Here is a 144,179-nt window from a genome sequence, read left to right on the forward strand (position 1 = left end):
AAAACTATGCTTTTACCATTCATGCATTTGCAACAATTTCGTTGTAAATGTATGCGTGGTAAAAGCATATAAAATGTAATGCCATTCGTTATAATGGCATTGCGGAGTCATGGTATTTTCGTAATGAAATTATGCGGAGTGATGGTATGCGGAAAGAAAGTTGCGGAATAATGGATGTTTACCATCCCCCAGTAAGTACATTGGTGGCACGGCGGCCCACATCTCCAGCAACATACTCATATTTTTCACCAGCCATTTGAAAAATGCACGGGTCTCTCTCATTGATGGCCAGCACCGACATATACTTTTAGACACACCTCCCACCACAAGTTCTAGAATTGCGAACTTTAGAGCTGGGGAGCTACGTTCGAATCTCGGCATCAGCTCAACATCCTGTGATTCCAGGCAAATCGCTTTGTCTCCCCGTGCCTACCACAAATGAATGTGTTCTTCTGTAATGTAAATTGTGCTCATGCCATGTTGTCGAGTTTGCGCTATATAATATTGCAAGGAAAAATAAAGTAGGGAAACTCGAGTTCACACACTACTGAACGCGCACTCTTAAGTGCATCAGCAGTGCACTGTGAATCGGAGAGTTTCACAGGCCTGTCACAGATAAGAAATGCTATCAAAACGAAATCCTACAAAACAACATACTATTGGCCGGCAGCAATTCATACCCGGACAAAGTCGGGACGGGCTGCTAGTCCCTTATATAGGTATACTTTATGATTTCCTTATATAGGCATAGAAATCCTTACCATATTTGGCCTAAACCATACAGCCCAAATACGGCATGGATACTTCCACTAAGCTCCAAGAATTAACAAAGTTTTCTTGGAAAAACCCGCCTTCAGCAGCTCGGGACTTCCCACTGCTTGAATATTAAGTTCTCCTAGAACTCCCGGCGTTTTCCAAGACATGAGCCTTTGAGTGACGTTATTAAGTCCAAACATGTGTCAAACTCGGCACGTTCAAAGTATTAATATGCCTTGATTTGCCTAAACAAACACACGGTTGTTTGGAGCAGATCGACTTTCTACTTGCCCGACGCCCTGCAGCAGCAAGTGCCGAAGGAAGCCGACCCTCCAGCAGACGCACTGCGAGACTCCTGCCGAGAAATCCAGCTCCAGTGTTTCCAGGCTACCCTTGTGGGTATCTGGGAAACCGAGTCCCGAGAACGAGATACAAGACCTCCTTCATTCTAGAACAAAGGTACGGAGCTGATTAGACCTCTTAGAGAATTATTGGAATCAGATTCCTGGCAGAGAACTCCTCCTCTTATACTCCCTCCCTCTTACCAGACTTAGGTTAGGTACACCGGGGTAGGCGTATTCTAGAAGAACCAGTTGAGCATATTAGTCATCCTTTTATCACTGTATGTATTTTATGTATTTTATACATTTTATGCACTTTATGGCTTAGAAACCATATAATGCTTTTACAGTACTACTTTATAATACTGTTCGTATTATATGCATTGAACTTCATAGTAAGCTTTACTATTGTAGCAGTTCATTTTCAATGCTTGAGAAAGAAGACTGTTCAATAAATACTTTTTTTTAAACGCCCGTCTCTCTATTTCTCTTGCACCTCTGGTGAAACTAAGCATACACGATTGACTGAGTGAAATAGTTATCTATTGTTTCTGCAACTCTAGAGATTTGATTTCTTATTCTTGGGAAACAAAGTTGTCATGTTTTATGCGGTTGTCAGAAACTAATCTCTTCTTGTTTATTCGAGAAAGTTTCTAGTGACCTCTGAGCTAGCTGGCACTCACAATTAAGTCTAATATAAACGGTAGAGACCTAGTAGACCTCAGTCCTACGTCTAAGCTACAGGATATATTATTCCAATGCACAGAGCCTATTGGGAATATAGGAACTACACTCCAGGATCTGTTTAACTTTAAGCGGTTAAAGCAGGAACTACTTGTCTTCTCCCTCTAGAAGGGTGGAATGCTACCCCCGCTGCCAAGACTGGCGGGGGGGTGGTAGTATTCCAAAGTGTTTAACACCTTACACAACATGTTTTGATAAAGCCAAACCAAAGTTAGTATTAACTGTGGGGATTATAATGCACTTAAGAGTATATGGTTTGGCTATATCATAGTACAGCTATAAGGACATGGTTCCGAAAGCTGCAGACAGGCTCAGCTCATGCTAGAGCACTATCTCACATAAAATCAAGCACTCTGCCTTCAGGATTGTCAAGGCCTGCCATAGGAGTGACTTATAGGTATCTATGTGTCTATATATAAGGGTAGATATAGGAATACTATATCTAAGCAAGGGGTGATTACACCACCTTGCCCAAGCTGAGTGTTCAGCCTGTGGTGTCAGTTTGGATGGCCAGCCAGGGGTGGCATAATACATGCTGCAGCCCCTGGTAGTCCTAGGATGCACCTATGCCCTGGGTACCTATGGGACAATATACAGGGGCTCACAAGGTGACCCAATACCCAATTGGATATGTACCTAAAGTACATGGAGTCCATTTTACAGAGAGAGCAGATAGCCTGGGCCCTGAATAGCAGGATCCCAGGCCAACTAAGTCAAAAATGAGCTAAACACTAGGCAAAAAGTTGGGGTAACCATATAGTCAGATATCCACCTTCCTACACAGGGTAATTAGCATTGTATGGTGAGGGCGCGAGTGACAGTTATCTTAGTACTTGTGTTAAAGTTACTTGAGATCGCTCTAACTATAACTGCTGAATTTCAACGGTTTTGTATGAGTGAAATCTGAGCCTAATGATAAGGTCCCTGTGACCTTTATTTTTTCAGTGAATTTCAAAGAATTTTAAATTATATTTCCTAACTATAATGTCCCTTTAACCGTTGTTGTTTCAGTGAATTTCTATGCTTTTTAATGCTATTTCCTAACTATAACGTCCTTGCAATCTGGGTGTGTGAAGGGGTGTGTGAGCGGTTGTGTGTTAATGCAAGGGGGTAAGAGTGTGGTGGGTGTGTGAGTGTGTGTGGGAATGGCTGTGTAGGTCTGTGAGTGGGTGTGTGAGTGGTTGTATTGGTATGTGAGTGGGAGTGTGAGTGGTTGTCTGGGTGTGTAAGTGGGTGTGTGAATGGGTGTGTGAAAGCTGTGTGGGTCTGTGAGTGGGTGTGTGAGTGCATGTGTGTTTGTATAAGTGAGTGTTTGAAAGCTGTGTGAGTCTGTGAGTGGGTGTGTGAGTGGTGTTGAGGGTCTGTGAGTGGATTTTAGGGTTTAGGGTGGGTATGGGATTTTGGGTGGTAAAAGTTTTTTAGAGTTTATGGTGGGTATGGGTTTTTGAGTGGTAAAGGAATTTTAGGGTTTCAGGTGTTTATGGGTTTTTTGGGTGGCAATGGTATTTTTAGGGTTTAGGGGGTCTTATGTTTTTTTATTTTCCGGACAGCCAGGAAAATAATGCTGTTTATGAACATAAAACTATTAGTTATGACCCACATACCCTGAGAGGAGATTTGAGCTGTGGTAGTTTGCTTTTGAAAAACAAGAAAATGTGCTCATGAATCGTGGGAGCTGCTCAGCAAACATACAGTGCCTTCAAAGGAGCCACTGGACAGGGGGCTCATTTCAAGGAATAGAGATCTCCGCTAGGTTACAGGGATCTCAAAATATTAGTCACTGGAACACCCAGTCTGGACCACGCCATCCCCAACTCAAATGAATCAATGACAAGTCACAACAAAACTTTGCTATGGGTAAATATGTCATGTTTATTACAAGTGCAATACAAACAGGATGATCTTAAAACAAACGGCAATGTAAACAATTTCTGAAATTATCAAAGATGAACACATTACAGTGCATGGGATGCAATCTACATATATCATGTTTATGGAAAATTGAAAATATATCTACAAAAGAGACCTTCCATGAATTATCACTGCATTAAGTACTAGATTCCCTTCCTCTAGCTCGCTTGCTCAGACCACAAAGGGGAAACTACTTGTATCCCTGAGAGGTGAGCCCAAATTTCTGCATTCTTGACCACCTGCCATGATCCCTACTCCCACCCAACACCATGCTGCAAAAGGGGGGCAGAGAATAGGAGAGTAGAGGCTAGAGCACTTTGCTTCATACTGGTTAACTGTGAGAATATACCCGCCATGCTTGTTGGGTGTCTCTTGAACAATAGGGACTGCTGTCCATTTTCTTAATGCTATCCTAGGAAGTATTGGAAACCCCTCCATCTCTGAGAGGAGTCTGTGTTACATGCCACTAATCCACCATGAGGGTAACCAGGAAAATAAGGTTCTTTGCTCTCCCCAACAAAAAACAAAGACTGAGTGGATGCCCGTATTTCCTCGAGGAAAAGGTCAGTGCCCATATCAGACAGATGCACGCCACCTTAGTGGAACATCTGCACTTCTCTGCTCAGGTTGTGTGGGGTATTCCCTAAATCCCCAAGGCCTGGGCACAGATTTGCCATTTCCACATTAAGTCACCCAACAGAAATGTGAATGGTTTTTGAATTATTGCCCTTGCCCCAAATATGATGACTTCATGTGAGACCATGCAATGAAGGCATCTGGGAAGGACCAACCCAATTAAGTAAACTCCCTTAGAAAAGCTTCCCTCACTTCCTTTCACCCATGATTTACCAGATCATTACCACCCAAATGCACAATGATAAGCTCTAGGACGTGGTGTCCCTCGTGACCTCTTGTCTCCTCTACCATCTTCCACAGCTGAGGGATCTTGAGGCCTCCCACTCTGCACCATTTGAAAAAGACATTCTACAATGCGGGTGGCTTGGACTTATGGATTGATTGCAAACCGGTATCCCACATGCCGCACAAAGGCATGAAGGATGATTCATACAACTTTGAAAGGCATGGCTACTGTAAGAAATTGGGTCTCTAGTTGACAGAGGTCTGCACCCGGCCCAAGAAGGGACCACAGTCCTTGTCAGACTAAGTCAGATACACAACGAAAAATAACCTATGCTCACCTTCTAGTAGCTTGGGTGTTAGAAATGGGATTTCTGGCTGGCCAAGGCTTGCGCCAAAGTCAGTCAGAGACCACCACTCTAAGTCAGGGCAAGGGAGTTACACGCCAAGATAACCCCTGCTCACCCCCTTGGTAATGTGACACGAGCAGTAAGGCTAAACTCGGAGGCTATATAAGTTAAGTGTTTGCGCCCGCACCCCCAGCAACAACACCCAAGGCCCACCACAAAGGAAACTCCACACAAGGTTATGTATAAAAATAGCCTTTGTATTACACTAAACACATTAGATAAAAACACACACTTTACAATGTGCCAACAGGCACTGGCAGAATTTACAGGGGATATATGTACAGGACTGGGCCACATGGACCACTGTCAGGGATATGCACTTGTGGATTTCGAATACTTGTTAGAACATAGAATAATATTCACTTTAGCACAAAATAGAAAATATAGCACACAACCAGTAACTACTGGTAACAGGTAAGTACCACCTACGCAGCACTAACCACCTTAGGAGAACATTACGCAGGGAACCAGGACCTCACTAGCAACACCTGTACTAGGAGAACAACCACCTAAGTATCACCATATATCTAGGGGTATAAGCATGAACATATTACACATGATGCATCACAACATTCAGAGGTGTAGGGAAGGAACACACATGATGCATAAACATACATTCAGCGTTGTAAGAACAAGGCACATGACGCATCAAAACACATTCAGAGGTGCAGCACAAACTAATACGCAAAAATTTTGTAAGCCACAACCTGTGGCAGTCCCCAGGCCAACTGACCTCTCAAGGGGCTAGGACGCCCTGTGTCCCAATGTCAGGGTGGCCTAAACGTAGCAGCTGCCCACTAAGTGCTGGGCAGCTGAATCACCTCTGGCAGGACACGTGTTGGAGCCTCGTGAGCTCAAGATCAAACTGTGGGGCAAGTGGGAGCCTCGGGCCCCCGACGAAAGAATGCCCATTGAGGGGGGAGCGGCCCGCTGCCTGCCGGGGCCGCTCTACCACCCTGCAAATGCCTTTTGACTGGTGGAGCCTCTCAGGCTCTAAACAACACGGTGCCCGGGACGTTTGGAGCCCGCGGGCTCGAAAGAAATGCGGCCCAATTCTGAGGGAGTCCCCCCTCTGGGGACTCGAAACAAAGTATGCCCCCGGAGCCCTCGTGGGTTCTAAACAATAAAATGCCCCCTGAGCCTCGTGGGCTCGAAAGAAACAAATGAAGGTACCACTTTAGCAGGAGGGGGCGGGCACCGGCAATGTGCCCAGACGCACCCCCTTGAACCATGATGGCCCCCGGAGCTCTCGTGGGCTAGGTAAAGAATGCCCCCACGTTGGAGCGACCCGCGGGTCTACTCCGGGAAACCTTGACAAAGGAGGATGAGCCCTTACTCACCGGGCTCACCTCGCCGCTGCTTCTCGGGGGGGGCAGCGCCCTCCCTTTCACTCGGTCCTGCTCCTGGGGCCGGGTGTGGACAATGACGGTGGGCGGGGCTCTCTTCCTCGGGAGAGCCTCGCTGGGGAGCCAGCGCGCTTTCTCTCTCTGCTCCGGGGCCCGGCTTGCTTCCTGGGGAAGCCCTCCAATCGGGAACTAATCCAAGCGCGGCCTTTCTCTGACGCGTTGGGAGGCCTGGCTAGCTGGAGCCAATCAGGGCGCGAGGCACCTAGGACGGCACCGGGACCCCGAGTCCTGGTTCCTGTTGCGAACCCGGCCGGCGGCGGTGAACCCAGGGGTCCAAACGAGGGGTAGGCTCCCTCCAAGGTAAAATAAACGACGAGGTGGGTACTCGTATTGGGAATAAAGCAGGGAAAATGCCGGGTGGGCACCGGCTTGGATGCAGGAGTCCCTGGCGCGGTAAATGTGGCGTGGGCAGCCCCGAAAAAGCAGCGAAATGTATGGTGGGCACCTGCTTTACAACAAGAGGCACAAAGGGGGATCCCCCCGCCGGGGAATCCCTCGAGGTAGGCGAAAGCAGCTCCGGGCTGCAGATAAGAGTGAGAGTGCTCCCAGCACTCAGGAAATAATGCTCCCAGGCGCTTGATGCACAAATGTCTAGGGCAAAGTTCTGTAGGAAGGTAGGGAGGGGGGCAAGGCTGGGCCCGGAGCCAGCTCACAGGGCCCTCCAGGCAGGAAGGCAGTCCCAGTGGCGGTCCTCCTGGCGCCCAGCCGCAGCAGCCCCCCTCAGATAGGATCCAGGTAGAGAACATTTTGTAAGGGGACACAGCCCCTTTTTATACAGTAAAAAACCTTTGTCTTTAGGTGCAGGGTGGGGGGAAAACCAGTCGCAGCTGGTTTTGGAGCACTCTTGATGTGCTCAGCCCCTCTCACTATTCACTGGCCAGGCTAGGGACATAAGTCGCACCAAAGGGGGCGGAGCCAGCATTGTGTGGTGAAAGCCCAGCCCTATTCAGGTCCCAGGTGCACCCCTCTCTCACATCAGCATGCTAATCTCTCCACTCACCACCTGGGCAGACCCATCCAGACTCCTGGAGCCAGGCTCACCAGCCAGCTCCAGCCAATCACACGCCAGCACCCTTACTGCACACGCACACCAATGTCTAGAAGTGGCACTTCCACACTAGACACAATCATGCCGCATACATCATCGTACAGCATTTAATCACACGAGTCCGCACATACCAAACTCGAGCTCGCACTCCCCACGCATCAGGACCTACCAGGGACACATATATTCCCCATGCATTCCTATGGAAGGGCAGGCCAATGTCACCACACGCATTCAGAGTGAGCACGCACTTTCCACTGGGACAAAGTGAAAGTGCGCAGAAGCAAAAAATCACTACCACTAGGTCACCATAAAAAGCCAAATGTTTAGGGGTGAACCTGCCAGAAGGGCCAAGTCCAACACAACCCCCTTCCAGCCAAAACGCAGGGTAGACAAATCACCACCCTGGTGGGCTTCCCTACTTGGGGCGATAGAACACGGATGCGGGCCCGCAACTGCAGGGACACCCTCCTGTTCTACGCCACGGTGAACCCAGCGGGTTCCTTCTAGAAACACTATCTGGAACAACTGGGCTACCCCACTGGTACTCCCAAGCTGTCCGCGGCCAGGACCAGGCCCTGGGCCACCCAGGTGCCACCGGTCCTTGCCTATTCCCAGAGTGGGGAGTAGGAACTCCTGGCACAGAGTAGCCATTTTCCACTCTTCCTGTCTGCAGGACAGGGCTAGACTGCCACTGGTTCTCCAGCCTAGGGTCTACACCCTCAGGCAGACCAGGAGTCTCAGGGTAGGCTCTCCTCCCCCTACCTCTTCTTCTAGGGTTCCTCCACCTCCTGCGAGGGGTACCCTTAGAACACAATTCACCCAACCTAGGGTTTAACCCCTCAGGTTGCACCGGGGTCAGAGGCGGGCTCTCCCACCCTCTGCACCCACTTCCAGAGTTCTGCACCCTCCCAACTGGAGTGGTACCCCTGGAAGATGAACCGGTCAGGGCGCTGGTTACAGCCGTCCTACCCTTCAGGTCAGGTGGATCCTGAACCTGGCCTTCCAACCTCTGGTCTAGAACCTTTGGAGGAATACCTGCCTGGCACTCCAGGACTTCTGGGGATTCGCACACCATCCCCCTGAGGCTGACACATGACTCATGTGTCGTGTGACTGTCTGTCTGGCGCAGATCTCCCATCCCCTGTCCTCCTGACAGTGCGTTAAGACCCCCCAGAACAGAAGTGGCGCCACCCCGGTCCCCCCAAGAAGATCTAGCCAAACTGGCTAGTCCCTGGTCCACTGGTTTTTCCACTGAGGAACACATCCCCCATTCACACCTCACTTCGGACTCTTGTGCCCTCCCAACTGGAGGGGCACTGCCGGACACTGGAACCCCTGGAGCTCTAGTTACAGATGCTCCAGGTTCCCTAGACACTAGGTGATCTTCCTCAAGTGTACTAACAGGACAGCCTAGGTCCCCAACCTGGTGTTCCCTCAAGAAACCACCCAGGTACTGAGTCAGGGCTTCAGGTATCTGGGGACTCTCAGCCACCCACTCACTCCCGCTCCACTGAGACAGGTAGTAAGCCCCTACACCCCCTCACTATACTGGGACCTAGCTGGGGTACACTGAGCCTCTTCCACCACGCTGGGCTGGAAGATACCTGAACCACTACTTTTGGAATCACTCACTAATAACTCTAAAGAACCTCTGGCACTTTCCCAGCGCTCTGCTTCCACTGCAAGGGTTTCTGGATCAGTCAACCCATATTCCAACAGGTTTTGGCGCAACCCTGGCAAACAACTACTGAGCACTTGCTCTCTGAGAACCAAATCAAACAGTTTGACAAAATCAGATTCTGTGTGAACCAATGACCAATCAGACAGTGCATCTTGACATTCATCCACAAACTCCCCCCAAGACTGGTGAGACAGTTTCCTCCTTCCCCTGAATCTCAACCTATACTCCTCCTCTTGGGAAACAGGTACCATATTATGGGAGCTGGGAGTGGGATTTCCTGCACTGATGTCTATATAGCTGCCACCACTGGACTCAACCCTCCCTGGGGAGTCCAGAAAATTAAAACTGCGCTCAGGGGACAATCTACCCTCCTGAGCTAATCTCTCTCAGGCAAAGGCCCTCTCAGCCTCCGCCATCCTCTCCTGCACACCCAGCTGCGCTATTTCATTAGCATGCTCTAACCTGAGCTTCTTCAAAGCCAGCTGGGGCTCCCTTTCTTCCCTCCTATCTTCTAACTCCTCTGGGGACAGGGACCGGGAAAGGTATGGGGCGCTGCCCCCTACACTGGACCCAGCAAGGGACTCCCTATCTATGGGGTCCTCGCTCTCTGCTGGCACCCATTCACTGTCATCCTGATCCTCCTCTTCAGACTCTTCAGGGCTCCTCTCAGACCCACCACCCTCATGGCGTGCGGCCCGGGCCCCATCTTCCTCACTGCGTTCACGTTCCCATTCATCATTCTGCCACAAGATCAGGTTGTCCCTTAATTTGGACGGGGTGTCTGACTCATTCACTCCTATGTCTCTTTCTGCACAAAACTCCATCCACTCGCTCATGCTGTATCTCAACAGTCCACAGAAGTTAAAAGCAGTCTCCATCTTGGCAGGACGCTCAAGGACACGTGCAACACAGGGGACCTAACAGTGCTGAAGTAAGAGTACACAATTCAAAGTATTCAGCAAGCTCTCTATCCCAGAGAACTCACACTCATTTGTCCAGGGCAACACACCATTCATCCACACACAACCTCCCCTTGGACTTATAAGGCAGTTTCTACCACCCCTGACTTCTCAACCTGACCACACGTGACACAGGTACCAAACTCTGTTCGCAGGGCGGCGAACAAATGTACTGGACACAATTACGCTGCTACCACTGGATCCCACCATCTGGGGAATCCAGAAAATTCAAACTGCACTTAGGGGATAGAAACCCCCCAGAGCTAGTGACACCTAACTCACAGTGCACAAGAAACACATTTCCCAAGTAATGACTTCAGAACAATTCAGAAACAATAATCCCCAAAATGTGATTTATCTAAAATGCAGAGTTTTGAGGTGCTGCCAGCTGCCGCTGTGGTACTGTGCAAACACAAATCCGGATCCCTTCCGCTGCCAATCAATGTTAGAAATGGGATTTCTGGCTGGCCAAGGCTTGCGCCAAAGTCAGTCAGAGACCACCAATCTAAGTCAGGGCAAGGGAGTTACACGCCAAGATAACCCCTGCTCACCCCCTTGGTAACGTGACACGAGCAGTAAGGCTAAACTCTGAGGCTATGTAAGTTAAGTGTTTGCGCCCGCACCCCCAGCAACAACACCCAAGGCCCACCACAAAGGAAACTTCACACAAGGCTATGTATAAAAATAGCCTTTGTATTACACCAAACACATTAGATAAAAACACACACTTTACAATGTGCCAACAGGCACGGGCAGAATTTACAGGGGATTTATGTACAGGACAGGGCCACATGGACCATTGTCAGGAATATGCACTTGTGGATTTAGAATACTTGTTAGAACATAGAATAATAATCACTATAGCACAAAATAGAAAATAGAGCACACAACCAGTAACTACTGGTAACAGGTAAGTACCACCTACGCAACCCTAACCACCTTAGGAGAACATTACGCAGGGAACCAGGACCTCACTAGCAACACCTGTACTAGGAGAACAACCACCTAAGTATCACCATACATCTAGAGGTATAAGCATGAACATATTACACATGATGCATCACAACATTCAGAGGTGTAGGGAAGGAAAACACATGATGCATAAACATACATTCAGCGGTGTAAGAAAAAGGCACATGACGCATCAAAACACATTCAGAGGTGCAGCACAAACTAATACGCAGAAATTACGTAAGCCACAACCTGTGGCAGTCCCCAGGTCAACTGACCTCTCAGGGGACTAGGACGCCCTGTGTCCCAATGTCAGGGGGGCCTAAACGTAGCAGCTGCCCACTAAGTGCTGGGCTGCTGAATCACCACTGGCAGGACACGCGTTGGAGCCTCGTGGGCTCAAGAGCAAACTGTGGGGCAAGTGGGAGCCTCGGGGCCCCGACGAAAGAATGCCCAGTGAGGGGGGAGCGGCCTGCTGCCTGCTGGGGCCGCTCTACCACCCTGCAAAAGCCTTTTGACTGGTTGAGCCTCTCAGGCTCTAAACAACACAGTGCCCGGGACATTTGGAGCCCGCAGGATCGAAAGAAATGCGGCCCAATTCTGAGGGAGTCCCCCCTCTGGGGACTCGAAACAAAGTATGCCCCGGAGCACTCGTGGCCTCTAAACAATAAAATGCCCCCTGAGCCTCGTGGGCTCGAAAGAAACAAATGCAGGTAGCACTTTTGCTAGAGGGGCGGGCACCGGCAATGTGCCCCGACGCACGCCCTTGAACCATGATGGCCCCCGGAGCCCTCGGGGGCTAAGTAAAGAATGCCCCCACGTTGGAGCTACCCGCGGGTCTACTCCGGGAAACCTGGACAAAGGAGGAGGAGCCCTTACTCACCAGGCTCTCCTCGGCGCTGCTTCTTGGTGAGGGCGTCGCCCTCCCTTTCACTCGGTCCTGCTCCTGGGGCCGGGTGTGGACAATGGTGGCGGGCGGGGCTCTCTTCCTCGGGAGAGCCTCGCTTGGGAGCCAGCACGCTTCCTCTCTCTGCTCCGGGGCCTGGATTGCTTCCTGGGGAAGTCCTCCAGCCAGGAACCAATCCGAGCGCGACCTACCTCTGACGCATTGGGAGGCCTGGCAAGCTGAAGCCAATCAGGGTGCGGGGAACCTAGGACGGCACCAGGACCCCGAGTCCTGGTTCTTTTGCGAACCCGGCCGGCGGCGGTGAACCCAGGGGTCCACACGAGGGGTAGGCTCCCTCCAAGTTAAAATAAACGATGAGGTGGACACTCGTGTTGGGAATAATGCAGGGAAAATGCCGGGTGGGCACTGGCTTGGATGCAGGAGTCCCTGGCGGGGTAAATGCGGATTGGGCAGCCGCGAAAAAGCAGCAAAATGCAGGGTGGGCACCTGCTTTACAACAAGAGGCACACAGGGGGATCCCCACGCCGGGGAATCCCTTGAGGTAGGCGAAAGCAGCTCCGGGCTGCAGATAAGAGTGGGAGTGCTCCCAGCACTCAGGAAATAGCACTCCCAGGCGCTTGATGCACAAAAGTCTAGTGCAAAGTTCTGAGGAAGGTAGGGAGGGGGGCAAGGCTGGGGCCAGAGCCAGCTCACAGGGCCCTCTAGGCAGGAAGGCAGTCCCAGTGGTGGTCCTCCTGGCGCCCAGCAGCAGCAGCCCCCCTCAGATAGGATCCAGGTTAGAGAACATTTTGGAAGGGGACACAGCCCCTTTTTATACAGTAAAAACCATTGTCTTTAGGTGCAGGATGGGGGGAAAACCAGTCGCAGCTGGTTTTGGAGCACTCTCGATGTGCTCAGCCCCTCTCACTATTCACTGGCCAGGCTAGGGACATCAGTCGCACCACAGGGGGCGGAGCCAACATTGTGTGGGGAAAGCCCAGACCTATTTAGGTCCCAGGTGCACCCCTCCCTCACATCAGCATGCTAATCTCCCCACTCACCAACGGGGCAGACCCATCCAGACTCCTGGAGCCAGGCTCACCAGCCAGCTCCAGCTAATCACATGCCAGCACCCTTAGTGCAAACGCACACCAATGTCTAGAAGTGGCACTTCCACATTAGACACAATCATGCCGCTTAAATCATTGCGCTGCATTTAATCACACAAGTCCGCACATACCAAACTCGAGCTCGCACTCCCCACGCATCAGGACCTACCAGGGACACATACATTCCCCATGTATTCCTATGGGAGGACAGGCCAATGTCACCACACGCACTCAGAGTGCGCACGCACTTTCCACTGGGACACAGTGAACGTGCGCAGAAGCAAAAAATCACTACCACTAGGTCACCATAAAAAGCCAAAGGTTTAGGGGTGAACCTGCCAGAAGGGCCAAGTCCAACATTGGCCAACCCAGCAAGCCCTTGGAGAAACTTGGGTTCAAGCTTGTAGAGAGCAAGTCCAGTCTTTCTCACTCCCAGGCAAGAAGCAGCAGGCCAAAACAACACAGCAGTTAGTATAGTGGCAGTATCTCCTACAGCATAGCAGCTATTCTTCCAGGCAGAATGTTCATGGTTCAAGCACAGTTCTGATTTGGTGGTGCCAGGGGTCTAGTACTTATACCAAGTTGTGCATTGGAAGTGTGGGAGGCTTCAAAGAAGCCTTTGAAGATCACAAGGTCCCTACCTTTCCTGCCTACCTTTCCAGCCCTGCCTCCAGACACAAAAGAGGTATATAAGGCCCTTTCATGGGAAAAGACACAGCCCTATTCTGGTGCAAGTGTCAGCTCCTCCCTCCCAATCTACCACAGCAAGGCCCATCGGCCTGGTGATGGTTCACCAGGATGCAAATGTCACCCTCCAGCCCCCTTTGTGTGACTGTTTAGAAGGAAACCAAAACAGCTCAGCTGTCGGCCAACCCAGACCTGTATTCAGAGACAGGCAGAGGCACGGAATGGTAAAAAGTACAAAAATTCAAAATTTCTAAAAGTGGTATTTTCAGACTTACAATTTAAAATTGAGCTTCACCATGAGTTGTGATTTTAAATTGTGAGTCCAGAGACTGCAAACTCCTTTGAAATTCACTGCACTCTGCCTATAGGGCCGCCAAGGGCCAAGCTTAGGGGTAACTTACATATAATAAAAGGGAAGGTTTGGATCTGGCAAGTAGGTTAACTTCCATTTAAAGGGTAGACAAGTGCACAGCGGTTCTTCCATTTTTTCATGTAGTTTTAACCATCATTTTATTTTTTTCCGTGCAGCTCAGCTATGTGGTCTGCCCAAGAACCACTGACTCGTAGACAAAACATGAACTGGAACAGGATTTCGCTGCAACGCTGAACGCACAGCAATTGCGTGATATCATAACCCAGATACTCAAAGTTCATCAAAGTTTCAACAGTCTTAATGCATGTACTCCAAAAGTTTCATCCCATTCTTCACTTTATTGTATTATCACATGTGGAACTCTTAAGTAGTCGACCGTCTGCTACTGAAAATATGCCCATCCAGGCCTTTTTCTACAGTATGATGAATACATTAAACATCCGTAGCAGTTCAAAATATTAACCCAATGCATTTCGGGCGCTGTTTGACACTTCCTCAGGGGTTCACTGCAAATGTTAAAAACATTGACATTAGATCTAAGATTTCAAACTAATATGTTAATAATACGGTCACATAAGTTCAACAATTTATCCCATGTATCTTTGGTTCTTCCCAAACTCGACGTTTATCCCCCTAATTAATTCAGACGAGGATGGGTATATTTGCAATAGCAGAAAAGGTCAACTACATAAGAGTTCCACATGTGACAATACAATAAAGTGAAGATTTGGATGAAACTTATGGAGTACATGGATTAATATTGGTGAAACTTTGATGAACTTAGAGCATCTGCAGGGGCAGCTGGTGACATTTGAAAGTGGTGGGGCGTAAAGTTAGTGGTGGACTCAATAGAAGAGTTTGAGCTCTTGGAAATGGGACAGACAGGGAGGTGAGGGAAATAATGAAACGTTACGGGCAAGAACAAATTCTGGAAAAGTTACAGAAAAGGAAATTAGGAGCAAGAAAGAAAGAGAGAAGACCTGACAATAGTGATGAATGAGAGATTAAAGAAATAAAAAAACACATCCCTTACGAGCACTGGAAAAACTCACAACCCTGTGATTCTTTTATACAGTTTAAAAGAGTAAACACTGATAACCAATGTTTCTTACAAGTTTTTATATGTTGTAAAACATGGAAAAAATAATCACTGGAATTCACAATCAAAAATAGAAAATAGGAAAGCCTACCTATAAGCGTGCTTTCCTAGCAGAACAAGCAGTGCAGGTATTTCACTACATATCCAAGCCTGTCACTAAGCGCTCTGATCACTGCCTGCTTTCCAAGCCTGTCGCCATCCACTCTGATACCTGCCTGCTCTCCAAGCCTGTCACAGTGCACTTGCACAGCCTGCTCTCCAAGACTCTCACTATGAAGGATTCACTCCAAACACTACTGACGAGCCAATCCTTTCACAATGTACTCCGAGCACTACCTGCTATCCAAGCCTCTCTGGGCCGCCCAGGGAGTATTGTATGCTCGTCTGGGATCACTGCCTACATTCTAAGTCTCTGACTGGGCACTCGGAGCTCCGCTGCATTCAAGTCTCTCACCCTGAACTCAGAATACTGCCTACTCTCTAAGCTTCTCTCTAAGTCTAAGCAAAGTCTACTCACCAGGGCTCTGAACATGTACTCCGAGTGCTGCTTGTGCTCCAAGCCTCACACAGAGCACTTCTTTACCATTCCTATATAAAATAGGCGATTTACCTCACATCAGATCTACTTGAAAATCCCAGACTTCCGGAAATCCCTTTCAAAGGATGTTGTAAGTCCTGGGCGAGACTCGAGTCTGCTCCCCCACCGCTCAACCGCTCTAGCCCAAAACTTTAAAAAATGCCCACCTGGGCCTTACCTGGGCTGCTGGTGAACTGCCAACTCCATTCCTGAGTTCACATTAGTCCGGAGTCCAGAGAGCAACATGCAGTCAAGTCAGTGCTGTGGTGACACTGGCAAGCTGCCTTCCTTCTAGAAAGTTCCACCAGCACCACAGAGCAGACACACGCGGGAAGGAGTCTGAGATCGAATCTGCTTCCCGCCTGCCACACCCCTTTTCCACCTTGCAGCAGGCACCAGCAGACTGTCAGGGAGCAGCCAGACAGACAGCGTGCGTGCGTCCCGAAATGGCCAATCACTGCATGACTTCACATGAAGTCACACAGTGATTGGCCATAGAAAGTGCGGCTGCGGCACCCAATAATGGATTGCTGCACAGTCGACCAACCAATCCTGTCGCTGCATGCAGCGCCAGGATTGGCTAGGGGGCACAGTTACCATCCGCCCTTTCAACCCCGGGGGTGCTGTTTGAAACAGCACCCCTTGGGTCCCTCTCTAAGGGGAAGAAGACATAAGCACATGTGCAGGCTGATCAAAGGCCAAAAATTCACATGTGCACTAGTACTGCTGCAGCTGAGTGTGGACTGTCACTCAAGCTGCAACAGCCCAGCCCAGCCCCGCCCCACCCCCTGGCGCACTCCGATTGTGTCAGGCGTGAGGAACAGCAAGCAATGTCCTAATAATACTGACTGCAGTAGTGCAGTGCTTGACGCGGTGCGTCCACGAGGCTTAGTGGGGCTACGCCCCTATGCCCCAATGGACTCACCGCGCCTGAGTATCTGGGTTATGATACCACGCAATTGCTGTGTGTTCGGCGTTGGAGCAAAATCCCGTTCCAGTTCAAGTAGGTTAACTTGCCAGGTTGAAATGGCAGTTTTAAACTGCACACACAGGCTCTGCAATGACCAGCCTGAGCCATGTTTTAAGGGCTACTTAGGTAGGTGGCACAAACAGTGCTGCAGTTCAATTAGTACCATTTCATTTACAGGCCCTGGGCACATATAGTACACTTTACTCGAGACTTATAAGTAAACTAAATATGACAAAGGTGGATAGGCCCATCATACCATGTTTTGAGTACAGAACATATGCACTTTAGCACTAGTTAGCAGTGGTAAAGTACCCAAAACCCTAAAGCCAGCAAAAATGAAGTCAGCAAAACAGGAGGTCAGGAGGCAAAAATTCTGAGGAAACCACGCCAATGATGCAAGGACTAACAGCTACTAAAAGACAGAATCAGAGCGAAATCAAAGTTTGACAACTTGTATAGTTAAAGGATCTGAATGACTAAACCGGTGGCGCCCTCGCTGCTTAGGCATGGCTACTAAAAAGATAAGATCAGACAGAAAGCAAGGTTTGACAACTTGTATAGTTAAAGAAACCACCTGTCTACGCCATTGATGTACTCGCTGCTTCCGGTTCCGATGTTGTGATGGTTCATCCAAACGAGAGGTGAGGCTGAGTCACGGACCTGCCCAAAAAGGCCCCATGCCATCATGACATCAAGACTGGATGTGACGCGCTAGTCTCATCACTGACTTCCTATAGCCCGTCCTGTGGCTCTCAAGTCGAGGCACATGAAGCCCAATGGTAAAAGTCCATAGCCCCTCCCCTGCTTTAGGCAGAGATTTGTAAGAGTGGGGAAGGCACGCAGCTCCAGAAGGGACTGGGCAGTAGCGCCATGCCAATCAATCAAGGTACTCTCTGACCATTGCATGCCGTCATCCAACAGGGTGGTGAAGGCTATAACGTATGCATCCCTCATGGGACAGCGGGCCACTCACAAAACTTTTAATAACTGTAACTAAATGTGTCTCAAAACAGTTGTCCTAACTCTGTGTATTAGTAACCTACAGAGCTCAGTAATACTGAGCAACTCCAAAGTTTCATTTGAAGAAATGATAATTCCAGGCTACTTCATAAATATCTCAATATGCCTATTTAAAGCAAATAGCATATTTCAAAAGTTCTACCAAGGATTATGCAAGCTTGTAGCTCGTAGATAACCCAAAGAAATATGTTTAATTAATTCATGGTTTATTTGTGATAGCAAATCCTCTCAGAGGCTGTGTGTGTGGCTTGATATCAGCAGACAGCCCTGAAGCATTGTCAAGGTTACAAATAGTCAGAACTTGGCCGTCGTTTGTTCTACAAATAGCAAATCCATTGTGTACTGCTGGCTCTTGCCTGCATTTCGTTTTGAAATACATGTGTGCTTAAGAAGGGTTATCAATGTCTTAGTTAACCCAAGGAACATGCTCTAGTAACGTGCACAACCTGCTTTATCCAGGATGATTTATGCAAGGAACCTGAGAAGCTTCACAAACCATAACCTTCTCAAACAGTATTTCTGGGACTGGGACAAGGCTGGCACTATTGAATATTTGTGAGTTAGAAGTTTTTAATTCCCCGTATCATAACAAACACATTCATACACATGAGGATAAATATATAACTAAGCCACTGAGGGTGGTGACATTTCGTCTTGCAGCTTCTGTTGCATAATCTGTTGTTCTCGCTGTGTGCTGTCACAGTGAGCATAACAGGATGGAACATGATGGACCTGTTGGGATTTATTGCCTTACTTTTGTTTGGGAACAGAGTCACCTGACTGTGGAACTGTAGAACGGAAAGCCAAGTTCAGCTAGTTGGAGAGACTGATATTGAACACATTTACTAGAAGGAACACGGGGGCATATTACCAAGGGACTTGTCGCCGCTTTAGCGGGAATTTTATCGCCCTATTACCTAGCTGTCGCTAACACCAGTTAGCGACAGCTTTAAGGAGATAGCGATCATCTTGGGGCCCACTTTGCATGTCAGCGATAATTATCGCTAATGACATGCAAAGTGGGCGTGCCAAGATGTTAGCGACTGGAAACAGTCGCTAACATCGCTATCTCCTATTATCTACTTTTGGAAATATTCGCGCTAAGCGCGAATATCTCCAAAAGCTAACGCCTGCCAAAAGCAGTTCTTAGCCATGTTATCCAGTGGAAGGTGGATAACATGGCTAAGAGCATTGTCACGATAATGCATGAATATCGCTGATTTTCCAGCGATATTCATGCATTTCGCAGGATTTTTACAGCTTTTGAGATAAACCTTGATAATATCAAGGTATCTCAGCGGTAAAAATCCTCGGTGCTCGGCGATATTATTTTACCCGCTAACCTAGCATAGCGATAATTATCGCTATTGCTTGCTAATGTGCCCCACGATTCTGGACTCTGTGAAATTCACCATAGTGTGGATTCAGTGCAGATAGCGCTAGACAAGTTGGGCTCTGCAGGAGATAAGTAGAAATCCACAGGTGAGATGGATAAGTTCCAAGAATCAGCACTACGCTCCTGAAACTGAAGCTTACAAAATGTGGGTCCTGATAAGGGATTCTGGAAAGGCATTCAGATTCCTACTGAAGAGAAGTGCAGTAAGTGGGGTACGAGAGTGAAAAACAGTCCCGGAAAGTTGAAGGAGTGTGTACTGTCTTATTGACAGTTGTCAGTTTCTGCATGGCAACTAGTGCATTTTATTTGATTTTCTCCTATCGGTTGGCAGTGTATTGAGTATATAGTAAGCTTTTCCATTTCTTTCCTTTTATGTGTGCCTTATTCTTTAACGCCACCTTCGAGACTGATTCGAAAATTTGGATTTTGAACAAATACGCTGTGGAAACGCGGATTGAATACGCCGGTTCCATCATCTTTTCGTGCTAAAAAAAACGTCCTCAAGAGCAGATACGCCATGGAGACGCGGATTGAAAACATCGGTCCCATCATCTTTTCTTGCTCATACTCTTCAAGAGCAGGGGGTCTCTACTCTCTAAAGATTGAATTGTCCTGAGGATGGCCTTACGGATTTAACAACTACAAGGCCGAAATGTCGACTTTTTTGTCCATATCTTTTAAGTTGAAACAACTCAGACAAAAGAATCATTGTTTTAAAGCATGCAAGATTCATTGTTAATTATTCATTAAGAGTGGACTACAGCGCAAGTGGACGTGAAGAACAATTCATTTATTTCCAGTCCATTTGTCCTTGATAAATTTTTCTTATTGTAAAAGTACCCTTCTTAAACAAATATATATAACGAGATATTATTTTAAAACCTCAATAACCGTGTAGCTTTCCTTCTTCCTTAGTATTTTGATTACTATGTCCAAATCTATGTGACAATCTATAATAACAGCAGGTATCAATTTAATTCAGTTGATCAGAAGCACAAAAGTTCAAGTGATCAATTACCTGTGATTTAATCTTCGAAAAAATTCCCTTGTTCGCATTTTAATAGAATCAAATCATTATTCTTTAACGAGGCACACTGTGTGGCATCTTGGTTGAGGTAGAAGGGTAGGTCTAGAAAGGGATTGTTGGAATGGGAATGCTTGTATGTTTATATTCTTCTTCTCTGTGACTTGGGAAACTGGGCATTTGGCGGAAATTGGCCGTGGCTTCAGTCCTGCTCCCTTATGATTCCTGTCACCTGTTTACTGTGAGAGTTATTGGATTATTGTTGATAAAACCTAAATAGTAACCACTGCCTCAGCAAATGCCCACATAGAATTCTTACAATTATTCGACTAGCAACCAATTAGATTTGTGTGGCAAAGCCGCCATCCTTGAAATACACTACTGTTCGTCATGCATATGGCTCATGTGCGAATTTAGGATACTTTTCATATGAATACGTGACTGTAAGGTCTATATTGCATGTTTTATGGACAATCAAATATAAATCATATTACTTTTGCGGAAAATGTGGTCTGTTGCCTTCAGTCGTACCATCCTGACGTGGGTGCAATTCAGAAAGAGAGCCCAAGACCCCTCTTGTGAGATATTGATAGCTACGGGTAAGACAACTTTATTGGGTCTTCCCTAACAAGGATGAAGGTCCTCACTTACCAAGGTGACATGCTTCATCTTCAGGCCCACCCCCAACATGGTGGCAACAGGTTACACGCTGTGGGTTCCCCCTAGAGGTCTTTTTCAGGAGAGAAGAGGTGTGCTTTACTCAGGAAAAAGTCACTGGCTACCTAGGAAAGGGAGTAGAAATGTGTTGAGGATAAGATTTGCAAAAACGTTATTGACCCGTCCCTGACACATGGCTAAGATCAGCATGCTAGAGGAACTGTGTGATGCAGAACCCCAGTTTGCATCAACATGTTTCGGCCCACAGTTATGGACACTAACTGCTCACAGGCATTTGTTTCAGGAGGGAGAGGGCCGACTTAATCCCTAACACTACCACTATCTAGGGCTGACTGTGTACTCACATACAGGAAAAAGGCTTCACTTGTCCTGTTTGGTGTAGCATGCTGTGGTCCTTTTGAAGTGTAAAAGCAAATGCAGGCCTGCAAAAGTGTGCCATATTTTGTGAATATATAAAATATGTAAAAAAATGACAAACTTAAAAATATAAAAACTAAAGGTGTGGCCCACAAACCTGCCACACCAGCCCCGGCAATGAGGTGCATACCTTTTCAGGCCATGTTTACATGTGATCAGCCATAATGGCATACCTACCAATAAAAAACAGATAATGGATGAAGTGAGATTAGCTCTTGCCCCATGCAAGATGCTTTGGTGGGTGCAAGAAGAATGTGAATAGCACTTAAATAGGCGAATGGATGTAGAGGGTTGAACAAGTGTCTCTCGGTGTATTTTTGAATGTAGCTGTATTATGATCTTTTGGAAAACGTAAGGCTGCGAGAAAGGTAATGTTGCCTTTAAGGCAGACCTAAAAATGAGCACTTACACTCTTGTGTCTTATATATGTCGATTAGACGAGTTCCCTTTTCACCCACCATTATCATGGCTGGGGCAATTCGAGGGGAAGCGCACTGAACATGGCCGACTCTCTGGCATCATTTGAGGACAGTTTTCATTATGCTGATTGCCACTTTTACTTTGTCTGGATAGTGCCCTCTTGAATTTTTGTAACTCTTGCAGCTGCCAGCAGCAAAAATGACAAGTGAGTAGGAGATGTTTAAGTGCAAGGTATGCCACATAAGTGCGGGGAATAAAATACATATATTCTGCAAGAACAAAAGTGCAATTGCTATGATGTATAAACAAGGCACTCAAATTACAGGCTGACTTCCATGTCCTGTCCCCAAAACAGTCCCAGGCCCTATGCACCGTCATGCTGAGAAAGCTACACATAGCATACATCTCCACCTCTAGGCGCACCAGCAAGGGGCGATATTATCGCCTGAACACATGTTTATCTTGCATTGTTCTGCGAATGACACGAGACATTTGTTTTTGGCTATGAAGATGGATATTGATTTCAATGTTAACGTCATACCATGGAAAAATAATTATGATAATCGAGAAGCACATAAATCAGACGTGAAGGATTAGAGAATGCGTTTGGAACAATGCCAACAACATCCACTCCACGGTTGACACCAGGCCACTGACTCACCATCCTACCGCCCTCAGGTGCACTGGCAGTCATGCTGATCATACCTTGTGATGTTTAATGTGCTTGTTTTTTTATTGAAGATGTACATACATTTTTTTGTGAATAGAAGTACTTGACAGATTTTCTATATGTGTGATAACCTCCTACTAATGAAGGCTACGGGTTGGTCTAGGCCCTCTTCAATCAGTTGTGAGATCACCGCCCCCACACCTTGCTCTGAAGCATCTGTCTGCACCACAAATTCTTTTGAGAAGTTGGGCTTTGCACATGACACATCCACTCCACAGGTACCACCAGGCCGCAGCATCGCCATCCCACCACCCTCAGGTGCAGAAGTGGTAATGCTGATTAAACCGCGTTGTTAAGTTTAATACGATGAATATGTTTTTCCTAATGATTGAGGTCAATCCATATTAGAATATAATAAATGTATATATTTTCTTTCAGCCACTGATGTTGCTGTGAAGGTGGAAGGTCCCTGTGGAGCTTGAAGTGGTGATGCAGAGTAAATGCTTAGGGACCATGTGCAGTGGCTCTGGATTGGAGTTTAGTTTGTGTCCGAGAGGTTTGAATTACCATGGGAGAGGGAAAGGCTCATAAAGTTAGACACATTATCACATTAACACTGGAGCCTGAAGGCTGGAATAATGTGTAGCTGAACCCACTGCCAGACTCCCATTACTAGCAGCCTTCCATCTAGCTGAATGCTGCTTGTTGGGATTGAGTTGCTAGACAGCTGCAGTCCTCTACTATGCCACTCACATAGGGAGAGCCTTTTCTGCACCGCATGCCACCTCTGAACCAGTTAATGTGTTTTAAATGCCCACAAAGTAATACCATAATGTTTTTGTAGACACCTTCTTCTTGCAAATCTCAACCCAGTGCATGGGTCTCGGGCAGGAAGTGTCCGGTGGCATTATAAGAATGGGATTATAGGTCAGTGATAGTCACGTTGAGATGCAGTGGAAGCACAAGTGAGTTTCCTGCTGGAGATGTAGCAAACTATGGGTCTATTGCTGACACCTGGTATCTACTACAACCCTTCCACTACATCTCCTCACTCTCCGCTCTGGAGTTATTACTTCACCAAATATAGCTCCCTCCTGATCTTCTAGGTGGTACATTCCCATCTCCATGTTCTTCCTATTTAACCTAAGTCACTCTTGAGGTGTACACTGAGAATGTGTGGACCACCACTGCCGGTCCAACCCGGTCCTCAGCTGGTCCTGAGCACTAAGCGGATGGACCAAACAGCTACATGCATGCATGTGCCCCAGGGAGGAGCTATGCAAACTCTACTAACCTGAGCCACATTGGATCATTTGAGCTGCACATGTGCAAAGCCTATGTTTGGACCACTACCCTTGCCTTAAAACATCAGCATATTAAAAGCCAACGGCACTCTCATTAGCTGAATGCCGAGTGCACAGTTGAATCAGTGTGTACCACTCAAGGCACAACACTGCAGAATACTTCACCTTCTGCAAATCTGTACTCGTGCAAACTCTTATTTATATTTCTCAGTCACTAGTAGCTGCATAAGTGTGAAATCACTATCATTTTCATAACTTATAGCACTGCTTACCTAAGTTCAATATTTGTTTACCAAGTTTTCGGCATGGTAATTACTTTCAATTATTTTATCTGGCCTTCATGCAAATAATTCATGAAATATGTTGATGCAGCACATAGTTATGAGAAACACCTGCATTTTATTGCACCATACGTGTTCTCTCATCCAAAGTTCAAGGTGATAAAAGGGAAAAAGACGTAATGAAAAGTGAAAAGGGCAAAGTTCAACTCTCGATGTCAGTTCTCAAATGCAGATAAGACAGACATATGAGATTTACAGCAACTACTCAGGGACAATAAAGCTTCAGAGTTATTGTTATGTTCAAGTAACCGCACGCTGGAGGAAGTTACTTTGTGAAAACATACACCTCGTGACAATGAGTTGGTAGAACAAAGGTTTGCAAAGTAGAGACTGCATCTCTGATTGAAACTCACTGGAATGCGACACTCCCTTTTCCACGGAAAGCCAATTGACATGACAATAAACACGAATGGCAAATCCATTTCTTCTGAGTCAACAACAATTTAGACACATTTATTTGAGAACATAGCTGGATCGATCCAGCGTGTGGCAGGTATTTTAAAGGTTTTTTCAGCTAAACCACTGAGTTCAAGTGTATACTTTATGAATTATCCTTCTGTAACCTTTGCCCCAGTTAAAGGCCTAGGGCCTTATTTATGAAGGCCTTGCGCCACCGGTGCGTCACTTTTAAAATGGGAAAAAGTGACGCACCGGTGGCGCAAGGCCTTCATAAATAAGGCCCCTAGTTTATATATTGGGGGAGAGGTTACTTCATCGCAAAAGCTACAACGTTTACTCCTGCCAACATAGTGGTATGTCTGCCAAATTTAATTGCAGGCGCATCATACATTTGACCATGATAAATATTTTTATTTCTCCGCGTTGTTTTCTATTCCTAAGTGTGCTTAGACGAACATGCTTCAATCCATGGCACAGGGGGGCCTCGTTGGTGCTAGGCAGCACACAGTACTCCATCGCAGGGAGAGTAAGGAATGCACCATATCTTGATATGGCACCTTACTGCCCACTCTCTTGACCTACCACAGCACAGCAAGTTGCCTTGTTGCATTGCGCAGTCAAACACTGATGAATATGGGAGTATATACTTTGGACTCTCTAATATAAGTACACTGGTAATGGTTGACAGCAGCCCTGAAGAAGCTCTCTGTTGAAGAGCGAAACGCATTGGTTGTATAGTCTGTTGTTTATTCCTTGATTGCTGAGCAAATAAAGTTTGATTGGAAATAATCCACCTTTGAAAGAGAATTCTCAAACGACAAGTCAGGCCATCATAGATGTACTTGCTTCAAATATAAGAATCTTCTCATTGGTGCCTCTCTAGTTGTCACTGCCATGACATTTTATTTCTCTGACATGATTTATAGCCTTTTATTGTAATATGAGTGGAGGTAAACCTGCTTTAGCAGACACGTCAAGCTTCACACCTTGGAGCTGCTGACTTTAACAGATCCTCAACCCTGGGAATCACTCATTTATGATTTTCTGTTAAAGCAATAATGTGTGATCCTCTCTCCTCAATTCTCACTCATGAGTGTAGAACAGGAGGTAGAACCTTAAGGAAAGATCAGGCCCAGAGTATCATGTGGCCTGTGGGGACATTGTTGTTTTTCACTAACTTAGCATGAGCGCGTTGCAGCTTGCCTGCTGCTTTTGCGCACATTACTACAAGTTTTCTTTTTGCAATATTTTGATGACTACTTTCACATGAGAACTTATTGCTGTGTTCACACTCTGCATGTTCCTGGGATTTTGACTGAACATTATGTGCAAGGTTGAACAACAATCCCCCTTGTTATTTTGTCCTGGCCAGACCTTAGCCGTTAGACAAAACATACTGATGCAGCTGTAGTGTGGACAACGTATTTTGGCTTTTAGTGAGGTACACAAATTAGGTGAGACTCACTTGGAGAGGGACCTTTTCAGTGAGAAGAGCGAGACAGCACGTGTGATGTAGATTCACCATCTGTAGGCTAAGGTATGGGATCTGCTGACAAAGCCCAGAGATTTTATAATGTATAATATTACTGCTTCTTAGCAAGGGGAGGCAGGATAGGCTCCACTGTCTTTTTATGATGACATTTCCCATTAATGATTTATGGACTAGCTGCTATGCTGACTATACTTGTATTATGCATGTTCTTGCTTGTTGTGGAACGTATACTGCATGTTAGAGAAAGTTAGTTAAAATAAATATTTTAAACTATTTCATGACTCTGTCAGATTTTATTGTTGATGAGTACAAGAGTGTGAACGAAAGGGTGTGCTTTGTTACCGCAATTCCTGGGAGATCTGGGAGTGTTGTGTTCCCAGGTATCTAATCATTTGCTTCTCTGTGAGTGAGTAGGAGAGCACATGAGACACAATAGCTAGTCAGTCCTGGGCTTCTGTGTACTAAAGTGGTAGGAAGACTCAGTTCCTTTGCACCAAGTTCCCATAATCCTGCGCATAGTTCTGTGATTGAATCCCTGCAACAAGAGGACAGACGACCCCACTGGGCAGTGACCATTTCTGGGTGGAAAGAGGACAGGAAGTGTTCAGGACAAAGGCAATCCGTAATATACTAGACCCTGATGAGGTTCCATGGGCGTAGAGTAAGTCTTTAAAACAATAAATGACCCCGCACCAGAGTACATACATATGATATATATCAATATGCTTGTATAATAGATCTCAATGAACAACATAATGCAACAGTGAATAGCTTCCCAAGAATAATCAATTTCAGAAACTTGATTGAAGGTTATTTTATTCTTTAGTATTCAAAATTCTTTAAAACATTACAGGATTGCTTGCCGCCAACGCGTTTCATCCCTCTTGGGACTTCTTCAGGGCTAGAAGCAATTTATAAAAAACACAATATATTACACAATATATATACAAATTTATTTTAAAAAAGGATCACTTTATAAACATAGAGTAGTTTCATTATCTATCTCAATATTACAAAAAAATAAATGTTTGCTTATCATATATCTTTATTATTTTAAGTTTCAATATACATAGTCGGGAAGCCATTTCAAATGTTATTGATTACAAAGAACATGAAATACACCAGGGTATCCTAAACATGAACATAAGCGGGAGGAGACATATTTAGAAATACCATATTTGACGGTTTACATATTTTGATTCGCTTTTTTCAATATACCACACATAGTAGGAACTCTTTTCACTATTAACTAGTCGACCACATCTCTAATTCAACCTTCAGAATCAATAAAGAAAAGATAGATACAGAGCTATTTAGGTACATGCAAAGAAAGCATAAAGAATATATATATGCACATTAATGGCTTAATCTCTAAACAATTTTAGACAGGTAAATGTTATGGCGAATCATATATCATAACTTGACTATAATATTACCACCAATGTTCTCGTCAGCCTTCAGATAATACCTGCACTGATGGATCTGTATATCTATAAACAGACATTTGCAAGGTCATTAAAAAAGTGATATATATCTGACCACCAAGTACTGGTCAATATTCATGCAAATGTCACAGTCTACAGGTTTCAATATCAAATTACATAGTTTAACATTTTATATTTGTGTGACAGTAATATCTCTGTTCTCCTTCTATCAGGGCAACCTCTCTAAGAAATGTTGTATACATACATTTGGTCAACTTAGTTAAATATCTTCATTGTCACATTAAATCACTAAGTATAAGTCCACATATTATCTCATAATCCAAAAACCATCATATGTTCCTGGACCGAAGTCCTGACGGAATATGTCACAATCAAAATACATTTGTACTCCCCAAAAGGTCTACTCGCACCTTCCTACTTTCTTATATTCAGATCTCAATGTATACATGAGAAAAGGTATATATATGGTTAATCTACTTGTGATGTATTTTCTTTAAGCATGTAATTTAAGTATTTTGTATACTAAGAAAAAACAATCTTAAAGTGACATTCCTAACACAATCTCACGTATCCTTACATACAATTTCTAAGTCATGTAACACATTCGACTTATTGCTGTCACTTACTATTAAAGAATATCGCAACCGTCAGATAGAAGTTCCAATATTATGAGATCCAGGGAATGTTCCTCCTGATTCAGTTGTCTTATGATAAGTTTATGACCATGGTAAGGTCCATTCGTAAAGTTATAGACAGAAACACATATAATGCAACATGTAGGAAATTTCACTCAATAGTCCAAGCAAATAAAGACTACATAGTTTTGACAGGACTCCCTTTCAGAACTAATCACGTTATAGTGACTCACAGGGCATAGTACACATATTCACACAGTCTATATGTGTGCCACAAATCAAATTTGCATCCTAAGCGGGTCCCAATACGTGAGCCCTACAACCATCTCCACTAAGTGCGATTGTCATATTCGCACTCAAGCATAGTGTCACATGTTAAAAATCATGCTATTGCCAGCCCAAAATTTTCACAAGCTGTATTCGTGAAATGATCTTAGTAGAGTAAATCTTTCCTTGATAGGAAAATAAGTGTTAGGTAAGGGAGCAAGATCACACAATAAAATACATTGATAGCCTACACCTACCAGGCTACTGCTGTCTCTTTGTGACCAATTTGCCAGAAAACTGAGGATAAGAACGCAACTTCTGCTGATAAATATGACTAAGGTTACTATAACCTACACAGCAGAAGCAATACAGGACATGCCAAATAATTTTCCATATGGCTGGTGAGCGTGCGCGCCCACTTGCTGCAATCCAGAAGCATTCACTAAGAAGCAACATCCTCCATAATTTTTATGGCTGGGTAAACACCACCTGGAACTCTCTTGGTGTCCATGGAAACACACACATGGAAACAAAGGCACACAAACACACATAAACACACACCCACAAACACATACACACGGAAAAGAATATCCTAAAACCCATGCAGGGAGACCTCTCCAGGTCTGTCATCCATATAACAGATTATGGAATTCCTAAATTTTTTCCTCAAATGCAGCATGGCCAAATGAATACCACTTTTGCTGCAATTCTAGGTGTACCATTTGATATCATTTGGTTTTCAGGGAGATCTTATAAAGAAGGTTTGCAAATGCAACCTGGATAGAAGACTCCTGGAGCTCATCCGAACATGATAAATTATACTCGACAGTCAATCTTCATAGAAGTGCAAAGTTTGGCAGCTGGTGTGAAAGAACCTTTTAGAAAAAGCTTCTGCTATTGCCAAAGTCTTTTCCCATGGCACTTCTGGACCTCAGCCTGGCTTAAAAATTACCAGTGGAAAGAATATGCAGAACTCCTGAAACGTATGCATTGAAGCAACGTAGCTTAGGAACAGACCACTTGGTGGACAGGTCTTGGCACGTACAAAAGTTTAATTAATCTTCTGAACATTATACTAAACCACTCCATATCCATGCTTTACACGAAATTAGTAGGCGTTTTATTCAGCAAGGCTAATTCCATCTAATAACCAGGCACAAAGGTCTGCTTCACAAGCATTTTTTAAATTATAATTTTTATTGATCTGACTGACTCACTTATTTATTTATTTATTAAGTGTGCGAATGCCGAGGCGTCTTGGTGCTGAGTGAGATCTACTCCAGTGGATCTACTCCATATGGCTACATGAAAGCTGGGTAAAGGGGTCTCACTTCTAACCATACTGGTTAGAAGTGCTCACACATTCTGGGATCACCAGCTGCTTGATGGAAGGAGTCAGAAAAGGGGGTGGTGATGGACAGAGTATCTGAATTAAACAGAACACTCGTACCCAGTCAACAGATCAGGGCTAAATCCATCACCGTTTTTTAGCTCACTGCACCATCCCAGCTCAGAACCTGGCTACATGCAAATTAGTCTGTCCCTGGCCCAGTGCATCATGGGAACAGGGCAGACCAAACTACCAAGCCAATTCTCATACTGGAAAGGAAACAAGCTTCCGGGGACCGGTTTCTGGCATTACAGCCGTCTTCGGCCCGGCTTGCTTGAATCCTGATGGTGCAGTGAGCAAGGGACTCACATCTGAGTATACCCTTCCACGCTTATGGTGGACAAAACGATTCAGAAAAGGGGGTGGTGATGGACAGAGTATCTGAATTAAACAGAACACTCGATCCCAGTCAACAGATCAGGGCTTGATCCATCACCGTTTTTTTAGCTCACTGCACCATCCCAGCTCAGAACCTGGCTACATGCAAATTAGTCTGTCCCTGGCCCAGTGCATCATGGGAACAGGGCAGACCAAACTACCAAGCCAATTCTTATACTGGAAAAGAAACAAGCTTCCGGGGATTGATGGAAGGAGTGGCATTCCCAGAGTGCAGCTGAGATCGCGAGACAGCATGAGGGTGTAGGCATGGACAGGGGTACTCAAGTGTTCACTCACAACTGGCTAGGCTGCTGTGAAGATCCCCATCTTCAGGCCTTGCAGAGGCCTGGAGAAACAGTTGTATAGCAGATGCAGTGTGCAGACACGAGGGCCTCACAAAGGCATTGACACCACAGGGAAAACACTTGTGAAGCAAAGGCATGGATCAGGCATGCACCTCACTGCGACATCAGCATCACACGGAGAAACAGGTGTGCAGCAAATACACGGTTAAGGTACACAGGCCTCACAGAGTCAGCGGCACTACAAGAATGTGGTTTCTTGTAGCGGTATCAGTATGGGACGAACACTGGCCTCAGAAGCACCACACATGAGGGATAACTTGATCAGACTAGCCAGTTGTTCAAAGCTCCTGGACTAATCATGCTGGGCTCTTCTGACTTTTTCCTGGCAAGTAGCTGAACTCGAGCAATCGTTGACCATGGCAGGTCCTCTCCTCACTGACCATTGCATAAGCTGGTTACTTAAGCAGCAGCAAGCCATTATTTTTTCCTCTTTCCTTAGGGTTTGGTCGTTAACCTTAGAAAGAAGCCAGTCAAGATTCCTATATCTGGTTCTCCCCTTCCTCTACACAGGTGTGCAGACCTTGAAGAGTTAAAAGGTGAGTGCAGAGTATTTGGCAAGGGTCAGCGTATAAATTCCTATTTGGACGGGTTTGGTGAATCCAGCTTTGCAATCAAATTCAAAGTTTGCTCCATTATTTTTATGGGAAGCAATGAACTCAAAGTGAAATTTCTGATCAAGTTGGCCAGAGTTTCAAGTTCAATCTGTCCTCCTGGGTTTGTGGTTTGCTTCTCAAACAGTCCCCGTCAGCAACTAAAAACATGTGTGCAGGAGAGGCAGACAGTACCTCTTCACTGTAAGAGGTGTAACAGTTGCCATTAGATTTCTACTCTTTGGTTATTTATGTGTAGAAGTCGTGCAAGACAGGTACAGTCTAACCTTGCAAGTTGCAAGATCCACTGAACAAAAAAAGACCTCTTCTTTCTTCAGGATGAGTTTTTGAAGTGAGACCAAATGACGGATTTTGCTTTTCAAAATATTCTCGAGTGAGAGTTGAACAGGGCAGGGGGGTAGGATGCAGTGAGAGGGAAGACAGCAGGATTTGTTTAGCACCAACCTTACAAAGCACCCGATTACCATAACATGTGTATTTGTAAAGCGCACGTTTACCCATAGGCATCTTGGCGCTGAATAACAGATGTCTATTATTCCCCAACTCAATGGTACTCATCTTATTGATATCAGATGGATGAAAGGCTGAGTGGACGCAATGAGATCTGAACCTCTGACCATGAGCTTGATCGCAGGCCCCTGCATTAGTCCAGTGAGTCACCACACCTGGCTATAACTTAGGGATACAACCCTATGAGTTCTATACAAACATGGAGACCTCAGGAAGAGTAATGCATCTCACAAGTTCCCAAGCACTCCTATATGTACTACACATATACACGTACCCTCAGGGCGAATGGAAAGGTGGATTTACCAGAGAGAGCCTGTAGGCAGGCAAATGTTCCTGTACTCCAATACTGTAATCAGCTGCCCCAAACGTTAGTTGTGGTCTAGTTTAGTCATGGCACCCCAGTCAAAGGAATATCACTTTGGGTGCACCCCAATCACCCACCAGAGTCTAGCGATCTGTTACAAAGCAACTTTGTATAGTCTTGTAGAGCACCTGAAAGGTGAATGGTGACACAGCCTCTTGTGCAAGACACCATACTGGGTATGCCTGAGCTTGAAAATGAAGAACAGGTAGTGCCATGGACACCCCACAAGGGACCTTAGGCCTGTGTACCTCTTCAGTCTTAGTAGGAAGGCAAGCCTAGATCTGAAGAGCTACTATTGCAAATATTTATTTTATTTTTCTCCTATACACAACTGTCACTATAACCAGCTTAATATATGCGTGTTTCTTTTATTTAAGGACAAACCCACAGCTATAACTGTCTTTGGTGTTCTGCTTGTGGCAAGTAATATATTGCATGACATTTGAAAAAAAGATTCTCTGTTCCATATCTTTCAAGATTCGTACATTGTTTTGTGTAACTTGTCATGTGAAAAATGCAAGATGTTAATTATTATCCTGAAGCATTTTAACAACTACTAGGTAGGTCATAAGGTAATAAAACATGGGTAACCATTACCTTAGTGTGAAGATGTTAACTCTTTTTGTACGATAAGTACTTACATAAGACAAATCAAATCTGTTATTGTGTATTAGCTATTTGCAAAACCATAAAGAGTGTTTTACTATATGCCTAAACACGTGGCAGTGCACATACATGGTGTGTGTGCATTTGCACAGAAATGAGAAGGGGCTGTCTTGTCAGAGGACACTAAAAAGACATGGCTGACTTTCAGATATTGATCACAGCAGAATGAGGCCGATGCGTATGCAATAGTCAAAGCGTAAACTAGAAGTGGTGGATCTTAGGTGGGAAAAAATCTGTGATGTGAGTGGGAAGAAGGAAAGGCCTGAAAAGGCAGACCTAATTTTCTGTATTGGTTGCAGAGCTTATCCTCTCTTCGGTAAAATAGCTCAATGGATTCAGGGTTCACTGCAGAGGTCTTGGTGTAACCTGCAGGCCACAGGATCAGATCCCTGCTGGGCAGACACATACACATCATTTCTGCACTCCACTCACTTGAGTTGTCTTTGTCCAGCAAATGCACAACTATTAGATGTGTTCCAAAAAGTGCCTGGTATATTTGGACTCTGTGAGATCCACCAAAAATATTTCTGATCTTAAGCCAACATTTTAGTGCCATGTTATTGAAATATGATCATAAAAAGTGTTCAATCAGGACAGAATAGGCTTGAAACCCAGCAGTGTCACCTCAGCATTTAACCCTCCTGATGCTGATAAGTTAAATATCAATTATATGGCAGAGAGTTACAACAGTTAATTAGAGTAAGTTTGGTGTAGAAGCAACTGCCTGTCACTAATGCTCGCTATGACTCCGCCTACATTGCAATGGGCTGCCATGTACAAATGCCGAAAGGAGGGTCCAAGCCCAGGGCCGGGTCTAGCCCCGTGCAGCAGGAGGAGGAGACCACCTGTTTAGGGTGAAGCAGGTCAGACCTAGTCGCCACACTGAGGACCAGGCCATCTGCTGGTCAGTGCAATTGGTAGCCGCACACTTAGGCCAGTTTTCATATTCAAAGAAAGAGAAAGCAATTTGCACTGGCATCACCAGGAATCCACATACAAAAATGAGGTGCACATCCGCTGATCATGGTCTTTCCATTGCATTAGCATGAAATATGGAATTAAAGCATGTGTGTTGATCACCTATCGCAATGGTTTGCACCCACCTTTCCACCATCATCTGCTGCAGTGGTGCCCTCACTGATGTTGGGGTGTGCAGTCTACTGCCCAGATTTGCATAACTCTCATGCAACGCAGCGCAGCACCCAAAGATGTGTGAGAGGGAGGGAGAAGGACAGTACCCTATCTACAGAGACGTGGCACTCTTCTCCTCTCTACCTTGCGCTGTTCCACATCCAAGCTGCTGAGCGGCATGGACACACCTTGCCGCCATCGTGAAAAGATGTCTGCATGAGTCTAGGCATAGGTTTTGTACTGGAGGTGTACCCTTCCCGCACAAAATACTGCGCTTAGACTGACTTTACCTGCTTTGTATGTGTGCTGTACAGTGCAGCACACAAGCAACATTTGGAAAAAGAAGAAATGAAAGAATTTCTCCTTTTAAAGCCTGCTTTCAAGTGGCGTTAATGTTTGGTGCAAACCCCTGTCTACTATCACGAGTAAATAGGGTGTTTTGCTAAAAAAAACCTTGGTTGATAGAACAGGAACGCCCATGTACCACCCATTGAAAGCCCCTTGACGCAGACTAATGCAAAGCAGCGCTCTGCGTTACGTTTTCTTACAAAACAACACAAATACCGATTTGCGATGGTTGTAAATCATCAAAAAGATTTTGCGTCAGGTCCACGGCAAAAAAAGTAACTCAAAACCTTCATAAAGCAAATGGCAACGCGTCATTAAGGCACAGAGAGACGGGTGAAAGGCTTGCAGCCACCTCTTCTTTCTCCACTCTCACCAAAAAAAACATCTGCACTGATTGCATAAACTTTCCAACGTTTTATAATTGACTGCAAACATCAGCAAACTCCTGGAAATGTGCTCAACGTTCGAAGAACAGTAGTCCCCGGTACTTGCAAAAACAATTAAACGTGTCAACTACTCTGAGAGCAAATTAGTTGTTCGCGGTGGGGGGGGGGGGGGCAGGGCACAAGTCCTAAGAAAATAATAACTGGGGGGCTAATCAAGTTAGGAAGTATGCAAGTGGCATCGTAGTGTTAGACATCCTGCGTGTGACCTCTCATGTGGCATCACAGGAAGTGACCTCACGACCCAGGACTGCGTTCACCTTGTGAAAAGTGGGTGGTTACCCTCCACCTGCGCGTACCCCTTACGTGTGCCCTGACATGGGGACAATAACGTTTAACAACACAACAAAGCAAGAGACATTCTCTTCCTCCACACTGACCTCTTAACAGGAAAACAAGCAACCGGTATCCGTATATGCGACTGTCACTATCTTTCTCTGAAATTCACAAAACAGTCAAAATCACCATTCGTTGACCCTTTGTCCTACTTTTTTGCACCTACTTGTCCTTTATTTTAACTGTTTATGTTTGTTTAACTTGTCTTTAAAAAAGAAAGCGATAGCTGTCGAGTATGGGTTGAATACACAAACATTGAACCTGCTTCCCTTCTCTTGCTTTATTCCGCTTCACACTTTGACCTTCCTTGTGACCTTTGCACCGCCACCAGTGCACTGTCTCAATAATCCTACATTCTCGCGCTGTTGTTTGTGTAAAGAGCGGACCCCGACCCCTTATCTTATCGCCTTGTTTGTTATCTACGAGGTTACAAGGGTTCCTGGGGTAAACTGTTAACTTCTCTTACAGGTCCCCTTGGCTTATCGGTGTCGCCAGGGTTTCCTAATGTAAACTCTCCTGATCATTAAACCGCAGCTCGCCTCACTTTTACCCCCTCCTCCAGAGCACTGGAGAAAACCACATACGCAGTTTGAAAGGAAAAATACGTTTTTTTTATTTCAATAAGTTTTTTATTGAAATTATATATACACGGTGCATTACACTTACATGGGATAGCAATTAGACGAGCGGCATACCTTCCACCTTTTGCTCCTTCTATTTCTCTTTTCCTGCCACTGTGGGGGTGAAAAATACGTTTTTTCGAAGGTTTTATTGAAGGCAATATACTTGGAGAGAGAATGACTCTCGAAGTCCTAGGTTGTACTCTTGGTGTCGCGTTAGGGGGCGCTGTTCACTCAAGTCAAGTCAACCAGTCCTTACTGACAATGGGAGAGCTTTGTTTCATTTTGCAGTGGCCGAAACAGAAAGCAGCAATGCACGGAGTGACGGAAAGTGCAACTTCTGCAGATATCAGCGGTATGTAAGCGTGTGACACCAGGCGCATGCTCAGATCTTGGTCTTACCGTTTCATGGCTTGGTTTACTGACTTTCACATGAGGCTCACCTTGTAGTGCGTCTTCCACTCTGCTATTACAAGAGTAGATCTCCAAATACATTAACACAAGATTGTTTATATAAAGGAAAGTAACACATGAACAATCTGTAAAAACAAATGCCATTTTGTGACTTCCATGTGTGCTGTATTAAGCAGCGCATAGAAGTGACAAAATGGCATTTAAAGATTGTTTATGTACAGGAAGGGCTACGTTCCTGTGCATAAAAAATCATTCCCCTGCACGCAGACACCCTTACACTATGGTTCAAGAGTGTCCGCGTTGGCGCTACACTGCTAAGCATAGGTGGAGAAGTGTGGCTCAATGGTTAGAGCAGATGCAGAGGTCCAGCCCGGGACGAGGGTTCAATTCCCAGCAGACCCTGATGCAGAGGTCTAGCCCGGGACCAGGGTTCAATTCCCGGCAGACCCTGATGCAGAAGTCCAGCCCGGGACGAGGGTTCAATTCCCAGCAGACCCTGATGCAGAGGTCTAGCCCGGGACCAGGGTTCAATTCCCGGCAGACCCTGATGCAGAGGTCTAGCCCGGGACCAGGGTTCAATTTCCTGCCTCGGCGGGTCTTGGGCTCAAAAATTCCACGGACCTGATATCTCTCGTCTCGGTGCCTATTCCAATCACGGAGTCCCACTCTGCAACTCTGGGCAATAGCTTGCTTAATCTCCACAACAGCCCCCACAACGCTAAGGATGCCTGGCCTCCACCTTGGGGGTGCCCAGGAGTGGACGCCTCACAGGGAAGCCATGCGGTATTCGTACAAGCATCTTGAGACCCTTGCGGGTGAGTAGTGAGCTATACAAGTATCAATTTACATTTTTACAATTTACATTTACCGGCCCAGGGGTAAAGCATGGCATCACCATATCCTTGTAAATATGGTGCAGCCTAGTGTTTCTGAAGTGGCAGAGTGAGGCGTTAAACCATGAAGGCTAATGCCTCGCTCCACCACTTCCTTGAACATATGCCCCTGAGTGTCTACATGCGGAAAAAACGAATCTGAGCCATTTCTGGAGAACCTACTTTCCATGGAAAGCAAAGTGGGCAGCGACTTCTTGATGCGACAATTGGGAGCTAACAGTGGGAATTTCATACCCAGTAACCAATGTTGGCAGTAATGTATCAACGTGGCCAAGGGCATAAATTCAAACATGATAAGAATTGGAAAAGCCAATAGGTCTGGTGTTGGCTACCAGACTTTTGGCTTTGTCAATGCTTGCTTTGTTTTGTCATGATTTTTGTAGGACATTATTGTAGAAGGTGCTTACAGTCCTCCCCAGTTTAAAAGGAGGTTTAACAGGAAACTTTTATTTGGTTATCCATTACCATAACAGTCTCTGACAATGAAGAGAGCTACTTTGTTTATTTTATTTGTTTTGAGGGAGAGGTGTGGCGCCGCGGCCAGGGTGACTGACTCTGGAATCTGGGGATCACGGTTCGATCCCTGGGGCCGGCAGCAGATTAGCCCAGCACCATGTGACTCTGGGCAATAGCTTGATTAATCTTCCTGATGGCCCCCAGCGCCTAGAGACCCTAACGGGTGATGGTTCGTGCTCTACAAATGTGGATTATTATTTTACTGTGGATTATTATATTTTAAAGGTTTTATATAGCGCTGGCTAGACCCGGAGGTATCAGAGCGCTTTACATGAGTATCAGATCATAGTTACAGGTTACATCATTACAAAGGTTACACAGTTATTAGAGCATGGCAACATAGTTACTTGTAAGGTCAAGATAAACAATAAGCTCAAATACGTAAGGAGAAAAGCAGGCAAGGGGAGAGATTCAGGGGAGGGGGGTTGGAGCAAGGGAAGTAGACAGATAATAAAGGCGGGAAAGAGGAGAGGAGGGTGAGAGACACCGCATGGAAAGAGGAGGGGAAGGGCGACGGGGACACAAACCGGTAGACGAGTCAAAGCAATGTCCAAAGTCCAGTAAGCTGTGATCCCAGGGGAAGTGGTATCACATCCCTATCTGTGTTGCGAGAGGCTCCCTTTACGCAGTGGACTCTCTCAGAGGGGTCTCTGAGACTCCAAGGCCTACATACTGGATCCTTCCCCAAAAAGGGGAGAGGGAGTGCTTTGGCAAGGGGTGCCATACCATACCTAAGCTGTGAGTGGCTCCCTTGGTGCTGTGGACTCTCTCAACAGGTTCGCTGAGACTCCTGAGTATAAATATTGGATATTTCCCCAACAAGGGGAGAAGGAGTGCTTAGTCAAGGGACACAAAGGCCAGGCGGTTAGGCAGATTAGCAGGCAAGATGAGGGATTCAGGAGAGAGGGGATAGGAGCTAGGGAAGTAGACAAAGAGAGAAAGAGTACTAAATGGGAACATATTTAATTAATGAGTTATTATATAGCACTGGCTAGACCCGAAAGAATCAGAGTGCTTAACATGATGAACAATAATGTTGCAATTAACATCAGTTAAAGGTTACATAAGTATCATGAATAGCATTTAAAGAACATAGGGGACAAGGTGAAAGGAGCAAGGAGGGGTAAGGGGATAGGGTAAAGGGGTAGGAGGAAGATAAGACGTAGAGATGAGGGGAAAATGTGCCCAAGGTCTGGCTGGGTAGGTAACGGCTGGGGGGGAGGGGGGTAGTCCACAACCCATCTCCTCTTTAGCTATCTGGTAGTTCCACCCGGCATCAGCACATAGGTGAGTTGCTGGTCTTTCTCCCACTGTTTCTCGCTGCTTACATTCACTGGCTGTGGGCTGTGCGGATGTGCTCATTGTGAAAGAGCCGAAAGCAGTCACTCACAGTAAAGTTAGCTAATGGCTGAAGTGGACTGATCCATTGCCTCATACTCTATGCTTTAGTGGGTGGAACAAAAATGTGAATGATACAAAAACAGACCAATGGATTATGAGGTTTGGCTGAAACCCCCTGTAAGCTTATTATGTATATTTCTAATTTATATAATTGTAGTAACTGCAAAACAATCTTTACCGCCACCAGATTTAACAAAGGGCCATCTGCCCTTCATTGGTTGGATGTTAATACCCAGGGCCGGACTGGGAACCAAAACCGGCCACGGCAAAGTGCTCGGCCGGCCCCCGGAGGGAGGTCTGAGCTCTTTGCCGGGGCCGGTTTTCGGCCAATTTTGTTGCAGGGACGATTTTGCAGCTATGCTCCATAAACGGCCCTGTAACAGAACCGGCCCGCAGGGCCCCAAAACCGGTCCCCACCCTTGCGGCGCACCGGGGGATTGCCCAGTGCCCGCAACGGCCAGTCCGGCACTGTTAACACCATGTCGTAATTGCCTGAATAGGTTTGAGAGCAACGTTGCCCAACACCTTCGTGCTGCTATGGGATTTGAAAGGTCCTCATCATGGAAAGCTTGTAAAGAATTGTGAGATACTTTTAATTTTCCAATCCAGTTTCTCTTAGAAATGTGCTAAAAAGTAAGATATTTTAAGCAAGGTTTGAAGTGGCACTTATGAAATATCCGAAGGAAACATTCCTATGATTCATAGTTATATGTTGTTTCTGGGAAACTCCCCCAAGAAAGTTAAAACACAATTCAACTAATCAGTGTGGTTTAAGGCACAGGTTCCTTATGAACTTGACTAAGCCTCCATTGGTTTTAACACAATTGAAATCACTTTAGAATGTAGTTTTATATGGCCTTGTATTATTTTCTAAACTGTAAAACACACCTTCCTTCACTTCTTCCTGCACCTTTCTTTCATTTCCCTATTCTACCTCTTTATAGAATATGGCTGACACAAATTTGCAATTGATGAATTGAGGAACCTGTTTCAAAAAAGATTTCAACTCAAGGACTTAAAATTCCTCCAATTGACTGAAAAACCACCATGACACCAAGAATATTATGCTAGAACATCAGCAATGAGTGATTGTAACTTAGGGATAAGCATCACTTGAACAGTTACTTGAATTATTTTCAAGAAATGCACTCAGCACCCCTTTTAAATTTTCTGAAAATACACTAATCTATCACTATATATCTGTTAGTCAAATGAGCTAATTTTATCCCAAGCATTTGCCAGTCATTTTCCGAAAATGCACTGTTTTAACTCCAGGGCGATTGATTTTTACTTGTAGTAAATAAAATAAATGTTGTAATTTCGGAAAAACAACTATTGTGCCTTCAAATACAGCTTTTAATTTTTAGTAACTACTCCAATGTTCCAAAATTTCAGTTTATATTTTATTCAATATTATATGTAGCTTCTACCATACTCTCAGAGATCCAGCTAAAAAGATGCATTGATTTTATTAGTCCCAACATAAAGGTCATGTCAATATGATTTATATGAGGCAGAATGATCAATCAGAAAAGAAAATTACATATTTTACTTACCCTCCCTACTGAAGCAGCAAATTCAAATTCAGATTTCTTTACTATACCCTACTTTTTAATATCCATGTGGGCCCCCTGGTGCAGTTCCATGTACTGTAATACCAGATAAACTTCCTGTTGTACACCAATAAAGTCCAAATCTACTTCGGGTTGGTAACAATTCTAAATAGTTAGGCTAACGTCACCGCATGCCTGGATCACATTTCATTTGATGAAAGGGAGTCTCTCCTGTACGAACAGAGTTAAAAACAGGTTTCTGGTAAGTGGAGAAGCAGGAGAAGTGAAGGGCTGTCCTCAACTCTCAAAACAACTGCATCAGCTTCTTCAAAAAGGGACCTGGAGGTTTTCTTAAACTTTAATCTCCCATGAATACCCCAGGTCAACACAGTGGCTAAAGGCATTACATACAGCTCCCTTCTCTTTAGCTTCCCCCTATCACACCAAACCAGCCACTGATTGGAGCACCGGCCTTGGCACATATTGACTTTTGCAACTGTATGCACAGAGAACATCCAAAGAAACTCATCAACAGGGTTCACTGATTAGAGAACCAGGCTGCCAGGGTAAGCTTCAACCTTTGTAAAGTGTTGCCTTGATTACCAGCTACCCATGGGTGCTAAGATCAATGTCCTCTGCATATTTCACAAAGCATTCTGGAAAGGACCAAGAAGACATTAACAAACTGTTACCCCATTATGCATGAACCAGGAATCTATGTTCAGTTTTGTTACAGAGTTAAAGCTAATTATTATTTACTCAACATATAAACTGATTATGACACCAAAACTCTAATGTGCATTTTGCACATGTCTAGAAAAACATCCCTGAAACTGAAAAAAGTTGAAGTTCCAGCACTGTAAAAGTGTGCTTGGGTATGTAGAAATAGCAGGATTAATAAAATAATGAATTTAACATGTTTATTAAATGATTACCATATATTTTTGACAAAGTTGATATGAAAAATTAATGATGCAATTTAGCATCTTTATTGCCTTTATTGTAATGCACCATAGCAAAATAAAAAGTGGTGCAAACGATTTGTCAATGTGTTATATGACTGAAACATTCAGTATTAGTGCTAGACATTATTAGAATATCACATTTCTTAAAATTATTTTATTTAATGAATTTAGGAATAGTTTGGACCTAGGTACTTTTAAGATTTGTTAGTAGGCCATAATTAGAGTTGAACGTGTTTGTGCCAAAATCACTGACAATGTTACAAATATGTCCATACATGATATGCTTGATTTATTTCACTATGCACAAACTTAATTATGAGTTTATTTTAATAAATAAGAAATGCTAACTTTAAAATGCATTTAATTGCATTTTTCCTTAGGCTGCATTATTTCACAGCCTGTTGTAATGGACTTTCGGTATGTTTGCTCACATGTTGCTTAATCTGTTCTGTTTATGTAACATGCTTTAATCAATAAGACACTTTTCCGAAGACTTCATTGTGTGCGAATTGGTGGGAACTCAACCTCTCTATTTAATCTATGAAGAGAAACAAAGTAAATAAGCTGTTTGTCAACTAACCTGTGAAGACGGAATGAACAGTCATTTCTCATGAGCAACTTGGGAAAATATGTTGGAGTATGAATTTTGTAACTAGTGAACAGATGAATGGTCCCATGACAATCAGACAATCGTATGATGACAACTGATGTAACAAATGGACAATTTTGAGTATAAAAAGTGGCTCTCCCAGGAGGAGAGAAGCCCTATTCTCTTCCCTTGCCTCCAGCCTGTCTGCTGGACTATCTTCACACGCCCATGCCTTTTTCCATTTACTAATGAACTTACCTGCTGGTCTATTTGGAGCTGTCTGGTGAGAGACCAGACCTGAACTCTCCTGGTTATTGCTCCACTCCCTTTTCCCACGCCCATGGACATTTCCTTAGTTTACTGTAACTTGACCCCTTTGCCCATGCTAAGAGAACTTTACATGACTATCCTCTCATCTTTGTTGATGGTTGGAACCCATGACCTTAACCATCTCTTTATGGATTATTCTATTCAGCAAAAGATTTACTTTGACTAAAGGTGTGATTTTATACTACGAGCTGTAAGACTCATGACTGAACTGCCTAAGATGTTACTTATATGCATTGATTTTTGATTTTTATTACAATAACCAAATTATCTAAATTGTCTGAGTCTTTTATAGTGTCTTAATGTTCTTCCTGCAGAAACTGTGCTTATGAGATATTTATTTCTAAATGCATGCTAGGGAGAGTCATAGATTATTTTCACAACATCAAGTTATGTTGCTCTTGTTCTGTGTAGCCACAGCAGGTGATCTAGTTCATATAATTCTTTTTAGGTTAAACGTCTTTAGAAGGTTGGGTCTTCCCATTGCAATACTCTATTTCTATAACATGGTTTTGAGAGTAGTGTACTTGAACCTGATCTCTAATTTGTGAGTTGGCTACCAATTAATGTTCCCCATTGGGTGGCCAACAGTCGATTTCTCACCCCTCACTACAACGAAGAAAGGCCCATTAGAGGACAATGTCTCTGTGGGTGAAGTATCTGAGTGACGTTACTAAATTAGTAAAATAACTGAATGTGCCCAGTGATAGATAACCAAAAAGAGCTTCCACTGCAACAGTGATTCCACACTTTATCTATCACTATCAACAGACCTTTAAGCAGTTGAAACACAGAGACAAATCCTTGGGAGACAAGAGCTCCAGATTATAAAATGTCCGGAACACAAAACGTCAAACTCAATCAAACTTCATGATGATCAAGAATCACCTAAGAAACATATTTATGACACTCACAATTGAACTTTATTGGGAGTTAAAGGATTGAAGAGCATTGGACTTAGACATTGTATGCATCGCACTATATCAGGTTTAATGTATGTATATATTTATATATACATGTGGTATTTCTATACCATAAACATAGCAAATGGCAAGGAAGTGCTGCATAAGGTCAGAGCCAGGCATAAAGTCAATGAATGACAGGACACGGTGAGCTTGTCTATGAGATAAGCAGGGTGCTGGTCGTAATGGCTTTGTAGATGATGTCGTTAGTTTTGAAGATGGTGAGTTCTGGCTCCAGCTTCTGCCAACAATGCTCAAGGTAACTTTTTGCCAATCCTCCATCCATATAAAGTAACCAAAAGAGAAGGAAGAGGACATGAAGAGCTTTACATAGCATCAAAATAAAAAAGTGTATTTACCACTAGTAAAATGTGGCAGAGATCCTGAATATCGACTCCAAATATAGTAAGACCATAAAAGTGAGGTAAAAACATTGTGACAGAAAACACATATGTTTCAGCAAACATAAGTGTGTGTAAAGAGAGATACATAGATAATCTATATGTATAAATATCTCCAGTAACCTCTGTGCTGGTGAATCCAAGGCAGGCAGCACCATACAGTGTGCTGTTTAGATTAATGTATTTATATTTTACATTTTTTATAGTGCCATTTTTTAAATAAATATATATACATATTTATATAAAGGGTAAGTATATAATTTGTTTACAATAATATTAACGATTACATTATTAGTCACTAAAACATCCTGGTAATTAATATTAATTTTTTTGTCTGATATTAAGTTGTATTTTATTGTATTTATAAATATGAAGAGTAATATGAAATATGTGATAAATATATATATTTTTAATTGACTTTATTCTTTAGGTTCTTGGCTTTGTTGGGGTATATTGGGTGGGTAGTGTTTTGTAAAAAAATATATGAAATGATTTGTATTTTTTGATGGTTTCATTATTTATGCTATTTTAACACACATTTCTTTAATTATTGTATTATTACCTACTTAATGTGCTAACCGTTTTTCCAGAGTTTTGGGTTTTACTGAGAGAATCATCATCAAAATCATTATTGGATCTTATGAAGTGCATCTCACAGAATTATTACAAATATAGTGGTTAAAGTTTATAAAGGGTTAAAATTGAAAAAGTTTCGGTAAAACACAACAATGTTCCCTGAAAAAGGAAGGGGGCATATTGTCTATTTCACAAGAACATTGCTATATGGGATAGACCCGTATGTGCACAGTGGCTCCTGGAATAGCACATACATCATTCATTTTTGGATGATAACATTTTAAAACAGAGGCAGCGACCCAATCCACGCATAAATATTAAAACGAAGGGGCTGAATATGCTTTCGGTGGCGGAAAGCATCCATTTAGTTACTCCAAAAGCGGTCATCGTGAATGCCATATTACAATGGGCAAAGATAGACCTTTTTCCAGCCGTCACAGTGTTTCCGGATCTGCCAGAAATTGCGTTCCGCAACGGTGCCAGAGGGAGCCAATAGAGAAAGCCCACCGTGTGGAATGACGTTTGGACCGCCAAACAGATCACGATGCGTCAAACAGCCCATCAGTATGCGACGGTAAAACAAGCTCATCTGAGATGGCGGAAGCACAACTGAGAAGAGAGAAACTCGATTCTGAGACATCTCTATACATTCCTGCCCGTCATGGATCCTGCTCTACAAGCCCTGCAGCTGCTGTACCTGATCCACTACCAGCAGATAAGACGCCGTCAAGGTCAACAGCAGACGTTAAAAACATCTCCCTACATGCAAGCTCTGTACAACAACAACACACAACAGTTGAGCTAAAATATGTGTCCTGCCTGCATCGGACTCCCTGGTGGACACAGGAACATATACCATAGTCAAAGTACCCATGTCTTGCACGTAGGTACATTGTCACCTCAGCATCGGGGGCACCCATCTCTATAGAAATTATGGCATCTAGCCCGGTCGTGGTAGTCACGTCACAGCAGCAGTGAAGCGGCGTAAAAACTTGTCCACAATGTTGTAGGAGTCCAGCACATTGTCCCAGACTAGCAAGATCCTCATAACAACCTCCACCCCACAAAAAATTCTAAAAGAGCTTTGAGTCAGCACAACATATCTGCTGCAAGGAGTCATGTGCAGGCACACTGTCTATAGTGACATCTCAGTAGGATCATCATCAATTGTATAGCAACAGGAGTGACAAAAGAGTCAAGAGTCTCTTCAAAAGAATAATAGTCATCATTGCAGTCAAATATGGGTCAATCCACATACAAGGTGGAACAGAGCAGGGAAGAGCAAACGGTGTGGATGGGGATTTCACATTAGTCCAACAAGGTTTTTTTTTATTGACTGCCCAATAATTAAAATCTTTACAGTAAAAGAGAAAGTACAAAGATCAATAATTCTAAAATAACCTTCTAAATAAAAAAATGAGTAAAGAAGTGTACCTATGCTGATAAGGATAATGGTATATAGGGGAAAGCAATGTGGGTAGAGAGGAGTGCGACTCCCGCAGTCTTAGTCTCATTGATTAGGAGTTCCCAGCATTTGTATTGGGTCGGGTAAGACTTTGCGTTGTTGGTTACGATGGCGAGCTGGTGACTTTTTCGGAGGAACAACGGGTCTGGTTCTGTTCAGCTCATATCAGTTCTTGTTGTGGTGAGTATCCTAAGTTAGGGGGGGGGTACTCTCATTATGAGTTTTTAGTGCTATACTAATTTGATGAACAAATTTCGCTAATCGCGCTAGGAACATGGTGTTAGTGGTTGACAGGCACAGGGCTGATGCTTCTGAGCATGTTGTAATGCTCTGATTGAGACAGATCGGGCGCAGCAGTCGCCGACGTTCGCTCTTTAAATGAGGACAGCAGCAAAGAAGGTGCAGCCAGGATTCCCTCTTGTATGTGCAAAGCCTGCAGGATGAGGGGACCCCTTTTTGGGCCCAAGCAGGGTTGAAATCAGCTATCCCAGGCGTGACCAGCCTCATGGATAGAATTTTACTTTGGGCATGTGTTGTGATGGCCTCGCTTAGATATGGTTGTGCTTTGCCCACCGTGTAGGAGTTGTTTAGGGGTTCCAGATTGGAGCTTCGACGAATGGATCTGTGATCAAGTTCAAAGGAGATTTCATTCACTTGTTTATTGATAGCTCTCTTCCAAAAGTTCAGCGGGATGTCCTGCCGCGGTAGATTTTCTTCTACTAACTTAAGGGCTTTAGTTGCTTTTCCCAGCCTAATGTTCCATGTCGATGCTGGATCTTCAAAGATGGGCCGCAGATGGTATTTTAGGGAGTTGGCCGGGGCCTTTAATATCCTTAGGTACAGTTTGATGAGCTCCCCCTGGCCGATCACGTCTGGCCTTGCAAGGCCAAGCTCCAGTCTCAGCCTAGTTCTCCTAGCGGACCTTGGGATATGTAACACCGACTTGTACGCCTTAATTTGGGCAGAGGTGAGGAGTGCATCCAACTTCCCTGGAAATGCCAAGTGCCCATAAGAGATTGCGGGCAGAAGTTTTGCTCTTAGAGCTATCAAAATTGGGCTAGCAGAGGGGCTGATCAGGTTCCGGATTAGTTGTCTTAGCAGGTGTGTTACCTTATTAGCTTTTGAGGCCAGATGATTGAGATGGACATTTGCTTTTGCCCGTTCCAAAAACCAAACCCCCAGGTAATTGTAAGAGGCCACTGAGTGTATTTGAGCGTTCCCCAGCTGCCACTGTGCGTGCCGTTTATGACGGAACGATCCAAAGATGATGACCTTGGTTTTCCCTTTGTTGACCGTCAGGCTGTTGGCAATGTTGAAACTGTTTAAGGCCGTTAGAGCTCTTTGTAAGCCTATCCTCGTATGATCCATAATGGCTGTGTCGTCGGCGTACTGTAAAAGTGGTAGCCTTATGTTTCCTAGTCTGGGTGCTACTAAACTGACATCTTTTAGGGCCTCTCCCAAATCCGCAGTGTATAGATTAAATAGGAGGGGGGCCAGCACGCACCCTTGCTTCAGCCCATTTGCTGTAGATATTTTGCGAGTGACAGTGTGTGTGCTTGTTTTGACCCGCACCCAGGTGGCCTCATAAAGTGCCATTATAGCCTTCAAAAGTTTCAGGTGTTGAATGAGTCTGAGAGCCAAGGTAGATGACATATGAAGATAACCACCACCGTCACATTATCACAGTTCAGTACACACCCCAAGCAGACATTGGTAGGCTCATCACATACAATGGCAGTCCATACCACAACATGATAGCCCGTACCATGCAATACTGTACACATTTTCTGACTCAAACAGCAAACTCAAAGTAAGCACCAGTGTGCATTTGACTCACTTTTGTTCTGCTGCACTAAATGACCCCATGTGAGCATCTCCTGTACATCAACAGCACTGACTACACTGCCACTTCACAGAACACCTTCACACCATAACTCCACCTCAACAAAAGTAGCTCCAACTATAAAGTATTAATTAAATGCCAAAGTGTCAGGAAGAGTCCATCTTGATAGCAGTAAACTCTGACCTGAGACTCGTGACACCCTCCTCTTCCTTACACCTGCCTTCACTCATGTGAATAAATGTGAGCAATTGTAGAAATGAGAGTCACTGTGCAGATTACTAACCTTGGAACTGGTCAGTCTGCATGTTAAGTTCTTGATACAGCTCACACACTCTTACTCTGCCTCATACACAAACTATACGTCAGCAGCGCTGTTTGATAACAAGAAAACTATTCAAAAGTGGAGGGCACAGTGCAGGAAGTGCATGGAGAAATGACTGTACCATATGTACATGGAATTCAAGAGGTACCACATATGACACTACACTTAGGACATCAAATAATACATGTGTGGCACAGAGATTCCAATTGTATGAAAGTAATCATCTGTGCAGTATCACTGTGATCCAGCAATGCAAGTAATGCATTGGACCAGTGTTAGATTTGGGGGTCTCTATTTGGCAGAGGTAGGTACCGTTGACGAAATAGGGATCCTTTCGTCTAGTCAGGGTAAAGGGGTACACTCCGAAAATAACCCCTTCTCACCCCATTGGTTGCTTGGCAGGAGAAGACAGGCTTATCTCGGAGGCAGCGTGTAAAGCATTTGTGAACACATACAGTAACCCAGTGACAACACTACAGATGGACATCACACCAGTTGTAGTATAAAATTAAGTATTTTTATATAGACTTAACACAACACCACGAACAACAAAAACCCCCAATACTGTACTTAATAATGGTAGAATTCGCTAAGTTCTCTTAAGATGTGAAATGCAACACTTTGAGTTCAATGTACCTTTGGATGCGTAACGCTATACAATGAAAGTGTTGCAGGGAAGGTGATGCGTTGGTTCCTTACACGCAAGAATGGTAATGCGTCGGGTCCCTACTGATGAGCAGGGGATGCGTCAGTTCTTCTCGGCGTGGGGAGGTGATGCGTCAGTTTCTTACTGCGCTTCCGTGGTCATGCGACCAGCAGTGCCGTGATACGATGAAGAACCGGTGCAATGAAAAAAAAGAAACAAAGATGGTGTCTGTCAGAAGGACAGGGGTCGGGAGATCTGCGCCAGGCAGACTGTCACACGACACATGAGTTATGTGTCAACCTCGGGGGGGCATGTGTGCTCCCAATGAAGTCCTGGTACACTAGGCAAGTGTTCAACCGCAGGGGTTGGTCCCTGGGTTGGGAAGCCGGGTTCAGTTGTTGTCTGACCTGGAGGAAGGGGAAACTGTAATCAGTGTTCTGACAGATGTAGCTTCTAAGGGTACCACTCCAGTTGGGGGGGTGCCGTGTTCTGGAAGGGGGTTTAGAGGGAGGGAGTCCTCGCCTCTGACCCCGGTGCAGCACGAGTGTTCAGACCCTAGGTTGGAGGGCCAGGTTCAGTGTGTCCCCCCTGACCTGGAAGCCCAGTTGCAGGATAGAACCCCTGAACTGGTGGGCAAATTGTGCAGGACAACTGCTACAGGCAGCCTGACAATTCTGGAAGTGGTTACCACTTCAGGTGGGAGGGTACAGTGCCCCAAGGAGAAGGACCGGGTGTGGGAGAGCCCACCCCAGTCTCTTGTCCAGCCGCTGGGTACAGGCCTGGGGCTGGTGAGTCAGTGTCAGGATGTCATACCTGACCTGACAGGAGGGAGATTGGACAAAGGGTGCCAAGCACCTGGGGCTACTGCCCCTACTCTCTGATGCCACAGAGGTTTGAGAGCCCTGAAAGGCATAAAGCCTGGGTCTCATCACTGACTATTGTTAGTGGCCACTGTAGCTTGCTACCTGTCTGCTGGGACACACCTGTGAGCAAGCTAAGGTTAGTTGCTGCACAGGTGGTGTCCACAGGTGAGGAGAGGGGTCCCACATGGGTTAGCTTGGTCGACCCCGAAAATATGGACATAGGAATTGAAATGGGGTCAGATTGGCATAGAACTGGAATATGCCCCTGCTGCTGCAGGCCAGGTCCATGTTCTATCGCCCAAAGCAGAGAAGCCTAGGGTAGTGATTGGTCTCCTCTGTGTTTTGGCTGGAAGGGAGTTGTGATGGACTTGGCCCTTTTTGCAGGGTCACCCCTGATCTTTTTGCTTTCCTCCTGTATTTTGTCTGACCTGTTTATGTTGGTATTATGACTCTGGGTACTTTACCACTGCTGATCAGTGCCAAAGTGCATATGCTCTCCCTATTGTAAATTGATGTATGGATTAGTGACTCCATGATTGGGTGGTTTGGTTTACTTGTCAGACCCTAGCACAGTGCACTGAGTGTGCCCAGGGCTTGTAAACCAAATGTTGCTGGTGGGCCTGCAGCACTGTTTGTGCCACTCGTGGAAGCAGACTGTAAAAGTGTGTCTCAGGTCTGACATTGCAGAGTGCCTCCACTTGCCAGTCCCTAATCCTTCCCTTTTCTGCATATTAGTCACCTCTATGGTAGGCCCAAGGGCAGGGTTCATTGTAGGTAAAAGGTAGGACATGTCCTGGTGTGTGTGGCATGTTTTTATAGTGAATTACAGCCATTTTTGATTTTCACTTTTGCAACGCAACTTGTTCCCCATAGTCCAGAATGGGCAGTTTGATTATTACATCTAATAATACTATCTGACTCAGGGAACTAGCTAGAAATTCGAGTTTAGTATGCCTGAATGATAAAATGCAATTTTCTTGACTAGCTTTCCAATCCTGCCTCTGTTAGGTTGTCTATTCCTTGTCTGGAGTTTGAGTGACAGGGGCTGGGGGATTCCAGGAGACAGGGTGAGTCAGCACAGGGCTGAATAGAGAGACCTGCATGTAGATGGGTGAGAGGAGTTGCACCTGGGACCTGAATAGGGCTGTGCCTTCCTTCCACAATGCTGGCTCCACCTCAGGTTGTGCGTCTGATGTCTATGCCCTGCACTGTGAAAGGAAAGAAGGAGTCATGTAAACAGAGTACTCCAGAACTGACCAGAACTGGTTTGGACTAGGCAAAGGCCTCTCTGCCTTCAGAGAACAAAGAGAACTGTGTATAAAAAGGAGGACCCAGACCCCAGAACTTTAGATCACTTTTGGTTAGTTGCCATAACCTCTGCAAAAGCAAAGAAAGTACATGCCAATGTGAATGTGGCAATCAGAGCATGGAACAGATGAACATTTACACATACATTGTACTGCATCATTAGCAAGGCCAGCGACAAAGCTCAGAACATAAATAATCTTTTTTATTACATAAGCTCTATTGCTGCATCAAAAGTGAAAAACGTTAAGGGCAACAGCCAGTCCACATATGTGCGCATTAAAACTTGCACAACAAACTTGCAACAAAGTCCACTGCCATGGGAATCTCACCAGGATAGGAGCATCAAATGGGCAGTTCAGGCACCGCTCAGGGTGGAATTGGTTTAAGAGGGGGACTCTGCTTCAAAATGGTGGAGAAGTTGAACTGGGAGAGTGATGACTGTCTGGGCCAGTCAGAGGACTGGACCTGGGAGGATGAGAACTGGCTGAGGTAGAGGGATCCCTGGATGTGGTAGCTTGAGGGCTGGCTGGATCTGGTGGAGTTGTGGCATGGGGAGGCGGAGAAATGCTGGGGGAAGGCTTAGTGGCTGATGGTGCATGTGGAGGGCTGGGTCTCAATTGTTTAGGGATCAGATATCCACCAAGGGTTTTGGCACAAGTGAAAAGTGAGGTGGCGCCAACAGCCTCCCTCTTCTCCGAAAGTGTAGCAGATGATGGTGGATCTTCCTGTGGCAATTTTACCCGACCTGGTGGTACGCTGGGGTGTTGGTGGCCTTTTCCTCTGCCTACCCAGTTGTGGAGGTACTTTCCCCTGTTTGCTTCCTTGTCCATGCTTCACAGGGGGTGTGGTGGGGGTAGGAGTGGAAGTTTTTGGCAAAACAGCCCACTGAAGGAGAGGGGCAGTTGTGGCAGGCACCAGGTCCACAGCAGCCATGGCAAGTGTTTGGGTGGATTTGGGAACGGGTGTGAAGTTGGGAGGGCACTTGGAGGGTGAGGAATGTGAGGTATGCAATGTGGGTGCATGCTTTTTTTCCTTATGTTTCTGAGTGTCCTGTGATGGGCTTGTTGTGGTGCGGTCATTTGTGTTTTTTGTGTGCTGTGGGGATGGGGTATGGTGTCTATCACTTTGAGTGCTGTTGCTGTGTGCTGTGTGTGGATGACTGGGTGCCTGAGTGTTCTGGTGTGTGTGTGCTTTGGTGAAGTGGGGGCACTGGGAGTGTGGTTGCGGAAGGGACAGGAGCTGGACTGGGAGCTTGGGGCTGCAGAATGGCTGCCGTCACTGTGGAGGCCAAAGACTGGACAGTTCTGTGCAGGCCACCCACGTCCGAATAAATGCCCTCCATGACCGCAACAACCTGTATAAACTTGTTGCCCTGATCCTTTAGGGCATTCAGGAGGGCAGTCTGACCCACACACAGCTGTCGCAAGATGTCTATAGCCTCCACACTGAGGGCAGCAGGGGAGACAGGGGCAGGGACAGCAGTGCCTGGTGGGAAGGAGACTCTACCATTCTTTGGCCTGCGGGCCCAGATGCCACTTTGGGGAGCATCAGGGAGGGTGACCACAGGACGGGGTGGGCAGATGAAGAAGCAGATGTTGAGCTTCCTGTGCCCGCCAACACTGAGGAGTCACAGATCTAGTGTGAAGATGTGGAGGTAGGTGTTTCCGGACCGGACTCCTCCAAGTCACCCCTGTCCCCCTCTGAGGCGCTGGTCCCCTCAGTGTCACTGTACTCCCGGGGGACAGTTATGCCAGTAGCTTCCCCTGCGGTGTCTGGCCCCTCTCCTTCCCTGCCCTTGGTAGATGCTGCAAAGAGACAGAGACATAGGTTCAGTAAAGTGGCCTGCTCACAAACATGATTTGCAATACAAACAGAAATACTTGGACTGAAAGTCCCACATCCAACTTCTCCATGTACTGTCTGCAACATCAGAATTTCTGGCATGATCAGCCGATGCATGGAAACATGCTTAGTGGATAGTTATGCTCCATGTTACGTTGATACAGCCAGATTTCTGTGCCTACATCTCTACATCACATCCTATCGTCTGTAGGCACACCTACATGCCTGCAGGTAAAATAGCTACACATCAAAATATGTTGTGTTTCTCAAACTTGAAGTACGAGTTCTCTGAACCCCACAGAAACAAACTGAAACCTATCCATTGTTAAGTGACATTATCTCCTTACTTCCACTATGTTTGACACTGAAGCACAACTACTGTTGAACAATGGTAACAACTTTGTAGATGTATCAATTACATGGAAGTGCACACCACAAATCTCGCAATGCACAATAACATGATGCTCACTGCTGTTGACTACCAGTTGATGTCTCTGAGACTCACACTGCTGCATATGTCACATGGACACATATTTTGTGGGGATGAAGTGCTACTAAGCCCCATGTACTAATGTTGTCACAAAGACAATGCACAATAGCATGATTTGGGCAATGTGATGCAAGGCCTTTGCGTGTTGTGACAAGTCACACACCAACACCATTTTAATTGCCTGCCAAGCCATCAATGATCCAACGCATGAGAGTGCCATCTGTAGATGAAGCTATGAGCGGCCTCCATAAGGACAGCTAATGTGTGCCAATACCTAGTCTCTGGCATCTGACATCCCTATGTTGTGCTGACTGATGACATCAATTACATATCAATGTCCCAAGAAATCACTCATAGATTGGAAGCAGGAGCCACAACTTCACCATGCTCTGATGCCTATGGACACACCTCCACAATGCGCACATACTGAGGACTGCCACTCTGAGTGACATTTTTTTGGTTTGGGCCAACAAATGTTACAGTTCAAACCTCACTAACATCACAATTTGCCATACCCACTGATCACGTCCAACCATGTTAAGCCTACTGCCAAACCAATCTCACAATAGACACGTTTAGCTATGTTGCACTAAACTTCCACGGTTTAACCATCCCAGACATGTTGCCATGTGCACAATTAGTAAATGCATATCAGCCAGTGCATCACTATCATCATCACCAGGCATCTACACCATCAGTGCCTGTGTGCACTTGCTGTCATTGTGGCAGGGAATTACTTCATGTGATGCCATGATGCTGATATTTGGCGAAATGTTTTGCAGTGATGCTGTCATCTGTATCATTTAGAAAAACACAACCCATGGGACAGGTATAACCGCTGCTAACTCACTGCACCCTGAGTCCATGTTTGTGCATGTCTCTATACACTTACACATCATCACATGAGCACACTATTGTGGGAGCCTCACAGCACACACAAGACTGACAAGTGTACTGGGCTTCACACTTCACACAAAGTCTTCTCCTGTGTAGGAATGTCTCAGTTCAGACAAAATTCACCAGATGGTAGATGACAACATGTCAAGATGAATTGCTATTACACCGTTCATGTATTTCCCACATGAGAATCCAAACTTTGTACACATACGGAACCTCTGCACTCGCCACTGAGGCTACTTAGAAGCGAATGCATCACACTAGAGACATTCCAGAAGTCCTGGGTTGCTCTGGGCTGGGATTAATGCAGTCACTCATGTGCCAAGTCACACTTTGCACAATACTCACCCCCAACTTACTGCTGTTGGGCCCTCAAGCATCAATCCAGCTCTGGCTGTGTCACTGCCCGGATGCAGGCCATTAGTGGGGTCATGCTCCTGCATGCCAACCTGCCACTTCTAGGGTCCAGTCCCAACATAATTTCCGCTATGTTTTTGCTGAGGCGGCAGATGTCATCCCACCTCTTGTGGCAGTGAGTATGGCGTCGATTTGAGACCCCCAGGGCCCGCACCTTGTGGGCGATGGTCCTCCATATAGCCTTTCGCTGATGGACCTTGAGCTGTAGGCATGGGAGACAAGATGAGGAATATTTTTAACACTGTGTTGTGTACCATTGCGTGCTAGTCTAGGAACATCTATATACATACAATACACATACATCAATGGACAGTAGAGGCCATAGACCATGCCACATAGTACACTCAGAGCAAGCTTTCTGATTCCAATGTAAACATTTATGATGATGGACCGACTACATGCCCATCTCATACACAGAAATCAAGGTGCAATCAAGGTGAAACAGGGCCGTATCTGTAATGCACTGTGTGAGTGAGCATGACAGACGATACACTGTAAATGTTGTGTAGTGGTCAGACTCACTGTGTCTTACACTATACACCCCTTAATGTCCCGGACCATTGCATAGCTACACGTGTCATGGAGGTCACAATTAGGTACCTGATCGTACATTTTCCCACTCTTGTCACAAAGTGTGGACCTGTCTTGTGTACTCCTCAGACCTCTAATTGCTGCTTCATAAATAGGAGGGTAAACTACACATATGTCTTTCTATGTCATTTTAGTGATGGGGCCTTGATACATTATACATTTTCTTGACAGGCCTGAGTGCTTTTTCCTCTGACAAAAATAGTGGCCCATCACAAGAATCACGTGCATGTACAATGACATTGATAACAGTGCATACACATGTGAGACTCTACACATAATGGCACCAAAAGAAGGATGACATATCTACTGTACATTTAGCAGATGTGTGAGAGGTGAGTTGCCACAAATCCAGACAGATACTCCTCTGCAGACTGGGCACATCTCCATAGGGTCACACTCAAAGCAGTACACCCATTAATTAGTACCCTCTGCCCAATCGACAGGTAGTATCTCACTAATGATCATATGTACACTTCATGAACTGTTAAATGACATGTCACAGGGAATGTGTGTACAGAGTGAGTTTTCCTCAAGTCAGCAGTGTAACTGTACTACTGCTAAGCCACATTATGTCCATAGCATCATTACTTGCATTCAGGGATCAGAGGGAATAAGGCTATACACCCCATTGACGTGAAGTCATTCTGCTAGGCAGTGTTTCACTCATTTACATTACTCATTCTGAGAACAACATGTGTGATGTTTGGCTTTAATGGAGCTGCACCAGTGTCTATGGTACCATCTTCCCCATATACTCAAGTGCAACAACTTGTAGGTCATGTATTGCCTATGCTGATAGCAAAGTCTGAAAGCATTAACATTGGCTTGCACTCAGAGGCAAATACTAGAGCACAGTTACATAGTGTGAGCATTCTGAGCACTCAAAGAATTTACACATTTACTTACCAGTACCTCTGAAGCACCATATAGCCACCCGTACTGGCCAAGGACCTCGTTCAGCAGGACTTCTATCCCCTCTGTGATGAGGAGACAGGCCCTGATGTTTTCAGTACGAGCCATGACTGGTTCCACAGATGAGGTACAGCAGCCGTTGGTGGTGATGAATGGCAGGAAGCAGTGTCTGTATGCAAGTGACAGCTGTTGCTATTTCAAAGACATTTATAGGCCCCTAGGATTGTTCCAGTGGTACTCTACTGATGCAATTCGTCCGCCTGGTTTGCATCATTCCAGTGTAGCCAATGCCTGTGACCGCAGTGGCGGAGCACATCTCCTGCGATGTTCAAAACTAAAAGGCACTCCCACAATGTCAGTTCCCATTGGCTGCAATGTCATTCGCATATGCGGTGTCACACCCTGGGGGTCAGGATGTCTCTGCCGCAATCCTGCATCATTAAATTGCGGCCAATGCCTGTGACCGCAGTGGCGGAGCACGCCTATTGGGCATTGTTCAAAACTGAAAGACACTACCACAATGGCAGTTCCCATTGGCTGCAATGTCATTCACATATGCGGTGTCACCCCGGGGGGGGGTGGGGGTCGGGGGGGGGATGTCAGGATGTCTCTACCCCAATCCTGTAGAGCGCATAAATCACCCGTTGGTCTCATAGCGCTAGCAGATTCTCAGGGGTGGAGACAGATAGCCAGGCAGAGCTAGAAAAGCCAGGTTTTTAAGTTTCTTCAGAATTTCTGGTGATTACGTTCTGTCCTGATGAGTGGAGGCAGAGTATTCCAGGTTTCTGGAGCTATTTTAGAAATTGTGGCCAATGCCTGTGACCGCAGTGGCGGAGCACGCCTATCGGGATGTTCAAAACTAAAAGGCACTACTGTGATGGCAGTTCCAATTGGCCACAATGTAATTTGCATATGCAGTGTCACACCGCAGGAGTCCGGATGTCTCTACCACAATCCTGCATCATTCAATTGGGGCTAATGCCTGTGACTGCCGTGGCGGAGCACACCTACCGCGCCTGTAAACACATTGTGCATTTGCATTCTTGCTTTGCGAATTGCACCACTGATCCCAACACATTTAGCAAAACTAATTTCAGCAATTTGTAAAGGGATTTGAGAGTGTGACATTTAACTTAAGTCTGCCCACACATGTCATAGCAGTACACATGTAATTACAGGCATTGGTCTGTCCATACCCACATGTCATTTTCATCCATGTGGGCATCTATACAGATTTCACGTTGAATTGCCTATCATTTTATATGTGTGTGATGCAAACTCCTTCCACAGTCAGGATGGGCTGACCACGTAATGTGCATATATGTCTGTTCACAATGATGTAGCAGTGAACCATATGCCATACAGATAGTCTGATTTCGATTTAACAGCAGTTAGTATGCACACACTGGTTACATGAATTACTACAGGAGATCAGGGTGTCTATGCATGTCAATTGTGCATTAAGCGGTTTTAACAATCCTGTCAATGTTGTGGTTGTGTTCGTCATTATGTAAGCTTTTATCCACATCTCATCTGTGACTCATTTTTACATGTGTCCCCTGCCACAATACGTAGGAGAAGACCACCTGTGTATCATCCTTTCCCAGATCTGGTGACAATGGAGGATACCGACATCATTAAGAAATTCTGTCTGAATTGCCTTACCCTTCAAGAGCTTTGTGCTCAGTTGGAGCCCCATTTGAGGCCTCACAGAACATATCTAACAGCTTTGACACCAACAGTAAAGGTGATGGCCGCCCTGCATTTCTTTGCCACTGGCTCCTTTCAATACACAGTGGTCTTCACGGGGAACATCCATTACCACGCGTTTTTTTACACCGCACTACCATCACGACGCGGGCTTTACAACGCAAGTCATTACCACGACTTGCGCTGGAGGGCGCTCTAGGCTAAGGAATAGTAGATTTACTATTCCAACACCTTCCCTACTGTACGTAGGCTGGTGTTGGAATAGTAAATCTTACTATTCCTAAGTCCAGCACCCTACAGCCCAAGTTGTGGTAACAACTTGCGTTGTAAAGCCCGCATTGTAATGGCACGCAGGGTAAAAGCCTGTATTGTGTTGACATACAATCGGTCATCACAGGTGGGATGTCTCAACCTATGTTCAGCATGGTGTTGCATGATGTCCTGTCCGCATTGTTGACCTACAAGGACAGCTACATTCAATTTCCAACGAGACATGAATTGGCAGATGTGAAGGGGGAATTTTATGATCTTGGTCATATGCCTAATGTTTTTGGAGCCATTGACTGCACCCACATTGTCCTTGTTCAACCTTAAGCATGTGAACACATCTACCGTAACATGAAGCATGGCCATTAAATAAACGTGCAAGTGGTATGCCAAGCATATCTGATTATCTCCCCATGTTTGTGCCAAATTACCAGGTTTTGCACATGACTCCTACATACTGCGTAACAGCATCATCCCACAATTGATGGGAAATATGCATCCAGAGCGGGCGTGGTTTGTTGGTGAGTGAGCTGTGTCAAGTAGTGTGGTGTATGTCTGACATGCTGGTCTCCTCAACTAGTTCTATTACATTGTGGGTCTGTGTTTCTCACAACTAGGTGACTCAGCGTATCCCAACCGGGCTTGGTTACTGAGCCGACTGAGGAATTCAAGGACGCTGTTGGAAGTCTGCTTCAATGATGCCCATGGGAGGACACGTTGTGTAGTGGAGCAAGCTTTTGGACTTCTGAAGGCTTGATTTCGGTTTCTGGACTCTACTCTGTCCAAAAGGTGTGTCAAATCCTAGTCGCATGGTGCATGCTCTACAACCTGGGCTTGAGCAAGAGATCCCCATGATTCTGAACGATGATAATCAGCTAGTGGCCCCCACTGCAAATCCATACATGCCCAGTGACGATGATAGTGGTGATGAGGAAGGGCAACAGCTCATCACCAACTACTTTCCTTGAGTGTACATTTGCATTGAACAATTATGACTGTGTCAGTTTGCTTTGCTGTTAGTGCTGAAGCAAAGATGATGTGTTGGAATGCTGCCTGTTGTTGAGACACTGCTAAGGGCTAATGTGTGTGGCACTGTGTTTTTGTTTCTACTTACCTCTTGTCTATGTTGATGGTGTTGGTCAGTGTTATGTGGAATGAATGTTGTACGGTGTTGACTAGTGGTGTGTTGTTGCTGTTATGCCATTAAATGACAACTTCTTGTGTCATTCTAGGTTCCTCCTCCCTATCAATGGATAGTCACAATCAAAGCTTGTGGTATATTGGAATCAGTGTTTATATTGCACTTACTGTGATTAACATTGAACTGATACAAAGGCATAGGGGTGTAAATTGTGTTTATTTTCTACCATATTGTGTTTATTTTACAGTGAGTGAGATGTTAGTTGTGCATACCGAGTGTTTCAGTTGTCCCTTCAGGTAACCGAGACAAATAGAGTAGTCACCACAATAATGGTATTACACAGTCTAACAAACTTGTGCCATCAACATGGCAATGTGGGATCGGATGATCAAAAAAGTCAATGTTCAGTGCAACACTGGTGGCATCATGGCTGGGTCAGCAACCTGGCTTTGCTTAATGCTTTGCCAGGTGATCCTCCGGTGATGTTTTCCTGGATGTCCCCTCTTCGTTGGGGGGGGGGGGGGGTCTGCTGCAGGCTCAGAGGTGTCTGAGGAGTAATTGTCTTGAAGCTCACTCCTCCCTGTGGCCGCAGCTGAGGTGGTGGGAGTATCAGCAGGCTGGCCACTGGCAGGGGGAGCCATTATTTGAGCAGCATGTATGTCCCTCAGAATACCCACAAGCTGGCCCATGACTTCCACAAGTTGTCCCATTCTGGTGTCCACAGACCTCTGCAGCAGGCGGAGCTCACACAGTTCCTCTACAACCTGGCCCATCTGTCCCTGGTTCTGTTGGTACGCACCAAGGACTCTTGCGACAGTGGCCAGGGCTTCAGTCTCATTGTCCTCCTGTGATTGTCCCCCAGTTGCCCTCCCACCTGCCCTGTAAACATGGACCTGTGGCGTTGGCTGTCCACATACCCACACACTGTCCCCAACATCCTCGGTGTGGGTGGTGGTGTTGGTAACCAGTGAGCCAGGGACAGTGTTGCAGGCAGCGGTGCCGATGGTGGAGGTGGTTGTTGCACAGGTCTTTGTAGCAGGGGTCAGCCTAGTTGTTGTTGCTGTTGTGTTGAGAGTTGTGGTGGTGGTGGTGGGGACAATGAGACCCTGAGACTGAGTGAGTCCTGGCAGTCTTGAGGGGCCAGGTTGGTGCTCTCCATCCATGAAACATAAAGAATCAGCATCTGAGAGTTCAAGTTCTGGGGGGGAACTTTCTCTGCTGGTTGATGGTGGTCTCGCCAGCTGTTGATTGTGAATCTCCTGTTGAACAGAGGTTAGATTGTCAGCATGTTAACTAAACTCCACAACGTTGGTGACCCTGTTTTGGATGTTTTAGTTGAGAATCCAATCTTTTTACATTGCAATCACTTGGTATTGGTAAAGGTTTATTGGCATTATGGCATGATGTAGAGGTTTATACATTACTTGTTGGCAGGGTGACATGTAAATACCAACCATTTGACGTGTACTGATAGTGTATTTACAAGAACATATCATCATCTACCAACTTGGTGCTCATCCACTTTAGTTTAGGCTGGGATATTGTAGACTTTTCTGAGAATCAGTTTCAGCTATGTTGAAACCTCCTAATTTCTTTTGGTAATTTTGCTTTGACATCATGGTCGTTTGACGGAGTGTCCATGCCTGTGTTGTGTTCATATGAGCCTTCATGCTTTGAAACAATGGAATTTACACATTGCATTGCGTGCATTGCCTGATTGGGCCCAGCATTCATTTGCACTGACTTTGTGATTCAAAGTGTGATTTATGGGACATATGCGTGGGCTTAGCTGTGTGCGCACTGGATGTGACATGTGGAGCTGTACAGAGTTGGATAACAAGTGAGGGATGTGGTGGTCATATAGCTCCATGCAGTTTGAGAAGGAGGACATGGTGCATGAGCTGACTACCTACCTGCTAGGAGGCACTGTGGGGGGAGGTTGCTGCCACATGGCTCTGGGGTGGGGAGGGTGCTCCATGCTCTTTGAGAAGGAGAACAGAGGGCCATGTGGGAGTTGTGGTGCTGTTGTCAGGTTTCAACAACCCCCTCCCTAGTGAGCTGACTACCTACCTGTTAGGAGGCACTGTGGTGGGAGATGGCTGCCACCCACGCTCTGGGGTGGGGAGGGTGCTCCATGCTGTTTGGGAGGGAGACCAGAGGGCCTTGTGGGAGTTGTAGTGCTGGCTGCCTGTCCCCACCACTCCCTTTCTGCAAAGAAGTCTACCTGCCTGTGAGGTGGGACAGAGGAAGGGAATAGGTAACACATGACTCTAGGGTGGGGGGTGTTCTATCCTGTCCAGGGGGGATGCAAGAGAGCATGAGGTGACTACCTACCTGCAAGGTAAAGCAGAGCAATGAAATGGCTGCCACATGGTTCTGGGATGGGGGAGTGTTCCATCCTGTTCAGGGGTGATACAAGAAAGCATGAGATGACTACCTACCTGTAAGGTAAAGCAGAGCAATGAAAGGGCTGCCACATGGTTCTGGGATGGGGGAGTGTTCCATCCTGTTCAGGGGTGATACAAGACAGCATGAGATGGCTACCCACCTGTAAGGTGAAGCAGAGCAATGAAAGGGCTGCCACATGGTTCTGGGATGTGGGAGTGTTCCATCCTGTTCAGGGGTGATACAAGACAGCATGAGATGGCTACCCACCTGTAAGGTGAAGCAGAGCAATGAAAGGGCTGCCACATGGCTCTGGGATGGGGGAGTGTTTCATCCTGTTTGAGGGGTGATGCAAAACAGCAGGAGATGGCTACCTACCTGTAAGGTGAAAAGAGCAATGAAATGCCTGCCACATGGCTCTTGGATGGGGGAGTGTTCCATCCTGTTGGGGGTTAATGCAAGACAGCATGAGATGGCTACCTACCTGTAAGGTGAAGCAGATCAATGAAAAGGCTGCCACATGGTTCTGAATTGGGGGAGTGTTCCATCCGGCTCAGCTGTCTGCAATGAGGCCTGGTGGGAGTTATAGTGCTGGCTGCCTGTCTCCACCCACTCTCCCCAGTACGAAGGCTACCTCCCTGTGAGGTGGAGCAGAGGAAGGAAATAGGTTACATATGGCTCGGCGGGTGGGGGAGTGTTCCATCCTGCTCAACTGTGAGGTAAGGGGGCTAAATGAGGAATGCCTGTGAGGTGTATTTTCCATGTTGATCATGGATTTCATTGGTTTTTAATAACTTGGGGGCTTACTATTGGAGCGTGTCAGATGTGTTTGAGGGTAATGGAGAGAACAGGCACACTTGAAGGCCTGGTTCTGAAATTGCATTCGACCACCATTCATCTTTTAGCACGAGCACAGCGGTCGTAATGCAATTATCTGTACGCCAGCTCCACCATCTCGTAAAAACAACAGGAGTAGACCCTTCAACCACGTTGGGATTGGGGTAGAGAGTATGTAAGTAACATATGGTATCCCAACTGGTATGATTTAGAGACAATTAGTTAAGATATGTATAAAACATTATCACAAGGAGATAAGGAGACTCTTTTGGTATTTCACATATGTGCTTGTGGCATTATATTTATTGTAGGAGTAAAAAAGGGAAAGAAACAAAAATCTGAATAATTTTGCAGTTGTTACAGCACTGCAAGGAGCAATGAAACACAATTGTGGATAACCCAAATTGTACTTGGTGCTCAGTGCGAGTGAGTGAGAGGCACGGTAGCGACACAAGTGACAATAATCAGCGACGGCAGCGCAGGTGACTGGTGATCAATATAAACAGTGAGTGAAAGACACACAGTATGGTTCCACATTTGTTTGAAATTGACTTCTATATGATTATGCCGGTATTGTTTCTGGAACCATTTAGTCTGGAGCGCCTATGTTCGCGCTGGAAGTTCGACGGCGTTTTGATCGTTTTTAAATCAGGATCATCATCAGGACTTGTGTTGGGTGCAGTGCTGCAAGAAGGGGGCAAGGGAAGGGTATTAGTGAGGGGACGGGAAAAGGAGCTAAGTACCGGGGTGTTGTGGGCAAGGAAGGAGGGAGGGCATACACTGGATGGCGTCGCTGAAAAGCGGACGTGTGCGAATCATCAAGTGGTGTGAGTAAAACCGTTGGCGGTGTGGAGCCAAGAGGGAGTGAGCGGGGTGAGTGTTCAGGCGGGGATGAGAAGGCAAGGCCTGCAAACAAGGTCTGATCAATTGGAACCCGGGGTGGTGACTCGAGCAGATCAAGAAGTGGTGTGCTGGAAGGGCATAGTCAAGTAAAGTAAAGCGTGATGCAAAGTGCAGGAAAGAGGAGGGGGGAAGTGGCGGGGGTGGATGGGAGAGGATAGAAAGGGCTTGTGGGCTGGTAGTCTGGTAGTGCCTGCTCAAGAACCAGCGTGCGAAAGTGCTAATTTGAAACCCACGGGGTTCGGGGAAGGGAGCAAGGGCGGAAGCGCGAGGCCGCCAGGTGGGCGAGAATAAATGGATTTAGTGTCTCGCTGGGCCAAGCTGTAGTGCATTCAATGGAGGGATGGGGAGGATAGTGTGGCCAGTGGAGCGGGGTGAACCCCGGGGTAAGTGGGTTAGTATGTGATCCAAGGTGAAGTGAAGGATCCGAACTGGGATGGGCAAGAGACATACCTCGGGCGGCGTGAGTCTGAAGCCCGGTCCAAAGGTTCGGCGGAATCTGTAATTAGGAAGCCTAAAAGGGGGGGAATGAAGGAAACCATGAGGGACTGGGGGTGGGGTTTGGAAAGAGCGGGGAGCAAGATGCTAAGGACTTACCAGAGCTGGTGCGGTATCCAGACGGCAATGCGGACCACCAGTCAAGCGATCCGGAGGTGGATCTGGAACACCGATCCAGGAGGTGATCGGCGAGCGGGGAGTGAATCTAGCAAAAACAGTATAAAACGCACTGTATATATTGATCACCAGTCACCTGCGCCGCTGTCGCTGATTATTGTCTCTTGTGTCGCTACCGTGCCTCTCACTCACTCGCACTGAGCACCAAGTACAATTTGGGTTATATATATCTTAACTAATTGTCTCTAAAACATACAAGTTGGGATACAATATAGCTCCACCATCTCATCATAGTTTCCCTTGGGGTCATACCACGGTGAATCAACCTTTTTAATGCATTACACAGCTTTTCCATCCACCGCGGTTGGATTTTCTGTATTTCTGAACATGGCGGGTGATTTTCTTTGAAATCCGACCAGCGCAGTTGGATTTTACAGGCATCACATCATAACAAGACCGCTGGATTTTCCGCTGAACATGCGGGCACTTTTTTCCGGGAAGCACGGCAGTTGGAGGGATTTTCTGTCTGCCATTGTAATGACCCCTAAGGGCTTAACTGAAGGAATCATATGGGTAGTATTTTAAAATAAATGATGTAAATATTTAGATATTTTAAATAAAAAGTTTTCAAATATATGACCTTATATTGAAAAGTTAAATAAAGAAAAATGTTTGACACATTTTATTGTTGTTTATTAATTGTGAAATAATTGATTAACTAAGTAATTAATAATTGTGGGAGATATGTTAGATTTCTACTGTTAGTATTAATTTCAATTTTTTTCAAATATTTTTAATTTAAAATATTTAAAAAACTACATTTACTAAAATACACCATTTTCTTTAATGTATATGAAATCTTTTTAAAATGTAATATAATTAAATGCTTTTTAAAAACAGTATGGGCTAGATGTATGCAGAATCAGGCCGTTTGAGATCACAAAAATGCCTTTCCTGATGTACAAAGCTCAAATTGCGATTCGGTAACTTGTTACCAAATCGAAATTTAGGTTTGCGAATCGGTGTTTGAAAGTGGCATGTTTGGGGCGTCCCTCCCAAATATGATTCACATTAGTGATTATGAATGGTATACGACCAAAGTGCAGTCGTAAAAAGTTTGCAATTTACCGCCAACTCAAATATGGCAGTAAGAGGTCCGCTCGGGACCCCTTACCCTTTAAGAATGTTTAAAAAATATATTTTAAGAGTAGGCAGTGGTCACACAGAACACTGCCTACTCTTAAAAAATAAAAATGAAACATTCAATTTTTCATTTTTCAAGGCACCCCATTTTTCTTTAGGGACAACAGCCCACATTAAAAGCAATCACAGACATGGCGGTCTGCTGACACCAACAGGCTACCATCACTGGGATGGGAGCGAATCCTAGTGGGTCACAAATTGCGACGTACCTCATTAACATTCATGAGGTATGTCTATTTGAGACTGACTGCAAATCACTATTCTCTGTTTGGTGGAGATGTCTTCATTTTCCTCGGCATCAAGAACTCCTCACCAAATTCGGCAGGAGAGGCTCTGGGGACTGTTGTTAAGTTATGCATCATCTTGGCAAATTTTGTATAATACACCGGAGCAAGAACCCGTCAACCACGTTGAGATTAGGGTAAGTAATCTAAAAACCATGAAGTATCCCAACTGGTATTATTGGTGGACAATTAGAAAGGATATGTCATTGACATCATCAGAAAGGAAGTAAGGAGACTCTGTAGTTTTTTCAAATGTGCTCATGGCATCAAGTTTATCAAAAAACAGGGATTGGAAAGTTTTACAGTAGTATCAGCACTGTAAATAAACAAATAATACAACCCATAATTGTACTTGGTGCTCAAGATGTGCAAGCGATGTACAGGATGGCGACACAAGTGGCAATGTGATCAGCAAAATTCGGCGCAAGTGGACTAGTGCATAAATATATACAGTCATCAATAAAACTATATGGTTCCCGCAGAATTGTGTTGTTTCGGTCTACTCGGGTATGGCTGTCGTTTGAAAGAACCACATTGTGTGCTGCGCCTATAATTGCGCTGAGTGGTCGACGGCGTTTCGTTCCTCTTGAATCAGGATCTTCATCAGGACTGGGTTGAGGAGCCAACAGTGCTGGACGGGAATTGAATTCCAATGGAAGCTGGCAAGCGGTGAAGGTCGTCAGATGAATAGGACTGATCCTGAATAGCGATGTTTTGGTATCGGATTGAAATGGGCCCAGGCCAGTACGATCGGTCAATCGTGCGTAGTGACCTACGCACGATTCACTCGGAGTCAGGCGCTACTTTCCTACCTATGAGATTCACTCTCTTCGATACGATCGCGCCACGGATCGATTGACCGATCGTACTGGCCTGTGAAAATAAGAAAAGAGAAATCGTCAACTGTACCAAAAATAATCAATATTAAATTAAAATAACTTGCACAATAAGTGTTCAAACAACAAAAAGGTAACAGTAAAATATCCTGGTATGAATAATATAGAAAAAAAAAAACTCATGGCGGCTAAAAAACTGAGGTACTGTCCTGGATCTGCATTGAATGAGAGGATAAGTAATTAGTAAGCGGAGACCAGGTAGCATCTTTTCGAAGAAGTTGGTAGATGGAAGTATCTGATGCTCTATCCTACCTATGATGATGACAACAAAGGTTCCACAAACCAGGAAAGTGAGCTTAGTGGCGTCCTTCCAGTTAGAACAAATAACTTGAAAGCCAATAGCAAGTAATAAATCCACCAACAACCCCCACTTGCGAGCACAAAATTGGGGAAGTACTTCCCAAAAATATATAATTGATCTCAAACGGGAATCTAATAGCTCTTAGGGCGATTTGGAAAAGAATAGTCAAGATATTTATAGATGTGGGAGGCCCAAAGGTAGCAGGAGGTGGACAGCGGCTCCAATGGAGGATCCATTGAAGGAGAGGAAGATCAGAAAAGGAGGGAAAAATGTAGAATAAGGATCATTTTTAAAGAATCATTCTTAAGAAGGGAGGTAGCCGACAAGCTAAATTTAGATTGGACTTCATAAGAGGAGAGAAGGTGCATTCCTCAAAACAAATGCTTAACTTGAACAATACCCTTGGTGATCCAATACTTCCAAAAATGGTACAATTTGAAAGTTTAATGGATTTATGATGCCATATAGAAGAATCAAGGATCACCTGCAATGGTGAGATACATTTGATAAGGACCGGGTAAATAACTGAAGTAGACTGTGAAATGGTGAGTGATTTAAAAGAATGAGGAGGATGGGAAAAATTAGCCAATGATGAAAAAGAAAAAGGCTGAATCAAAGAATCCTCCAATTTATGCCAGACCGTCAAAGGAGTATCCTCAGAGGAAGAGAGATGAGGTAAAATTTGACCTATTAAAAAGGAAGAATGGGACTGTTGGAAGTTCCGGAAATTTGCTCTACCTCTATCCTTAGGTGCAGATAGAGAAGACAAAGAGATACGAGCCTTCCACTTATTCCATAAAAATTTACCTAGGGCACTATTAAGGGTTTTAAAAAATGTTTATGAAATCTACACTTGTAGTATGGACAGATAAAAGTTGGAAACAGCGATCATCATCACTTTAATTATGTCCAACCTACCCCACCAAGATAAGTATAAGGGCGACCATTTCTTTGGCATTTGAAGCACTTTTAGTAGGACATAATCCAAATTGAGTTGAACTGTTTTACGGATTGAGAAAGAATATTCACCCCCCAGACAAGTAATATGGGTAGCGTTCCATTTAAAACCCTTGCCTGCAAACATTTCTTTTAAGCAATACTTGTTAAATGGAAGAACTTCCAATTTTGTGAAATGTAACTTATATCCCAATAAGGCAGCGTGCGAGGATAACAGATCAGTGAAAGCAGATATGGAAGCTAGGGGATCCAAACATCTAACAAAATGTCATAAGCATAGGCCATGAATTTGATTTCAGAGGTTTTGTGAAGAAAACCCCCAAATAAGTGAATGTCGTTAAGAATGAAAAAAAGGTTTGAGAGATAGTATAAAAAGTACAGGAGAAAGAGAACAGCCTTGACTTGTGCCTCTTTGAAGGTTACAATAGGAGGATTGGGATTCATTAACAAAAACCGAAGTAGTTGGGGAGGAATAAAGCAGGCTTATAAAAGACATAATAACAGGGCCAAAACCGTGCTATTTAAGGGCCCGCATCAAAAAATGCCAATGAAGGCCATCAAAGGCTTTTTTGGCATCTAGGGTAATAGGCGCTAAATACGAGGAACCCTTAGAAGCAAGATGTATAATGTTCAAAAGAGTTCTAGAGTTGTCAGCCAAAGTCCTACCCCTAACAAACCATGTTTGTACAATACCAATCAGGTAGGGAATCACCTGGTTAAGGCAGAGAGCTAACACTTTAGCAAAGATTTTGCAGTCTAAGTTATTATAGAAATAGGGCGATAATTGGCACAAGAAGAGGGATCTTTGTCCTTTGGAATGAAACAGATCATTGCTTCCAAAAAACTGCTACAAGCCTCATTATGAGAGATAAAGTGCTGAAATAGAGAGAAGATATGTGGGAGAATAATCTGCGAGAAACAAGAATAAAATTTGGCTGTAAAATCATCTGGACCGGGAGCTTTTTCCTTTGGTAGTTGAGCTAAGGCAGCCTTAATCTCAGAAAGAGAAAAGTCTTGGTCAAGAAAGGAACAATCAGGAGAGGGGGAAGAATGGAGAGTAAGAGAATCAAAAAACTAATCCAAAGTAGTGTCAGAAGTAGAAGACTCAGGGGTATATACATATTTATAAAAATCTTTAAAACAATGTAATATTTCCTCATCCTTAAGATGATTAATGCCTTTATCATCAATTATGTTAACTATTTTGGATCTTTGGGATTTAACATTCAAATAATTTGCTAGCAATTTACCTGCTCTGTTGAGCCCACCATAAAATTTAGAGCTAATATTTAGTAACACAGCAGAAGCCTCCTCAGTCAACTTCCTGTTGAAATTCAATTTAGCCTGAACAAGTTCCTTAAGCGTATCATCATTATTGGAAGTTTAGTAAGCATTTTCAAGTTGCTTAATATATAGTACTAAAGATGAAGATTCCTTGAGAAGTTTTTTCCTTTTAACATCAACATTATCAATGATAAAATCTCTGGCCGTTGCCTTGAAAGCATCCCATATAGTGTGAAATGGTGTTTCAGGGGTAGTGTTAGTATGAAAAAATTCTATAAGAAACGTTCTGAAATGCTAAACAAAAATAGGTTCTTTGAGTACATAATTGTTAAAACCCCACCTACGAGATTTAGAGGGTTCAGATGGGAGATCTATATCAATAAAAAAAAGTGCATGAATGGATATAAGTGTAGATCCAATGTCAGCATGAATTAAGTTAGAGAGAAGTTGGGAAGTCACAAAAATGTAGTCAATTCTATATTTTGAGTTATGTGTGGGGGAATAAAAAGGGAATTCCAAAATATCTGGTTATATATCCTCCAAGCATCCACCAAACCACTAGAATGGATAGTGTTTGCAAAAGCTTTTTGCATTTTGTTAGGGACATATCTAGAGAGAGATTTCCTGTCAATGAAAGGGTCCACAATTTGATTACAGTCACCACCAACAACGAGATTGGGGTTAGAACAGGAGTGTAGAATATGTGACATGGCATGCCAAAAGAGTGCATCTAAACCTGTAAGACCATAAATGTTAAGGAGGGAAAGTGAGATGCCATTAATAACAAGGTGAAGAACAAGCCATCTGCCATCAGCATCCTCTCCTCTTTTTCAATAGTTCGAGAAAGAGACTTATGAAATAATGTCACCACTCTGTTCTTTTTCTCTTTAGCCGGAGAACAATAACCATGACCCACCCAATGTTGTTTTAAGAGAGCTAATACCATTTTAAGTAAGATGACTCCCCTGTAGCATTCCAATCTTACATTGTAATCAACATAAATGTGTAAGCACTCTTTGTTTTTTCATTGGGTTACATAAACCTTTCAATTATATGACAAAACACGAACATTACCAGTCATAGGGAGAATTAATTCACTATGTGGAAAATACAGAACCATCATAAAGAGAAGTTTGCAGTAAAATTGAGTGCAAGATACAGATTTTTGAAGAAAAAGAAAGAAAAATGAACATTGAGGATTAGGGGAAAAGAAAGAGGAAAGAAAATGGAAAGAAAGACTGCAAGACAGAAATATAAAAGGTAAGAAAAGAAGACCAAAGATAATATAGTAAAAGAAGAAAAAATGGTATATCCAATAATAAAATATAAGCTGACAAAAAGCCAAGAGGCTTCAGTCAAAATAAACAACATTCACATTCAGTGTAAGAAGAATAAAATGGGCAGACAGACAGCAGATTAACAAAGTCAAGAGATAACGACATAGACCACAAAGGAAATCATGAATAATACATAAGGTAAGGAACAGCAATTAAAAATAAATAGCAGGAGTTAAGCCAGAAACAGACAAGAGGTACAAAAATAATGCATGTGCATGTCTATCGAATGAAATATCACTTACCAACAAATGAAGATGGACTATAAATATTAGGACTAGGAAGAGAAGCACAGGGGAAAGAACCATCAAGGAGGGGAATCTGTGCTAGGCGAGAGACATCTGTAAAAGGGAAAATGGGGAAAAACCACAAAGGGAGGTGGGTAAACAACCTAAAAGAAGCAAATAATTAATAACCACCAAGTATACATAAGAATAAAGGCAATAATATTCATTCCCTAAAGGTTAAAACATGTTATATGCAGAAGAACTGAATAACAATAGAGAAGTCCAGATTCAGGTTTTCCCGAAGTCCATCTCTTCACCCTTGTGGCGAAAAATAAACTGCCTCAAATCCTCTGGACAGTCAAATAAGAAAGTCCCCTTTCCTTGTAGGTGCCTTTGAAAAAACATGGATGCACAAGACCATATCTAGCATTCATGAAGCGAAGAGCAGGACGAAAGTAAAGGAACTACAATGACGATCGGCAATTGAACGAGCCACATCTTGGGAGAAAAAGACCGTCTGACCAGACGACAACATTTGCTTTCTTTGCTTACCTGCAGACAGAACCATCAGCAATTAAGTATATTCCAAAAAGAGAACAATCATCCCTTTAGAGCGACTGGCTGATGATGGTCCCCCAGGTTTATGTTCTATGCGGTGCGCACGTGTTAAATTAAGATGTGCACCCTCCTATTTTAGGAATATGTATCTTAAGAAAGGCAAGCATGCCTGAACCTTCTGCCCCTTCATTTTTGCCATAAATTCTGAGGTTACTTTGTCTATTATGATTTTTCTAAGACCTCCGTCTGTTGTTTAGGAAGAACTATTTCTTTAGACAGAGCTTCAATCTTGGTGTCAATAACAAAGGGTTTCAAAAGCTTTATTTGCTCCATAAGGTCACCTAGAGTTAGAGGTAATGGGGACTTTGTAGGAGAGCTAGGATCTTTCTTTTGCCATTTTGTAACAGTGGTGGAGTCTTTGTGGACAGAAGACATGTTTGTGGATGCAGTCTTTTGGCAGTATAAAGAGGAGGACTCCATATAAAGAAAGAATAAGCCACCAAAGGTACCAAAGCCACGAATAGCCCACTGACATTGACATTGAAGCAGAAGAGATCCTATGATCAAAGAGCACCAAAGGGAATCCAATAGCAGAATGTCAACATGGAAGAAATGCAGAGAAGAATTCCAGTGCATCAGCAGCTGGTAACCACCAGGACAACCCTTGTTATAAAGCAACAAGTGGTTTGCTAAAAAACAAATATGACTCAGGAATTTCACAGAAATTAGGTCACTGAAAAAATGCCACAGCAAAATGCAGAGTGAGCCAAGCTGCTAATAAATATGGTGAGTCAAGCAGTCAATGCTTGGAAGTAGAATCGGCAGTAAAAGCTGGTCATATAACGTGCACTGCCATACAGTAAGGTTTAAGCTGTCCTAAAATGTTCATTAAATAGCGCATCAGCTCAGGAAAGAGCTGTTTACCATCGCACACCACTATGAACAAAATGGCAGCCATGACTCTGGAGTCTGAGGAGAAGTGACATGGGCGAAAACTGCATTAAAAATGGCTTGACAGGAGGCCAAAAAGAAAAGTACCTGTGCACCCCACGTTTGCGCATTAAAGTCTCCACTTCATGTTGGGGGACGAAGCAAACTGCTGCCCGAGTGTGCTCTGGTCTCCTCAGAGCGCAGAGCTTTACAAAGCTGCAGCCATCTTGCGGGCGGTTCGGCCACACCCCCTATAATATGGATCTTGATTTGTGTATATATATATATTTTTTCAAATGTTATGGTGTGATGAATTTCTCTGAATATTATTCTTTATCTTCATATTGATCACAGAGTTCAAGCGATTTTTTCCATTTCTCTCTGTTGAATAATTTAATCCAAATAAAAGTTAATATTTAAAATAGGGTTGTCACTGGTTTTAATAACAATATTGCTTCTAAATGCTTAATGTTATAGTTGTTCCTCGTTTCAGATTTTTCATAATTCATCCGAACATCTGCATATGTTTGAATCTGTTTTTAAACTATTTTTTTCGTGAATCACTCCAAAGGCTAAAAGGGGTTTGTTTCTTTAGGGCAATGTCAGTGGAAGTTGATGTGTGAAAAATAAGGAAATGGCTCCAGTGCTCTTGGAGCTTTCTCTAAGCATGTGGGGATTATTTTAATTATTTTCTGTTCAGGACCACCCGGCTTTGTGTTGGTGGGGCTGCTGTTGGAGGTTTCCAGAGGCAGAGATAGGTGAGCTGATCCCCCTACATCTGAAAGAGGTGGAAGAACGACCTATGTAGCACAATGGGATCCCCATTAATTTATGGCAGGGCCCTGCTCTACCAACATCCAGATGGGTCTCTGAGATATTTTGTCCTGAGATCCATTCAAGTAGATGTTCATGCTCTTAAAATGGTTAGTCCAATTTTATTGTTGAAACAGTGGAAATATGTTAAATTTCATATTTCTTAAGATAAAAGGTCATTTAGACCTGGGCGAGCCACCCACCGCCCTGCCAGATCAACAGATTTAGTTGCCTCCAATTCCCTGCACAGACATCCACATACCATATTATGAGATTCCCTGCTGCCTGATGGGGATCTCACTTCCTTTGGAATATCTGCCATTGCAGTGATTAATGTAGTGCTCGTGGCAGGCTGGATGGTTCTTCCAGTGTAGGGACAGAATATTGAGTTTTAAATATTTTGGTATAAAAATTGTATCCAGAATACCAACTACAGGAATGTTTTAAAAGTAAGTATATAGAAGTAAGAATACATTTCATATCATCAACTCTACATATCTGTGCCATAATATTTATAGAAATATTTTCAAGGTACATAGATCTGGAATTAAGAAAAGTTAATCTGTACTTAACTATGTACAATTACCTTCACAATGCTTTGGTTGTCGATATTCTGGCTATGATATTTTTGAGCCACAATAATCATGTTGTCAATAATGTGACATGCAATCATGTCACTTTTATTGTTCCCTGTTTGTTCCCATCAAGCCTTCCCTGGCAGTCTGAACAGGAAAAATGTACACGAGAAAACCATGCCAAATATGATGGGCCTTCCATTGTACATTGACTAACAACCTTGTGGTGCACTGGCTTTGAGTGAAAGGTTTCTGACTGCAGAGGCTGCTGAGGATCCACCATCAATGAGATGTGCGACCCAAAACTTTGGCTGGGTAGCAACCCTGATGGTTTGAAGTGGAGCTCTGCTCCATCAAAGTCCAAATTACTAAAACTGACCTGATGTAGATCATGTTACTTGCCCACAGAAATTCTGGAAACATAACCTGGCATTTAGTGAAGATAACCAATGAATTATGTATTGAATGTTAAGCTATCATTTTGCCATTATTAGTCGCCAATAAATTTTAGTATGTGTTGCAGAGTTTCTTTGATTCTTGCAATAATTTTGTTAAGTAAGCAATTATCATATCTTTCGGTTGAGCTCAATGAGGATGCTTAGGTAACACTGTTTCTCCTTAGATTACAAGCTGGAGTTACTGATACTCCATCTAATTATTTCTGACTTCATTTGAGCAGCTCTATATCCTGAAAAGGAATCAAATTTCGTGATTCTGGGCCTGACTTGGCACTCGAAGCAAGATGGCGGCTGCGTGAACGGAGCCGCAGAGCAGCAGCAACGGAATGGTGCAGCGTTTATTCAAAATCTCCCAGAAACTGTGATAATGTCAACCGGCCTCTTAAGTAAATAAATGATGCTGTGGGTTACCGCCTGGTCTAACGAAACCACAAGTTCAGCGGAGGTCAGGCTGCTGCGGGTGCTGGTCGGCGCTCTCGTGTTTTGGATCCAGCATCACTGTAGCTATGGTGGGCGTGGCGGCGATGTGAGGTGAGGCAGGAGAGACGCTGGGAGAAACGCCGGGAGAGACGCGCAGAGCAGCGCGGGACGGCAAAGTCTTCTCCGGAACTCGGAGAGAATGGCTCCTAAAGCAGCGGCAGGTCCATCAGCAAAAGCTGCGGCAGCAGCTAGGAGGAAAGCCCAAGCCGCTCACCCGGCAGAGCAACTTGAGCAACCTGAGCAGGAGCCAAAAGGGGATGCATCCCCGGTCAAGTTGTCTACACCCCCGGGAGAGTCTTCGTAAAAAAAAGAAATATGCCACAGCAAGGTCGCGGCAAGTGACTCCCTCCATCCCCGAGTTGTTCGCCTGTAGTGGCAAGGGGCGGAATGCCAAGAATGTGAGCAATGATACAATAGAAGATATCGAACCCGCGCCACAGAAGGTCATGGCAACAGGTATGATTGCGGCATGCACTCCTTTGCCTGATGATATGGGTGATCAGATTGCTGATTTGACGGAGGTTCTGAAAATGGAGGGGGAAATAGGGCAAGAGCCTGTAGGAACTGATGTGCAAATAGTCGTTAGTAACCCTGATAATGGAACCCTTGCTATACAAGCACATAGAAGTCAACCAGAGATGGTATCAGGGCAAGGATGAAGTACAGGTGCAGATGTGGGAGGAGAGGCAGAAGGTCTATGCCCCCCACTGGCTTTAATTACCCTAATGGATGGTAAAGACAAGGAAAAGTACAAGGAGAAGGATAGCAGTGAGTGCTTTTATTCCGTCTCCGAGGAAGCTGAATGGTCGGATGACGATAGGAGCTCATTTCAGGGGGGCAGTGAATTTGAGTCCGACAGTGATACAGAGCAGAACCCTCCTAGTACAGCTAAAAGACCAAATGCCCAAGGGAACGCCCCGGACCAGCCTATGCGGGATTTAACATGGGATCATTCATCAGCCATGCCACTGCAGGGGAGCCCGAATGCTGAGGCCCCGTTAACTCACCCTCCGCTTTTAGACGTCATCTACCAGACTATCCTCACGCACAGGGAGGAAGCACGCCAGGACAATCGGAAGTCGCAAGCGGCAATGCGCAAGATGCAACGCGTGGTAAGAAAGCTGTCTAAAGCATATGTCAATGTGGGAGATAGAGTTACAAACCTAGAGGAAAGGATTGTCGCGACCGATTCTGAGGCTGCCGCAGCTATTACCAAAATGGAGTCGCAAAGCACCCAAGTCACTGACATCCAGTGGAAACTGGAGGATATGGAAAACAGGCTGAGACGAAACAACTTACGGGTGCTTGGGATACCAGAAGGGGCCAAGGGGTTGGATGCTAGGGCCTATATGATCAATCTTTTTAAGGCTGCATTCCCAGAACTTTCCGAATGGAACTGGTCAGCAGAAATCCTGAGGGCAACCGCACTCCGTTCAGGGTCCGTCCAGGGGCAAGAAACAGTGACAAACCAAGGGCAGTCCTAATATTTTTGGGTAACTTTATCCTCCGGCAACTTATATCGGAAACGGCCCGACCGGAGGCAAGAAGGTCCATTGAGGGAGTTTCGTTCTTTGTTAGGCCTGACTTCTGCCACGTGACTGTTGAGAGGCGCTGGAGGTTGAGACAATTGATTAAACCGTTTCAGGACAAACATCTGCAAGTATATCTTGTTAATCAAGCGCAGCTCAAGGTGTTGAAAGAGGGCGGAACCCAATACTTTTCATCTGAAGTAAAGGAAAAGGAGTTCCTGGACTCTCTTAGTAGCTAGTAAAGTTAATTAGCTCCATTCAGGTCCCTGGTTTTTGTTTTTTTTGTTTTTTTGGGGATATTAGGCACTAAGAAGGGTGGCCTGAGGCACTGTATTTGTCTGAATGGCTGAATGGCTATAATTTTTATATGGCATTTCTACTGTACGCATATTCAGATAATCAGGTTATTTTCTGTCTCTTTGCTGGGGGAAGTATGTTGACATTTAATGTTTTCATGTAATGTTTAGAGCACCTGTTTCACTGCTGCTGCACACGCGCATCACTAGCACAGACCTAGGTCTGAGCGCTTCACATGGGAGGGAGAAGGGGGGAAGGGTAGGGAGGGGCTCAGGGGGGCACAGGGGGGGCACAGGGGACTGTGAGGGTGGTAGCTCGAGGGGAAAAAGCAGAAAAAGGGAATTTTTGGTACAATGGTTGATCGATCTTCTAATGCAGGATATGGTATTTCTGCTAGGAGTGTTTTCTTCACCAAGATGTTGGCAACAAGAATGAAGGAAAGGTTCAAACTCAACAATGACGCGTCTTAGCATTTATTCGATTAATATAGGTGGGCTGAATGATTGGAGAAAGAGGGCCAGACTGTCAACGGTAAGGGGGATGGCTATCTTAGGTAAAACGATGTTGGGTGGGGCTGTGTTGGGTAGATGGGCTTTGGTTGAGATGGAGTGTGGTGTAACAATATGTGGGATACATGGTTCCAATCAAGACGATCCCAAAGTTTTTGAAACATTCGAAAGGGAACTGGCAACCTGGCCGGCTCCCATCCTGGTATGCGGGGATCTGAATATATCAGCCGACCTGGTTAGGGAAAAAAAATTGTATACAGGCCGTAAGAATAGGGTGTTTATGGCAGTTTGCTCCCTGATGCAGTCACACGGGTTGGTGGATGTATGGGGATTAAAGATGCCCGACGATCCCAGGTTTACATATTTCTCATGCCCATACCAGAAGTACACGAAACTGGATTACTTTCTAATTTCATCTACAGAAATAACTAAAGTTAATATCAGGAAGCTCCCTAAGGTGCTATCGGACCATAGCCCACTGGCAATAAGCTATGATGGTTTAGGGCCAGCTAGGAAACAAAAGGCCTGGACATTCAATAGAAAACTGTTGGCAGACACCCTATTTACTGAACTTCTGAGGAAATGGGCTCGGGAATTTTTTTGAAGCCAACCGGTACAGCGCATTCAGAGGGCATGCCGGCACTGCAGCTGCTCAGAACTGCCAAACTTTGTGTGTGTGTTCAATGAATAGGATGCCACCTCGGTTTGGTCCATACCAACATACCTCTATGCTGCCCATTTGAGCTCTCCCATGTCTGCTTCTGATGTGTCTTCGCGTAGCCTTATAACTTCACCAAGACGTGGCCCAAGACACTGTGCCTGCAGAGGTGCCCCTGAAATGCAGAATCGAGAAAAACGGTCCTAGCAGTTTTGACCATGGCAAGAGGCTTTAGACAGTTAATGACACTGTGAAGTGCGGAGGATTCGAACATTGGAGGCATGGGGCAACCATGAGCCTGCAGTGGTCCCGTGGCTGCCATCTTCTCCAAGCACATCTTGGCCTTTCTTAGGTAGGAGGAGGTGCCGGGCACCTCTGCAACTACTGAGCCTCACTGACAAAAAACCATGGCAGGGTCATAGATTCCTTTCCCAGGAGTCTCTGTGGTCTATATGGGAAGGGGAAACCGAAAACAAGAGGTCAATTGTGGGCGCCCGCAACATTCTCTAGCCTTAGGAGACATGTTCATTTTAAGCAGAGAGTGGGAGGCCTAGCCTGTCTCGCTGAGTCTCCTATCCAGCGACAGAAGTCTGTCCTAAGCGACCGCTGCAAACGCGATCACTGTTTCCGTGACGTGATGCCCGGCAATGATTGAAAGCCATGCAGGTGATTTTTGACAGCCCCGGACGAGCGGAAGGCAGTTCTGCGAGCACCATGATTGCGGAGCCCGTTGACCAGTAACCGGCCCCTCGCTGCTTACTGTTCCTTCCAAAACAAACTCTCCGCCTAAGGTGCAGCAGGACGTGACGTCACCCGGCGGCGCCGGGTGCTTTATCTCACGGGGCCCCCCTCGCTGTGATATAGAAACCTTTACGCACTCCCGTGCGAGAACTGAGAGCCGTGCAGCAGACATAATTATGATACATTGTAGCAGCCAGTGAGCTGCCTAGCAGCACTCACCCTAGCTCAGGTACAGCACCAAGCCGACAGGAGCAGCCCACGCTCCAGTGCTAGCTGCCGCACTCCAGAAAATTACCGTTTTAGGCAGTGCTTCGCTGACGCTCAGACACTAGGCAAATGCGTGCCTATGCATTTCAGTGCGGTGATGCAGGTCACAACACTCAAATGCGTTAGAGTCATGCCTGATGCATGATACTTGGCAGCACTGCTTCTCCAGCCCTGCGTTGGAGCCCGCCATTCTTCTCAGGGCGTCTCCAAATCCTAGGGCTCTTCACTTCTCACCTCTCTGGCACTCACCCTTCACCCCCCTGGCCTGACAGTCAGCCTTGTTCCTCCTGGCATTCACTCCTCTCCTCCCTGGCACTCACCCTTGACCCTCCTGACACTAGCCCGGTTCCCCAAGATCAAAAAATAACAAGCATTGGCATAGCCAATAGGTCTCGCCTTTGGCACCTTATAAGTGTTTAGCCACGCAACAGTTGATGCTGTTGCACCAAGGATATTGTGCTGCATAACTAAATACTTATAAGGTCCCACAAGCGAGACCTATTGGCTATGCCAATGCTTGTTTACTTTTTCCTGTGAGGAAGAAGGTTCTCCTCCCTTTGTGTCAACCCTCGGGTGGGGGGCAGGGTGTTGAGATGTGTTGGTGAGGAGCTGCCAATTTGTCCCTGGTGGTTGCTTACGTGAGGCACTCCCTCTGTTTTTATTCTATGCATGTTTTCACTCTATATTTCCCTCTGTACCTGACCTTTCAGTTTTTTTGTTATATACTATCACACATGTCTCTTTAGATGCACACTAGAGATAGCACTATCTCGATAAAGATGAAGTGGACCCTTAAAACCTGTATAAAAAGGATTTGATGCGTGTGCCATACCAAAGGCTTTTGTATATAATGTGATTACTTGAGCGGGAGGCACTCTTGCTATGTTCATCCTTTTGCTCCTCTTTGTTTATACTGAAGTTTCCCATCCCTATGTTCCCTCTTAAACATTATGAGGTTACATTACTGTCTTCATTATTTTTTTCCTATCCCTATTGGTTTTTTATGTCTCAATGCAGAGGATTGACTCTTGAGGTGTGAGTAGTTATTGATTTGGTTTGTGTGTACCAATTTGCATAAGCATTCAATTGAATGATCTATACCAGTGCTTTCTAAACGTTTCAGAACAATGGCCCAATTTTTAGAAAAACAAACTTTCGCAACTAACCTAGCTTTGTTGGACATGAGGTGAGCGATTTTTAATGTAAATAAAGCATAGTGTCATAGAGCACTGTCATTTACAGACAGCACAATTTACATTATACAGTTTCTCACAAGGTTGTACTGATAAACAACCATAGCACACACAAGATAATGTGTGGAATTCGTATTTCAGTGAATAATTATCATTTGCACATCACCAAGTAAAGTGTCTTGATTTCATATGATCTATGAAAATATTTTTTTTACCATTACCCTTCAGAATGACAAAAAATTGCTTAGTTTTTGCTTTCCTAACTGCTGAATGTGCACAGTTCATTTATATGTATTTGAATTTTGTTGTGTTACAAAAACAAAATCCTACAGTCTTTTCTTTCACACTCCCTGTACCCAAGCACGATTATCACATAATTTACTTTTTTTTCACTGGCAGAAGAGTGAGAGGAGTTTGTATAAACCAATCCCCATGTTCAAAACATAAGCAGCAACCTGTCAAAATACATAGTCTGACATTTGACCTCTGTATTTGAAGCACAGCAAATGTGACAAGACAAATACAGAATTTAAAGGCATCGTTCTTTATTGCTTGGACTTTCATGTCCCACCAAAAATCGGCTTGTGACTCATCAGTGGGTCAGTGGGTCACAACCCACAGTTTGCCAAGCACTGCTTTATGCTGACTTGGTGTTTTGAATTGAATTTGTCTCATGAAGCACTTTTGTGATTTTTGGATGGTCCCCCATGTTCTCATTATGGGGCCTTCAAAAGGTCTAGTACTATGGCCTCATAAGTAATTGATCAGACTGCTTATAGTCATCTCTGAAGTGCTATCATTATTGGACCGATTACTTTTCCTAAATTCTTTGAGTTTTACTCTGTTTTCCATTGCTTTGTTGAAGAGCTCCTCCTTACCCAGAGTCCCTCTGTTCCATTAGTTCTTTAGCTCTTTGCATCATGTCGAATGGAGGCCTTTGTTTCCACCCCTTCTGTGTGCATGATCTTGATTCCGAGGGCTTTTGAGGCAAAGCTCTAGGGACCTAGAGTTTCCTGGTTGATTTATTGTGAAACAATTTTGTTAAATTTGTTGTCTGTTCATGTTACATAATTAGTGTTCGCATCAGACCTGCATCATCATACATGCTAAAGGAAGATGTACACTGATCGGAGTAATGCTTACTAAAGCTCAAACCTTACTTTCACATTTTCATTTCCTAATCATCAAGTGGCAGAAGTGAAAAATACTGCATCAAGTGAAATTGGTATCAGAAGATCAACGACTTGCAAGACAACCTTTGAGTTGGAATTGCCTGCATTCTTGTGGTGCACAACTCATATTAGCTAACTTGAAATCGCTTTTGTTTTTCCAATTTCTTTACCTCTTACAAATCAATTGCGCAGAGATTTTAATGCCTGATCTGCCCACTTCTTGTACTCAACAGTTGTAGACCCCCAGTCCTTCTACTACTTAGCTTTCACAAGATCCTTCGAAGAACCATTTCCATATTGTCCCTGCTGACCTGTGACCTAGCTGAGCCATGCACATCTGCTGCCTCCTGCCTGCGGTATCGTTATTGAACTGTTGCCTGCCTTACGATCGTGCTCTGTGCACAACTGCTGCCTGCTGCCTGCGATATCATTTCTTACTGCTGCCTGCCTTACGATCGAACGCTGTACCTCGCTAATTAGCCCATTTAGTGTGTTATGATTTTTGTGCTCTCCTAGTCTGCATCGCTCGATTGTGTAATTTAGATCTGCAATTGTTTATTTAATAATTCCGCTAGTCTCCCACAGCTTATCCCCACGTTGTGCCACATCCTGGTCCGGTTTCACTTTAGCGGCCATTTGGTGATTGTTGTGCCTCGGAGCCCGCCCTCTCCACCCCGCCCCTGCCTCCCAGCTGCTCCTCCCTCGCTCCGCCCCCTCCCACCATCCACATATGACAGATGCTTTCCCGCACAGCGCCAAAGGTAAACCCGTCTACGCCCGTCCGCGCCTGGACCGCGCCCAGCGCCAGACCCCCTGCTCCCCGCAAAGCGACCTCCTCCAGCATAACGTATGACGCCGCCACCCTCCTAGCCCTTAACCCCGGACGCACACCTCTATGCTGCGTAGCTGCCCCAGGTCACACCCATGGACCCTTCGCCTGCCACTCCTGCAAATTTACCAGCATCAAGACCCATACCACATCCACTAACCCCAAACACAGCTCCGACTCTAACCACCTGAAGTGCATCCTGCTGAACACCCGCTCGGTCCACAGACACGCCACCGAACTCTGGGATCTACTCGACACTACATCACCGGACGTCACCTTCCTTACTGAAACATGGATGAACGCATCATCAACACCCGATATCGCCATAGCCATCCCGGACAATTACAAGATCATCCGAAAAGACCGCACCAACCAAACAGGAGGAGGCATCGCCATCGTCCATAAGAACACCATCAAAATCACGACCTGCTCTGACGATAACCTTACAACTGCCGAACACCTCCACTTCCAGGTCCACACCGACCCTAGAACCACACTCAGAGGCACCCTCATCTACAGGCCTCCAGGAACCCGTAAACAATTCAGCGAAGACATCACCGACTTCATCAGTCCACATGCCCTCGCCTCCGAGAACTACATTCTATTAGGAGACCTCAACTTCCACCTGGACAAGAAAAACGACAGCAACACCACCACCCTTCTTGACAACCTGGCCAATCTGGGCCTCAAACAACTTGTCGACACCCCCACCCATGCAGCCGGACATACGCTCGACTCAATCTTCACCTCCAGCAAACACATCTCCTTCGATCGCACCACAGCTCTCCACTGGACGGACCTCAGTTGTGTTCACTTCAGCTACAAAACCACCTCGACCCACAACCCCCCACAACCTATCCCCCAAAGAAAATGGAACAAAATCACCACTGACCAACTCCTCACATCGCTCAACCAAAACCCACCCGCCCTCTCATCGGACCCAAACCAAGCTGCCATCAAATTCAAACAATGGATAACTCACAGCGCTGACGAATTAGCACCCCTGAAAACCACCACATCAAACAAGACAGTAAAAAGGCCCCCTGGTTCAACGATGACCTTAAGAAATCCAAAAAGCTATGCCGCGCTCTCGAGAAAACATGGAGAAAAAACCCAACCACCGACAACATGACCACCTTCAAGGCAGCCACCCGCAAACACCACCAGCTAATCCGAGCCACCAAGAAATCAGCACTCAAGATTCGACTCGACAACAACGCCCATAACAGCAAGGAACTATTCAACATCGTCAAAGAATTCACCAACCCCACCGCAGCCTCAAACGACATCACTCCCTCCCAAGACCTCTGCGACTCGTTATCCTCCTTCTTCTACAACAAAATTGCCGACATACATAACAGCTTCGAAAACAGTTCCAACAAACAATCCTCTCCACCCCCCTCAGAACCTAAAACGCCCTCTAACAACCTCTGCGCCTGGAACCCAATCACCACCGAAGACACCATCCGCCTAATGAACTCCATCCACTCTGGCTCGCCAATCGACCCCTGTCCCCACCACATCTTCAACAAAGCAGACTCCATCATCGCACCCCATCTCCGTGATGTCATCAACTGCTCCTTCATCTCTGCCACCTTCCCAGAAAGCTGGAAACATGCCGAAGTCAGCGCCCTCCTGAAGAAACCCACAGCAGACCCCTCTGAACTTAAAAACTACCGCCCCATATCCCTCCTCCCATTCCCAGCCAAAGTCATTGAGAAAGCCGTCAATAGCCAACTCGCTGCCTTCCTCGAATCCAACAACTCCCTCGACCCCTCACAGTCCGGCTTTTGAGCCAAACACAGCACTGAAACCACCCTCATTGCAGCAACAGACGACATCCGAACACTACTGGACAATGGAGAAACAGTGGCCCTCATTCTACTCGACCTCTCCGCCGCCTTCGACACTGTTTGTCACAGCACACTCATACAACGCCTCAGCAACATCGGCATAAAAGGGAAAGCCTTGGACTGGATCATCTCGTTCCTAGCTGGGAGAACTCAGAGAGTCTGACTTCCCCCGTTCAAATCAGAGGCCACCGAAGTCATCTGCGGTGTACCACAAGGATCATCACTCAGTCCCACCCTCTTCAACGTTTACATGAGTCAACTCGCTTCCATCGCGTGTCAACACAACCTCAACATCATCTCCTACGCAGACGACACCCAGCTGATCCTCTCCCTCACCAAAGACCCCAACACCGCCAAAACCAATCTTCACGATGGCATGAAAGATGTAGCCGTATGGATGAAAGACAGCCGCCTTAAACTTAACTCAGACAAAACGGAAGTGCTCATCCTAGGTTCAACCCCCTCTGCCTGGGACAACTCATGGTGGCCTTCGGATCTGGGCTCAGCACCCATACCCACGGACCATGCACGTAACCTTGGATTCATCCTAGACTCTTCACTCTCGATGACCAATCAAGTCAACGCCGTCTCATCCTCCTGCTTCAACGTACTTCGTATGCTCAAAAAAATCTTCCATTGGATCCCCGCCGAGACAAGAAAGACTGTCACCCACGCACTGGTTATGAGTCGACTAGACTACGGAAACACCCTCTACGCCGGAATTACAGCCAAATTACAGAAAAAACTCCAACGCATCCAAAACGCATCAGTGAGACTCATTTTGGACATCCCTCGCCAAGATCACATTACCGGCCACCTGAAAGACCTCCACTGGCTTCCCGTCAACAAGAGAAGAACATTCCGTCTCCTCACCCACGCACACAAGGCCCTCTACAAACTAGGTCCCGAATGCCTCAACACTCGACTATCCTTCTACACACCCACCCGCCAACTGAGATCCTCCAATCAAGGCCTCGCCACAGTTCCGCGTATCCAAAGATCCACCATGGGAGGTAGATCCTTCTCCTACTTGGCGGCCAAGACCTGGAACTCACTCCCCACTCACCTCCACCTTACACAGAACCACATCTCCTTCAGAAAAGAACTTAAAACCTGGCTATTCGACAAATAATGAACCCCCTCCCCAAGCGCCTTGAGACCCTCTGGGTGAGTAGTGCGCTATATAAATTCTCGAACTTGAACTTGAACTTGAAATGGGTAAGAACTTCGTTTTGATAATCTTTCTTGGAGACAACCAGAGCTTGGATGATACATCAAAATTCAAGAAACTAATAATTAAAATAATTAGCCCTAGTTTTTCAGTTTAGTTAACTGGCCAAGGGGAAACGAGAATTTAATTGAAGTTGGCAAAGGTGCGGTGCCTCAATATTCTGCCAGTTCACACATCAAGAATTAAATTAGAGGTTTGCCTTTCTTCCTAGTTAGAAATACGATCTCTATCCTAGAGGAGTAAAGTTTTAAAAGATGTCTGACCAAGCACTGCTCCACCCACTGATATAGTGTTCCAAATGTCCTATCTCCACAGGTAGAGATGAGTGTCATCACAATTTTGGTAAATGTGCCGTGCTAATGACAGAGATCTTCAAACAGCTCCATGTATACATTAAATAAAATGGGTGGATTGATTAACTCATTGGACACTTGTTAGATCATTGGTTCCTGACCAGGCCTTGTGCTTCAAACTTGTAAATACAATAATTAGCATGAGATGTAATCAGGAGCAAATTCACCAAAGCATGCAGAGTGATTCAAGATCTCAATATATGCCACAGTGTTAGTGGTTTCAAACCCCAGGGAAAATCAAGTAAGGCCAATAATCTATCAACCTCAGCAGCAGGATGATGATTTAATGGTTAGGTCGCTGTAACAAAGGAGGTGTAGTGATGGGTCCATGTTACATTGACAATATAGTGGGAGTGAATCGTGAAAGCCATCAACTACCTGGATAGTAGGTATACTGATGCCAGAAGTCTGATCAATATGAAGCCTCAAGACATAATTCCAAAATGGGTTAGGTAAAAGGTACCCTTAAGGGTATCAGGATGAAGAACCACTTGAACTTCCATAGTTGGCTCCCGCTGCTGTGCTGAGTGCACTTAGCCTTATGTGTTTACCCTGTGGCCTACTTCTGTGTACAGGTTGACAATGAGTTCTGGAAATGACATTGTCACAGCTTTTAAGGTTTATGTTGGGCTGGTTACAGTAATCTATGTTCTCTTAAAAAGGGATCAATATCTTATTTTATGATGTCACATAACTGTGCTCCATAACTGCAGTTACCTGCTACTACAGTTGTGATGAAAGGAAACTTCCTCAGTCTTGTTAATGTACACACTAGAGAGACACACCGCTAGTTGTCTCTTACTACCTTTGTATACTAGTTTACACTTTTTTAAATTACAAGTTTAGAAGATGTAGGTAGGGCAATGACATTCTGATTGCTAAAAAGTACAGTGAAGTAAATGGTGTGGATGGATGAAAGAGTTAAACCCTTAAGGATTGTTGCTTCAGTTCTCTTTTTAATTATATGCTTGTCACAAACCTATCTCCGAGGGCAGAAACATGTGAAACAAATGTCATGCCAAGTAGTTAAATGACTGCTTAAACCTTTATATCTTAAACCCTGGAATTTGTGGATAATGACGGACCAAGCTGTTCAATGTGGGACTTGTTTTCTACAGACAATGAGACCGTTCTAGTATTGTACTGATTCTATTTTATTAAATATAACACAAGTGAACTCAGTCGCTGTTTGCTGGATGTGCAGAATTCTACACAATTCCATCCACTGTTCTCAAAGAGCTGTGTGAAAGCCATCAACTCTGATGCACTTGTGACACTGTGCAGCACCCCAGTGAGCTTTATGTTGTATTTTATTGTCGCATTTGTACATCGGTCACCATCCCTTTACGTGCGGCGTGGAAGCACTTATTCACAAGGATTGCAAGCGATACCGTGTAGGGTGTGTGGTTGAAGGACTGTTAGTTTTGAATTGAGTCTTTGTGGGAGATGTTTTCGTGTTGTGCATGGGGTTATAGTTAAATAAATAAAATACAAATAAAATGCACATAATAAATAAAGAATAAAGAAAAGAAAATACAATAAAGATAAATACATTGATAATTGTAATAAGAACTAAAACATATAGGAAGCTACATAGCACCAGCCTGGCAGTGGGATGCTCAGTATGGGGAAACCAAAAAATGGGGAGTAGTCAGAGAAGTTCCTGTAATCCCTACAGCAACACGCACAATGCAGAGAGATGGTGCTGATTGAGGGAGGATGCCAAAAGAACAAGAATTGGGATTGGTGACATGAGCTGTAGCCGTGCATTGTTTAAGGCTAGTATGCTGTCTATGACTGAGCAAAAACACCCCATGATTGTGGAAGGAATTGAAAGAACAATCAAAGCTGGTAACTTAAGCTACATTCGCCCAAGCAACTTGGTGCTGTGCTAGACTCCTTGGTAACAAAGTATGTGGCAGCGTTTTGCACTATTTGCAATTTCTCCTCAAGATATGCTGAAGATTCTAGATAAATGTCATTGTCATAATCAAGCCTCAGTTGTATAAGTCTACTTCTTACTGACCTATGGAGATTATCCTTCTAAAAAAGGGAGTAAGGCCTTAAGGAATTTTAGCTGCAGGGTTTACCAACTTCAAACACTTGATCGTTGAGTGAAATATTAGAGTTAAAAATGAAGCCTACATTTCAGATGACTTGGAAGGAGCTAGAGAGGACCATATCTCTGATGGCCAATAAAGCCAGCTATTATCTAGAGAGTGGTTGGTGGTCAGCACATTGTCTGTCTTCTGTTCGGTTTTATGTTCAGAAAGCCTTTTTGTTATCCACCATCTGGTGGAGTGGAGGCAATTATTTAGAGTGGTATGCGAAGAATACATCAAATCACAGGTCTTCTTCACACCGAACAGCAGCTGAGTGTCATCAACAAGCATATATAATGCTGCTCCCTAGTTATGAAGGGCAGCTGCCAAAAGAAGCCTATCATTATTTAAAAAGTAGGGGTGATAAAATTGAACCAGTGGTGCATCATATTGAAGTGTTGTTGAATGGGGGCATGGAGGAAGATCAACCAACTAACTACTGTTATCTAAGAAAGCCTTTAACCAGTTCATGACGGTGCATTGCTGTCAAAGCCAATTTCTTTAGGCCTAGAAATGAGAATTAAGAATCCATGGTGTCAAAAACTGCAGGGAGGTGAAGGAGTACTAGTACTCCATCTTCTCCTGCATCTGTCAATCTTCTAATATCATCCAGAACAGAGACTGCCACCATCTCTGTACTCTTCTGATGATTTAAGAGCTAGTTTCTTTCTACTTTTTGAAATAGGTGATTGTGATTTCCAGGATCTTGCCAAGAAGAATTAAAAGAGATATTACCTATAAATACTTAGTTGGTTAATGTCCAAGGTATGTTTGTTTAGAGTTCGTATAACCAACACTTATTTCCACGTTGATGGCAGTATACCTTGGCTTAAGCCACTATTAAACAGAATGATAAAACACTTGGAAGTTAAAAGATTCAGCAATTTTAGCCCACTTGTTGGGGCTGTGCCACTTGGTAAGCCTGAAAGGCAAACTATAGACAGTATCTTCCCAAGGGAATAGTGTATAATTAAAGTACCTTGGTTTAAAATACAATGGAATTTCAGTGATTTCATCTCTGCAGATGGTCTATAATATTCAAAGATACCTCATTATAGATGTTTTCTATTTTCTCTGCAAAAAATCTTTAAAGGCCCAGATAATACATACTTCTGCTTGGCCAAAGGAAGCCAAAATCAGGGTTTCACACTCTAAGCCCTCCCAAACTCCTAAAAGTTCTCAAATTCAGATAAGCACCAGTTGGGTGAGCCCTAGGTCAGTTGTGGCCCAGACTGTGGCTAGACTGGCACCGTGCACATGGGAGACTAAAAAAAAAGCACTTGGTTGGTTGATCGACCTGCCTCATTTTACCCTTCTGTCCTCAACCCTTCATGCACATGAAATATTTTTCTTAGATCCCTGATACCCTTGCTCTTTTTAGTTTGCATTATGAGGAACTCTACTGACCTTTTAGAATTTTCTTGCTGAAAATTTCCATTTTTAATACTAGTGTAATTTCAAGGTAAACAATCATTGGCAAAGCCAATAGGTCCCTCCTATGCGAGACCTATTGGCGTTTGATAATGTCTTTTAGCTGTGTTGTATAGAAGCATGGCTGCTGTTCAGCATGCCTAAATGTTATTGGCATGGTGTACGGTGGAGTGGCGTAGGGGAGAGTGGAGTGGAGGGGCGTGGAGTGGAGTGCCGTAGAGTGGCAAGGTGTAGCGTTGAGTGGAGTGACATACAGTGTGCTGGCATAGAAAGGAGTGGTATAGAGTGGAGTGGCATACAGTAGAGTGGCATAAGGTAGAGTGGCATAAAGTAGAGCCTTGTTGAGTAGAATATAGTGGCATACACTTGAGTGGTGCAGAGTAGAGTGGCAGGAAGCTGTATGCCATAGAGTAGAGTGGTATAAATTGGTGTAGAGTCATGTAGAGTGGAAAGGAATGACATAGAGTAGCATGTCATAGAGTGTAGTGGTGCAAAGTTGAGTCGTATAGAGGAAGGTGACATAGAGTTGAGTGGAGTGTCAGAGAATGGAATTCTGTGGAGTCGCGTGGAGTGGCTTAGAGTGAAGTGGCATAGAGTGGAGTGAAGTAACTTAGAGTACAGTAGCGTAGAGTAGTGCAGTTGCCAGTTTAAGCAACTAAAATGCCAATAGAGATGGCAGATATGATGAAAGGAACATAAATAAGAAGCTGTATGGCTATGTTAAAGGTAGGAAAGCACATTGCACATGTTTGAAAACAATATTGAAACACTTATAAAATAAAATAAATGGTGTGTTGCAAAAAGACGAAGAAGAACAAAGATGTGGAAGAACACATGTACTTGGTCCATGCTCCAGGGAGGAGATAACAGAAGAAAAGAAGGGGATCCTATGAGAGCTAAGCAATCAAAAGACTGCAACTGAGAGTGACAACGAAAACAACTAATGGTATGCTGTGGGTAGGTTGTAAGCCCACTGACTTGTAACAATATGTTTTGCAGCCCATTACATGCACTGTGTAGGCGAGACCTACAAAGAGACAATGTGATAAAAGGAGAATTAAGTCCTCATTTAGAGTTTGAGGAAAGGGTGCTCCATTGGAAATAGGATTTCAGATGTGATTGAGTACTCTGTCCACCAAGCTCTCGGCCCGCATACCTCATTTATACAGGAGTTAACCCAACGTTGACAGAAAGCTGCCTCCAACGGCCCAGTGGTGTAGGGTTGTCGAAGGAAGGTGATTACACCTTCTACCCTATTAAGAAGAAAACTCCAATGGCATGGGGCTCATTAGTTTTTAGTTTTTTCAAAAACAAACTCCCACTTTGCGAGTTTATTCTTGAATAATAACAACTGTTAACCATTTGATGGATGGCAATCAAAACTGATGACGGACATCCACAAATCTTTTTGTAGCTTGAAGGGAAGCTCCATGAAGACAGTTCCTTTCAACATACAAAGATGACTGCTGAGTTGTTGGCCATCTTTTTTTTTTTTTTTAAATATGTTTATTGCGTTAAACAAGAACATAAAAGACATATTCCAGGCCCATCCAAAACAGGCATTTTAATTCGAATTTGACCAAAGTCCACATTCAGTATAAGACACAGCCTTCTGGCCCACATCCCGGAGGCCGGGCGGCGTAACATTGAGGAATGCCACAGAGAAAAACATAACCAATTATATAAACACGCCAGGATTTCTAACATCCGCAGTTTCATTTCCCCCCGCCCTTTGTTCGTGCCATTCATTCCCTTTTCCATGTCTTCCATGTAGCCCACCTACCACCCATCCGCACAGGTGGTTTTGCAATACGAACCCCATCAAACACCCAACAACTAAACACCCCCCCCCAAAACGCGTCATCGTCAATAGAGTACATGCAAGAGTCAGGTTACTTTCTCACGGCCCGATAGGGTGCAGACCTCACACTTACAGTCATTTCCCTGGGACACAAGACAACTTATAGGGTTACAAGATAGGGAACATCAGTGCGCGCCCATCAGGGCTACCCCAACACAGGTCCCTGTGTCGTACCTCTCACCACATCCTCTTCGGAATCAGAACCCTCAGGGGTGAACAATTTGGCACTCGTGGCATCCGAGTCATTATCTGGCATCCCCTCAGCACACATCACCCTACAAGCTAGGAGTTCCTCCTGCAGTCTCTCGTCGCGTGCGCTGCATGTGTGTTTCTTCAGACAGGGACCACTCCCGAACATCTTTAAGCCATAGGGACAGTGCAGGGGCCCTCTGCCCCATCCAAGTGAGTTGTTGATCATCTTTAAATTTGGAGGATGGTAGTCTGTCAGGGTAGTGGAGGCAGTTTTCTCTTTTACCATGACAAATTCTACTTTGTCCGCCAAAGTCTAAATCAGGCCTTTGCCCTGCTTCTGTTGTTTTGACTAACACAGCAGCATGGCACACATTTAGTAGTTCTCATTTTGCTCAATCTAAGCACAAGTCGTGTCTGTCCTGTGAGCCTTGCAAAAAAAACCTTTTAACTCCACAGGTTAACTAGTCTTCAGATCTCCTCTGCCTAGCCCCTTCCTGTTGTTTCCCTGCCCCCTCATTAACTCTGGTCTCATCTCTATCAAGAGGCCGTCCTCTGACACAACAGTAGCTAATATCTGTCATTTCGCATCTTATGCAACTTCTACTTCAACTTCTCTGAATGCTGGCTCCAGCCGCAAATAGTTTGTGGATTGAGCCTGATGGAACACTTTATCTCAGGTCTGGCTGGCAAATCAGAGCATTTGCTTTCCTTGTTCATCCAAAAATGGCCACTGTAGGCCTCTTGTAGCTAAAACATAAAACTTCCCTGTACTAGTTCTCAACCTGTGACTCCTTTGCCAAAAGCGCAGAATCAACCCATCATGTAAGACGTCTCACTAACAGGACAAGGAAACTGGGGAATCCCAAGAGGTATCAATAACTACATTCTCATCCTTTTTTTTTTTTTTAAGATTTTTATTTGCATCTCATGTGACAAGTACATAATCATTAAATCAGAAAAAACATAATACATTCACTTATTCCATCAAAGGAGAAAGCAAAGCAACCATAATAAATTTTTTCCGCAAAGTAAAACGTATCTCCAAGAAGAGGACATAACAATAACAAAAGACGTAAAGAGAAACAAAGAAAAAAGGGAAATATCATAATGACATTATCAATCCCCAAATCCTTTCCACTTTCAGCTTAGCCTGAATACCCCGTGTTGCAGCCAAAGCAGATTCCATATGATAAATTTCCTTAGCTAGGCTCCACCATTCCATAACTGTCGGTGGGTTGTGTTGTATCCAAGCCCTTGCTATTACTAATCTTGCACATGCGAGTACGATATTAAGTCAGTCAATGTTAGTTTTATCCCCCCCGGAATAACCAACAAGCACGTCTACAGGTGTCAAATCAATAGAGCAAGCTAATTTCGTAGACATAACTTCAGTCACATCATTCCAATATTCACCTAATTGTGGGCAGGAGAAAAACATGTGAGTTATGTCCGCTGCACTCGTATTGCACTTTGGGCATTTTGTGCGCTCGTTAAAGTTATTATTGTTTGCCCATCTAAGAATCCTATCTGGTGTATAATATAGTTGACATATAGTTTTGAATAATTGTAGCTTTAAATTGGAGGAGTGTATAGATCGGTGGAGGCTGTTTAGTGAAGAAGTAATTAGATTAGGAGCCACATCAGTTCCCAGTTTCCTAGTACATTTTTCTGCAAGTATGACAGAGTCATCATTTCTATGGCTGATAAAGATTTTATAGCCTAAACTAATCCATGCTTTATCATTTTGTTTATAAATACAGTCCCACAAATCTGAATCCTGAATTTTCGATAGTCCTAGTTTCCGTACCAGATAGTCTCTTATTTGAAAGTATTTAAAACGGGCTCCCTCCGATATGTTATAACAAGTTTTCAGCTGTTCAAAAGAGCAAAATCCATTGTGATCAAACAGATCTCCCAAGCTTTTAATACCCGCTTCTGACCACATAAGGGCCCATAGATCATGGAATATTTCAGGTAAACCCGGGTTAAACCACAGTGGGGTTTTATGATGAAAGTTAGAAGTCTTGCATTTGACCAAAATGGAGCGCCAAATGTTAACAAGATCTCATGTAGTCTTAAATTTAACGCGTTTTAAGTAGTTGGGGTCGTTATTTTGTAGAGGAACATATTTACATCCTCCCCTAGCACAAATTTGTGGAAATACATACTTTTATCTGGAATTATTAGGCTTTGGAAACGGGTCAGGAAAGCAGCCAGATAGTAAGCCTTTATATCCGGTAGGCCTAGTCCTCCTTGGATAAATGGAAGTTTAAGGAGTGAGACAGCGCGGCTGGCTTTCTTATACCCCCAGATGAAACTGTTAATAATTCCGTCCAATCTATTAAAATAAGAATTATTTATCCGTAGAGGAATTGAGCGAAAAAGATATAGATACTTAGGTAGTATTTTCATTTTTACTAAATTAATTCGGCCTATAATACTTAATGGTAGTTTATGCCATTTCTTGAATAATATACCTGTTTCCTTTAATAGTGGCTCATAGTTTAACGCCAATATTAAATTAACATCTGAAGAAATCTTTACCCCCAGGTATGTAGCCAGATCACATACCCCTTGTAGTAGATTTGATGGTCTGTAGTTCATAACAATTTGAGTCTTAGTACTATTTAATCTATATCCAGATACTGAGCCGAAATCCCCAGCTTCTTTTAGAATACCCTATAGCCACAAATCTGTAAACATTTTCCCCCTTAATCGTTTTGTTGGTAATCCTGGACCTCAAACACTGATCACTTTGAAAAATAGTGCAAATATATTCCATTAACCTAGTTAAAGTTAAAACTCACCTAACACACTCATCACATCGTTCCGTGGTAATTGCACAATAGATTCTTTCAACAATATATGCAATGTACATTGATATGACTACAAGGAAGATTGGTGCACTTCTTCAAGCTAACAGTAGATTAATCATTTTAAGTCTGGATTGTAAATTGTTTCACCGCAGGTATCTCAGAAAGTATTGAAGTGATTTCCACCAAACCACAAGCTCTAACTTTGTGCAAAGTGTGATGTGAATCTGTCCAATAGTTTTTGAATTAGCGAAGTAGATACTACATGAACATAGATATTCGCCCTGTGCACAACCCTCCTACCACTGAGACTATTGCATACTGTCATCAGCCTGCACAGAGGCATATGTTACATGGCTCACTCTCACTCTCGACATTAGTCCTGTGGACACTTTCGATTTTTTTGTTTAAAAAAAATACAGTTTGCAAACTTTGAAAGGGAGTTTTAGGACAGCAGTAGTTTGCAGAGAGGTTGGGAACCATTCAGAGTTTTTTACTGGCGATGATCAGTGTAATTGAGTCATGCCATCCCGAAAGCGCATCCTGGAAGATTTTACTTTTCGTTCGATTTTCGATAACATAAGGTTCAATAGTCAACCACAATTTATGTAACTTTTTTGTTTACATCAATTGAAAGCACGCCTTCTTTTTAGTGAACCACTGTTGAGCCTATTTTATATTTGTGCATATGTATTCATTGTGATCTGGTACTTTGAGTGTTACGGTGTGCCCTCACCATGGCAGTACCTTTTTTGCTGCAACTTGGAGTTTTGATGGAGGTGGAAACAACATTTTTTGTATACCCCATGTTAAGTCAATTTTCCATAACAGTAACATGCATTAATCATGTGGTTTTGAAATTAACCAACATAGAATAGAATGCACCTACAAAAATACACAAGGGATACTGAATTGCATGTAATGGCCAAGCGTAATTTACTAATTTGTTATGTGTCTCGTCATAAAAAGTACGCATTTGTCATAATCTAATCGTAAATGGCATGAATATGCTTTCTGTCTGTTTATTTGTGGCAGAAATCATGAAGATTGGTAAGTAAATCCATGCATATGTGTTGCATAAAGCTAGGTAAATACTAACTGGGATATTATTAGAAGGGGGAGGTGAACAGAAGGGCTTTAATTCTCAAATTTACTTTTATTTGTGTTTGTTTCTATAATAGTTCCTAAATTGAGGCCTATGTGAGCAAAAGAAAATGGAAGCTGACTGTGACTCCGAGGTGGCGGTCTACGTACGAATGCGCCAACTGGAAGCGCGAGATACGTGTGCCTGTGCAGTATGGGTCAAGTACAGCGTGGCCTGCCGCATGGAGCAGAGGCCAAAGTTTTATGAAAGTCAGCACACAAATCGTGGCAAAGGGGCACTGAAAAGCAATTTAAAGGACACATCAAAGGAAGTAGAACATGAACAATGGCACCACTATTTTTTCAATTATTATGATGACTCTGCATAAATTTAACAGTAAGACGATGAGGTAATGCTCATCCACCTCTAAATTTACCAATCAGAGACACTCTAGAACATAAGAGTTACGAATTTAGATAGATAAATTAGTGAAAAAGGGTATAAAAGAGGACATTTGGGACAATGAAAAAAGCTTGCCTTTCGACTTAATTTTTGCACCCCGAGATGCTGTCAGACTGCGCAATTTTCCTGTGGCACAGGGACTTTGAAATATTTCTGTACTTTAACTTTTGAATGGGTGCGAAGTCCTATGAGAATGGAACATCGAGAGAGATAGAGAGTTGTTCTTTGGGAACTATTCTGTCTTATTACTGATGTCTGCGTCTCTACATCTTGGTAATATGGTTCTTACTTATTTTGTAAACTGTCATGCTAATAAATTAATTTTTGAATTTAACTTTTCATTCATGTTATTAATGCATAATAGAATTTTTCCCCTTGAAATAATACATAAGGCTCATGCTAGGAGATTTAATCTCTAAATAAAAATTAAATACATGGAGAATTCAGCAGGTCTTGTTGTCCTTTGGTTACCTTTTACTAGCTGATCCATCGACAAATAATGGTGGGGTGTTTTAAATGTTTTCTTTAATAAACCTTGGTAACAAGGATACAACTGCAGATGTAAATAATGTATAAAATTTTAGTTTTAGACACTTCGCTGTAATCCAGCTGCTCTCCTTTGGTCTTCACTGAATCCTCTGAGCAGAGTAAATGTGTGTATGAATGAATTGCAGTGTTATGGGCCCTCTGATGAGTAATTTGGGAATAGCTCCCTGGGTTACGGTGATGGTTTATGGAAAATTATTGGAGCTGCGCTGCACCAGTTTCAAAACGTTTGCTAAATGGCCACGCCACATAACAGCAAGTGCAATAACATGTTCAAATTGCAAAAGCTAATCATGTTTTAATTTTTCTGAACTTAGGTGAGGTAAACCAGAATACATCAGGGTAAATCAAGTGATTTTTCTCTGCAACTCAGTAGTCCTCAGCATGCTGGCCAGTGAAGTGTCCCTTTTTGTGATAGCTTTTCCACATGTATGTATGTGGCCTCAATATTTCTTCTGCTTCTCAAAGTTTCTCCTAGATTCTGGTTGTCAGTGTGGGTGAGGTTTGTTCACTTCTCAACCCAGTGCACTGATCTTTGATGGTAGCACCTGCTGTCCTGCAGACAGCTTTCTAGGTAATGTAGTCTTTGGGTCAAGCCTGGGCAGTGCATGCTCTGCTCCGCGAGGCATGCTGTATTCAGGTATGAACTTGAAGCTTCGCCCACTCTCCACTCATATTTTTCATTGGCTTGTTTCATTGTCCTTAGTAAACTGTAGATTTTCATTGGTAAATAGGCTTACTAGTTCCTCTTTAGTACTGCCTTGTCTCATCTTGCAACCTCCCATAAGGGCTGGCCCTCTTTTGTGTGTTGCTACTCGGTAGACTTTAGTTACGGCCTCTGAGCAATATTTTGTTTAATGGTTTTCACCTGCCTACTGTTGCAGGCGAGACACGCTCTCTCCGAACACTTTTTTTATAGCACAGCACCCAACAGTGTCGGCCGCGCCTTTGTTTTGTCTGCAGCGCAGATCTATTTATTCCGTTTTTTTGTTTACAAGTGCCCCATATTGCGCTTCCACATTAATGAAGGCTGCACCCTTTCTTTAGACGCGCCTCGTCTAAAGAAAGGTTCTCTGCCGCTTTTAAAGTGGGGGCTTGTAATAAAAAAAGCATTTGTTTGTCAACTTGACAAACAAATGCTTTTATTTTTGGAAAAGCGCCCTATGTTGCTGGAAATTCAACAGAGGACTGTTGTAAATATGATGGTGATAGATGACAGGATACTTCTAGTTGATTACATGTAGATTGTAAGGACCTTGGAATTCAAACGCACAATCGGTCTCCTGAGATGTTGCTGTGTCAGCATCTGGTCCATTTCCCTTGCTGTTTGATGTATTTAATTCATACAAGCATACTGTACACTTTTGTACCAGAGCAAAGTTCAGTTTTGATTATATCACATACTACTTCAGATCTTCACTTATTTTTTAGGATTAGAAGCTGGATGTTTATCGAACGTGAAACATGTGCTGTTTTAACCAGCGCGTGTAGCAGCGTGATGTGCTTGGTGTGACCGGATATTTTAAATGTTGGTAAAAAACGTTTGCTGTAAAAGTCGAGATCAAAGGAAAGATGTGTGAGTCAATAAATTAAAGGTATTGTTTGAAGGTGCTGATTCTGTTCTTAAATGTAAATAGCTCTTACAAGTTGTTCATTTTCCATGGCTTAAACTTTTTTGCAAACAAAACAAGTCAGGTAATTGCAAACAAAACAGGTGATGCACAGAATCCTGTCATTAGTCCATCTTTTGTTTGCAATTAAACTTTTTTGCAACACTTTTTTTTTCCATTTACTGGTTAACACACATTGGGCCATATGTATGAACACATTTTCCCATAGACACAGAATGGGCAAAGCCCTTTGATACATCTGGCCAAAATGTTCGAACGCTGGCTTCATTTCTTGAGCTCTACTGTTTCCTGCCAAGACTCGCCTTGTCTTCTGGTTTCCAGTCGGACTTTGTTGCTGTTAACATTGTTTGGCACTATGCAGAGATTGGTGCCAGTGCAGTCTTTTCAGCATTTAATAGAACAAGTTGCCACGATTTCATAGAGCGAGCTTTTATTTGGGAAAAAAGAGGAGCTATGATCGCTGTATGCAAGTTACTGCAGAGATTGGAGTACCCATGGGCCTCTTTATGCACACGCCGTTTATACGTCATCGTACCATGGACCTGTTAGTTTAGAGGTGAAGTGGTGTACGGTTCCCTGGGTGCAGAAGGGGGCGCATATGTCTGCTTGGCTCCAAGCATTTGCATATCCCTGGGTGCTTCCTAGTGGCAGAGAGCTCAGTGCATATGGTTTGGATGACAGTTTGCATAGACTTTGTGGGATAGTGCATTACGCCTTCCACTGCCGTTTTCTCTTATATTCAGCTGCACGGTCTCTTGGTTGTTTACATGTATCGAACCATCATATACATGCATTATGAGAAACATACCAGGATTCCCCTAATGTCTGTCTGACAACCTTGTTTCTAAATAAAGGACCTTGCCACTTATAGGAGTAAGTAACTTTTAGGATTTGTCAGGAGGGACTTGTTTTTTTCAAAACAATGTTAGGAAAAGTAAGTTAATCGCATCACTTACTCCTATGTTTGTGTTTTTCATGTCCTTTTTATGCCATTCACTTATAAGTTTAGCTTTTTCAGACCACTCATTTTTAACGAGAGATGCACCTTTAGCCTCCTTAAAGAGTCAAATAATGTTCCAATAAAAATTACACAATGGAAATTGAGACATTTACATATTGCTAATTGAGTAGGAAGGGCACGTTAGTTTTGCATGTTTATACAGGAGTTTCCCATTTGCACGTGTGTGCATCTAACATGCAGAAGTGGCTTTGCATTTCAAAGTAAGTTAGCCAAAGGTATAAAGGGACAACCCTATGCATGGCAGTATTAAAGTGTTATTGCTGTGTTTGAGAGAACACATGGAACTTTGCTCAGCTTCATGGATGGAAGTAGGTGACCTGTAGGCGAAGCAACACAGGGCACTGGAGCTGATAAAGATCTGGGATGGATCATCCATTTCCTTTGTTTTAAACAGGCTGGTACTTGTTGGCTGTTAAGGATAGTGATTTCCCCAGGCTCTGCCGCTTTAACTTTTGTTGTCGTTATTTTTAATTTAGACAAATATGTCTCTTTCTTCCTTGAATTTCATCTAGTCTTATCACTCTTGGGAATCCCTCAAAATTCTCTAAAAAATTTCACAATGGGTTTCTTGATCTCCTCCTCTTGACCCTTCTCCCGTCACCTATTTTTTTGCCATTACCGTTTGCTTCCCTTGCCAGCTTTGTTGATTAGTCCTGGCATCTGTTCTGTGCCTTCTGCCATTTCATCTTTTTCCTACCGATCCTAATCTAAAACCCTCCATTCTGTCTGTTGTGCCATCTCTTTCTCTTGTCTCTCCACAAACCTGTCATTAGTCCATCTCTTTCTCCTGCATTTCCTGCTCTATGCATCTCCATTCTTTCTGACATTCTGCTGTGGTTGGCTCTCTAGGTACTTTGTTTGCATAAATCAGTTTCGTTACTTAGCCACATATTCTTCTCGTCCTGCTTTCTCTGGGACTCCTTTCTCTCTCTTCATACTTCCTTCTCCCCATCGATTTTCCCTTTTCCTTCAAAGTTTCATAATATGTATGTGTATGTATTAGACAGTGGTGGTAGCCATTGTGTAATGATTATTCAGACAGTGTTGCCATTGAAAAGCATTTTTGAGCAAATTTTGCCTTCAGCTGCACACACAGAAAGAGGAAAATGCCTCTCAGGATTGTTTTTGTGCAGGAAGGTGTCCCTGCATGCTGTGCCTGAGTTGGGGCTAGACTGCAAAAGGGCATCAGCACAGGGGAAAGGCATGAATGTGCCATATTGCCTTAAATACAGTGCATTCCTGCCATTTCCCTGTCACACAGTGCAATGCAGCTGCACTGCATGACTTTTTCATCAATAGGCCTCTATTGTTGGGAATTCGGGGCTCTTTGATAGTATTTGCCTATGCCATTCTCTGATACTGTTTAGCGTGATTTCTATGCATAAGTGCTGGAAGTAGGGGTCCTGGAGGTGCTACAGCACCCACAAAATAACCGTGCTATAGTTTAGAAGGTGGATGAGCAATAAAGAATCTGTCAAAAGACACTTTTGCAATGTGTTCAAAGACAGAGATAAAATGTCAGGCTGTGTACTGACGAATTGCAGCTTATCCTTTTAAAAGGGATATTGGTGTTTATTTTTATTCTTCTGACTACAAAGTGAGGGGAGTTTGTTTAGTGAAGTATGTGACAATCTTGCTGGAGTACAGTGAGTGTGAAAGTGAAGTCTTTTTTCAACACACAAATCAATTTAAATACCTGTAAATTGACTGTACAACTATTTCAAAATGTATATGTATCAAGTAAAGCACAAATGAGGCAACATTTTTAATTCTTAAGTGTTATGTAAACACAGATTTTAATAGAATTCAAACAAATCAAGACACTTTACTTGGTAATGCACTATTGATAAATATTAACTGAAACCTGTTATCCACGCATCGTTTGTGTGCTATATAGTCTTATCAGTAAAAGTGTGGGGTATATTTACAATGCCCCTGCAGCACTTTTACGCCCATGGAGAGCCACTTTTGTGATGCTCCGGAGACGCAGTGTGCCGTCCCATATTTAAAAGGCCAAGCAAGGACACGCAAAGCAACCCTGCATGGTTTTTCATGGCCTTGTAAATAGGGAGTAAGGCAATGTGTTACTCAGCGTGGGCTGGGCATTCCATGGGTGTTGCTGTGGGTGTTCCCATGCAACACCAATGGTTTTTGACACTGCTCCAGATTTACAACATATCATAAAACTGGGGCAGTGCCAAAACTAATGTCTTCCCAAAGCAGCCATAACAAAAGTTTACATTTCTCCTCCTTTTTTCCTCTTTTCACATGTGCTTCCACAGCACACATAGAACTAGGAAAATCCCCCTTGATTGTTTTTGTGAAGGAAAGTGCCCCCTCCATCACAAACACAATAACAACACAGGCCCCTTTTCACTTTGCGTTGGTGCTCGGCTGTAGTTTGTGCTCTGGCAGAAAGGATAGGAATGTGCTGTATCGTGCCCTTTTCTTTTGACGATGGGCAGCACAGCTAGAAGGCCTGTGGCACTGCCCTGTGCCAAAATATTGCAAATATCACTTCGTATGTCTGTGAAAACTTAGCAGAAATTGTAATGCTTTAGTAATATTTTTGTAAATATGTGCTCCAATATGCATCAACAGATACATAACCAATCCCGCTGAATGGGCGTGGCTCATTTACGAAAGACAGCAAACTTATTCTTCTTAGAATGCTATGTGATACAAACAGCCCTTCAACTAATAGACCATACCAAGAGGTGTGCTTTTATGTACTCTAATAAATGAATGAAATCTTTCCACACCAGGTTGGGAGGGTCATAGAGAAAGGTGTCTCTCCTGTCAGTGTTAAGTATAGAGTGTGCAGTCCATGGACACTCTATTAATGCCAAGGCACGCAGTCCCAGTAACTAAGGCACGGCTGCAGCCCAGACCTGCCTGTGAAACTACTTGTAGGATCATGTTTTTAGGGTGTACACTGAGAGCTTGTGATGGAAAAAGTGAGTCAGAATTGTACCGCGGTTAAAAACTCCCTGAGGCTAATTTAAGTGTGTCAAATAAACAGAGAGAGGACAGAAGGAAGGGAATGTGGCCTGGATAGAGTATTGGGTGTGCTTTACATTTAACTATTCAATATAAAAGAATACAAACACCTGTATTGTTAACTGCAAGTGCCTTTCCCTTGTGAGCAGTTGAGGGAAACACGATGGAACAAGTCTTCTAGTGTCTTTTATTATCAATACAGATATTACACATGCTTCTCTTGAAGATTTAATATAAATGTATCTTCATTAAAAAAATATTCATAGTTAATGTGTTCGTGCAATTGTTTTTTGTTGTAGGGGTTTTGTTGAGATGAAGGTGGCAGTGTTCGAACTCTAAATGAACAACCCAGGGGCATGGCCAAGATGGCGGACGGATGAGATGTGCCTTCTGATCACTCTGCTCCCTGCCACCGGGTCCAGCTGTCTACAATAACACTAACCGTGATTGGAGCGCATGAGTACCGGCAGCAGCTTCGTAGCATAATGGTGAATTGTCCCGAAGATCAGGTGAGGCTCATTGTATCGGAACCCCTGAAAGCCGGACGAGGCCATGAACACTGCGGCCTGACGTGAGCCCTCCCCCAGTGCGGGCTGGCAAGGAGACTGCTTCCTCCGCTGCCACCACATGCCTACGCCACTGTTCTTAGGGGACTCTTGTATGGCAGGCACTCTGCTAGACACCGGATTGCAGTGCAGGGAAGAGCCATCGGAGACGCCCAAAGCTGACTATCCTGGGCAGTCCCAGGTCAAACAGGATCACTTTAAAAGCCATCCTAGAGTCCTTGAATGATCATCCAATTACTCTAGAAGTCATTTTCACATCATCAGACATCATCAACCTCTTGGGGTAATCAGCAGAGCTTAGAAAAGTGAGCCTGATGATTTAAGGATGAGTTGAAAATGAGTATCTGATGACGCCACATGGTGTGATTGTTTCTGATGATCAGAGGATGAGCAGTCGATGACGTCTCAAGATGAGATGGTTCCTGATGATTTGAGGATCATCATCTGTTTACTTCATAGGCACTCACAAAATTAAACTGGCCCTAATGGTTTGAGGAGGGCTTGCTTATTACTTGAAGAGCCTTTCTTTGTTCTGGTTTAATTTGTGTCACAAAAATAAGCCTTATTAATAATTTAAGAATTATTTGTTGATTAGTGAACAATGAACACCGTTTAGCTAATTCACAAGTTTTCATTTACATACACATAAATGTTGCTTCATACTAATGGGGTCCTCATGCACCAGGAAGTAGAGTGCAGTATGCTTCCTTACTGAAATTGACTATTTAATATTAACATTGTACATTTATGACAAGTCAATGTTTCTCAGTTTACTTTTACGTTTAAAAGATAACAAATATGATTTACCACAATTCAGCATATAAAAGAGATATATTAATTTGAACTGTAAAGACACCATATTTTAATGTAACATGATATTTGTTGTATACACACAAAATATTTTCAAATTGTGCTCATGCACCAGATTTTACAGCCTGAGCCAACCCGTAACTCTGGTCTTACTATTACATATCTGCCAAGATCCCCTTGACGCAGAAACATTTCTGTTTTCCAAACTTGCTGATTCACATCACAACTATCCGAATGTACGTGAAAACCAAAGTCTGTGGAAATGTGGCCTCCTTTCTTGGCCTTTATCTTTGACTCTTTCTCTTCCTTCCTTTCTAAATTCTTTCTTTCCCCTTTCTATTTCTCCTTTCCCTTCCTTCCCTTTCTCTCTTCCCTTTCTCTTTAACACCCCCTTTACTCCTCCCCCTTCCCTCTCCTCCCTCTTTCCTCCTCTTTTACCCTTCTTATACTAGTGGGATGAAAAAGTGGATTGGATCTCTAAAACAAGCATTTACAATGCAACGGTTTCGCCAATAGCTCTAACTTTTCCAAAGGCGAAACCGTTGCATTGTAAATGCTTGTTGCTTTATACATCGATCCTCTTATCCAGAACATCTTGGCCTGTCCCGGAATACCTTCAGTGTACTGTAATGGCTTTCCTAATAAAATGTTGGCATATGCCGATGATCTTGCAGTGTTAACAACAGATCCACAACAATCTCTGCCAATCTTGGGGGAAATGGCTAAAGCGTTCGGCAGTGAGTCGGGGTATCTGTTAAATGAAGCAAAGACTCAGATTATTTGCATAGATATGTTGATTCTGCAACTTACCTAGGGGTTAAAATTAATGCCAGTGTGGAAAAGATTGTTGCTGAAAACTATTTACCACTAATTAAAAATCTAGAATCTGAATTAAAGAGAATAGATGTGCTCCATCTGTCTTTGATAGGAAGAGTGAATGGGTTGAAGATGTCTATGTTTCCTAGAGTGCTATACCTGTTCCGCGCTATTCCATTGCTAATAGAGGATAAAATTATGAAACATCTGGAAGCCACCTTTATTAGATTTGTATGGCAATATGGAAGGGTGAGACGCTCTACTAATCTATTGTCTCTACCTAGAGAGAGGGGCGGGTTGGCCCTTCCTAATTTAAGACTTTATCACTGGGCATGTCTCCTGCTTCAAATGACAATATTAGTCCATCCCGAACCCGGCGCTATAGACCCAGAACAGGTTGAAGAACAAGAACCACCTCAGATTTTTAAGATGCTTCTGAAGGATAAGGCAGTAGGGCTACTGCATCGTGAGTTGGAGCGTGGTTATTATAAAAAGACTCGGCTAAAGACAGTATATGGCGCCTGGCAGGCGTGGAAAGCAATAATGACATTTTTTAAGGTCCCTAAGTTCAATATATATATACAACTGTCTAATTTATCCTTCATGCCTCAATTGAAAAATGATAGAAATTTACAGGAGTGGAAGAGATTGGGGGTTAAATGTCTGGGAGACGTATTGGAAGGGGATAAAATCCTTGGATTTGATGCATTGCAGGAAAGATTCGGCATTCCTAGCAGCCACTGGCTACTGTATGGTCAAGTTGCGCATACGGTCGCCGCGGCTAGGCCTAAGATCTCATCGAATGCCGACTTTCCTGTGTTGGAGATAATTTGTATAGGATGTAAGAAGATTAAGAATATTTATGACTCACTAATTGAACAAATTCAAGATGATTTAGAAAAGGTAGAGTCAAACTGGGCTTTAAAACTTGATGATCTAGATGCAGATATAGATCTTTCCCTTCTACTAAATAGAAAGATATTTCGGGCTTCTAATCTTCAAGCACAACATTATAAAACTATTTTTAATTTATATAGCACACCGGCCAAATTATATGCATGGGGAATAAGGGAAAATGACAACTGCCCTAGATGCAATGAAAGCCCCGCCGACATAACACATATGTTTTTTCTTTGTAATCGGCTGGATGATGTTAAAAGTGAGATTATGAAATTTTGGCAGGGGCTGCTAGGTCACACTATTGAACTATCCCCTACTTTAATGATTCTTGGTAATGACTCTAGGCTTGACCTGGGAGATGATGAGAGGGCCATAATATTTATATCTGTCGCAGTACTCCGAATTCTAATTTCTGCAGCCTGGAAGGATGCGATAGCCCCGTCCTTTCAGATGTGGTTATCCAGATTGTTGGGTATTCATAACATTGAGTCTAATTTATACAAACTTAAAGGTATTAAAAAACGTGAGAAGGGTGAGCGTCTTTGGGCCCCCATAACAAACTGGAGGGCTACAAGAATTTGATGATTTGAATTGGTCTGTTTTGTAACGAAATGTCTATCATCTGTTATTTATTACTCCTCTCGCTAAAGTATACATTTTAAAATCTGTGTAAATATCTCAATTGAAATTTTAGAATTGAAAATGTTTTTTGTAATCACTTGATGAAATTTTGTCCTTCCGTGTACCACTTTCTCAATAAAATTAAAAAAAAAAAGTAAAGGAAGGGTGGCTGGTCCTTTTTGTTCATTGTCCAATACCTACTCTGTTTGTTTCACCTCTGGGGGTGGTACCCTAGAAAGAGGCTGGAGAGTTCCATTTAATACACCACCTGTCTTGGCAAGAGGGATCATCAGTTCATGACTTCATTTCACACGTGGATTGCAGCCTGTCTTAAGCTTCGGTGGATGACACGCTGAGGTTGGTCAGGTCTGCTGGTACAGGTGCACAATTGGTGTAAAGTGTCACACAGTCTGTCTTTTAGGCTTTTACCCATTCACCTTCTGATTTTGAACTTTTGGGTATGCATTTCCAAGGAGCCTTATATGTTGATAAAGATCTTCCCATAGGGTTTTTTCAGTATCGTGGGCCTTATTTGAAATCTTCAGCACTTTCTTGCAGTGGCGTCTAACATACGTTAGTGGCCTTGAACTGTTGGGTCACTTCTTGGACGATTCTATGTTCAATGGTACACAGAACACAGGACAATGCCTAATGGCGTTTCACATTTTCCAGAATATGGCATGGGAGCTCGGTGTGCCGTTGGCTCCTGACAATACTGATGGTCCTAGTACACACTTGACTTTTATGGGGATTGAAAAAGACACTATCTCCATGGTAGCTGGGCTGCCAGCGGAAAAGGTGCGGGAGATCTCCAACGTTGTGTTATCTGTGATTGAGGAGCGTATACTGGTGCTCAGGAAGATGCAGAAATTGTTAGGCTATCTGACCTTTGTGTGTCGGGTAATCAGGGCTGGGAGAACCTTATGTAGGAGGCTGTGAATGTCCATGTCGGGGGTCTTATCTCCATCACCACAGAGTGCGTATTTTGGCCGCCACCAGAGCAGATCTGTATATCTGTTTTATTTTTTTTGCAGACTTTAATGGTGTCTCTTTGTTTGCGGATGACATTATGCTTTTCCCGGTTCAGATTTATTCGGAGGTGTCTGGGCAAAAGGCTTTGGCGTATTCTGGGAGGGGCAGTGGTGTGCAAAGAGATGGCCTGTGCATTGGTTCCAACAGGGATGTGTAACGCCTTTTTAGAGTTCTTTCCGCTACTAGTCGGATTGCATGTATGGGGTGAAGAATTCCAGTACAGAACAGTCTTTTTCAACGTAGGCAATTTAGCTTTGGCAGCATTGACCATCAACCAAAAGGCCTAGGATTTGACAGTTTTGAAGTTGTTACATGCCTTTATGATTACAAGTCTACAGCTCAATATTGTTTTTTAAACAAGGCATATTCCAGGTGTTAATAATAGTATAGCGAACGCTCTGTCTCGTTTTCAGTGGACAAAAAATTTCGCAGTTTGGCTCCTGGGGCAGCGCTCGACAAGACTCAGCTCACACAGTGTGTCTGGTAAAGGGGGGAATGAGAATTGTCGAGCTGGTTGTGTAATCAGTGGCAGCCTCTCGAGACGTAGTTACCAACAAGCATGGAACGTGTTCTTCAGTTATGGTGACTCGTGGGACTCCCATGGGAGGATGGTCAGTGATGAACAATTTTTTATTAATTTTTGCGCTCCACTTGATAGATAGAGGTTTTTCTCGCACTACTATTGCTGGCAAATTGACAGGAATTTCTTTTCTGGGCAGGTAAGGTGGGGGAGGGATCCGTGGGAGGTGTTCTAGTTACACAGGTTTTTAGAGGTTTACGTAGGGAACAAGTGGTAACAAGCAGTTGCGTCAGCCGGTGACATTTTCACTTATTACATAGGATGTTGCTGCAGTTGTCTTCATCCTGTTATGATGACTTTGAGTGTTGCATATTTAGGTTATGTTTCTGTGGTTGTTTGTTAGGGCCTTTAGAGCATCTGAGTTCCTTGGGCTACGTAACAGGGAAGGCATATGTATTGATGAAAGGGTTATTGAACAACATAGGTTGAGAGTTTGGTTATGGGCTTTCAAGACGGATCAATTGGGCAGGGAAATGTTGTTTTTTCTTGAACAGGAGTTGGGGGGGGGGGGGGGGGGGGGTTGCTGTCCTGTGGGGAAATGGGAGTTTTTCCAAGCTCTAGTTTTTTAACTTCAGGACCATATTTTGTCACGCACAGGGATGTCCGACCTCTATTGCCCGGCGGTTAGCAGTAATGAGGAAGGTGCTCATTGCTTTAGGTGAGAATCCTTTGGGTTTTGGCACACACTCCTTCCGTATTGGGGCAGCGACAGAGGCTGCGAGGTTGGGTTGGTCCTGGTCAGACATATGGAGGATTGGGATAGGGAAGTACAAGTGTTGTGGAACATATGTTAAGAAGTAATTGTCAGTGCACCATTCGTTATATTGCTAATGTTTGTTTTCGATCTAGGTCTTCTTCAGGGGTTAGTAAGTTTGGAAAAAGACATCCTGGATAGTAGGACACTCCTTCGTAAAGTGGGCTGCCATGTACGCTGAGCAACAGATTTGCAGGAGATCGCTTGGTCTGACCAGTTTAAGGCATGAAGTGGTATGGAAAGGAGAAGGGGGAATGTGCTGGGGGGGTGTAGTGAAAATACCCGCAGGGTCGTTCACCTCATAGATAAGGCTCAGAGACACTGATAGATGCGAATGCTTCTGGCGGTAGATACCAAAAAGCATCTGACAGGGTCCACTGGCCCAATCTTGATGCCACCCTAGTACACTTTGGCCTCGGGGACCAATTCCAGAAGTGAGTCACTAGTACATACAACGGCCCAGCGGCAACTGTTCAGGTGAACGTATATTCTTAAACTCCATTCCCTATAGCTAGGGTCAGCAGAAAGGGTTGCCCTCTGTTGGATCTGCTCTATGCTTTATATATGGAGCCCATGGTATACAGAGTCCGATCCAACCCAGTGATCAGAGGGGTCAAATTAGGCGGTCACCACCACATGATCAGCCTATATGCAGATGACATTCTGGCAACTCTAGAGACCCCACATATATCTGTACAGGCGTTTCTAGAAGAACTAATGGCATTCAGCAAGTAGCCGGTTTTAAAATGAATATTCATAAGTCTGAAGCTCTGAATCTGACTTTTCAGCCCCATTCATTAGACACGCTTAGGCAAACCTTCCCTCTCCAAATGGCTGCGTCTTCCCTTCTGTACTTAGGACTTCATATCTCCTCTACAATTCCCACGACAGTAGCCCTTAATTATAGCTCCCTGACTCGCCAGATATGGACAGAACTAGGCCGTTGGAAACAACACACCCTCTCTTGGCTGGGGAGGATAGCGGCAGCGAGGATGGCGGTCCTCCCTTGGATCCTGTATTTCATGTCCTATCAACGGACCCCCACAGGCTCTCTATGTTCCCTTCAAGAGGAAATAAAAAGCTTTGTCTGGGTGGACCTAGCCTACTGCCCCCCCCCCCCGAGAATGGCCTAGGGGTCCCAGACCTCTCCCGATACTACCACGTCACTCAGCTAAGAATCTTTGCTGAGTGTTCCCATCCAGAGTCTGAAAAGCACTGGCTTTTCATGGAGAAAGCGCTGTTGGTACAACCTCTGTGGAGGATCCCCTTTCTTCCCAAGCATGCTAGGCCCTCTAACCTATACTCTCTTTGATCATCAAACCAACATTGTCAGCCTGGGATAAATTGTGACTCAGAGGAACCTCACCTCTTTTCCTTCTCTCTTGACTCCCATTGTGGGAAATCCTGAATTTCTCAGCTGCAGATCAATTGGACACCTATTCGACATGGAAGGCCCTATTCCATTTGAGTTCCTTCCTGCTGAACAAGGCCTGCCTGAGGATGAACGCTGGTACTATACTCAGACACAACACTGGGTGGCACACTCCTTGGTTTACCCAGGGGCAGAATGACACCTCACTTAGTCTGAACACTGGCAGCATTCAGATTCGACAAACTCACGCCTTATCACACACTTTTATAGGATCCTAAGCTCACCGCCTACAAATGCTGGGGGCTGGAAATTGGGATTGAGCTGACACTGAAAGAATGGGAGGATATCCCCTACTGAGCCCACCACACCGCGTGCAATATACCAGGAATAGAAGCGGCAACCAAAATCACAACATACTGGTACATTACCCCCATTACAATACATAAGTATAGGTCATCTCAGTCCTCCATGTGGTGGCGCCAATGTGAATCTCTTGGCACACTTTCATTACTACCCGAAATTAGCCTCATACTGGGTTCAGATCCTTAGTGACATAGATACACACCTTGAAACTGATCACCCCAGATTCCCTGACTACATACTCTTAGATCTTCCCAATGCACTTCCCTTTCCCTTAAAACCTCATAGAGGTAGACAGATCCGCTTAGCACTATTAGCAGCCCTGCAGAAATTACTAGCACATTGGGGCACCAGGCACATCCCCACACACCAGGATGGTTGCACAGATTGTGGTATAAAATGGGGATGGAGCGAATCACTCTTACACTAGAAAATCAAGGCTCAACGTTCCATAAGCTCTAGAAGCCTTTTTTTAATTCATTAAGGTTGGAGTTTCGTGAACTCACCTGCCCCAAATATCTGCATCATGTACATATGTCAGAGACCCTAACGGATGTCATTTAAGAACTTCAGTAGAGCTTCAAGGGGTTGGTTAGCAATGGCATCTCCTCCTTCTGTCTTTTCTTTAGAGGAATCCAGGTCCGGGTTTGGGAGGGTGGGGGTAGTTTGGGTGTAATAAAAAAAATCATACACAATGTATCCTGTTATTCACAGGCTGTCAAGCAGTTGTTAAATACTATGTTTGGAATCTTAATACAGAAATGCAAACCAGAAATGAACGACCCCTACTGCAGCTAATGTAGATGGTGAGATGGTAAAGAGAACACTTCTGTCGAATTTACAAGCTGTGCTTTGGCTGATGGAGAGCTCCTGGGAGGTAGGGTTGTTTCCCTGTAGACAACACCTCTCTGTATGATGCAGAGATTTAGCTAAGTATTTAGTAATTGCCAGTATAGTGACTGGTGGTGGGAGTACTATGATATAATCAATTGAGGCTTGCAATAAATCTGGCTGATGCATTGGAATGATTCACAGTATGTGGCTAACTTTTTGTAGTTGCCAACTACTTTGTCTTTATGGGCCATATGTATCATCATCACCATTTGCGATTTCTAAATAGCAAATTTTAAGGAATCGCTATTTAGAAATCGCAAAATGGTATGTATGGAGAAAATCGCAATTTTTTAGCGATTTCCAATTATTCCTTATTTGCGAATTCGCAATTTGTGAATTCGCAAATAAGGAATAATTTCCCATTCATTTCTATGGGCCAGGAGGCCCATAGAAATGACTGTGAAATAATTCTCAATTTGCGAATTCTCAATTTGCTAAACGCAATTTGAGAATTATTTCAAGGGTGCAGGGGTGTCTCAAGGACACCCTGCTGCACCCCTGTAAATTACATGTGTGTGCATATGGCGCACATACATGCCCAATGGGCATGTATGTGCGTCATATGCCACCCTCACAAATGCACAATTGTGCATATTTACAAGAAATCGCAAATTACCACCAACTACAAGTTGGTGGTAATTTGCGATTTCTAAACCTGAATTCGCAATTTTGAAAAGCTTCATGCATAGCATTTAAGGAATCACCAAATTGCGGTTCCTTAAATGCTTAAGCAAATTAAGGAATTGCAATTTTTTGCGATTCCTTATTTTGCTAATTTTTCATACATTTCAAAATCGGAAAAAAAGGCCGTTTGCGATTCGCTAAAGCCGAAATTCTGCGAATTTCAGCCTTAACGAATCGCAAAAGGCTTGATACATATGTCCCTATATTTCTCAGATTATATGAATGTATAATGTTATGTATAAATTATTACATTTGGGATATAAAAAGAACAAGCATAGTTCCAATTTTATGTTTCCCCCTCATACCTTAGTTTCTCAATTGAATCCCACGTACACATAGCTAAGCCTGCCATCCTTAGGTTGGTCTTCCCTTTAACTTTTTGTCTTTGCCCCCGCAGTTTTGCTGAATTACTTTTTGTTGGCCTTAGGTTTATGTGCACTTTTCCACTGCTAACCAGTGCTAAAGTGCTCCTGCCCATTCACTAAAACATTGTATATTTGGCTTACACCTGATTGGCATATTTAATTTACTTATAAGGCCAAAGTAAAGTGGTATACCATATACCAGGGGTTGTAACTTAAATGTTACCAATGGGACTGCAGCACTTATTGTGCCACCCACTTAGGTAGCCTTTTAAAAAATAACTCAGCCCTGTTATTGCATCCTGTGTGTAGTTTTAAATTTCCATTTCTACCGGGCCAAATAAGCCCTTTACCAGACCTAAACACAATTTTTAATGCATATAATTCAACCTTATGATAGGCCCTAAACAACCTACAGAGCAGGGTTCAGTGTATTTACCTTACTACATTTAATAAGTTATAACTTTTGCTTGGGAGCAGGTAGAAATATTGGGCCTGATTCACAAATGTAAACTTACACATTTGTGTAAACTTACTCCTTTTTGGTATTCACAAAACTGCACTGTTAATTTTAACTTTAAGACTGTGGACAATCTGCAGTTGTTGTGGTGTACTCTGCATATAAAATGGCAAGACAGGCCTATCATTTTATGTGCAGAGTTCGCCACCCCGACTGTGGAGTCTCTGTGGTCATAAAGTTACTATTAAATTGCAGTTTTGTGAATACCGAAAAAGAGTTTAAGTTTACTTTGGTGAATCAAGCCAGTCATGTTTGGAGTCTAAGGAATTGTAATGTAAAACCCTCTTTAATGGTACAGTCAGATTTTTTGTCACTATTCTGAAAAACCTACATTTAGAAAGTTGGCAGTTTCTTGTCCTAACTGTTGGACCCGGCCCTTTAGGCAGGTTCACCCCGAGACTTTTTGCTCTTTCCTAGCCAGTTTCTGGAACCTGGTGATCATGATTTTAGGCCTCTGCGCACTTTTTCACTGTGGTACAGTGTAAAGTGCTTGAGCGCTCTGTGTATGTGTGGTGAGTGACCTGCCCTCCCATAGGAATGAATGGGGAATATGTATGCCCATGGTAGTTCCTGATGTGTGGGGAGTGCAGGGTCGAGTTTGATATGTACGAACTCGTGAGATTGAATGCTGCAAAATGATATATGCGGCATGACTGTGTCTAGTCTAGAAGTGCCACTTTTAGAGGTTGGCATATTTGTGTAATTTGTTGCTGGCGTGTGATTGGCTGGTGAGCCTGGCCCAGAGTGCCTGGGCCTGCTGGTGGATTGACTGTCTGGTTTGAGGATGACAGGGGCTGCAGATCCCCCAGGAGGTTGTCTGAGTCAGCCCGTGGATGAAAGGCAGCATCTGCTGCCAGGGAAGTGGGAGGAGATAGCCCCTGATAGTGAAGGGCTGTGCCTGCCTGACTACAAAGCTGGCTCCACCTCCCGCTGGGCGACTGTCACCTCTGTCCCTGATACTGGAAGAATGAAGGAAGCCAGGAAACCCCCAGAGCCCCAGCAACACCCAGAACTGGTTTAGACCGGGCTCAGGGACCACTTGCACAAAGACTTCAAAGAGTTTTCTGTGTATAAGAAGGGGCTGTGTCCCCTTCCAATTTGTTCTTGTTTCTAACTTGAATCTGCCAGGGGCTGCTGCTGCTTGGGCCCAGGGGAATCCCTGGGCCCTGCCCAGCCCCTGGACACCTGATGGACTTTTTTTCTGGACTCCTGAATGGACCTTTGGTGACTTTCTGTTGCCCTGGCGCCTGGGAGCACTTTCCTATGGTCCCCAGCGCTTAATAGCGCTTTACTCTGCTTCTAGCGCTTGGAAGCGCTTTTGTGACTGTCGTAGCACAGGGGAGCGCTTCACCTGCCTTTGGCACTTAGGAGCGCTTCATTCGTGCTAGCGAGTGCCAACCTCGCTTATTTGCTATTTTTTTTTATATATATTTTTTAACTCGAGGGAGCTCACTCCTTGGTTAACTCAGCCCCCGCCTGCCTGCCTAAGGAGAAGGGCCGCTGCGCTGCCCGCAGCGACCCGGAAGTGCCCGCCCCTGCAGCCCGGGAAGCGAAGGAGGAAGGCGGCTGGTGCTCACGGGGCTCCCGTGAGGATGAGGGAGCCCCGGGAAGAGGAGAAGACGCGTGGCCTACTGCTGGGGCTCCCGTGTGGTGAGGGAGCCCCAGGGAGAGAAAGAAGACAGGCGCGCCGACCCGGTGAGTGCAGTGAAGGGTAGGGGGCATCGGGGCACATTGCCGGTGCCCGCCCCTCCCCTCCAGTGGGTTGCTCGTTGTGCGCCTAGGCCCGTGGGGCCCCCAGGGATATCGAGTCCCCCGAGAGGGACTCCGCCTACCTGTGCCCGTCCGAGCCTGCGAGACTCGGCCCCAGCCTCTTCATTGTCGAGCCCCGAGAGGCTCGAGTGCCAGCTGTGTATGTAGAGCCTGAGAGAGGCTCATGGGCATTTGTAATTAATGAGAGCCTGAGAGAGGCTCGAGGGGCATGCTTTGTTCTTTGGAGCCCCGAGAGGCTCCTGCCCCTATTCTGATTACGAGCCCAGCGTGGCTCAGAGGGCCATTTTTGTGTTTAGAGCCACGGAGGCTCTAGGGGGCATGTTTGTTACGAGCCCAGCGAGGCTCGAGGGCCATATTAGATAGAGGGGGCGTCGGGGCACATTGCCGGTGCCCGCCCTCTCCTGCCTGCGAGGAATGTTTTTTGTAGAGCCTGTGAGGCTCCCACAGTGGGTGCAGTCTGCGCCCAAGGGTCAGTGAGGACCCTGTCGCAGTTTCTTTTCATGATTCCCCAGCTGCCCAGCAATTAGTGGGCAGCTGCACCGTTTAGGTCTTGGGAGTGCTCAGGTGCCCAGCAAGTAGTGGGCACCTGCTACGTTTAGGTTTTGCGCCAGTGGCGCACCCTGACTGGCGCTGCTTGGCAGCGCGCCCTGACATTTGGACACAGGGCGTCTGAGCCCCAACAAGGCCAGTTGGCCTAGGGACTGCCACAGAGGGTGGTTTATGTAGGTTTTGCGCCAGTAGCGCACCCCTGACTGGCGCTGCATGGCAGCGCGCCCTGACATTCTGGACACAGGGCTCTTTTAGTCCCTTTATTAGATGGGGGCTGGTATGTGATTTCTATGTTTTTAATAGTAATTACTAATGTGAGTTTTGCGCAATGTGGTTACCTGCTATGTTTAGGGTGGTAATTGCCTACTGTGTGTTTTTGCGCTATTGGATTGTTCTGGTACCTCTGAATGTTTTTAGGCATCATGTGTCTTCCTTTTCCCTGCGCTGCACCTCTGAATGTTTTAGGCATCATGTGTCTTCTTGCGCTGCACCTCTAAATGTATTTTATTGCATCATGTGCTTTGTTCTTAACACCGCTGAATGTGTAGGTTTATGCATCATGTGTTTCTCTTTACTACTCCTCTGAATGTATATTTATGCATCATGGGTAATGTGTTCTGGTTTAGACCCCTAAATGTATTTTATTCTTAGGTGGTTGTTCTTTTAGTACAGGTGGTCCTAGTGAGGTCCTGGTTCCCTGCATGACATTCTCCTAAGGTGTTTAGGGTTGCGTAAGGGGTACTTACCTGTTCCCAGTAGATACTGGTTGTGATTTATAACTGTTACTTTGTGCTACAGTGATTTTATATCCTTTTATTCTAATTTCTAAAAGTGTTGATTCTGACAGTGGCCCATGTGGCCCTGTCTTGTAAATAATCCCTTATGAATGTTGCCCGTGCCAGTTGGCACAATGTACATGTGTGATTTTTTTATCTGATGTGTTTTTACAATACAAAAGTTATTTTATAATAACCTTGTGTGGAGTTCCTTTTGTGGTGTGCCTAGTATGTTGTTGCTGTTGTGTGCTGGCACAAATACTTTACACATTGCCTCCGAGTTTTGCCTTACTTTTCGTGCCAAGCTACCAAGGGGGTGAGCAGGGGTTATCTTGGCGTGTGACTTCCTTGCCCTGACTAGAATGGTGGTTTCTGCCTGGCTTTGGCATCAGCCTTAGCCAACCAGAAATAGCCAGTTCTAACATAACCATTTGGTGCCTACAGCCTTTTTCCTGCGTCACATGACTAGTTGTAGTTGGCTGTTGGTGTTTGTGTATTCCTCCCAGACAATCACACAATTGGGGCACTAGGTGTTGGCAGGATGGGCCATCCTGACAGGATGGGAGGGGCGACAGAAGTGCAAATCCCCACTTGCACATTGCCTTAGCCCATACACAAAACTATTTGTGCCCCATACATTCTGGTTTCAGGACAGGGAGGAAGAAAATTCCACCACTACCTGTGGAGGGAAAACTCCAGAAGATTCTTCCACTTTAAAGGTGGCACCAGGTATAAAATTAGGACCCTCAGACCCACTCTTCAGTCACTTCTGGACATGCGGGGTCCTCTCAGAGGACTTTCCTGCTACCTGCTGTTTACTTCATATGACTGCCCAGCTACTCCACAAGGCCTGCCCTGCAGCCTGAAGCCGGTCCTGTGCCCTCAGAGGGCTGCCCTGATACTTGAGAACTGCCTATTTGCTTGAATCAATGACTACCAGAGTGACTCAAAGTACTAGTTGCCTGCCCTCCTGATCTGATCCTCTGGGGTAGAAAGCCTCCAAATATCTTCAACCCGCATCTGGACCCAGCCTCAGGGAGTCCTGGACCTCCAAGGAATGCCCATCCATTTCTAGACCCTTGGAAGTGGTGCTAAATGTGCCCAGAACAAAACCTGGGACATAGAAAATGTTCTGCCCAAAAGTGCTCTGAGAACTAAGAGGAGACCAGGACCTACCTGCTTGCTAATACACCTAAGGTGCGTCACCAGTCATCCTACTTTACTGTAGCTCCCACTACATTCTTCTCAGCATCAACAAATCCTGTTCAGCAGCTTTTTGTTGGAAGGGTATTTGCCTCTTGGAACCCTCGTTGGCCACAGCCTGCAGTTTCATCTGGCTGGAGATGTTCGACTTCTGAAAAAGAGACTAGGGGCCCGATGTAGGTGGCAAATACCGGTCGGAAACGGCCAAAATCGGCCGTTTCCGACCGGTATTTGGCACTTTGAGATGTAGGGGGCCAGTATTTACCTATTCGGTATATTTACCGAATCGGTAAATTTACAGAATCTGTAAAATACCGAATCGGTATTTTTACCGATTCGGTATCTTCCAGATGTAGGTGGGACTCTTCTGAGTCCCACAGGCCTTTCAGATTCGGTATTTTAACAACCAATCCAATTGGGTGTTAAAATACCGAATCCAGGTGTGCATGCACATGTGTGCATGCACACCTATGCCATGTGACAGACAGACATGCCGTTAGGGCATGTCTGTGTGCCACATGGCACACAAGCCAGTATTGGGGGTGCTAGAGGGTGTCAAAGTGACACCCCCTGCACCCTTGCAGAAATCGGTAATTACCGAATCGGTAAATACCGATTCGGTAATGCCTATTGATTCCTATGGGCTTCAATGCCCATAGGAATCAATGGGCATTACCGATTCGGTATTTACCGAATCGGTAAATACCGATTCCTTCCGATTCGGTAATTTTTAAAATAAAATTACCTACATCTGCCCTTCTCTTTTTTACCACTTCTTAAATACCGATTCGGTATGAATCGGTATTTATGAAGTGGTAAAAAAGATTTACCTACATCGGGCCCTTGGTCCGAACTTAGAAATCTTCACTGTGACTTTGTCCAGTGGCTCCTCGATGATATCGCCTCCTCCTCGGACACCACCAGCTGCTTTACTTGCTGAACTTTACCTTCTCAGACATTTTTCTGAAAAATGGCTTCTATGTCTGAATGTAAGCTGAGACCTGGCCAAATCTACTTGTGTATTCAAATTGCACTCCATCGGTGTGGACCATAACGTTTGACTTTGCCCTGGACTTGCAGGACTAGATATGTGTGGTTGGCACTTAGATCTGTTAGGTTCTATTCTTCGCTGTAAAATTTAAAAATTCATAACTTCAGTTCTACTGATTTGATTTTTGTCGTATCATTGTCAAATAGTTTATAAGATTTTACTTTATATTTATAAATTAGTGTGGGATGCTTCTTGTGTATTGTTGTCACAGTATTTCTGCTTGAGTGCTGCATAAATACTTTACCCATTGCCTCTAAGTTAAGCCTGACTGCTTGTGTGCCAAGCCACCAGAGAGTTAAGTACATGCTCATTTGGCGACTTTTGTGATTCACACTGACAAAGACTATGGCTCTAGCTTGAGAAGGGTTCACATCCCCTCTCAAATAACAACCCAATTTCACACACACATGTTTTAAGAGCAGCATCCCGTGTTTGCTCTTCAGCACCTTGCAAATAGGTCTGTGTTAGGTCAGATAAATATAAAACAGTATGCTGCACTTGATTGATGTGATTCAAACTACATAACAGTTTTTTTATGGCAGGAATAGACATAAATCTCCAAAATTTCTGCGCACCTAATTGCAGCTTGGGTGCAGAAAATATCAAGTTGCTTGGTCAAATTCCCAATCCTGAGTCATAGAAATGTACCCTTGCAAATGTTGCCTTGAGGGCTGGTCTGCTGACATTCCAAGGTGGTCCTGCCTGTAAAGTAGGTAAACACAAACATCGATGACCTTCCATTCTGCAGCACACATAGAAAGAGGAACAATCCTCGGGGGATTGTTTTTGTGCAGGAAGTAGCCCCTTCCTGCAAAAAAACAATGCTCATTACAACGCAGGCACCCTTGCACCCTGGTGCAAGGGTGCCTGCATTGGTGCTCGGCAGCTAAAAGGGAGCTACTGCAGCGGTAAAGGCAGGGAAGTACCACATTGCCTTAAATACTGCACATTTCTGCCCTTTTCCTGTCACACAGAGCAGTTTAGCAAGGTGACTTGCTGCCCTGCACTCCGTGACTTGGCCACAAATATGGCCCCAAGTTTTTCTTAAATGACACGCATATTACAATCTTCCCTGGAGAGCATCTTGAAAGCATCATGTTTTTCGAAATAGGATGTAATCTGTTTTCAATTGCATGTGTTGATAAAACAAGTGGTCAGACTTAGAATATATAATCCCTTGAGGCACCCCATGTGTTACATTCTGAAGCAGATTAATCCTTTACCCCTATGCCCCGTAGTGCAGCTGATCATATTTTTTTCCCAGTTTACTCCTGTGGATTGTGCTCCTAGATGAATCTTCTAAAATCAAAATATATCATATCCATTACATTTCCTTTGTCTAACTCTTGATTCAAATAATTAAAGACATCTTTCAAATTTAGTTTGTATGACCACTGTTTTCTAAAATCTGTTTAAGTGGATCATGCAATCCTAAATCTTTGACCATTTGCTACTCACTTCTCAATATCTGATGTTTTACAGGGTCACCCTAAAAGCCAAAACCGCATTCTGTATGTGAAGATGAGACTTCTGAATAGTGAGAACAACTTTGCTAAATTCCAGCTAGGCCACATACACTACTTTTTCTATCTCTAAGTCCCATGTTAGATTTCAGAGATATTTTTCTTTCAAGACCTCCATCTTGTAAACCACCATGCTGTGGCTCATATCCTAATGTTGCTACAGTTTTCACCAATATTTGGGCCACAGCCTACCTGATAGCACAGCTGTCCGGTTTGCTAAAGACATCTTGGCGACTTTAAGAAATTTGACCTAGGAATGCATTTGGTCCCTTGATTACCATTCCCTTTGTGGTTTGTAACTCTCATTTTCTGGCATTCTATTTGCTGGCTTTGTTTGCTTTATGCTTTCCAGGTTTAGTTGGTCCCTCCCGTCACCTAAACCGTGTTTACTGTAGTCTTCCATGAACTCGCTTTCTGTAAACAGTCCTTTAAATCTTTTTCTAGTCTTGTCACGTGCTATGCATTCAAAGACAAAGGTCAAATGTCAAGATGTGTCATCCGGGTTGCTTGATGGATATTTTTCTTTCTCCAACTTCAAATTGGGAGGATTTATGGTCCAATCATGTTGGCTCTGGAGAAGTGCTTGAGGAAGGCTTTATGGGGCTATTTCTTTTCTAGCAAAAATAAAAATGTAAATGAACTGTGCTTTCGATCAAAATAAATACACTAGGTGATGACATTTCCACACATTATTTGTGCGCTGCATACGTTTTATCAGTAAATGTAATGGTCATTTCAATTGAAGATGCATTTTCTGTAATGGCAGTATACTACCATGCCATCCAAACTCCATTTCTCCACGTTACCCACTCCACTCTTCGCTAAACCACTCCACTCAATGCCACTGCACTCTACTCTTCACCACTGTACACTATGCCCTCCGCTCCATACTGTGTCTCTTCTCTGCACCACTCCACTCTACGCTTCTCTACTCTTCACCACTCCACTCCACTCTACCCTATGTCAACGCACTCTACCCTACACTACTCTACTGCGCACCACTGAATTCTTTGCCACTGCGCTCTACACCACTTAACTCTATGCCACCCTACTCTGTAATACTACTCTCTATGCCATTGTACTCTACGCCAATGCACTCTACTCTGTACCAGTCCACTGTACGCCAGTGCACTCTATGGCACTCTACCCTGCACCACTGCACTCTACCCTGAAGCAATCTACTCTACGCCACTGCACTTGGCGCCACTGCACACAGCACAGCTCAACTCTAGTCTGCACCACTGTACGCCACGGCACTCTATGCCAATACACTCTCCATCGACAATGCACTCTCCGGCAAACTACTGTGCATGCTACTGCTCTCTATGCCACTCTACTCTGTGCAACAGCGCTCTATTCCACTCTATTCTGCGTCATTGTACTCCACACTACTCTACTATACATTTACTGTACTCTATGACAGTATACTCTACAACACTGCACTCTGCCACTCTACTTTGTGCCACTCTACCCCACTGAACCCTGCATCACTTCACTCTATGCCACTGAACTCTACACCAATCCACTCTAAGCCACATTAACCTACTCTGCACCACTTCCATCTACGACACTATACTCCATACCACTGCACTCTACACCACTTCACTTTATTCTGAAACAATCTACTCTACTCTATTCCACTCTGCACCACTCCACTCTACGCCACTCCACACCACACCACGCCTCTCCACTCTACACCACTACATTGTACAGCACTGCACTCTGCACCAATACACTCTACACCACTTTTCTCAAAACGAATGCACTCTACTCCAGTTCACTCTTTGCCAATCTACTCTGAAGCACTGCACTGTATGCTACTCTACTCTACACCACTGCACTCTACAACACTCTACTCTGCACCACAGTGCTCTCTGCTAGTGAACTCTATGCACACTCTACTCTGTGCCACTCTACTCTGTGCCACTCTACTCTGTGCCACTCAACTGTTTGCGACTACACTCTATGCCAATGTACTCTGCACCACTGTACTGTTCGCAGCTTCACTCTAGGTCACTCTACTACACTTCACTCTATGACACTCCACTAGCCAAAACTCCACTCTATGATGCTTTAATCTATTAAACTCTGCTCCACTGACAATATACTCCACTCAATGCCACTCCACTCTACAGCACTCTACTCTGCTCTATGCCATTCTACGACACTACTCCACTCTAGGACATTCTATGCAACCTCCTCTATGCCACTCCATGCCACTTTACTCCACTCTATTCTATGCCACTCCATGTCACCCCACTCTATGACAATCTACTCCACTCTGCGCCACTCTACTCTACAACACTCTACTCCACTCTATGCAATATCCTCTTCGCTACTCCCCTCTGCTCTACACCACTCCACGACTCTATGTCACTCCACTCTACGCCACTCTACTCAATTCTGGCACTGTACTCCACTCTACGCCACTGAACTCTACGCCCCACCACAACACTCTACAACACTGATGCTACTCCATGACACTCCACTTCACTCGTCTTTATGCAACTCAGCTCTACTGTATGCCACTCCGTGCCACTCTACCCCACTCCATCACACTCCACTCTACTCCACTTTAATGCACTCCACTCTACACTACTCTCTTTTACCCCCCTAATTGAGCTGCAGCCATTCTGGTGTACAACAGTGTTAAACATATTGACAAAGCCAATAGCTCTTGCTTAGGTGAGACATATAGGCTTTACGAATTCTTTTGGGAAATAAACTATAAGCATACATCTGCATTTCTAAAGACACTGACTGCACCACTGACTGAGCTACAGACTCATATGCAATGGCAATGCTTTCACCTCAATACAGAGGGAGAATCTTGAAAAATGCCTCCTTTTGTGGGGAAGGTTCATGTGAAGATAAAAGGAGAGATCATACCTGGTTATAAAGACACTACCACTGTTTTCTTTCAAACTCTGCCCATTAATGTGACCACTCCTCTGAGGACTCCGAGAAGTGACTGATAAGTGCTGTTTAGACGTTTTTTTTAGTACATATTACATACATATTTAAATATATAGAATTAAAACTCATAACCCTCAAAATCAGACTTTTTCAAAACACTGTAAATGGATCTTTTTCAAAGCATCTGAGGTTGGAATGAAGAATTGTTTTTCTATTAACTTTCAAATCCCACAGGGTGAGGAGATTTGTTTATTTCCTTGGGATATTTTTTTCACACATCCTGTGGAAATGAGGAACACTAATGCTCTCTGCAACACTTGCACCTCGATCATTCAAGCTGGATTTTAAATTTGAGGGTAAATGTGTTAAATACATTTCGAAATGTTTGTAAATTGCGCCAATTTACGTCTGTCCTGGTAGCCATCTCACTATGACCAAGTCTCCATCTGCTACGAGGAACACCTATGTCTGCATATACCTATATGTAATACATATAAACGGTAAAACCATGTTGATGACACCCCGGCAGCTTTATTTTCCTATATGTCGCATATAACGCATAGAAAAGTCTATACATTAGGCCCACAATTATGTATGACGTCTTTATTGCAGTCTGTAATGCTTAGGCACAGCACTCCCTTTTGAGTACCAGTCAATATACAGCAGGCAAGATGAAAAGATGGGTTCGGACGTCATTCATGATAATTCTGTTCTATGGAGTTTTTGCCTTGGGTATTCTTACAAAACTTTGACAATATTGCTCTCCTTTTTTAGTCAGGGAAGACACTTAGGCGAATGTCTGGAGGGTTTATTCTTGCAGAAAGTAGTTGTGATGTGGAGGCATGTTGGTAGCTGGCTGGAGTACCTTGGATAAAGCAGGAGTCTATTGAACATGTTATGTTGTGCTTTTTCCTCATTCTCAATTTCCTGTGCTGCTGAGGATGCCAGCCTCGTCTGTGAAGAGGGGTATTGAGTAACACCTGGCACCAATTGTCGGTGCGTCAGCATGTCCTCTTAACAGTGCAGGGCAAAGCTTGTTAATATGTAATTTGAAACGCCTGGCTGACGAACTCCAAGCTTGTCTGGCTCCTTTGTATGAATCTGCGAAGATATTTAGCTCTTTTGGTCTGCAAAATGTATGACTTAATAAGCATGCAAGATCAATATAAAATGTACCAAGGACAGCCTTACCCTTTTGTACACATTTTCAGAAACAAGAGTTCCTTGGGGGTGTAAGGGTGTGACTTAAGCACTGACTATTTAACATATTCAGTAATGTAAAATACTGCAGGCAAAACAATGAATCCTTCGATGGGGGCGTCAGTACTTTCGATTTTTAATGGTAGAAATTCGCACATTTAAGGGACAACAGCATGACGGTGTTCCATCTGGTATTTTGTTATTAAAAATAGGTCAGGCACATTTAATTAGATATAATGACAGGTTTCATCTGAATCTAAGATTGGTAGCAGAGCAGGCTTATTGCCAATAACAGGCTGTGCTATCTCGCCAATGAATATTCGTATTGAAACGTTGCCCTACAATTTCTGTAAATTATTAATGATGCTGCGCACAAAAGTTTTCTTTTTTTCTCTTTCTTGGGTCAGGTAAGTGCAAAAGTAATATATAAAAAAATTATTAGATAATATGGCAACACCATTCTGAATGATTACAAAGAAATAGAAAAGATTGTGGTTATTCACGAACAAAACCTATTCAGTTTATCACAATCAACATATTCCCTGCCAGCTGGCACAAAAAACTACAAGGATGACTCCAGAAATGAGGAACACGTCCCTCCTGCAAGACACAATTAATTACCCAGTCCCAGCCCCAGTGAACAAACTGTATATCTATGGTCAAAATCACCATCCATTATATTGAATTTAGAAGTAAGCAATAGTGACAAGAAAGACTAGGGCATTAGAGATTTGTCAACATATCAAAAATAACGAACTCACCAGATACAACCACAAAGGTTCCATTGATCTAAACCAGTCACTGACTAATCAGAATTCAATAGTTGAAGGGGGTGGGTGTAGATGGGTTTTAGTAGGAACAAGCACATTTGATGTCCAGCACTTTCTCTCTATTCTTCTATAGGCGAGTAGCCCCATCAGCTTGAACGGTGGCACGCCCTAATGATGAGCGACAACCAATACTCAAGCCAACAGGCCACAATGGACTTACAAAATGTTGCAAAAGGTTTTCTTCTGAGTGTGCAGTTCCTCCCTGCTGCAGAGCAGACTTTCAGCGTAAGGATGATTTACAGGGATATCACTGGACTACACTGTTGTAACTGTGTATCTAGATGATAAAGCTGAACAGGCATTGTCAACGAATGTATGACGGCATTCCACTTGTGTTTAGCACGCATGCCTTCGGAACGCCGTCATTAGAATGAACGCAACTTTAGCACGCATTTGTTCAGCACGCAAGACGTTATAACGACTTGCCTTAGGAGGGCGCGAATTTTGAAATAGTTTAATTTACTATTGCAACTCGAGTCTGTGCAACAGTAGGGAAGGTGCTTACTTTAAATCCAACACCATTTCACCAATGCACCCCCCTATAGCAAGTCATTGTAACAACTTGTGTGTTGAAGGAATCCGTGCTAAAGACGCGTTTGTTATATAGCTATTGCTGTGAAGGCACAGCGTGATTCCAGCTTCGTTCTTAAGGACTTTTCCCTTTGTCAACATCTACAGCAGAGAAATATGCTCTACCCCAAACAATGGTCTGGGGTCACATAGGACCTTCTGCCTCCATCATACTACAGTCCAAGGGTCAAGGGGGAATGATTCTCAGCTGCTCTATTACTTCTGCCCCCCAGCTCTTCTGCTATAAGGGTGGGAAGGCCCCACCCATTCCATCAATCAACAACACAAAGCGATACAAAGGAGCTACCCGTGCCCCACTGCCTCCCTATAAAAGCATCTCAGAATGGGGTATCTTTCCAAACGCTTTGGTAGGGAAGTCGAGGTGTAGTTGTGGCTTGCTAAGATTACAGAGAGAAAAACCTCTGCTTCTAGAGCTTAAAGCTCAGGTCAGCACATTGTGCCCCAACCCGTTACCGGACAGTGCATGTCCTTATAGAAGACCCCTCACTCACCAACCTAGTTGGTGACATGCTTCATCATCGGGGTCCCACCCCATAGGCCGAGTGCCCACAGGGTGTGCTGCGACACCTGACTACAGTGGAGCGAGTTTCTTTTTCTTTTATATGTGCATAAAAATTACAGTGAAAAGTGTGTTAAAAAGGGCCAAAACTACTCACTTCAAGACTTTTATTCTTGAGTGCTTGAACCGCTATAAAATCAGTGTGGCACCCGTGCCTAATTAGGTAGGCTTTGGTGTCTCAAAAAGTGTAATACGTTCAAAATAGCGAAGTGTGCTATGTGAATGTTACAAGAAAAATTAATAAGGTCTACATGTTTCAACCATTAAAGTGATTCTTAGGTTTTCGTCAGGACCGTGGTGATTGAACTGGGTGGTCCGCACGCGCTAAGGTGCGCCCTGCCCTTGTTCAATTTAAAGACCGCAAAATTACGATCTAGTTTAAAAGGGTGTGTCTTTTCCTTATTCAGGAGAAAAACCTGTAAGAAAGAATGGGTTTGAATGTTTAGCCGCCCGCCCGGAATATCTATGACCAATATACCATAGCCCTCTACAACGCAGCACGATAGCGATCACTCTCCCTCACAATTAGTTTCCTCTCGAAGGTAACGGGTTGGGGCACAATGTGCTGACCTGAGCTTTAAGCTCTAGAAGCAGAGGTTTTTTTCTCTGTGTTTTCCTAGGGGGTACTCCTCCATTGTTGTTACAATTAATCCCGGGGACCAGGAGTTCCCACCACACTTAGTTGGTGTAATTTCCCTGACTCTCTCCATTTTTTATATATACTGTAGGCAGCGCACAGCTGTGAGAGCTACACACAATAGGTACACTTGTACTACACTGGCACAACCCACTACAACCATGACCGAGAATCTTTATTTATTTATTTATTTATTTTGAGCGATTTTTAGACCGCGCAAATACCCAAGGGCGGCTCGGCGCTATAGTTGCAGAGCTCTCAATTGGGAAGGAGAGGTTGAGATCAGAACAACCAAGTTTTGAGTTTCTTCCTGAAATTGAGCAGTGTCGGAGCAGTTTTGATATGGAGGGGCAGCGTATTCCACAGTTTAGCTGTGGCGATGGAGAAACGTTTGTCGCCCCAATTAGCTCTTCTTGTGCGAGGGACTCTTAGCAAGTGGGCTGAAGATGAGCGTAACGTTCTTGAGTGTTCGAGCGGGCAGAAGGCTTGTCTTAGAAATAGTGGGCCTTGGTTGTGGATAGCTTTATATGCTATGCATAGAGCCTTGAATTTGATCCGACTCCTTACTGGCAGCCAGTGTAGCTGTCGGATGTAAGGGGTGATGGATGAGAATTTAGGGATAGATAGCAGGGTCCTGGCTGCATTATTTTGCACTGTCTGCAATTTGTTGAGGACCTTTTGTTGTGCGTTTAGTAGCAAGGCATTACAGTAGTCTGTTTTAGAGAAGACTAAAGTGCTGACTAAGGTTTTGCCTGCAGACGGGGGTAGGTAAGGGGTTAGCTTTTTGATCCTTTTTAAAGTGTGGAAGGAAGAGGAAACCACCGAATTCGCATGCTGTTGGAAGGACATCTTGTTATCAAAAATGACTCCTAGGTTGCGTACCTTGGTCACTGGTTCTGGAGGTTGTCCCATCTGAGGTGGCCACCATTGCGGGGACCATGTAGGTTGCAGCCTCCCGAATGTCATCACTTCTGTCTTATCAGAATTTAATTTAAGACAATTGGATGACATCCAGGAGCTTATTGCCTTCATTCCGTCTTGGAAGTTGGCTGCCACAGAAATGCCGTCATTGTATACGGACAACACCAATTGGGTGTCGTCAGCGTAAGTAGTGAGGGAGATTCCATAGGATTTTATGACCCTCGCTAAGTCCGAAACATATATGTTGAAAAGTGTCGGACTTAGCGAGGATCCCTGCGGTACTCCGCAAGGCAGAGAGAAGGTAAGGAGTTTTTTGGCTTTGTTTTTTATTCCTATGGCCGCGGCACGGTCGATCAAAGTGACATGATCGACCATGTAGAAGGCTGCGGAGAGATCCAAAAGTATTAGTATTGCAGAACCTCCGTTGTCCATTGTGGTCCTTATCTCGTCCGCTGCTTTTAAGAGCGCTGTCTCTGTTCCGTGGCCTAGTCTAAACCCAAACTGGGTGTCGTCCAGTAGGTTATTGTCATGTATGTAGGTTGATAGCTGAGTGTTCATGATTTTTTCAAAGATCTTAGCCGGGAACGGGAGACATGCGATGGGTCTGTAGCTGGCAGGAAGGAGAGGGTCCAGGGTAGGCTTTTTTAGAAGAGGTTTAATAATAGCCTCCTTCCAAACAGAAGGGTAGATGCGGGTTGCGAACATTGCATTACAGATGGTGGCTAGAGAAGGGGCAATGGATTCAGGGATGAGATTGAGAATGCCAGGAGGGCAAGGATCAAGGGGGGAACCCAATTTGGTTCGAGCAATCAGGGGTTGGATGAATTCCTGCGTGGTGGCTTCAAAGGCAAGGAAAGCTGGAGCGTTATCAGAGGTGAGATTCATAGTGGGGGTGGGAGAAGGGTCAGGGGAAAAAGTGGTGAAGATGGCTCTGACTTTGTCTTCAAAGAATTTGGCCAAAGAGTCGGATAGAGCCTGTGATCCTTCTGGGCGCGGGGCGAGGGGATTAGATAGGTGAGCGACCACCTGAAATAGTTTACCTGTCGAGTTTTTGGCCTGATTGATTTGATTGGTGTAGTAGATGGTTTTCTCCGCTGTTATGAGTTTTTTGTAGTTGGATAAAGCGTTCTTGTATGTAATTTTGTCCGGGGGATTGAAGTGGCGGCGCCACTGCCTTTCTAGGTTCCTACAGTATTGTCTCTGCAATCGGAGCGGTTCGGTGAACCAAGGGGCAGAAGGGAGTTTTCTACTCCGGTGTGAGGTTTTGATGGGTGCTAACATATTGCAAGCTGTTTTTAAGTTGTTCATGTAGTTAGCAGATGCTACTATGGGATCCTGCTCATTTGGAGTTAAACTGTCCCGCATTATCTGTGTAAGGTGGTCAAGATTAATGTTTTTCCAATCTCTGAAGTTGGTGGGAGAAGGAGGTGTAGAAGGGGAAGTACTGGAGTTAGTTAGCATGGAGAAGCATACGGCTGCGTGGTCCGTCCAAACTAGTGGGGTCACCCTAGAGATGGATATCTTTGGGTTGTTGGTGAATAGTCCGTCCAAGGTGTGTCCCGCCTTATGGGTGGGTTCTTTAACTAATTTCAGGAGACCAGCTGCAGCTAGGTCGTTGATTAGCATTGAAGTATCGGGGTCGTCAGTGGCTTCTAGATGAAAGTTGAAGTCACCCAGAATGGTGAAGTGTCGGGATCCGACTGAAGCCTCGATTAGGTTATCTACGAACGAAAGGAATTTGTAAATGTATAGGCATTTATATAGCGCACTACTTACCCGGAGGGTCCCAAGGCGCTTCGACCGCTGCGAAACCCTTCCTGGCTTCCCTGAGAGATGGTCCCTTAATGGGTATCTCCAGGGTGAGACCAGGCATCCCCGGCGGTCTGGTGGGGCCGTTAGTGAAGATGAGGCAAGCTAATGCCCAGAGTTGCTGAGTGTGATCGCTGATCAGAGTGGGCACCGAGGCGAGAGAATTATCGAGTCCGCTGACCCTGGTCCAGAAACCTGCCGCGCCGGGAATCGAACCCTGGTCCCGGGCCATCCTCTGCTCTCGGGTCTGCCGCCTCTAACCAGTGAGCCACACTACTTCACTATTATATATACTATACTATATAATTTAGATCTGGACCCAGGAGGGCGGTAGATTAATATGCCTTTGAATGACGTTCTACCGGAGAGGCCTATAGTAAAGAGCAGTGCCTCGCACTCGGAGTAGTTTGACTCGGTTGTTGTTATTTTGAAGTGATCTTTATAAATAATAGCTATTCCTCCGCCCTTTCTTTTGGGTCTGTCTAGCTTACATACACAGTAGTTGCTGGGTGTAGCAGCTCTAAAATCAGGACCGGAGGAATCGTCACCCCATGTCTGTGTAACAAATAGCAGGTCTAATTTATGTGATTCAATGAATTCGGCAATTTCAACTTTGTGTTTAGGCAGGGACCGTACGTTTATCAGTGCTGCTGACACTTGACGGGGAGAGGTTATGTGAGGAGTAGACATATCCTCGGTGCATGTGGGACATTTGAGTGGTCCTATGCAGGGATTTGTGTAGTAGAAGTGGGGTAAGGTGTGCGCTGCCTCTGCTACCGGTCTGATGCTTAGGAGTTGGGCGGAGGTGTAGGGTCTTTCCGACACCTCGGAAGAGGTAGAGGAAGTTATGAGTGATCTATCTATTTTTGCGGATGCAAATATAGCTCAAAGCATTTCTGCAACTAAAGATTGGGAGAATCTGACAGAACTTAAAAGGAATAGAATCAGGACAATCCTACATGGGACGATACTCAAACAATATCTGAGCAAGAACATGGCACCAAAGGGGCTGTTAGTCTCCAACGCTCCCCACATCTTTCTCGAAGATGAGACATTCCAAAATGACTGGGCTGCCATAGCGTGGCACTGCACGAATGATTGGATAGTCTTAATTTTAAAATCTGCCCTAAGACTGTCTGAAAAGATCCAGGTAGAGATCCAACTGGCGGAAGGCCATATAAAAACTATCATTACGGGATTTAAAAAGAAGCTAGACGAGCTTAACAAGAAGATGACGGATTACAAGGACAACCTGACTCAGCACAAAGTACAGAAATTTCAGAAGGATTTGAAGAGGTTCTCAATGGTTAAGGCATACCCATATTCAGACCCAGAATTTGTACCACCGTCGAAAGGAGATGACAACTCAGATGCTTCAAGCAATGCCTCCAACTCCAGTGGAAATTCAAGTGCTGGAAGCACTAAGCAAAAAGGCAGAGGACGGGGCAAGAGGCAAGGTAATTGGCCAATCTTTAACCCAATGCCCAAGCAAGGCTTCCCGGACCCATATAACCACCCACAGAACTTCCCAATGTACGGGTGGCAATCGCCCTTTCAGCAACCTTTCTATCCACCAAACCCCTACAGACCGCCTTTTTTAAACCGGGGCGGGAGAGGACGGGGAAGAAGAAAAAAAGGCAACCAGGGCAGTCAAGTGCACTGGGCATCGGAAGACCCGAATGCGAACCAGACCAGTAACAACCCCCAACAGGCGGGGCCGAGCAATTGGAGAACTTAGTGACAAACTTATCTACAAGACTCTTAAGTAGTGACGAGGAATCAGTCGTAAACAAGGGCCTTGGGTTCGTGCCCACAGCAAACCTAGACAAATTCAAACTTCATTGCGAACTATCCTCTTTCTTCAGGAAACTGAGACTCAAAGCTTTTTTTGAGAAGAGAACCTGAGGAAAGTGCGGACCCAAACGAGACAGGGCTACGGAGTAAATCTACATTTATGCCACCTCCACATATGATTCCGGTAGAAATCTCTACCTTCGAGCAAGCCATCTTCAATGATGTTGAAAATGCTACCCCTAAAAAACCATTCATGAATCTCACGAGGAGAGAATCGCACTGGGCAATTTACAAAACTCTGATACCATCGTAATAAAACCCGCTGATAAAGGCGGAGGGGTAGTCGTGCAAGACAGAACAGCTTACCAGACTGAATGTCTCAGACTACTAGCGGACCACAAGAATTATCGGAGACTACCGGTTGACCCAACAGAAGACCTGAAAAGCGAGATTAAATCACTTGTGGAGTACGGAGAAGCTGAAGGATACATATCATAACAGGAGGCGGATTTCTTATGCAAAAGTGAGGGGAGGGTACCCTTTTTCTACACACTCCCAAAAATGCATAAGAACAAGATACCCCCTCCCGGGAGACCAATAGTATCCGGTTTGGTTTCCCTCCTGGAACCTTTGTCACGTTTCTGTGACGTGTTCTTTAAGACTCTGGTACAAAAAAACAGCACTTACCCACAGGACACTAAAAGCTTGTTGCAACTCTTGGATCAACTCACCGTGGATAATGACACCATCCTGGTGAGTTTTGATATCGAGAGCTTGTACACCAGTATCCCCCAGGATGCCACACTGGAGGTACTTAGGAAGGCGCTTGATAAAGAGGAATGGACATCGAGAAACCCCATACAATTCATTCTGGAGTGTGCCAGTTGGCACTCAAAAGAAACTATTTTGAGTATGAGGACAAGATATACCTACAGACGGGGGTACTTCCATGGGCAGCACATTTGCCCTGAGTGTGGCGGGCCTCTATGTCCATGATTTTGAGGAGAAATACATCCTCAGTAATACCAACCCCTACGGCTCTAACATTTTGTTATGGAGAAGGTACATCGATGATGTGCTGACCATATGGAAGGGTATAGAAGAGACATTAGTATCCTTCTTCAATTGGATTAATACATGTGACAAACACCTGAGGTTCACTTATGAGAAGGATCTGAATACTTTGGTCTTCCTAGATCTGACAATAACAAAAGAGAACGGGAAGCTGTCAACAGTAACTCACTACAAACCCACCGCTAAAAACAACCTGCTACGGTTTGAAAGTTTTCATCCGAGACCATTGCGTGAAAACCTGCCCTACGGGCAATTTCTGCGTATTCGCAGAAACTGTAGCGATCTTGACGACTACAAGAAACAGCCCACAATCTCACTCAGAAATTGCGGAATCGGGGATATCCTGAGAAAATTCTGTACAAAAGTCAAAAACGAGCACGAAACCAGCCGAGAGCCGCCCTATTGGAGAACCAAACCAAAACAATGGATGAGACCCCCTTGACCTGTGTTACCAAGTATAACACCATTTCCAACGAGGTAACCAGAATAATAGGGAAGCATTGGACCATACTAAATACAGGGAACCTGAGATGGGATAAACCTCTGTTCTCGTACAGAAGGGCACGGAGCATCAGAGACGCAGTAGTCAACACCAGACCAAGACAAGAGGCGACAGCAAGAAACGGTACTCAACATATGGGGTTTAACGAAAGTGACAGGCCGCTACAAATGTAGTAACTGCAGCGTGTGCCCCTTCACCCACAATACTAAGACTCTACAGTTGGAACCAGACAAGACAAGTCAAGACAAGATATGGACAATTAGAGGGCACACTAACTGTAACAGCAAGAACGTTGTTTACAGAATAACGTGTCCCTGTAACCTACATTATGTAGGAATGACTAGCAGGAAGGTCAAAATATGCATTGGAGAGCACAGGAGCAGTATTAGGTGCAAGAAAGCCAACACAAAGCTCCCTGAACATTATATGTCGGTTGGGCATACACCTGATGATATACAGTGGACCGTTATCGAACAGGTTAAACCAGGAACTAATCTGAATCAACGCCTGTTCGAGAAGGAACAGAGGTAGGTTTATAGGCTTTCTACACACAAGACTGGTTTGAACGATAATATCCTGTGGACCACCGTGATGGGATAAATACATTCTCCTGAATATTTTGCATCAAGACTATGTTCATGCATTTGGCCTTGTTCTATTGTTTAATTCACCCACTGTACATTCAGTAATTACTTTGACAGTGAAGTAGGTATCAGTGTGCTTTTTATAAACTTCTTTCCTCCCCCCAGTGCAATGTTACCAAGAGGTGGTTGATTATGATCACGTCCTAACCCCTGTCCAAAGGGGTACTCACCCAGTTACATTGATCATGAACCTCCCTTTGAGCATGTTTAATAACAATGTGCTCTACATGGCCTTGTGTCCCGTCCCTCGGCGCTCCTACCTAGAGATGGGTCTGTATTTAAGTAGAGTGCCCTCTACTTGACCTGCTGGCCCCTCTCCGGCATATTAACCTGGTAGATGGCCTATACCTGATATATCCAGCTGCAGATCACTCTTTGGGCTGGGTATACTTTGTAAATACCTAAATTTGTATTCCTTATCGCCATTCCTGTTCTGTCAAATGACCCCTATACCAGATCTGTTTACATTCAGGGGAGGGGGTCCTTGCACCAACACGCATGTTTTTTTAAAACAAATGTTTCCTCCTCGAAATTCGAACATTAGAGCGTGATTGTCATGGATACCACACCCCTCCGCATCACGTTCCATTTACCACGTGATCGGGAGAGAAAGTTTCCTCCCTGAGGAAAATTAAATTTTGGTCATGTTATGTTCCCTAGCGCGTACCCCACCGACTCCATGTACCAGCTTAAAGTGCATGTAACTTCCCTCCTGTGCCAGCTATGAAGACGCAAATACATTTGCGTCCACCGTTAACTTGCCCTCTTTCAGATCCACCATGAATGGATTATGTAGTCCGTTCCTAAGTATGCTATGCCACCGTCTCTCTGTAGTACACTTTTCATGTATTCCTGCTCTAGCAAGAGTAGGCCCTGAATTCCTGCCATCTGAACCTCTTTTGTGGCTCCTGACTCTGCCCAGGCTACCTCTGTACCCGTGAACTCTGACTTACTTTCAAGCGCGGCCCCTCGCGCTCAGCTCAAGCCTGCTTTCTGCCAAGACTGACTACAACCTTCGAGTTATCTGTTCCGCTCCCCGAGAATACATTCCTGCCTACTAGATCCTGTAAACATCCTCTCCAGCTGCAGAGCCAAAGGGCCGACCTGTCTTAATGCAAGTAATTCATAGCCTCCGTTGCCATGCTTCCATGGAAGGCCCCATGCCCCACGCCTCACATGTAGACACTTAGGCGCTTATACACGCATCCACAGTTAGCATAGAATAGCTTCTGCCCTAGAGACCTTTCCGCCCAGATAGTATAGTTCCTAAACATCAGATATCAGATATGATAGAAGTACAAGTTGATCTGACATGCCAGACTTTTTGTCTCTTTCCGTCAGTATGAATGTCAAGTCCCCTGCACCCCGTCAATCCCACGTCATGCAGCTGCGCGCGCATCCAAGCTTCCGATTTCTGCTGACACTGCGACAATTCTGTTAGCACCACCCCTTGGTGCCACCCACTTGCGTCACTTATCAGTGACGTCTCTAGCACACACCTCTGATTCACGCCTAGTTTACGCCTCTTGATGATGTATTAGTATCACGTGTATACTGTTATCTTGTCTTCTCTCAGCTGTTACGCCTCTTACATTGACTCTTATGGTATAAATCAAGTATATAAGCTATGTATTGTCAATAAACGGCAGCGCTCTATCCCTTCTGACACCCCTGTGGTGGTCAGAACATGATATCCTGATTCCTTTATGAGGAATAAAACCCTTAGAAACTCTAACACCACGGACTCTGTCTTTTTTCATTCTGATTGAGTTATTATTGATTAAGTACTTACCTGCATAGAAATTAAGAGAGTAAATTAATTATTTACGTCATTTTGGCGCCCGAATAGGGACCCCTCCCCCACCTCACGCGCCGGTTGGTGCGTTGCAAGCTGTGTCCCCTGCCATCAGTTAGATGGAACACACGTGTACTGGCAGGATTTCCTGCATCTCCCTCTGACCCACGGAGGTGACGAAGACTGCGATCAGTGCCCAGACGAGGCGGTGAGGAGTGCGGAGGATCCCGACCAGAGCCTAGCCGAAAGAAGCAAGGTCCGAGGTGTGAAGAGGCCCACCAGTTTTCCGAAGTTTTCCGAAATTTTCCGAAGTTTTCCGAAGTCCCGAGTCGAGTCCAGTCGAGTTTTCCGAGGCCTTCTGTTTCCGTGCTTCCCGGTGAGTACCATTGCTGGGTCGTATCTAGACGGGTTTGGGTACGCAAGTCCGGTCTGCACTGTTTTTAGGCAGTGTATCTGTACTGTTTAGCAGTATATCAAGTATTCCGAATTTCTGCACTGTTACACCAGTGTATCCGTACTGTTGAGCAGTACATCCAGTATAGGGGGGTAGTCATCTATGTCTTCAATGTTTTTATGTGATTAATGTTGTGGTATGAATGCGACTGTTTAAACGTGTATTATTGTGTTTCTCGTATAAACTAGCTGTCAAGAGTATTAAGGAATAAGGATCTAGCATTCAGTAATAAGTAAGCAGGATGCCGTTTTTCAACAAATTAAAACAGATAGGAACTAGGAAAGGGTTACTGGAGGAAGAAATTCCTATCCCCCCTAGGGACACTCCAGGCAATTTTATGTATCAGAAATTTGGCATAGATGCCATATTATATCTAGATTTATGGGCCGATTACACCAAACACCTAGACGAAAGACACAGATGGCCTGTTACCGGAACGTGGGATGCCGAGTGCATCATGAGGGTAGAAGAAGCATTATGGAAAAAGAAAGCTAGACAATCTCAGAAGGACGCCATAGAATTTTGGCGTAAGGAATCACGTAAGCGTGCTGACAAAGCACTCCGTAGAGAAGACAGACTTAAAGAATCAGATAAAGACCAAGAAAACGAATTAGTTACTGAAGGGATCCGAGTAAAAACAGAACAAATAGACCGTGCCCGAAATAATCTTGTAAACGGTATGTATCTTGCAGCAGATGACACATCTGAAGCCCAATCAGAAACACCGAAAAACTTACCGACACCATTAGTTCCAACTAAAGTAATGCATAAAACTACTAAAGACATATTCCTAAATTCATATCTAGAGGATGTAGCACCAGCTTATACCAATCTGCCTGTTCGTGCCCTGCCTACTGACAGGGATGGGGGTGGCACTGCGCCCCCAGATAATGTCCCGCCGGTACCACGACAGACCTCCTCTGTCCCGCCAGCTCCGCCACTTCCCGCACTCAAGATTGACCTACCGAAACAAGTCCTACCTGATCCTACTAAACGACAAATTCCAGTTCAGATCCAGACTCCGCGGAGAGATAATGCCCAAGCATCCGCCTCAGGAGGTGCGACAGCGGGTCTACAGACCCCGCCATCGACACACAGATTAAATTTAAGGGACACGCAGAATCCTTTCCAGTCTCCCCACTTATCCCGGCTTGACGCATTTAAAGAGAAGATGTCAGTTTGCAGATATGATCCAGTACCCGGAAAAGACGATTTAATGATATTAGCATCACTACGATTAAGATCTGCCACCGATAGCTTGCTATGCTATGTAGGAATGCAGGAACTTCTCGACAGACTATATAAGTTTATACAGACAGGGAAAGACCCCGACAGTGTCAAAGCTGCCATGCATAAACAGAAAGTTGATACTCAAGCACAGATATTACGATTTTTTATAAATTGTGTAATAAGAGAACGAGACAGGCCCGGGACAGATCAAAGTGAATTAGACGCATTAAACAAGTGGGGTCAAAATATAGCCGAAGGAAAGCATGATAAAGGGGCTTGCATAGCCAGTATGTCCCAGAAAATTAGAAAGGCAGTATTGACCGCACACCAGGAAGAGAATGATAAAGCTTCCTCCGAGGAGGAAGATGAACATGAAGCACCAGGAAGGTCTACAGATACTATAGCATATGTAGGTAGGGGAGCCTACCTTAGGAAAGGTGTCCGTCCAGAAAGCAAGAGAGTCTTTCTCTCTGAGTTAACAAATCCGAATTCTTCTGAACATCAGTTCCAGGAAACTGATAAAAGGCTTCGAGACCGAGTGGGGTACCATGTACTCAATTCTATGGATGAACAGGAACTAGCCCGGTCAGCCGTGTTATGGGCCGAAAACCCAGACATGTATAATGATGACACGTTAGTACAGACATTCTTGAACCTTTCCCCGGAAGAGCAGAAAATAGCAGGTGTATACATGATTCAGCACCTCCTCATCAAGTTCAGAAACCATCATTCTGATCCAGGTCCCTTACATGAAACATTAGAAGCACTACTCATGGATAGATGGAGAGGTTTTAGTACCAAATTAATACAAATAATTCTAGAACAACGACATAAATATAGCACCTTCATAAGTCCCGAATATGTTCCCGCCCCGCCTCCAGAAAGGAAAACGTACCACATGCAATGCGGTGGTGGCATTGAAAGTCAGAACCCCTTACGAGAAGTACACCCAGTTATGGGTGCGGACCAACGCTTGAAACGTGTGTATGTTCACACACCACTGACTAAGTTAGAACTGTTAGAAATGAAGAAATTAGTTCCGTGCCATGATAAAGACCCTGCAGGTTTTCATAGAGAGCTTAAAGACATGTTACTGATGGGAGATTACACGTATGATGATATTATGAAAATGTTAAAAGTACTGTTGCCCACGGGCATTTACGAGAAATTAAAGGAAAAGGATTGGGAGGTGGGAGAGTCAAAGATAGCATGGGCAGAAATAGAAGACGAGGAAAGCAAACGAGTCCCAGGGTTAGGCCTTGGGGATAAGACTAAAGCATTACCAGGTTTAATAGTACAGGTTTTGCCAAGATTATTGACAACTAGAAAGGAAGATTGGGACGCAATCTCGTCCTGTAAACAGAAACAAGATGAAGATACTAGTGACTTTTATTCAAGATTCGAGAAATGTTTCATTATAAATAGTGGCCTAAAAGTTAGCAGCGAGTCATACCCACACCTTTTTGTAACAAAACTAGTCGAGAATGCCCTACCATTAGTTAAAAATAGAGTGTACAAAGTTGAAAGTACTTGGCAAGCAAACACGCCATCCCAGATGTTACAAATGTTACAATATCACCAGAACAGAATTAGGGAAGAACAAGATCAGGAACAGAAACGTATGAAAGACACGAAAATGAAAATGTTAGTAGCTCAGACGATTCCAGCCGACGGTCATAGGAAAGGTGGGGCCCAGACCAATCATTCTGCCGCTCCCGTTAAAGGGACATGTAATTATTGCAAGCAGCCAGGTCACTACGTACATGAATGTCCAGTCCTGAAACATAACATCGAGACAGGTAAAACTAAAGAAAGACCGCGTCCGCCTAGACATGAACAGGGTCATCAACAGACCTCACAGAACGAACAGCCAATGCAGAATACACAGCCTATGCATGATCAGTCCCACACAGTACAGACAGTAGCAGTACCGCAGCCACAACATGCCCAGACACAGCCCATTGCCGCAACTCGGCAAGTATCACAACAGATGTACCAGTATGCCCAGTCGGCATATCCAGATTATCCCCGTTATACATGAAACAGCCTAGGGAGGGAAAGTGATTTGCCTCTTATTGAAATTCCTGTAGATCAAGAAGGTCCTTATGTACACAGTCACGTATTAGGAAAAGACAGAAAATTTTTAATTGACACAGGGGCAAGTCGCACTACAATAAGTCACAATGAAGTCCCAGGGGCACCCCTCTCAGGCTCACAGAATGTATCCCTTGGTTTTTCAGGACAGCCTATTGTAAATGAAGTATCGGAACCAGTACCATTAGCTGTAGGTCCATTATCTCGAGTTACAGATTTGTTACTTACGAAATCATGTCCAGAAAATCTGTTAGGAATTAAAACACTGAAGGCTCTAGGAGCTATAATATGCTGTTCCCCAGAGGGAGTTAGACTCTTTCTGCGGGATTTCAAGGGTCATTATGTTTTACGTGATTTTGATGTCAGATTGAAAAATGTACCAGATCACTTATGGGCAAAAGGCCCAGCAGATGTAGGTTGTATGCATATCACTCCATATCGTGTTACACTCAAGACAGGAGTTGTTCTACCCAGAATCAGACAATACAAGTTACCACCCGATGCTGTAGTGGCTTTACTGAAAATAATTGAAGAGCTTATTGCCCAGGGAGTGGTCGTAGAGACCGACTCCAATATCTGTAATTCACCCATCATTCCAATTCTTAAACGTACAGACCGCAATGCACCGCCAGTATATCGGCTGGTGATTGATCTTCGAGAACTGAACAAATGTATTGTACCACAGTATCCTGTGGTCCCCGATATCTCTTCCCTATTGACTGCTATTGATTCAGAAGCAACGTTCTTTACTGTAATCGATCTCAAGAACGCTTTCTTCAGTGTACCTATTGACCCGGAGAGCCAATATCTCTTCGGATTCAGTTTAAATGGACGAAGTTTCAAATTTTCCCGCGCACCTCAAGGATTTACAGAAAGCCCCAGCATCTATAGTCAAGCACTGAAAAGACAACTAGATTGTATCCAAATGCCAGTTAATACAGCTTTACTGCAATACGTCGATGATCTACTGATCACCGCACGAAGTGAGCCCGAATGTGAACAAGCATCTCTGACAGTTTTGCATTTCCTGGCCGACAAGGGACACAAGGTGTCCCCTTCGAAGCTACAATTCTGTGTTCAGCAAGTTGTGTACTTGGGTCACTTGCTGTCCAAAGTGGGGAGACAGCTCACTCCCGATCGCATTCAGTTAATTATAAATATGCCACGACCCCAGACACAAAAGGAAGTGCGGGCCTTCATAGGCCTCACCTCGTACTGCAGACAATGGATTCCTCAATATGCATTTCTAGCTAAACCACTCATCCAGTTAACGACGCAGGAGGCTGCAACTTCCATTGCCCTCCCTTGGACTCAGGAACACACACAAGCCTTTGAGGAATTAAAGAAAGCTTTATGCCAAGCACCAGTTTTAGCGACACCATGTTACAGCAAACCGTTTACACTTTTTGTTACAGAACGTGACGGTACAGCATTGTCTGTCCTCACTCAAGATCAAGCAGGTTCACATAAGCCTTGCGCTTATTTCTCAAGTACATTGGATTCAGTAGCACAGGCACTCCCTGCATGTTTAAAATCAGTAGCAGCAACAGCGTTAGCAATCAGACAAAGCGACTCAATTGTTTTAGGTCATCAGTTAACAGTACAAGTTCCACATTCTGTAGAGGTTCTGTTAAACAGAACCCAGACTCAACACTTGACTATAGCACGACTTACAGGTTACGAATTGACATTATTCCAGCCACACATAGAAATCAGACGCTGCAGTATCCTGAACCCAGCAACACTGTTACCTACAGTTATGACAGATCCAGCTCCACATGATTGTATAGAGATCATTAATGCAGTAACAAAGCCCCGACGAGATTTAACAGATGTTCCATTGACAAATCCAGACCTGACACTTTATGTGGATGGTTCATGCATGAGAACAAGTACAGGAGAGTTAGTGGCCGCGTATGCCGTGACCACTGAAACTGAAGTTAAAGAAACACACCGTATTGATACACTGTCTGCTCAAGCGGCAGAGCTCATCGCTCTGACCCGAGCCTGTATTCTAGCCAAGAACAGAAATGTCAACATATACACAGATTCCCGTTATGCGTTCGGAGTTGTACACGACTTCGGCATGCTGTGGCAAGAAAGAGGTTTTCTGACCTCTCATGGTACAAAGATACAACATGGTCCTCTCATTCAAGCACTGTTAGAAGCAATACATCTGCCTTCAGCCATATCCGTCATGAAGTGTAAAGCACACACTAAAGCCACAGATTCTGTTTCCCAGGGTAACGACCTGGCAGATCAGACAGCAAAACATACAGCACTGACCGACACTCAGATAAATGATACGACAAGAACAACAGATCCGACAAACTGTATGACAGTCAGGGATCCCACACTAGATGTTATTGACATTCAGACACATGCTACTCCAGAAGAAATAAAGAAATGGATCGAACTAGGAGGGATCCAGACAGATCAAGGTTGGATGACGAAGGGAAAATCTACATGGTTTCTCCCTGACTCTATGGTTCAAGTCATGATAAATACAGCACATAGTCCTGCACATCTAGGAGAGAAAGCAATGCTAGACAGTTTGCAAAATCTCTGGAACAATAAACACTTACGAGCAGCCGCAAAACAGAAAGTGCGTACTTGCATGATCTGTTGTCAGTTCAATCCAGGTAAAAGCGTCCCTGTAGAGCAAGGTGGATTTCATCCTCCCGATCACCCTTTTGAAGTCCTCCAGATGGATTATATCCAGATGGACCGTTGTCGAGGATTTAAATATGTTCTCGTAGTTGTCTGTGCTCTGTCCCGCTGGACCGAAGCATACCCAGTCCCAGATTACACTGCTCCGACCACTGCCAAACAGTTGGTTCGTGAATTCTTCCCACGATACGGCCTGCCTCGTGTCGTGTACTCAGATAACGGTCAGCCATTCTCATCTGCATTAATGAAAGAAGTTTCCTTATTACTGGGATACCAGTGGAAGTTCCATTGTGTCCGACATCCAGAAGCCGCAGGCCTTGTTGAGAGGCATAACCAGACACTAAAGATCCGCCTTGCCAAAATATGTCAGGAGAAAGGGGTCGACTGGATAGTCGCCCTGCCAGTGGCACTATTCTATATGAGAATGGTCGCCCATTCGAGATCAGGGCTATCTCCGTACGAGGTGGTCTTTGGAAGACCACCGAATATGTGGGGGACGCCCATTCCAAAAAAGATTACTGATGTTGATTCTAATATGTTGACAGATTACCTTGCCTCCTTGATGTCTGCACTCCAATCATGTCGTTCACAGGTTGCCGCAGCCTTCCCTGACAACACTGATGTAAAGGCACATGACGTCCGTCCCGGTGATACTGTCCTCGTCCGCAATTTCGACAGAAAAAGTCCGTTGGAGCCCCGCTGGAAGTCTCCGAAGACCGTTCTTCTGACAACAAGGACGGCGGTGAAGATCGAGGGAAGAAAGGGGTGGGTACACACGAGTCACATAAAAAAATTTGCTGGACTGAAACCTGACCTAGACTCGTCCACCCCCACCAAAGACTGTGTTACCAAAGACTGTGTCAAACCGAAAGACTTTACCGAATCGCAACGAGAAAAAACTCCTCAAGAACAATATCGCATGAAATTACGATCTAGCAAGTCAGACAGTTTAATTGTTTAAGTCCTCCCCTAGGTGAATCGGTTAAATAGTTTCTGACATGTATCCCCTAGATCGAGATAGAGAGAGAGAAGCAAAGAAAAGTACATATTGCAAATCACTTCGTAGTCACTGCATAGTGACACTAATAATTATGTTTATTCTCAGTATTTTAATTATTATTGCTAGCATCCTATTGCCTATCTATTATCCTATTTTCAAGCGTGAACAATCTGCTTACAATGTTTCTGCTGAACACACTTTTAGTGAGTTACCTCCTCACGAGCTTTCCTACAGACTTGCGCTGCGCAACAATACATTCATTAGTATGTTACATCATTCTCATCAAACTAACAATGCTACAAATTGCTGGATATGTGGCCGACTCCCTCCCTACCAGAATTACAAGGGAGCTCTACCCCTCTTTCCGTACCCGTTCACTCACAATGGCTCCTGTGGAGCATGGTTTAAAATAATTAATTCTTTAGATCCCGACATTGCTGTTTTCAATGGGGGTTGGGTTTAGGGAAACCTGAACTTAGTCCTACTAGACGTCTGTCACCCAGATAAAGAGGGACTCCCCACTAGAATAGGAACAGATCTAGAAAATGAAGTATATGGATTAGGTAATTATACAATTAGCCTTATGATTCTTACTGTCGAATCCGAAGCCACACCAGTTCTACCTATTATGTCAGTACTGCCAGTCACTGGTGAATTATGTATCAAGAAGAAAGGTTCAGTACACTTAGGTCATAGTAAATGCACTACTGTGGTCGAATTCAGTGATCATGGAAAATCGTCTTTTAAAGCTATCAGTCACTCATACTTTGTTTGTGGTCATACCGCATACATACGTCTACCTCCGGATTGGGATGGTACCTGTTACATTGCATTCCTCCTGCCACCTGTTTTTCTAGCCCCTCCTGATTACCATAGAAATACCAATCTAGTAAAGAATAGACCCAGAAGAGATATCCCACTTGTCGACTACACAGAAACGGCATGGGAACAGTACACCGATTTTAATAAAGGATTCTTTTTCTTTTTAGGACCTGTCCAGAATAGTAAATTAATACGCAGATTAACTAGAACACTTGAAGCAGTAGTAAATGAAACTGCCTCCGCCTTAGGTAACTTAACAGAAGAACAGTCCGCCATGCGGGTTGTTGTCCTTCAGAATCGTCTTGTAATTGACGTCATCTTGGCAGATAGAGGTGGAGCCTGTAAGGTCATCGGGTCAAGTTGCTGTGTTTTTATACCACAAAACGCACCATCTGTATATCAAGCTATCACCCGTCTTCATAAAATTGCAAATCAGATACATCAGAATCCAGGCACCTGGACTTGGTCTGGTTGGTTCTGGACAACGTTAACAGCTTGGGGATGGAAGATCCTATCCTTCCTAGGCATTGGCCTAGTCCTAGTATTCAGTTGCTGCCTGTGCCTACAATGTGGGCCAGCGATTTGTGGACTGTGTGCCACTTCCTGTATTGAACACTCCAGTTTCCTCTCAAAACGTAAACGAAAGAAAGAAGAACAAATGATGTTACAAGAACAGACTGATCGATTCATGAGGATCGATATTTTATGAAGGGTCCGTAGGGAACAAGGAGGGAATGAGGAAAATTTAATTTTGGTCATGTTATGTTCCCTAGCACGTACCCCACCGACTCCATGTACCAGCTTAAAGTGCATGTAACTTCCCTCCTGTGCCAGCTATGAAGACGCAAATACATTTGCGTCCACCGTTAACTTGCCCTCTTTCAGATCCACCATGAATGGATTATGTAGTCCGTTCCTAAGTATGCTATGCCACCGTCTCTCTGTAGTACACTTTTCATGTATTCCTGCTCTAGCAAGAGTAGGCCCTGAATTCCTGCCATCTGAACCTCTTTTGTGGCTCCTGACTCTGCCCAGGCTACCTCTGTACCCGTGAACTCTGACTTACTTTCAAGCGCGGCCCCTCGCGCTCAGCTCAAGCCTGCTTTCTGCCAAGACTGACTACAACCTTCGAGTTATCTGTTCCGCTCCCCGAGAATACATTCCTGCCTACTAGATCCTGTAAACATCCTCTCCAGCTGCAGAGCCAAAGGGCCGACCTGTCTTAATGCAAGTAATTCATAGCCTCCGTTGCCATGCTTCCATGGAAGGCCCCATGCCCCACGCCTCACATGTAGACACTTAGGCGCTTATACACGCATCCACAGTTAGCATAGAATAGCTTCTGCCCTAGAGACCTTTCTGCCCAGATAGTATAGTTCCTAAACATCAGATATCAGATATGATAGAAGTACAAGTTGATCTGACATGCCAGACTTTTTGTCTCTTTCCGTCAGTATGAATGTCAAGTCCCCTGCACCCCGTCAATCACACGTCATGTAGCTGCGCGCGCATCCAAGCTTCCGATTTCTGCTGACACTGCGACAATTCTGTTAGCACCACCCCTTGGTGCCACCCACTTGCGTCACTTATCAGTGACGTCTCTAGCACACACCTCTGATTCACGCCTAGTTTACGCCTCTTGATGATGTATTAGTATCACGTGTATACTGTTATCTTGACTTCTCTCAGCTGTTACGCCTCTTACATTGACTCTTATGGTATAAATCAAGTATATAAGCTATGTATTGTCAATAAACGGCAGCGCTCTATCCCTTCTGACACCCCTGTGGTGGTCAGAACATGATATCCTGATTCCTTTATGAGGAATAAAACCCTTAGAAACTCTAACACCACGGACTCTGTCTTTTTTCATTCTGATTGAGTTATTATTGATTAAGTACTTACCTGCATAGAAATTAAGAGAGTAAATTAATTATTTACGTCATCCCTTTTAGCACACCCCGATTGGTTCATCGAGGGTCACGAGTCGCGCCACGCCCAACCAGGAAATACCGATCGGTTTACTTTACCGGCATCGGAAGGCTGCCGGTCACTCTACGGGGCATCTCGAGCAGTAACCAAGTAGGTTTACCGCGAGACGAACAGAAGCCGCAAGTAAGTGTAACTACGCTGACCTTCTTACGGGGTGGCACCCACTGCACTGAACTCCCGTAATAATATTTTTCCATTTCCTATCTGTCACATTCAGGCAGAACTCTGCTCATTGTTTACCTTTGTTTCTGAACATATGTAGGTGACTGGCATTTGCCATCTTGGAAGTTCAGATGCCCATGAAGCGGTAGTTACCGCCTCAAGTGTAAGCATTACATTTTGACACTACTTTCTATAACCACAAGGGCGACGTTGGTACTATACGCAAGCTTATTTGCGGTTTGAATGTTTAGCCGCCCGCCCGGAAAATCTATGGCCAATATACCATAGCCCTCTACAACGCAGCACGATAGCGATCACTCTCCCTCACAATTAGTTTCCTCTCGAAGCTAACCCATTCGCCCTGCCAGAACCGACACCTCACCGCGGCGCTGGGGTATTATTTACCCAAGCACGTTCCGGTAACTAAGACTGGAGCACATTTTGATCGGATTAGATGGACCCACCACTAGTACGATATATGAGCATGGTTATTCTATGTAGTGACCATTCACAGGCGACTACGACCAGCACAATATATATTAAGTGTACATCCTTGTTTTGTCCACCCTGGTACGTGATCCCAACCCTGTTCCCCCATTCTTTCTTACAGGTTTTTCTCTTGAATGAGGAAAAGACACACCCTTTTACACTAGATCGCAATTTTGCGGTCTTCAAATTGAACGAGGGCAGGGCTCACCTTAGCGCGTGCGGACCACCCAGTTCAATCACCACGGTCCTGACGAAAACCTAAGAATCACTTTAATGGTTGAAACATGTAGAC

The sequence above is a fragment of the Lissotriton vulgaris genome, chromosome 10 (genome assembly GCF_964263255.1).
Source record: "Lissotriton vulgaris chromosome 10, aLisVul1.2, whole genome shotgun sequence".
Lineage (NCBI taxonomy): Eukaryota > Metazoa > Chordata > Amphibia > Caudata > Salamandridae > Lissotriton > Lissotriton vulgaris.